Source organism: Rhinolophus sinicus, chromosome 3, assembly GCF_057876585.1.
Source record: "Rhinolophus sinicus isolate RSI-liver-muscle chromosome 3, RSI-T2T, whole genome shotgun sequence".
Lineage (NCBI taxonomy): Eukaryota > Metazoa > Chordata > Mammalia > Chiroptera > Rhinolophidae > Rhinolophus > Rhinolophus sinicus.
In genome coordinates this window covers 44,006,279-44,150,457 of record NC_142503.1, presented here as the reverse complement: position 1 = coordinate 44,150,457, position 144,179 = coordinate 44,006,279, and the positions used below count along the sequence as shown (strand labels likewise).

General features: G+C 39.3%; 1 protein-coding gene across 5 annotated transcripts; it reads right to left on the bottom strand.

The window, feature by feature from the left end:
- Nucleotides 1-26,649: 26,649 nt before the first annotated feature.
- Nucleotides 26,650-113,192, bottom strand: PIK3R1 (phosphoinositide-3-kinase regulatory subunit 1). Of its 5 annotated transcripts, XM_019746039.3 has the most exons (17): nucleotides 113,054-113,192; nucleotides 102,096-102,812; nucleotides 98,450-98,617; nucleotides 55,914-56,006; nucleotides 55,441-55,515; nucleotides 49,611-49,742; nucleotides 48,602-48,803; nucleotides 48,341-48,420; nucleotides 35,909-36,011; nucleotides 35,052-35,150; nucleotides 34,769-34,949; nucleotides 34,386-34,511; nucleotides 33,489-33,631; nucleotides 33,098-33,274; nucleotides 32,931-32,999; nucleotides 32,068-32,238; nucleotides 26,650-30,920 (listed from the first exon to the last, which is right to left on the bottom strand). In XM_019746039.3, exons 2-17 carry the CDS (start codon nucleotides 102,427-102,429, stop codon nucleotides 30,731-30,733), a joined length of 2,343 nt encoding a protein of 780 aa, XP_019601598.2. In that variant the 5' UTR covers nucleotides 102,430-102,812; nucleotides 113,054-113,192; the 3' UTR covers nucleotides 26,650-30,730. The 5 variants fall into 5 exon arrangements, with proteins under 5 accessions (XP_019601598.2, XP_019601599.2, XP_019601601.1 ...); XM_019746040.3 differs by lacking the exon at nucleotides 98,450-98,617; XM_019746042.3 differs by lacking the exons at nucleotides 98,450-98,617; nucleotides 102,096-102,812; nucleotides 113,054-113,192 and adding an exon at nucleotides 59,795-60,328.
- Between the last annotated feature and the right edge of the window lie 30,987 nt (nucleotides 113,193-144,179).

The following is a 144,179-nucleotide window of genomic DNA, read 5'->3' as shown; positions in this document are numbered from 1 at the left end:
TATCACACCATCCAGCAATTGCACTTCTTTGTATTTACACAATGTTGTTGAAAAAACAAAACAAAACAAAAAAACCCTTCACACAGATGTTTTATTCTTAAGTGCCAAAACTAAAAGCAACCAAGATGTCCTTCAGTAGGTGAATGGCTAAACTGTGATGCATCCTGACAATGGAATATTATTCCACACTAAAAGGAAATGAGCTATCATGCCATGAAAAGATATGGAGGAATGCTTCGTGAAAGAAACCAATCTGAAAAGGCTTTTGCGTGCACTATGTTTCCAACTATATGATATTCTGGAAAAGGCCAAACTGTGGAGACAGTAAACAGATTAGTGGTCATGAGGAATTAGCACGAAGGAAGGAATTAATAGATGGAGCACAGAGCGATTATTCTGTCATTTATTCAACAAATTGTTCATTTACATTAATTTCAATATTTTTATTAAAAGGAATGCATCAATACATATCCTTGCTCATATATGTATATATATGAGCATACACACACACACACACACACACACACACACACACACACACACACACACACACGGTCAGACAAGTTCGCGAACTCATCCTAGAAAAAGTGGTACATACCTCATTGCTGAATATCACTACAGTCACCTTCGAAGTACTCTCCTTGGGAAGCTATGCACTGATGCCAGTGCCTTGTCCCCCCTTCAAAGCAATTTTGGAACTTTTTCTGGAATGGCCATCAGAGCTGTCATTGTATTACTCTTGATGTCCTGAGTGTCATCGCAATATCGTCCTTTCAAATAATTCCTTTATTTTCGAGTAAAGAAAAAAAGTCATTGGGGGCCAGATCAGGTGAGTACGGAGGGTGTTCCAATACAGTGATTTGTTTACTGGCTAAAAACTCCCTCACAGACAGTGCCGTGTGAGCTGGTGCATTGTCGTGATGCAAGAGCTGTGAATTGTTGGCCAAAAGTTCAGGTCATCTAACTTTTTCACGCAGCCTTTTCAGCACTTCCAAATCGTAAACTTGCTTAACTGTTTGTCCAGTTGGTACAACTTCATAATGAATAATCCCTCTGATATAAAAAAAACGTTAGCAACATTGTTGCAATAAATTCGAGAATTTAATTGTCCGACCTCGTGTGTGTGTGTGTGTGTGTGTGTGTGTGTGTGTGTGTGTGTATTTGTCCAATTATCCATTACCTCCCCCAGGTCTCAGGATTATTGGAACAACATCAACTTTTAGTTCCATATTGTTCTTTAATGTCTCAATTTATTTTTACAATACATGTATTTTCATTCAATAACTATTTTGTCATTTTCACATATATGTTAACAAAAACTGTTTGGATATTAACTGTTTTTACTACTGTCACTGTTCTCTACCATTAAAAATTTTTTCTCCTATATTTGTGTTCTTCCTCTTAATTTACTTTTCATTTGGCTAGAGGACTTTTTTTTTTTCTTCCAGAAAAGGTAAATAGTGGTCACTCTTAGGCATTGTATATCTTAAATTTCTCCTGCCTTCAAACATGAACGATTATTTGGTGGTCAAATAGCTGTTGTGTCACAATTCTTTTTCCTCAAACACTGTAGATATTCTTCCACTATCTTTTGTCATTAAGTACTATAAACGAAAGTCATTGTCGACCATTATTTTTTAATAAAATATTTTATTAATAGTATGTTGTTTTTGTTCGGCTATTTGTAAATTTATCCCCCTCATGTCTGAAAAGAGGTACCAGCAATTTGAGGCTCAATTATTATTTTATGCTACTCGGTAGGTCCTTTCTATATCAGTTCTTTCATTAGTACTTTTCTGCCTGCTCTGCTCTCATTCTAAAATTCCTAGTATGTATATAATAGATCTCCTCAATCTGCTTGCTGGGTCTTTTCTCTTTTCACTTATGGTCATCTCTTTTCTCTTTCTCTGTATTCTGAGAAGATACCTAGAATTATTCCTCTCATTCTCTAGTTCAAGTTTCTGTAGCACCCAATGTATTTTTTACTAACACTACATTTTGCACTCTGCTAGGGTAATAGTTTTTCATCTGATAGCAATTAGACCTGAGCTCAAATTGTTTGCTTTTCATACGATACAAGGTTCTCTCAAATTTCATTGAGAAAATTGATTTTATTATTCTTCCTGTTTCCTGAGTCAGTTGGTTTTATGTGGAAGACATTTTCTCTAACCTTCCAGAAATGTCCCCTTCAGTTTCATTACTAAAACTTTTCACATGCCCAGTGATTGGCTGTGAAACTTTTGCAGCACAAAAGACTATGTATGTGGCTTAGTACTGAGAGCACATAGGGATTCTGCCTGAAATTGTCGGAGAGGGGTGGGGGCAGTTAAGTGAACAGTTTAATAAAGTTTTTAATTAAAAACATAATAATTACATTTTAATATCTAAAAAGTTCCATTTTTCTAGACTAAGGGATCATTGTTCTATGATGGAATAAGGCAGAACTTTTGAGTAAAAATAATCATTGCTGTAATTTGTTTTCCATGTTATTGTGATAACCCTAAGTTAGGTAAGAAACAGTCTGCTTTTCCTAACTGATTTTGTTAGGAACCTAGTATGGGGCTACTTCTGCTTTTTTTAGCAACCATCCTTCCAAGCAGAACCTGCAGGTGAGGTCCACAGCCAGTTGGTATATGTCAACGCCCATGCAGCTCCCAAAGTGGCCTTAAATTTAAGATTTTCTCCTTTCTCACTGCCAGTGGTGTGCTGGAGCCAGTTCAAAAATCAGCTTGCTATATTTTCAGGTATTTTGTGAGATGGTTGTAATACATAGCTATTATTAAAAATTAAATGATACAAACTTAAAATCAAATTATAATACAGGTCTCATTTTAAAATTAGGTCATAAATTTACTATCAAATAAAGTTCAAAACTCATCACTTATAATTATATTATATTATACTATATTATTTATATTACATTTATTATATTCATTATGCTTATTATATTATATTATTATATGTGCTCCTGAGGGTATTTTTCATCTATTGTACCTGTATGGTGGCAACACGATATATATTAGTGTGCTACTGTGCATCTCTTCCCAACTGCACATTCAGTGACATGTGGAAGAGCTAATGAACATTTTCTGGCACACACCTGCTGGCCCACCCTCACCACCATTCTCAGTTTCTCTGAACTGGGAGGGGAGAAGAATATGCTGTGGAGTTTTCCTGAGGATTTTTAGCCACTTCCCAGAGATACCTTCCCTTCTAACGCCTTTAATCCTAGGCTGCTCAGGGCTGCCTTCCATCCTATCCTATACTCACAAATTTTTGCAGAAATTCCTCTAAAGTTCTATGTATTGATGACAAGTCTTCTCAAAAAAAGGCCAGAAAACTTGCACTTCCAAAGATTCATGGGTGTTATTATATTTAGCTGAAATGTATCTTTGAGAGATGACCTGAAAAATAAAGTGAACAGTAAAAATGAACAGGAACTAGTGTGTCCCTTGGAAGAACGGTGAACAAAATGTAGTATCTTGTGAAATTGGGCTCCAGCCCAGTGCAAGCTGATGTCTGGATAAGGACTGTCATGTCTGGTTCTCCATAGCTTTGAGATTTGGCACTGCCAGAGATGTCACAAGGACTTCTTGAAGAGTTGCATTAACTTGTATTTTGTATTAACTTTTATTATTCATATGCCAAACCTAACATTAAGTGGCAAGAGATTTACCGCTGAGCTTCTGGCCTGGAACCATCCAGTATATAAGCTGTGGTCTGCAATTTTCTTTCTGAAGCACTTGCGTATCAGCTTTATCAGGCATGACGAAGTGAGTGTAGCCAGAGAGTCCTAGGAAATGGACAAGTTGCACCATGAGCAGGGTTTTAGAGCCAAGCCACAGAACCTCCTTTCTAGAACAATTTTCAGCTTCTCACACAGGAAAGCACTATGTGGGGAATGTCTCTGAAACAATTGTTTAAAATCAAGAACATTGTGTGAGAGGCACTATCATTTACAAAGACCCTTTTGACAGATGCGAGCACCAGGGCGAAGGAAATGTTTATCTCACAGTGAACTTACAAGTTCCTCCTATTGGAGCATTCAGACTATGAAACCATTGTGTGGTCCTTTCTTTTGCCTGGCTGTTAGGAAGCTCCGTTTTCCTTCAATTATTGGAACTTTCCTTAAAAATGATTTGATTTGATTTTCAATAATTTCTCTCTTCCCCTCCTCCTTCACTATTTGTTTTGTTGGTCTTTTTAAAAATCTTGTCATACTGCATTTAACAAAATGTTATACAAATTCTTTTTCAGAATCATTACATAAATGGAACAGCCAAACATTCAGGAACCCGTGATTTTAGTGTGTTAGATTATAGTTTCTTGAGAAGCTAATCTTGTTGGAAAGCTTTACCAACAACCATAATTATTGGCTTCCATTTATTACCTGCCAGCCATGTTCCAGGTGCATTCCATACACTATCTCATTTAATCCTCACCCCCAAGACTCCAATTCAAAGGTCAGGTTTTCTATTCAGTTGCTACCCAGGTGATTCTAATGTACAGCCAAGGCTGGGAATTTCTAATCAAGAATAAAAAGAAAAGGTATAACTGCATGCAGTTGACATTTGATGCCAAGTCAGAGCCAAATGAGTCTGTGACATCTGTCCATGCATTGGGGGGTGGGGGGGTGAGGGCATCCGTCCATTCATAGGGAGGACACCAGCCTGCCTGGAGCAGAGGGTATGAGGTCTGCTATAGGAACCACGTGCGGTTTAGGAACCACAGATGGGGACATTCAGTTCTGGAGGAGAACTTGTATTGGACTAATGAATATCACAGTACTTAAAAAAAAAAAAAACAAGCAGTAAAAACCTTCTTCAGAAAAGTGATTGTATTAAAAAGTTGCAATGCCTCAACACTACTAGCTTTCATGAAGCCTGGGGAGGAGTGTTATGGGCTAAATGTTTGTCCCCTCCACCCCAACTCATAAGCTGAAGCCCTAAACCCCAGTAGGATGGTATTTAGAGATGAAGCCTTTGGGTGGTGATTAGGGTTAGATGAAGTAACGAGGGTGGGGCTTGTGATGGAATTAGTGCCCTTATAAGAAGAGATACCCAAGTGCTGCCCCATTCTACACACACACACACACACACACACACACACACACACACACACACAGATGAGGGTCCATGAGCACACCGCAGAAAGCACAGCCTAGAAGCCAAGAGGAGAAGCCTCAGGAAGACGCCCACCTTGCCAGCACCACCATCTTGGACTTCCAGCCTCAAGAATGGTAAGAAATCCATTTCTGTATTTCTGTTGTTTATAAACTACTCAGTTTATGGTATTTTGTGATGGCAGCTCAAGCTGACTAACAAGGAGCAACCAGGAGTAGAGCTGGTTTTTCTAAACTAGGGAACATTTTAAGATATCTTGTTTCTGAACCTTTGCCCAACTCCTTCCCTTCTGGCCTCTTGAGGCTCACAGTTCAATTCTCTCTACTATATCTCTTAGGATAGATGGCAGTTGTTTAAGACTTTGCCCTCACCAATAGGCTGAGATCTTTATTGTTGGACCATGGGGGCCTCTCTTACAATGACAGTAAATAGGAAATCAAGTGACCAGCACATTTTCTCCATTGTGATGAAGTTATCCATATATCTTGGTTTATGAAGACTTGGACTAGAAATCATTGAGCTCTGAAATGAGAGCTCCATAAATAAATTGATTCCAGTAGGTTAGTCATAGAATCTATGGTGTATTTTCCAGTCAAAACCATAATTCTAACGAGCAGTGTTGGTGACGAATGGTGTTATCCTGTAACTTTGTTGTTAATGGAATGAGAAGTGGTAGTTGAAAGTTGACAGTCCTGTTCTTGTAGCATAGGCCAAAATTTTACATGTGTCAAGCAAGGTATAGCTTTAGAATTTTTTATTTAACAACAAGGTAAGCCTGAGGTCATGCTTCAGACAGTTGTGATTGAATGCTACAGAAAGCAAGGAATTTCTGAATTTCCTCCTGGAAAGCAAAAGCAGATAAGCATGTTGGTGGTTACTCATTTATCTTTTTTTTTGTTCCAAAAGCATCTCAGAGTTTACTGTTGAGCTGATTTATGACCTCAGTACCAACCTGGAGATAACCGAGTGCTATCTTTTGAAAAGATTATCTGAAGTTTAGATGGTGAATCATCAGTATATCTATTTACACAAGATATCACAAGATTCTTTTATTTTTTAAGTTTTATTGAGATATAATTGACATATAGCACTGTATAAGTTTAAGGTATACAGCATAATGATTTGATTTGTATATATTATGAAACGATTACCATAGTAAGTTTAGTTACTATTCATCATCTCATATAGATGCGAAAAGAAAAAAACCTTTTTTCCTTGTAATGAGGACACTTAGGATTTACTCTAACAACTTCTGAGTAGACTATATACAGTGTTAACAGTGGTCGTTATGTTGTACATGACATTCCCAGTACTTATTCATGTTAATACCGGAAGTTTATACTTTCGACCACCTTCGTTCCATCTGCTTCCCCACCTCTGGTAACCACAAATCTGATCTCTTTCTCTATGAGTTTTGTTTTTTAGATTCCGCATATGAGATTATACAGGATTTATCTTTCTCTGTCTGACTTATTTCACTTAGGATAATGCCCTTAAGTTTCATCCATCTTGTTGCAAATGCAGGATTTCCTTCTTTTTTATGGCTGAATAGTATTTTGTTGTAGTGTGTGTGTGTGTGTGTGTGTGTGTGTGTGTGTGTGTGTGTATCACATTTTCTTTATCCATTCATTTGTCAATGGACTCTTGGGTTGTTTCCATGTCTTGGCTATTGCAGATAAGGCTGCTGTGAACATGGGGTTGCAGATATTTCTTTGACATAGTGTTTTTGTTTCCTTTGGATATATTCCCAGAAGTAAATTTCCTGGATGGTATGGCAGTTCCATTTTTAATTTTTTGAGGAACTCTCCATACTGTTTTCCATAGTGGTTCTACCAATATACATTCCCACCAACAGTGCACTAGGGTTCTTGTCTCCACATCCTCCCCAGCATTTATCTCTTGGCTTTTTTCTAATAGCCATTCTTCCGCACACCCACCCCATGTTTTATTGAGATATAATTAACAAACATCACTATATAAGTTTAAGGCATAGATTATAATGGTTTGATTTGCATATATTGTGAAATGATTACCACAATAAGCTTAGTTACCATTTATCATTTAATATAGATACAATAAAAAGAATGCAAAATAACTTGTTTTTCCTTGTGATGCAAACTCTGAGGATTTACTCTATTAACAACTTTCATACATATCATTCAGCCATGTTAACTCTAGTCATCATGTTCTGCATTACATCCCCAATACTTGTTTATTTTAAAATCGCAAGTTGCACCTTTTGACCACCTTCTTCCGATTCCCACTCTCCCGACTGTCCACATCTGGTAACCACGAGTCTGATCTCTCTTACTACGAGTTTAGTAGGGTTTTTTGTTTATTTGTTTTGGTTGTTTTACATTCCACATATAAGTAAAATCATACAGTATTTGTCTTTCTCTGTCTGACTGATTTCACTTAGCATAATGCCCTCAAGGTTCATCCATAGTGTTGCAAATGGCAGGATTTCCTTTTTTAGTGGCTAAATAATATTCCATTGCATATATGTAGCACTTCTTCTTTATCAATTCATTTGTCAATGGACACTTAGGTTGTTTCCATGTCTTAGCTATTGTAAATAATGTTGCTATGAAAATAAAGATGAAGATTATTTTTTGTTACTGTTTTGATTTCCTTTGGATATATCTCCTGAAGTGGAATTGCTAGATCATATGGTAGTTCTATTTTTAATTTGTTGAGGCACCTCCATACTATTTTCCTTAGTGGCTACTAGTTTGCAATCCAACCAATAGTGCACAAGTGCTCACTTTTCTCCACATCCTCACCAGTGTTTGTTATCACTAGTATTTTTTTTTGTTTTGATGACCATTCTCACAGGTGTGAAAGTGGTATCTCATTGTGGTTTTCATTTGCATTTCCCTAATGACTAGTGATGTTGAGCATCTTTTCATGTACCTGTTGGCCATTCGTATATCTTCTTCGGAAAAATATCTATTCAGGTCTTTTGCCCATTTTAAAATTGGATTATTTGTTTTGTTTTGTTTTTTGCTATTGAGTTGTATAAATGTTTGTATATTTTGGATAGTAACACCTTATCAGATACATGGTTAGTAAATTTTTTCCCATTTTGTAGATTGTATTTTTAGTTTGTCGATTGTTTCTTTTGCTATGCAGAAGTCTTTTAGCCCCACTTGTTTCTTTTTTATTTTTTTGTTTTGTTTGTGCTTTAGGTGTTATAGCCAAAAAAATCATTGTAAAGACTCATGTCAAAGAGCTTTATCTTGTGTTTTCTTCTACAAATTTCAGGTCTCACATTTACGTCTTTAATCCATTTTGAGTTAATTTTTGTGAATGGTTTATATAAAGGTCCAGTTTCATTTTTTTACATGTGACTATCCAGTTTTCCCAGCACCATTTATTAAAAAGACTGTGTTTTCTCCATTGAGTATTTTTGGCTCCCTTGCAAAATATTAGTTGACTGTATATGCTTGGGTTTATTTCTGTGCTCTCAGTTCTGTTTCATTGATCTATTTTTTTTTTTACACCTGTACTGTTTTAATTACTTTAGCTTTGTAGTATAGCTGGAAATCAGAAAGTGTGATGCCTCCTGCTTTGTTGTTCTTTCTCAAGATTGCTTTGGCTATTTGGGGTCTTAGTTCCATGTAAATTTAGGATTGTTTCTTCCCTACTCCTATAAAAAATGCCATTGGAATCTTGATAGAGATTGTACTAAATTTATAGATGGCTTTTTGGTAGTATCAGTTCTTCCAACCCATGAACACATGATACCTTTCCATTTATTTGTGTCTTCTTAAATTTCTTTCAACAATGTCTTGTAGTTTCCAAAATAGAGATTATTCTATTGTAAATGGTAGTGTTTTCTTTATTCCTTTTTCAAGTAATTTGTTGCTAGTGTATAGAAAAGCTACTCATTTTGTATGTTAATTTTTGCATCCTGCAACTTTACTGAATTAGTTGATTGGATCTAATTGTTTTTTTGGTGGAGTCATTAGAATTTTCTATATATAAAGTCATGTTATCTGCCAACACAGACAATTTTACTTGTTCTTTTCCAACTCTGATGCCTTTTATTTCTTTTTCTTGCCTGGTTGCTCTGACAAAGACTTCAGTACTATGTTAAATAGGAATGGTGAGAGTGGACACCCTTGTTTTCTTACTGATTTTAGAGGAAAAACTTTTGACCTTTCACCATTGAGTATGATGTCAGTTGTGGGCTTATCATGTATAGCCGTTATTAAGTTGAAGTACATTCCTTATATATCTAATTTGTTAGAGTTTTTATCATGAACAGATGTTGAATTTTGTCAAATGCTTTTTTTCTGCATCTATTGGGATAATCATATTCTTTTCTTCTGTTAATGTGATGTATTGCTTTGATTTTGCTTATGTTGCAACTCCTTGCCTCCCAGGTATAAATCTCACTTGATCATGGTGAATGATCCTTTTACCATGCTGTTGAATTTGGTTTGTTAGTATTTTATTGAGAACTTTTGTATCTAAATTCATCAGGGACATTGGTCCATAGTTTTATTTTCTGGTAACATCCTTTTTTAGCTTTGGTATCAGGGTAATGCTAGACTTTTAAAATAAGTTTGGAAGTGTTCCCTTTTCAATTTTGGGGGGGGAAATTTTGAGGAAAATTGATGTTAATTCTTTTTTAAATTTTTAATTATTTGACAAAACTCCGTACTGATTTTCATAGTTGCTGCACCAATTTTACATTCCCACCAAAAGTGTACAAGGGTTCCCTTTTCTCTACATCCTTGCAAACACTTGTTATTTCTTGACTTTTTTATATTAACCGTTTTAACAGGTGTAAAGTGATATCTCATTCTGGTTTTAATTTGTATTTCCCTGGTGGTTAATGATATAGAGCATCTTTTCACATACCTGTTGGCCATCTCTATGTCTTCTTTGGATAAATGTCTATTCAGATCTTCTGCCCATTTTTAATTTTTTTATTTTATTTATTTATTTATTTATTTTGCTATTGAGTTATATGAGTTCTTTATTTTGGATATTAGCTCCTTGTCAAATACACGATTTGCAAATATTTTCTTCCATTGAATAGGTAGATTGCCTTTTCATTTTGTTGATTTCCTTTGCTGGGCAAAGAGGCTTTTTAGTTTGATGTAGTCCCATTGGTTTATTTTTGCTTTAGTTGCTTTTGCTTTTGGTGTGAGATTCAAAATATCATTGCTAAGACCTATATCAAGGAGATTACTGCCTAGTTTTCTACTAGGAGTTTTATGGTTTCACGTCTTACATTCAAGTCTTAATCCATTTTCAGTTAATTTTTGTGTATTGTATAAGATAGTGATCCAGTTTCATTCTGTTACATGTGGCTGTCCAGTTTTCCCAACACCATTCCTTGAAGAGACTCTCCTTTCCCTATTGTGTATTCTTGGCTCCTTTGCTGTAAATAAATTGGCCATATATGCATGGATTATTTCTGAGTCTTCTATTCTGTTCCATTGTTCTGTGTCTGTTTTTATGGCAATATCATACTGTTTTAATTACTATAGCTTTGTAACATAATTTCAAATCTGGGAGCATGATGCCTCCAGCTTTGTTATTCTTTCTCAACATTGCTTTGGCTATTTGGGTTCTTTTATGGTTCCATACAAATTTAGAATGTTCTATTTCTGTGAGAAATGCTTGTGGAAACTTGATAGAGATTGCATTGAATTTGTATAGGTAGTATATGCTTTGGGTAGTATGGACATTTCAGCAATATTCTTCTAATCCATAAGCATGAAATGACTTTCCATTTATTTGTATCTTCCTCAATTTCTTTCATTAATGTATTGTACTTTTCAATATACAAGTCTTTTATCTCCTTGGCTAAATTTATTCCTACGTATTTTTTTCTTTTTGATGCAATTGTGAAATGGAATTGTTTCCTTAATTTCTCTTTCTGATAGTTCATTATTAGTGTATAGAAAACAAGCAGATTTTGGTGTATTGATTTTTTTTTTATCCTACAAAATTTGTTAATTATAACAGTTTTTTGATGGAGTCTTTAGGGTTTTTTATATATAATATGTCATTTGCAAATATTGACAGTTTTACTTTTTCCTTTCTAATTTGGATGCCTTTTATTTTCCTTATCTAATTGCTCTGGCTATGTCCAAACTATGTTGAATTAAATTGGTGATAGTGCACACTCTTGCTTTGTTCCTGACCGTAGAGGAAAACCTTTCAACTTTTCGTCACTCAGTATGATGTTAGCTATGGGCTTGTCATATATAGCCTTTATATGTTGAGGTGTAGTCCCTTTATACACTCTTTGTTAAGAGCTTTTTCATAAATGGGTGTTAAATTTTGTCAAGTGGTTTTTCTGCATCTATTGAGATGATTATCATCATTTTGTTCATGTGGTGTATGACATTGACTGATTTGTGGATGTTGAATCATCCTTTTCTCCATGGAACAAATCCCACTTAATTGTGGTGTACGATCATTTTAATATATTGTTGAATTCAGTGTACCGATAGTTTTTGCGGATTTTTGCATCTGTGTTTATCAGGATTATTGATCTGTAATTTTCTTGTGGCATCCTTTTCTGGTTTGGATATTAGTGTAATGCTGGCCTTGTAAAAGGAGTTTGAAAGAGTTCCCAGCTTTTCTGTTTTTTGAAAGTGTTTGGGAAGAATTTGTATTAATTTTTTTCTGAATGTTTGGTAGAATTCACCTGTGATGGTGTCCGGTTTGTTGGCAGGTTTTTGATTACCAATTAAAGTTTTTACTAGTAATCAGTCTGTTCAGATTTTTCTATTGCATCATGATTCAGTCTTCATTGGTTGTGTGTTTCTAGGAATTTATAAATTTATTCTAGGTCATCCAATTTGTTAGCATATAATTTTTCGTAGTAGTCTCTAATCGTCCTATTTCTGTGGTATCAGTTGTAACAGCTCTTTCATTACTGATTTTGAGTCCTCTAGTCTTCTTGGTAAGTCGCTGATGGTTTGTCGGTTTTATCTTTTTAAAGAACTAGCTCTTAGTTTCTCTGAGTTTTTTTCTATTCTCTTTTTAGTTTCATATATTTCTGCTCTAAGCTTTATTTCTTCCCTTCTACTAATTTTTGGCTTCATTTGTTCTTTTTTCAGTTCCTTGAGGTATAAAGTTAGGTTGTTTGAGACTTTTCTTGTTTCTTGAGGTAATCATTTATTGTTGTGACCTTCCCTCTTATAACTGCTTTTGCTGAGTCCCATAAATTTTAGTATATTTCCATTTGTCTCAGGTATTTTTTTATTTCACCTTTAACCCATTGGTTGTTCAGTAGCATGTTGTTTAATCTCCACATATTAGTAAAATTTCCAGTTTTCTTCATGTAATTAATTTCTAGTTTCATACCGTCATGATTGGAAAAGATGCTTGATATCATTTCAGTCCTCTTAAATTTATTTAGACTTTTTTGTGACCTAACATGTCTATCTTGCAAAATGTTCCATGTGTACTTGTGAAGAATCTATAGTCTGTTGCTATTGGATGGAATATTCTGTCAATATCTGTTAAGTTCATCTAGTATAACTGATGTTTCTTTACTGATTTTTTCCACCTGGATTATCCATTAATGTGTGTGGGGTATTAAAGTCCCCTACTATTATTGTACTGCTGTCTATTTCTTCTTTGAGGTTTTCTAATATTTGCTCTATACATGTATGTGCTCCTACATTGGGTGCATAAATATTTACAAATGTTATATCTTCTTGTCGAGTTGACCCCTTTATCATTATTTAATGCCCTTCTTTGTCTCTTATTACAGTCTTGGTTGTAAAGTCTATTTTGTTTGATGCTAGTATAGTTCTTCCAGCTTTCTTTTGGTTTCCATTTGTATGAATATCTTTTTCCATCCCTTTACTTTCAGTCTTTGTGTGTCCTTATATCTAAAGTGAGTCTCTTCTAGGCAACATATAGATGTGTCTTTTTTTAAATCCATTCAGCTACTCTGTTTATTTGATTGGAAAAAATTTAGTCCATTTAAAGGAGTTATTGATAGGTATATGCTGATTGCCATTTTATTACTTGTGTTCTGGCTGTTTTTGTATTTCCTTTCCTCTTGCTTTCTTTGTGGTTTGATGACTTCCCTTAGTTGTGCTTGTATTTATTTCTCTTTTGTCTATTTACTATAGGTATTTGGTTTGTGGATACCATGAGGTTTACATATAACAACTTATATCTATAGCAGTCTATTTTAAGTTGATAACAACATAAGTTCTCTCTTTTCTGTTGCTGCTTTTAAAATTCTTTGTCTCTGACTTTTGAAAATTTGATTACAATGTGTCCCGGTATAACACTATTTGGGTTCAACTGGTATTCTTTGGGCCTCTTGGATCTGGATGTCTATTTCTCTCCCCAGATTTAGAAAGTTTTCAGCCATTATTGCTTTACATATACTTTCTATTCCTTTCTCTCTTCTCTTTCTGGAATTCCCATAATATGAATGTTGTTTCTTTTCATTGTGTCCTATAAGTGCCATAGGCTTTCTTCACTCTTTCTCATTCTTTTTGTCTTTTTGCTACTCTAAGTGGTCAGTTTTCAAGTGTCTCATCTACAGGTAGCTTATTCTTTCTTCTGCATGGTTGAATCTACTTTTGAAGCTCTCTATTGAATTCTTCATTTCAATTATTGTATTTGTCAACTCTAGGATTTCTGGGTTTTGTTTTTTAATGGTTTCTAGCTATTTTTTTGAGTTTCTCATTTTGTTCATGCATTGTTTTCCTAGTTTAATTTAGTTGTCAGTTTGAATTTTCACTAAATTTCTTTAAGAGGATTGTTCTGAATTTTTTTGATAGTTCACAGATCTCCACTTCTTTAGGGTCAGTTATTAGAGTTTTATTAGCTTCCTTTGGGGACGTCATATTTGTCTACTTTTTCATGATCTTTGAGTCCTTATGTTGATACCTGTGTATTTGAGTAAGTGGTCTCCTCTTCTAGACTTTGCAGGTTCACTTTAGCAGAGAGTTTTTCACCAGTCAGCTCAGTTTGGATTTCTGGACATATCTGCTGGCAAAGTCCTTGGGCAGATGGGGTCTCCTATTAGGGTCTATTTTGGGGTGAGGCAACTGTTTAATTTCTGAGGTTGGGGGTGGGTGGTGTGTGCCACTATCGGAGAACAGCTGGATAGGACTGTTGGCTTGGTTCCCTGCCCAAGTGAGGCAGTAGCATGAGATGTGTGGTTTCCTGGATTCTCTGGTCAGGCTTACTAGATAGTCAGGACTGGGTACTATACTCAGCAGTAGGTGGGGCTATTAATTAGCTTCTCTGCCCTGGCAGGGCAGCAGGATGGGGACCCAGGTACTGTGCAGCTCATTGTTTGGGAACCTAAATCAGGCAAGAGTATGCACTGAGTATCTTGGTCAGATGAGGCCACTGGTTCTGCTCTGCAGATAGGAAAGGCCATGGGCTATGCTCTCTGTTCAAGTTCCATTGTAAACAAAGCTGTTGGATGGGCTACACAGCTTTCCAGGTGCTCTGGTAAGGTTCTCTGCTCGGGCAGGCTGAAGGCTGTATTCAGCAATAAAAGGGCTGTGTATTAGTTTCCCTGCACAGGCATGGTGGGAGAAGCAGCTCCCAGGCCACTACGGTTCTTTGTTTGTAGTCTTGACTCAAGCTGACCTGTACCCCAAATTTCCTGGTTGTGCAGGGACACTGGCTTTGCTCTGGGGGTGATTAGCTCTGTCTGTCCACCTATCAACTTGAGCATTGCTTGGTTACATAGATTCCAGGTGTTCTTGACAGCCCTTCCTATCAGATGGGGCTGCGGGGTCACACTCTACCATGGAGCTGTGACTCAGCTCTTCTGCCTGGATGTGGTAGACCAAACTTTAGGGTCAGCAAAAGTCCTCATTTGAGGACCCAAATCAGGCAGATCTGCACCCCACCAAGTACCCTGGTCAGACTGTGCCACTGACTTGGTTTTGCAGATGCGCAAAGCTGGTGGTTGGGGCTAATACTTGCTCTCTGCAGGTAGGAACTTGCTCTGTTAAGATCCGAGTGCTGGTCATTGGAAGACCCTCCCCTCTTTTCTGTCACAATCAGATTCCCAGTGGTTGAGTCCTGCAGATTCCCCTGTGATTGCTGTGTAGCAAAACCAGAAGTAATCCACAAAGTGCTGGGAGTGGGTCTAGATGTCACTTCTGAACTCTCTTTTCCCACTGGAGGAACCGTAGCCTCAAAGGAGACTTCTTGGCATGGTGCTGCCCTGGTCTGGAGAAGGGGCAATGCTATCAGCAAGTAGTTGTCCCTCTTACCCTTCTAATGTAGTCTCTCTTGGTCTCTGTGGTGAAAAGGGGTGGGTTCTGCCTCACTCCCAAGCGCTAGGGTTCTCTCAATGCTATCCTGTCTATGAATAATTCTTCGCTGCCCCTCACAGGAGAAACAACTAAGTCAGGAACAACCTACATCACCATCTTGGTGACATCTCTTGCCAATGCTAGCCATTCTATTTAGTCATTCATATATCTTGTTGGGAAAAAGGTCTATTTAAGTTTTTGCCCATTTTTAAATTGGATTATTGTTTATTGTGTGTGTGTTTTTTCTGCTATTGAGTTGTATGCATTCTTTATGTATTTTGGATATTAATCCCTTTACAGATACATGGCTTGCAAATATTTTTCCCATTGCATAGGTTGCCTTTTCATTTTCTTAATATTTTTTTCTTCTGTGTAGAGCTTTAAATTTGATGTAGTCCCCCTTGTTTTTTATTTTGTTGCTTGTGCTTTAGATGTCGTATTCAAAATATCATTGTGAAGACCCATGTCAAAAAGCTTTTTTCCTATGTTTTCTTCTAGGAGTTTCATGGTTTCAGGTCTTACATTTAAGTCTTTATAGGACTCTTACTTTTAGACAGATTTATTAAAGAACACATTCAGAAAAAAAGCTTTTTTTAATTTGTTGACACAGTATCAGATATTAACATAGAATACTTACCTGCCTCTCGCCGTGGCCTAGAGGACTTAGTAGGCTAAATTCTCTGACTCAGTGCCCTGTCCTTTAGATAGTTGGGCAAAGTGTCACTTCCAAGCATATTCCCCTCCACATTATCAAGAACTTGGCTGTCCCTTGTGATTCACTTAGTGTAGCTTTAAGACATCAGCAAGATAAGTGGACCCTAGTTCTGCTAATGCTTTCTTGGCTGTCATCACTGACAACACAAAAGGCCAGTACTCAATAAACTGTAGTGGTCTGCAGTTACCAGTCATGTTGTGGGCTGTAATTGTGGTCGAATTGTAAATGGAGAACTCAGGGATTGAGTAGTATCATTCAGTACACCCAGTCCCAACATAGTCTCCAGGACTCCTTCTAGAGTATATCTAAACTCATAACCTTATTGCACAGATAGGGAATTGGAGGCCCAGACAGATAAACTGAGTTGGTCAAGTTTCCACAGCTGGGTAGAAGCAGAGCTAAGACAAGCCTTAGGTTCCAAAGCTGTAAATCAGTTGATTATCTTTCCTGTATAGAGTCTATTCTATCACCACAAATTACATAAAGTAAAACATATTTATATCACTCATTAATGGTAATAGCTTTTAATTAAAATACTGGCTATACTATTTCAACAATTGGATGACCTTAAGCAGTGAGTCTCAAACTTTAACATGCGTTAAAATCACCTGGAAGGGTGGCTGGTTGGCTCAGTGGTTAGAGCACACTGCTCATAACCCCAAGGTCGCTGGTTCGATTCCCACATGGGCCAGTGAGCTGCGCCCTGCACAACTAGATTGAAAAAAACAACGACTTGACTTGGAGCTGATGGGTCCTGGAAAAACACACTGTTCTCCAATATTCCCCAATAAAAAAATAAAAAATAAAAATCACCCAGAGAGCTTGTTGAAAGAGATTTGCTGGGTCCTACTCTTACAGTTAGTCAGCTAGGGGTGGGGCCCTGGAATTTGTACTTCTAACAGATTTCCAAGTGGTGATGATGATAATGCTGTTAGTCTGGGGACCACGCTTCAAGAACCATTGGTATAAAGCAAACCCATGCCATTTCCTGGGTTTGCTACTTGTGTAGCAAACACTGGCTACTTGTGTACTATCCATCAGTTGAGAGCCACATCATTAGATCCCCAGCAGGAAGAGTGACTAGTGAACTTTTCTTTGAACTTCCTAGTGCATTTTCCGTTGGAAAGCTGTCACAGCACAAGGGTGAAGAGCTCCGGCGTGAGTCAGGCCACCTAATGCTCTAATTGCTGCATGATAGTAAGTTACTTAACATCTCAGTTTCAGTTTTCTCATTTGTAGAATGTGAAGATATTATCTTCTAACTCATAATTATAGAAGGATTAAATCAGATGACACATATGAAATGTTCAATGGTGAAAAATCTCTTGGTATATCAGTCAGAGATCAGTCAGGAAAGAAAAAAGAAATAACTCTAGCTCTTCTAGAGGGAGTTCAATAAAGAGAAATAGTTACTCAGATGATGGAAAGGCTCAGAAACCAAACAAAGGGTGATCAGAGAAACCAGAGGTTTAGCAATCTCAGAAAGCAGCTATTACACCTTGGACTAGAGTAAAAATGGAAGGAGGCAAGGTTTCCGGAGCTCAGAAGCCAGAGGCTTTTGCTGAGAGAGTATAGTGAGAGAGACAGCATGGGGACAGAGTCCCAGAGAACAGTTTCCAGGCTCTTGGCCTCACATGGAAAGGTGTTGGCTCTGCTAACAGATGGCCATCAGCTGTGACTAGCTGGCTATCAGCTGTAACCAGTTAGCCATTAGCCATTAATATAACTGCCGTGGCTAAGCTAGTAAGCACAGGTTGCAGCTAGCAAGATTGGTTGGTTGAGAAGCAGACAGTGGATTATGAATCATGTGGCTCCTGCTTCCTGTGTCTCCAACCCAGCCACCACCGAGAATATAGTGGTGTGACTCCATCTATGGCTCCGTGGGTGTTCCTTTTTGGCCTCACCATGTCCTGTGTTCTCATGTGGGAAGCGGGATCAGAGACCCTGCATGACAGACTGTCTAGCAGAAGCTGGAGCCAAGGGGAAGACTCATTACCTAGAAGTAAGAGGGCAAAAGACTCTGAGAATGCAGTTCTCTGTGGTACAGAACAGAGCAGGAGAAAAGTAGGAAATGAATCTGAGTTATTTCTATACTCAGAAAATGTTACTCATTGTTGTCATGACTGTAATTATTTATGTGTCCCTCTCATCTCCATCACTAGACCATGTCTTCACATCTAGGGCCCTCCCTGTGTCTACATGTAAAGCAAGTGCCATATATATGGAGAGTGGCATTCTCATAAAATTGTTCAGTAATAAAAACAAAATGATTTCAGATTAAGAACAGTTTGTATAAGGAGGAAGGTCCAAGATGGTGGAATAGGTAAACACTATGCCTGCTGCCTCCCGGGATCACATAAAATTACAGCTAAACTATAGAAAAATCAACCTCGAGAATCATCTGAGGACTAGATGAACAGGACACCTATAACTAAGGATATAAAGAAGAGGCCACATCAAGACTGGTAGGAGGGGTGGAGACTCAAAATGGGCTGACCCCAAACCCACAGGTAGTGATTGATCATTGTGAGGGACACCTTGGTGGTGGAGGTCCCCCTGGAAGATGGAGGGGTCCTGCTCCACACTGGGCTCCCCAGCCCAGGGATCCTATGCCAGGAAGAAGAGTCCCTACAACATCTGGCAGTGAAATTAAGCAAGGGTTCTGCACATCTATCTCTGTGAGATGGAAGGCAGTTGGAAACCCAGACATCCTCTTAAAGGGCCCATGCATAGACTCACTCACTTGCAGGCACTCACCCTGGACTCCATCAGAGGGATTGTGACTCAAGAGGTGCCAGAGATATACAGGGAGAGACTGAGTTGTGTGGCTTCAGGGTGATGGCTAGAGAGACAACTGCCATTATCCCTGTGTGGAGCCAACCTCATGTGTAACCTAAAGGAGAGCACCATCTTTCCTGTGTTGAACCCACCCCCATAGGGCTAAATCCAAGATCACATTGGTCTGGTAAAATCCACATGTGAGTGCACCACCTTGGTGACTCCCTTGGGCCCCACCCAACTAGTGTGGCATTGTCCAGGGCACCCTCAGCTCTTGGGCAGCCAGCCTCACCCTGCAAGCTGCGGGAGGCTTGTACAGCAGTAGATGGCCCATGGCGGCCTAGGAAACTTTCAGTGGTGGGTGGTCAGCCCTAGCTTGTGCTTCAGCCCTTCTTGGGAAGCTCTCAGGGATCTGTAAGCATGAAGCAAGCGTGGCTGGCCACTGCTCTCAGGGTGTTTTTCAGAGTGGCCCCAGGCTTGGTTCTAGTGCAGGAGCTGAATCTGCATTAACTTTATAAAACCACTGGCCACACCCCGTGACTCCCTGGGACCACGCCCCACCCAACTTGGGCAGCATCACCAGGGGCACTGTCAACACTGGGTCAACCAGCCTGGCCTATACACCTGAGGAAGCTCTTTTAGCCACTGAGCCTTAGGGGCTGCAGGCAGGTGGTAACAGGCCTAGGGGGACTCTGGGCCTTTTGCTAAGCTGCCCTAGGCCCAGTGCCAGCTGACCTCAATTCACAGTGAGGCCACCTCCACAGGCCTCCTGGTCCAATATAGGCAGCAACCAATTGCATATAGCTTTGTAGCTCCTACCAGATTGCCCTGGGCTGCATGAAAGCCCCTCCCAAGAGGCACAAGAAACAATATACCCAGAGGCTGGGCTCAGACCACACCAGAGCACTACCTCATTAGCCCCACAAGTGGCACACCAAAGGGTGGTATTAACAGGCACTAGAGCCCATGTGGGTGAATCCCTCTCTGAGGAGTCAGCCCTCACACAGCAGCTGATACATTGTGGGAATAGACAATCCTCAAAGCCAGTCAGCCTGAGTCAGTCCCACCTACTGATGCACCAAAAACAACTAAAGCTCAACTACTACAGGAGAATACACACAATACACCCAAGGGACACTCCTGGAACACATGTACAGGCAATCAGAGAGGCTGCACCACTGGACCACACAGGGCACCTACTACATAAGGCCACCCAGCAAATACTGAGAGACATGGGAGATCTACCTAATACATAGAAGCAAACACAGAGAAGCAGCAGAATGGAAAAAAAAAAAAAAAAAAAAAAGATGAAGAAGAAAAGAAACATGTCCCAAATAAAAGAACAAGAGCGAGAGCTCCAGAAAAAGAACCAAATGAAATGGAGCCAACCAACCTACAAGAGACAGTGTTTAAAACACTGGTTATAAGAATGTTTAAGAAACAGTGAGAACTTCAACAAAGAGATAGTAAGCATAAAGAAGGACATAGAAACCATAACAAAGAACCAGTCAGAAATAAAGAATACAATAACTAAAATGAAGAATGCTCTAGAAGGAATCATCAGCAGATTAGACGAAGAAGAGGATCAAATCTGTTTTAGAAGACAAAGTAGCAGAAAACACCCAATCAGAATAACAACAACAACAAACAAACAAACAAACAAACAAAAAGTGAAGATAGTTTAAGGGACCACTGAGACAACATCAAGCATGACAACATTTACATCATAGGAGTACCAGGAGGAGAAGAGAGGGAGCAAGGGATCGAGAACCTATTTGAAGAAATAATGGCTGAATATTTCCCTAACCTGGCAAAGGAAATAGACACACAAGCCCAGGAAGTGCAGAAGTCCCAAACAAGTTGTGGCTAGAAGAGGTCCACACCAAGACACATTATAATTAAAATAGCATAGGTTAAAGACAGAGAATGGTAAAAGCAGCAAGAGAAAGACAACTAGTCACTTATAAGGGAGCTCCCATAAGACTATCAGCTGATTTCTCAAAAGAAACTTTGCAGGCCAGAAGGGAGTGGCAGTAAATATTCAAAGTGATGAAAAGCAAGGGCCAACAATCAAGACTGCTCTACCCAGCAAGGCTATCATTTAAAATTGAAGGAGAGATAAAGAGCTCCCCAGAAAAATCTAAAGGAATTTATTACTACTAAGCCAATATTGCAAGAAATGCTAAAGGGACTACTTTAAGAAGAAGAAGTGGGGAAAACAAACAAAAGAAGATCAATAATATGAATAATAAAATGGCAATAACTATGTACCTATCAATAATCAGTTTAAATGTAAATGGATTAAATGCTCCAATTAAAAGACATAGGGGAGCTGAATAGATAAGAAAACAAGACCCATGCATATGCTGTCTACAAGAGACTCACCTCAGAATGAAAGACAAATGTAGGCTGAAAGTAAAGAGATGGAAAAAGATATTTCATGTAAATGGAAACAGACAAAAAAAAAATCTGGGATATCAATATATTGGACAAAATAGAATTTGAAATGAAGACTATAATAAGAGACAAAGAAGGACAGTACATAATGATAAAGGGATCAATCCAACAAGAGGACTTAACACTAGTAAACATCTATGTACCCAATCTAGGAGCACCTAAATATACAAAACAAATATTTACCAATGTAAAGGGAAAGACAGACAGTAACACAATCATAATAGGGGTCTTTAACACCCAATGATACCAATGGACAGATCTTCCAGACAGAAAATCAACAAGGAAACAGTGGTCTTAAAAGACCAGATGGATTTAATTGATATTTTTAGAGCATTTCACCCCAAAGCAGAAGAATATATATTCTTTTCAAGTGCACATGGAACACTTTCCAAGATAGACCACAGGTTAGGCTACAAAACAAGTCTAAGATTGAAATCATATCAAGTGTCTTCTCTGACCACAATTGTATGAAACTAGAAATCCCAACAACAACAACAACAACAAAAACCTGAAAAACACATGAACAGTTGGAGGCCAAATAACATGCTAATAAACAATGAATGGGTTAACAATGAGACCAAGGAAGAAATCAAAAGATCCCTTGAGACAAATGAAAATGAAAGCACAATGATCCAAAATCTGTGGGACACAGTGAAAGCAGTCCTAAGAGGGAAATTCATAGCAATGCAGGCCTACCTCAAGAAACAAGAAAAATCTCAAATAAACAATATAACTCTATACTTAAGGGACCTGCAAAAAGAATAGCAAAGAAAGCCCAAAGTGAGTAGGAGAAAGGAAATAAAGATCAAAATGGAAATAAATGAAATAGAGGCTAAAAATAACAATACAAAAAAATTGATGAAACCAAGAGCTGATTCTTCGGAAAAAAATAAATTGATAAACCATTAACCAGACTCATCAAGGGAAAAAAAGAGGACTCAAATAAATAAAATCAGAAATGAAAGAGAAGTGACAACGGAAACCACAGGAATACAAAAAATTTTAAGAAAATACTATGAGCAATTATACACCAACAAATTAAAAAATCTAGAAGAAATGGATACATTCCTAGAAGCATACAATCTTCCAAGGCTGAATTAAGAAGAAATAGAAAATCTGAACCAATTGATTACTACTAATGAAATTGAATCAGTAATCAACAAGCTCCCAACAAACAAAAAGCCTGAACCAGATGGCTTCATAGGTGAATTCTACCAAACATTTAAAAAAGCATTAATACCTATTCTTCTCAAATTATTCCAAAAAATTCAAGACAAGGAGAGGCTCCCAAGCTCATTCTACAAGGCCACCATTACCCTGATTCTAAAACCACACAAAGACATCATTAAAAAAAAAAAAAAAAAAAAGAATTACAGGCCAATATCCCTGATGAACATAGATACAAAAGTCCTCAACAAGATACTAGCAAACTGAATTCAGTAATACTTAAAAAAGATCATACACCATGATCAAGGGAGATTTATTCCTGGTATACAATGTTGGTTCAATATCCACAAATCAACATACACCACATAAACAGAATGAAAAATAAAAATTACATGATCATACTCAGTGGGGAAATGTTTTTCCCCACTGAGTATGATATTAGCTGTGGGTTTGTTATATATGGCCTTTATTATGTTGCAATATGTTCCCTCTGCTCTCACGTTGTTGAGAGTTATCATAAGTTGATGCTGGATTTTGTCAAACTCTCCAGGAACAAGTCAAGGGTGTTCACTTTCACCACTTTTATTCAACATAGTGCTGGAAGTTCTAGCCACAATGATCAAACAAGAAAAAGTAATAAAAGGCATCCACATTGGAAAGGACAAAGTAAAACTGTCATTATTTGCAGATGACATGATACTACATAGAGAGAACCCCAAAATTCCATCAAAAATCTATTAGAACTGATAAGTGAATTTAATAAAGTAGTGGGATATAAAATTAATATTAAAAAATCAGTTGCATTTTTATATGCCAATAATGAACTCTCAGAGAAATTAAGAAAACAATCCCATTTACAATTGCATCAGCCCCCCCCAAAAAAAAAAAAAACAAACTTAGTAATAAATTTAACCAAGTAGGTAAAATATCTGTACTCATAAAATGATAAGACATTGGAGAAAATAAAGGTACAAATAAATGACAGCATATACCATGCTCATGTATAGAGAGAATTAATATAGTTAAAATGTCCATACTACCCAAAGCAATCTATAGATTCAACGCAATCCCTATCAAAATACCAATGGCATTTTTCAGAACAAAAAAAACCCTAAAATTTATATGGAACCATAAAAGACCCCAAATAGCCATAGCAATGTGAGAAAGAACAAAGCTGGAGTTATCACGCTACCTGATATCCAACTATACTACAAAGCCATAGTAATCAAAACAGTGTGGTATTGGCATAAAAACTGACCCATAGATCAATGGAACAGGATAGAGGGCCCAGAAGTAAATCCATGCCTTAGGGTCACTTAATCTATGACAAAAGAAGCAAGAATATACATTGGAGTAAAGACATTCTATTCAATAAACGGTGCTGGGAAAACTGGATATATGCAAAAAATGAAAGTGGACCATCTTCTTACTCCATATATAAGAATAAACTCAAAATGCATTAAAGACTTAAATGTAAGACCCGAAACCATAAAACTCCTAGAAGAAAATGTCGGCAGTAAACTCTGAGATTACCCTTAGTAATATTTTTACTGAAATTTTAACATATCTTCTTGGGCAAGGGAAACAAAAGGAAAAATAAACAAATGGGACTACATGAAACTAAAAAGTTTTGCATAGCAAAGGAAACCATCGACAAAACAAAAATATTTCCTACTGAATGGGAGAAGATATTCACCAATGATACATTTGATACGGGATAAATATCCAAAACTATTTAAAAAAATTTATACATCTTCACACACACACACACACACACACACACACACACACACACACACACACACACAATGCAATTAACAAATGGTCAGAGGAACTGAATAGACATTTCTCCAAAGAGGACATCAGATAGCCAAGACATATGAAAAGATGCTCCAAGTCACTAATCATCAGGGAAATGCATGTAAATCACAATATCACCTCACATCTGTCAGAATGGCTATCATCAATAAGTAAACAAAAAAGCATTCCTGAGGATGTGGGAAAAGGGAACTCTTGTGCACTGTTGGTGGGATTGTAAATTCGTGCTGCCACTATGGAAAACAGTATGGAGGGTCCTCAACAAAATTAAAGCTAGAACTACCTTATAACCCAGTAATTCCACTTCTGGGCATTTATCTGAAGAAATCCAAAATACTAATTTGAAAAGATATATGCACCCCTATGTTCACTGCAGCGTTATTTATAATAGCCAAGATATGGAAACTGAAATGCCTGTCAATAGAGGACTAGATAAAGAAGATGTGATCTCGTGTGCTCCAATGTTCATTGCAGCTTTGTTTACGGTGGCCAAGACATGGAAACAACCAAAATGTCCTTCAATAGATGAATGGATAAAGAAGTTGTGGTATATATACACAATGGAATACTATTCGGCAGTAAGAAAAGATGATATAGTACCATTTGTGACAACATGGATGGATCTTGAGAGAGTAATGCTGAGCGAAACAAGTCAGACAGAAAAAGCAGAGAACCATGTGATTTCACTGATATGTGGTATATAAACCAAAAACAACAAAAGAACAAGACAAACAAATGAGAAACAGAAACTCATAGACACAGACAATAGTTTAGTGGTTGCCAGAGGGTAAGGGGGGCGGGGGGTGGGGGGTGGGAGATGAGAGTAAGGGGGATCGAATATATGGTGATGGAAGGAGAACTGACTCTGGGTGATGAACACACAATGGGATTTATAGATGATGTAATACAGAATTGTACACCTGAAATCTATGTAATTTTACTAACAATTGTCACCCCAATAAATTTAATTAAAAAAAAAAAAAAAAAAAAAAAAGAAGATGTGATCTACATATAGTGGAGTATTAGTCTGCTATAAAGAATGAAATCTTACCATTTGCAACAACATGGATGGACCTAGAGGGTATTATGCTAAGTGAAATAAGTCAGACTGAGAAAGACAAATACCACATGACATCACTTACATGTGGAATCTAAATAACAAAATAAACAAGCAAGCAAAATAAACAGACCCGTAGATACAGAGAACCAACTGACGGTTACTAGATGGGAGGGGGTTGGGGGGGGCTGGGTGAGAAAGATGAAGGGATTAAGAAATATAAATTGATAGTTACAGGAGAGTCACAGGATGTAAATTACAGTATGGGAATATAGTCAACAGTCTTGTAAAAACTATAGTGCCGGCTGGGTAGACTTATTGGGGGATCACTTCATAAATGATATAAATGTCTAACCACTACACTGTACACCTGAAACTAATATAAAATATTATTGAATGTCAACTATAACTTAAAAAAAATAGTCACAGGGGTGTGTAATGCGGCATGGGGAATATAGTCACTAATGTTCTAATAACTGTGTACAGTTGGGTGGGTAGACTTGTTGGGGTTATCACTTTGTGAGTGGTGTAAATGTCTGATCACTACGTTGTTCTGTATGCCTGAAACTAATAGAAAAAAACATTAGAAACAAACTAAAGTAAGTTTGTATACATTGACTAGATGCTACAATGTGAAACCTGAATCTGGAGTGTGCTTAGTTAGTTCCCGCTACAAAACAGCACCGTCCCTGCACTGTGAGTGTTCAAAATATGCAGACAAAATCAATTCCTTCACAAACCATAGTGTGTAGAGAACAATTCTGAAGGTTTGGAGATGGTGGAGGAGAGCGATTGAAGGACAGTGGGCGTTGTTTTCTTATAGCAAGAACATGCCTTGAAATGACATCACCTAGAGCTTTCTTTTTTTTTTTTTTTTAACTTTTATTTATTTAAGTGTGTTTTTCCAGGACCTATCAGTTCCAAGTCAAGTCATTGTTTCAATCTAGTTGTGGAGGGCGCAGCTCACAGTGGCCCATGTGGGGATTGAACCGGCAGCCCTGCTGTTTAGAGCACCGCACTCTAAGCAACGGAGCCAGCCAGCCACCCTAGAGCTACTTCTTCTCATCATTAAGGATATAGTGTAGTTAGGTAAACAACACTGAGCTATCATTCATGTGACCACTTTTAATGTCCTTCTCACTTTGGAAAATGAGTGAAAGGTCGGTGAGAGACTATAAACAGCAACTTTTATTAACTAAAAGAGCAAGAGAGTGGTTTTAGAAATATTTCTTAGGTGATAACTGAAATTTCAAACCATTAAGTTTCAAAACAACCTTTATTCTGTTTGAAGACCTAATACAATGCATTAAAGCAACTTAAAACAACAAGACATAGCTCCATTAAATCTATAGCTTCAACCAAATGTCAAGGAGGCACACTCCCCCGCCCCCCCCACCCAAGTTGCCTTGTAAAGGCAAAATTACAACTGACCATGACATCCTTCCTCTCGTCAAAAGACCAACTTTATTTTAACAATGTCATATAAACAGATTTGTAAAAACATTGAACAGATTGTAGCTTTAAAAAATACACAGATATAAATGAATATTTTTGTTTTTGTTTTTGTTTTTTTAATAGCAGCATCCTGGGCAGCTAATGCTATCTCATGGTGACAAGTTTAATGTTAAGTTGGATAGTGTTTCCAATGAACCCAATTCTGTTCCCTTCACTCATAATACTAGTATTTTATACAACTAGATTTTTTAAAAATAAGAATTTAGTATTTTGGAACTTTGTCCCATGTGAGGCATTGTGCTTTAAACTGCCCCTTTCTTAAATGACCCTGAACTCAAATTTCAGGATCTGCTTTCCAACTGACTTGGATACCATGCATAGCAAAAGCACAGTTGTTAAAAACCAGCAGAATTTTTCTCCCAATAAGGAACATCAGTAGGACTTCCCAAACACATTACTAGTTCATAACCAGCTATATGACAAAGCACTTGGTTCCCTACAGTGACAGCTCACATAAACACATTTTGACTTGACACATTGAAAACGAAGATTTCCAAGTTAAGCGGGTCATCCAGACCAGCTTCCCAAAAGGAGTAACTTTTAAAAACAGGAAGAAAACCAAAGAATTATGAACTTCTCACTTCACTTGCAAACAATTTTCACCTTTATAAGACAAAACAAAGCAACTTCAGAGGATAAAAACAACCCATACACATACACAAGAACTGTACTAGACATTTGCTTGTTATGTACTTGAACTCAACGACTGTGGATCTCTTTTGGTTGAAAGGTGTACTGGAAACACAATCCATGCACATATACATATATACATATATCAAGGGCCGAGAAGTTGTCAGATGTTGCAAACACTTGCTTTTTGCCTTTGCACGTGGTTATAATTTTTCTCTCCTAATATCAGGTCCCAGTGCTTCCACTTCTGTAGCCCTGTCACAGCCTCTTTGCAGCTTAGCTTCTGGCTTTTATTTTTAGGATGGCATACTGGGTGGGGAAAATCAATGCATGGATAAGAGGATGTGTCACAGTGCCTCTGCTGTATCCATTCATACTCTTGAGCCACTGAGACAATGTTGTTAGGAGATGAGTGTCTAAATGAACCCATAGAGCCCTGTGGGTCAAACATCTAGAATGACATATGTGGCGGGCATGCTACACACAAGCAGGCATTTGGCAGAGGTGTAACGTCATAGGTATGGTGTAACTCACTGTGGTATGGAACGAGGCATCCTGCCCTTGCAGATCAAAGGAAATCTATTGTGTACGCTTGTGCAACGCAAAAATAAGGCAGGTGCCTAACACCATGTCATCTTGCGAAGTGTTGAAGCAAAAACACTAACAAAACTGTTGATAAGATGTAGCTGTTAATGAAACATTCCATCTCAGATCTTATAGTTTAGAAATTAAATGAAAATTTATACTTAATAGCATACATGGATGTGCTACCAAAAAACAAAACAACAAAAAACCCTAGTTTATAAACTACTATTAACTGTTAGACTTCTATGTGACATGGAAGGAGAGATTTAAACCAGACACAGACGCAAACCAGGGAAATCATCAATTGTCCGGAGATGAGAGGGAGATGGTCAGATCAGTATAGTCAAGTTTAAGGGCTGTCAGTCTGGCTGCAAGACTGACTATTGCTCTTGATATGAATAGCTTCATGTACAGAGGGGAAAAAAAAAATACATTCTACAGTTGATTAACTCAGCTGCTAGAAGGAGTCTTTCCAAAGAATTTCAAAAGGAACAACACTAGCAAAACAAAATCCCCCCACCCCAGTATTTGAGGGAAGAGAAATAAAGCTGTGGATGAATCTGATGCTGAGAAAGGAAAACTGAAACTGTAAGATTTCGTTTCAAGCTACCAGCCACTGACCATGATTAGAATCATCCTTTATTCCTCCCAATACGTGTACAATTCCCACTGAACACAGGCTTTTGCATCTGGGAGTCAGAGGCCCCTCATGCTTGCCTTAAATTGGAAAGATGACTAACAACCCCTTCCTTTTCCCCACAGTGGGAGTATAACACATACAATTATTTGGATGAATGAGAAGGACTGTTATGATTCCTGAAATGGCCATGACTTGAATGAGCCCCACACAGCCCCAGAGCAGTAACAGTTTCACGATCATGCCTATTCGCTTTATGATCTAAAGTGAACGGAAAGCTTGGAAAAAGAACAAATATCCAGATAAAAACATTTTTTTCAGATCATGCTTTTTCTAAAATGAATGTTAGTTGGTTGTTATGGTAGTCCAATGTTAAAAAGTGATCTCTTTTCTAAATGTAGCGATTATACCTTGAAATCAGTGTTCCAAACAAAGGTGGAACGCGGTTCCTGGAGTCTTAACTTCCTTCCTAAGAACTGAAATATCTGACCAGCTGCACTGTGTTAGAGTCCTAGTAGGTTTGTAATTGTCACAATTGAGAACTAGCAGATCAAAATGGGAAAAGACTGAAGTATAAGCAACTTCACTTTGCAGTTAGTTCCTTCTTCTGTAATCATGAGAAAGTGCATGCCACCCCTCCCTGCACCCTACCTGTACATCCCTTTGCTACATCCCCCCTCCCTAGATCCAAGAAGTTCACAATTCTTTATGAAACAAACATTGTCAGGTACCGTATAAGAGTCTTGAAACATTGTTGAACTCAGCGATACTTTGTCATAGTCATATATCTTTCTCTTTTTTTTTATTGAATAAAGCAGCTTTGAAGCTTATCAGGCACTGCCCAACAAAACATTTAGTCCAAAAAAATCTGTTATGAACTTTTTAACCTTGGGCTAACAGCCAAGTACTCTGTACAAGAAAAACTGTAAAATATTTCATAGTTTTAATTCTGAAGCCTTTTTTAAACTGGCATCCTGTACATTACTTCTTAAAAAAAAAAAAAAGATAAAAGAATAACAAAATGAATATTAACACAAAAATCAGGGACAACAGTATTTTCAAGCAACAAAAACTGGGGCAAGGGAAGCTTATTCTGAAGGTACATTTAAAACTGAGATAACAATGAAAATTAAGAATTGCATAGCACTGTGAAATTAGCCTTCAGCAAAACAAAACAGAAGCTATTTGGTATTGATACAAATCCGTCTATTTGATAGTTAGTCATCCAATGTTATGTACATATTTTATATACTGAGTTTCACTTTAGGTCCTATTTTCCAAGTTCCATTTTTTTCTGTTGGTGGGTTTTGTTTTGTTTTTGAAAAGTTTAAACAAAACACTTTCTGCCACTTTGCTACAACAGAATTTCCTCTGAACATACGTGAGCTGACGTTCTCCCAAAGTGTCCCTTGTGCGCCGGAAGTGCCTTTCTGCTACATATTGTTCATTTGTTAGAAAATGAAATAATCCACAGTGCGAAGTGTCTGGGTCCACCGTGCACAGCAACACCCAGGCTCAACCAGGCTGGACCGAGCGATCCCAGGCCAGGGTCTTCAGGCCCATCCATCCTCTGGTCGACAAGGTCCCAACTTTGAGCTGGTAAAGCTTCAGAAAGCGTGAACGAGCACCATGGGTAAAGGCCTCTATGTCCCTGCACGCAGAGATTTTTGCATTTCTTTTTCTCTTTGTGTTGTGTGTTGTGTGGTGGCTTTAAATTAAATCCCCCAAAAAATAAAAAAGGAAAGGAAGGAAGGAAGGATAAGCACTCCAGATTAGGAACGTCTGGTCATCGCACAGCGCGAGGCTGCGTGTCTTCCCGTACTACTTTTTTTGTCGAAAGCGCGAGGCCCATCTGAAGACAGACGGCTTGGTGTCCGCAGCTCAATTCACAGGTCAGGCTGGAGAAGGGGCCCTGTGCTTTCCAGAGGCCTTAGGGTGGCTGGACGTCAGGAGGATCGGAGGGTCCGTGCTTCATCGCCGCTGCTGTGCATACACTGGGTAGGCTAGTGTGACGTTGAGGGAATCGTTGTGCTGTACAAGGGAGGTGTGTTGGTAATGTAGCACCAGTTCTTTCAGGGAGCTGTACAAGTTATAGGGCTCGGCAAAGCCGTAGCCGGTGGCCGTTTTGTTTATGACACAATGCTTCACCTCGCCGTCCACCCTAGAGGAGAGAGAGAGAGTGCACATGCCTTTTGAGCTTGTCCAGGACAATTCATGACTCCTCAAGGGGTTTTTAACAAAATCATCACCATTGAAAAGCACACTGCATGCCAGCCAGGCTCCATGGAGGGAAGAGCCCTAACTTAGCTGTAGACTCCTGGCTCTGTCACTGGCTGAGTGACTTGCGTCGGTAACCCAGCTTCACTGAGCCACTGTATTTTCATCTTAAAAATGGCTTAAAAGGAAGGTGACAGGTGTGTAACAGGGTGTAAAGGTGTGTAACAGGGTGGCTTTGAGAAATGAGAGGATGTACTTAACAGAATGCCCGGAATGCAGTGAGCACGCAACAAGGGGTAGCTTCCAACCGTTACCTTCGGCGCTGCTTAACGATCAGGGTCATACTATTACCACAGTTATCAATAGGCTTCCTTCTCTCAGGCTAACCTTAAAATGTCCACACGCCTTTCCATCCAGGCCCTGGCTCTCTATTCCTCGACCCAAAGTTCTGCTCACTCCTCCTCTGCGATAGGGCTATGTCTCTGCTTAAACGGAGGTAGCTCACGGAGTATAACGTACGTTCAGAACCTCTCTCCTGGAGGACACTCACTGCTCTGAAATGCTGAGTGATCCAAAACTCCCTTTTCATTCAAAGTACTCCCCAGACTACTAATAAACAAAATATGCCATATGACAAAAATGTCCTCTCTTGGGTGTAATTATCTCAAGGACAGTGACCAGAGTCTTTTTTCTTTGTGTTTTGATCTGTTCCCTGATGGAGACTTTTACCTGTGGGTGGTATTCTCCATTACCTCTGAGTCTAATTCTATCAGCCTTGGGAGGCAAAAAAAACAAGCACTGCTATTTCCACTTTAAAGATAAAAAAGAAAAAGAAAACACCCCCCAAAAAACAAAGTAGTTGCTGAATTGGGACCCAACCCCCAATCTTCCAGCTAAAAAGCAGGTTTCTTTCTACTCGAGTCTATTAACAGACTTTAAAATCTTCTGCCTGTTCTATTTCCTCTTCTACATTATTATAATCTGTAAGATTCTTCCAGATTAGAACTTTTTCAAAGCTTTGCCCCCTGGCTGGTTGAAACACCTCCTCAAAAGATGTTTGACAAGAAAAACAGTTTGCTGGAGATACATACACTACGGAGCAGGCGTAGCAGCCCTGTTTACTGCTTTCCCGGACCAGAAAAGTGCCATCTCGCTTCCCTCGCAGTAGGTTTTCAGCTTTGTTTCGGTTGCTACTTCCGACATTCCACGTCTTCTCGTCATGGTGGGGCAAATCCTCATCGTCTTCCACCAGTGAATATTGGCTAAGGAGGCAGGAGAGAAGGTTCCTAAAGGAAGTGCATGGGAGCCACGAGCCTGCGCCACCCTCCCTCGTAGGAAGGGCCCTTTCTCTCAGCACTTCTGCCTCATTTCTACCCCTCCTATAAGTGATCACTGGTCTGACTCAGCCAGCCTCCCTGGCCTGAGTTTTCCTCTCACCAAGTGTAGCCCTCAGTAGACCCTCCCTGGACAGAGAGTTAGCAGCAATAAGGTACAGTTTTCCTGTTTTGAGGTCAGCAACTGTGCTCAGCAGACTCGGCAGAAAGGAAGGTATTAAACAATCCTGTTTGTCCAGTTTAGATCAGGAAATTGATTGACTAGGAGGATTGCCAGTTTTCAAATAACTCAAACAAAACAGATACTTAAAGCTTCAAAAATATACTAGGCCTAATTGAGTCTTTTTAAAAATCTGATTGTTTTAAACATATGTTGGGATTTTCAGATATTCAGGGACATCATTATGGACAGTGTCACTCTATAGCGTTAAGGGACAAAATAATTCTGTATCTTCCCTTCTAAACTATCCCTTTAAAAAATTCTGGATAATCAGACTGAGTTGCTACACTCTCTCCCACAAGATGTTCCAAACTCAGTAAAAGTCTTCACTTTTCCTCTAAAGCAAGTCACGAGCTTTCCTAAAATGAAAAAAATCCTGCCATCTGGAGGAACTACTTACTCTTCAGTGTTTTCATTGCCCAGCCACTCGTTCAACTTCTTTTGCCGAACACCTTTCTGAGTCAACCACCTGAAAAAGAGTTTTACAAAGAAAACGTTATTTGTAACTTATCCTTAATTTTAGCCATTACCAATCTTCACTCACAGGGTTCCATTTTCAATCCTTACATCAAGTACTGGTCTCTTGTCTTTCTCAGCTGAATGAGGTCTGGTTTAATGCTGTTCATGCGTTTGTCAATCTCCCGATACTCAGCTGCCTGCTTCTTTAAATCTTCCTCCAGCCTTCTTCTACTGTCAACAATTTCACTGATGCGAGACTTTAACTTTTCATAATTATGCATAATCCTACAGGTAAGAGAAATGCGTCTGTCATTGCCTGAGTTCATTCATGAAGGTTTCCCCAAGTTTATGAAAAGATTCCCTCTAGACTCCTCAGGTAAAGACTGCTGTTGTTTTTTAATTATGCAAAGCACGGAAAGCAAGATCATCTGTAAGCAGTTTTAGAAGACTCTGGTTATCTCTAGCACAAGGACAAAGGAAGTACTCATGGTTCACCAACCTTTGTATTTCTTTCTCATTGCCTTCACGTTTAAACTTTTCTATGTATTCTTTGCTGTACCGCTCCTGGGTTTGGCACTGTTCTTCAAATATTTTTATGGTTTCATTAAATGCTTCAATAGCTGTTCTTTTCATTTGAATTTCCTGTAACACAATTTTAATAAGACAATGTCACACCTTTTGTAGAACAGGCAATTTCTTATTGTAAGGCATGACCAGGACACCTGATCTGTCTCACTATCTAACACCCAAGTACTCTCAGCAAGGTGGGACTCTAATTCATAAAACCCAATAATACTATCACGAAACTACCCATTTCCTTTGGGAATTTTCCCAATCTATGGACGACAACTACTTGACAATTTCCTACAGTTTCATCTTTGTTGAAGCCATTCCACTTTATCAGCAGTTAGGACACCCCTGTTGCCTTCTACTCCCTCTGGAGGGGCCCAGATACAAGATGGCCTAGAGAAGATTAAGTCTTCAGGATAACATTACAATAGTGTGGCCTCTGTTTCTCATGGCAGGGGTCTAATGGTTAACTCTCCATTTCTAAGATTAGACAAGTCTGTGGAACTTCCCGTTATTACTAGTTTCCAATCTAACAAGAATTCTTCAATCAGGAATGACATCAAATCAACTTAAAACTCACAGCAACCTCTTCATTTATCTTGTGAACTTAATTTATTATTCTGATACTTATAGGCTTCATTCGAAAGATTTAGAGAGACAACGAATAAATTATTAGCATAATCAATGATTCATAAATGCTCTTTTCCCCACTTTATTTGCAAAAACTCAACCTTTTTTACTTTTTTTTTTAGCTGACTTTAATATATGTTAGGTTTTAATAACTAAGATTTCTAAAATTTTAATCGGATTCTCACAGAAAACTCACCTGGGAAGTACGAGTATAATCCTCATATAATCTATCATATTCTCGACTTTTTTCTTGAAACTGAGTGTTATATTCATGTAATTTTTTCCCTACAGCTTCAATATTATCTTCTTTGACAACTTGATCCTAGAAGGATTAGAGACCAGGAGAAAAAGAAAGTCAGTTGATAAGGTATTAAGTCAACTAAAGATTGTTTAACAAAATAAGGACTTTTGCATGTCAGATAAAGTATTTTATTTAGCTTCTCTCTTAAATTGTAATTTTGTAATCACAAGTGCAAAGCTTTTCAAATTTTATGACATGTAATTCATCCACTTCAAAATGTTTTCTAAGCATAGCAAGTATCTTATTTTAATAATATAATAACATGAGTATTTGATTACCTGTTGGTATTTGGATACTGGATAAAGTAATTTCACATCCAGCTTGGGATTGTACTGCGCTAGAGACTCATTCCGGTAGTGGTTTATTAATTCAACCACAGAGTTGAAGGTTAATGGGTCAGAGAAGCCATATTTCCCATCTCGGTGAAATATTTTGATTAATTTGTTATTTCCTCCTTTCCTGTAAGTACAATATAAATATAATAGCATTACAATTTTCTTTAAGGAAATGTTGTAATGTCAACTTGAACCACCCCAATGTTACCTATATTCTTTGACTCACCTTAGTGTAAGAGTATAATCACCATGCATTTTAGTAGATGCGTCTCGTACCAAAAAAGTTCCATCAGCTGTATCTCGAAGTTTTTCATTCACTTCTTCCCTGAAGTGAAAAGAACACAAGAGAGAACTCACCTTGAGGACTTAGTGATTCTAGGTGTAGTTTTGTTTCACAGACTTAATTTTTACAGCACTTTTAAGTTCACAGCAGAATTGAGCAGAAAGTACAGAGCTTGTATACAGCCTGCCCCTATAGATTTATATTTATTAATCACGTTTTTAGAGCTTACTAATTTATTTTTTATATAAAAATGTTATAAACTTTCTCATTACAAACAGGTGCACGGGAGTTAAAAACAACAACAACCTACTTTCACTATTGGTATAAATGTGGTACAAAGTTTTATTTTTTAACCAAACACTCTAATCACTCTGACAAATCAGCAAAGCAAGTGATCCCAAGGTTTCCTCCCAACTCCTCACTCCCCTTTAAAAAAGCAAACAATAAAAATGCCATTTTATTTTATGTGGAAGATGCTATTAATTCTTAATAGTAAGAGTTTTGTCTACTAGAGTGACTTTACATGCTGCCTTTAGGCAGTGTCACTTCATCCTGGTGCTTCCCAGCCATCTCTGTCAATAATGAAACTTCTCGGGTATTTAATTTCCTGTGGCATCCAGCACCCACAGTTCTCCAGCGGCTCAGTGACTTCTCTGGTCGTCTTTGGAAGAGAACCAACTATGCTTCATGTTTATGTTGGATGATATCCTAAAAATGGAACTTAGCAAGCTGGTGCTTTTCTTTCTCTTAATCTAAAACTCTCTATCTCTAGTGAAAACTAAGTGTTGCTGTAGCCTTACCTCGAGATATCTCCCCAGTACCATTCAGCATCTTGTAAGGACATATTGTTATTCATACCGTTGTTGGCTACAGTAGTGGGTTTTGGTGGTTTAGGAGGCAGTGCTGGAGATTAAGAAGAAAGAAAAAGTTGTTTGCAACCCCAACTACAATTGAACATTTTTAATTTAATCTTTAAATAACATTTCTATGTAGAAAAAAGAATAACTGTGGAATGTAGCACTAATTCACCATTCCATGAAACATGGAAGACAGTTTAAAAAGAAAAAAGAAAAATCAGAAATCTTTCAGAGTGTGGCTCAGAGAAAAGAAACCGAAAAAGAGAACAGCTTAGAGACTAGCAAATAAATTGGGCTGGCCACTTGAACGAATTTCAGGCACAGCATTTTCTACTTCTAGGTTCTAGTTATATTAAAGTTTCATGCTTGGTCAAATGCACCTCAAGTAAGAAACTAAGAAACTATGAACATATGAACAGGAGGAATCACGTGGACTAGCTTTAATTTCATCATCTTATTTAATTATAAGAGACAAATTTGGTTTCTGTTCTCCACAAATGCTGTTGTGGTAAAAAACAAACAAACAAAAAAAGCTCATCTATAGCAATATGTTTAAGAGGAGGAATTAGGCTTCTCTAACCTTAGTATTTCAGGCACTGTTCTGCCAATAAGCCACTTTAAGAAACTCATCTGTGACCTAAATCTCTTTAGTGTCCATGTTCATATTCTATTGGAGAAATTGTGCTCAATATGCCAAGACCGATTAAAAACCACATTCCTTTTCCTCAATGTCAAATCGGTATTCATATACCAGCTGGTGACAAATGAGAGACTGCAGTGTTTCTGAAATTTCTTAATTGGGAGGGAGGGCTAACGTTAATGAACAAAAATTAATTTAGAAAGCAAAATAAGTCGAGGATTTTCAGCTAAATTCTAAGTCGTAAGTTTTAAAGCGCTGTTACTATTTTAATTTATGTAAAAATTATTTCAGGCTTCTATCAGGAATATGCAGACTAGGACTAAATAAGGGACAGCCAACCTCTTTTCTCATTATAGTATCTTAATATAGGAGAGACCAGGCAAAGTCTCAACATTTGCTTTACAATAGTTTCAGGTCCCCAAGAACTGAGAACTGAGTTGCAATCACTGCTACATTTTGCATGCTTTCTAAAGTATCGAGTGTTATCACTGCAAAGTACCACACTGTTCTCATCCACTGTCAACAGAGAAAGGCAGCACAAAGGAGGCATCATTTTAACTAAAGGAACAATATACAACAATATAACCCCGACGGCGAAAGACCTTGATTAACAAAAGACACCAGTGAAAAACTGGAATTCCATTCATATCCATTCAAGTAAGAATAAGCATTTACCACACACAGCCTGATCTGCTTGCTTCCACAGGCAGTCAATTTGTTTAATTTTCAAGCTACGACCAAACTAATTATTAAATTAGAACAAATTAACAAAAATAGAGACGTAAAGAGGCTTTGTTACAGTAGTTGTCAAAAAAAATAAAAATGAAATAAAATGCCACAGAATTAACTAGCTTTCTACAAGAATACTGCAGTATTACCTGGTGGATCCATTTCTATATAAAACATCAAGTCTGTGCCACAATTTATATCTGTCTTAGCATATTCTAAATCCAGGTCTTCCATATTCCAAACAGTGTTGTACATTTGTGCGAGAGTTTCCTTGGCTGAGCTCAGTAATAAGAAAAGAGTCCGGCTTTCTTTGTAATGGTGTCTTGGAATTCATTTTAAAACCTATAAGGGGCTGCACTGTAACCTATTACATCACACACCCCAGCCAATCAAGTCAGAAAAATGTCACCAGACCACTCCTGCTTCATCATTTCTCCTCTATACCAGCCTTAGCACAATCCCAACCTCACTAAGGACCTACATTTAATAGAACGGCAATGTATATACATGCTCATCGTTTTAAAAAGGTGTTTAATTTGACTGTTCTCCTCCAGCAGTGAGTTTTCTAATTCCTTTTTTATTACTCCTTGCAGCATGGTACGCTCCACTGTTGGCAGGTTGACAAAAGCTGATATGCTGCAGCACGTAGCTTTTTTTTTTTTTTTCCCTAGTGCATCTGGGTTTTTAGATAGCCCAGTCATCCCTTGCTTTAAAAATCTTATAAATGCATCAAAACGATATATATTTAAGATGTATTTTAGAGTCCTTAAATACCTCCCATAAAGACTAAATGCAAAAAGGATCAAGAACACTGGATATTTAATTTCAGTCTAACTGAAAACTCAGAACTTAAACACTGTCACAAATGTACCACATTAGAAAGCACAACTGAAAGAATGTAAAGGCTTTAAAATTTCCTCTACCGAATATTGCAAAGTTAAAACTAGACTTTACAGAATAACAATGAAAATTCATTTCTGCTAATGAAGATGTCTATTAGCAGAAATAATCAACATAATTGTCAACATTATTAATGAGAATTTTAATGTTACTGTCTAACAAGAATGGTCAAGGTAAGCTGTGTCTTCCAAAAAGAAAGAGGCCACATATGAGAGTAGGGGTAGAGTTATCTTGGCAAGTATTTCTCACTGATGAACCCATCTTCAGATTTACTGTGCTAATACTGCTTGAGGGACAGAGTGATGTAATCACTTTTGGGGGGCTTTTATCCCCTCTATCTCAAATGCCTCACTCTGGGGACAATTATTACTATTCCTTCTTAGTATTTAATGTAAAAAAAAAATCAATTCCCTTATTAATGTAATTATTAATTTTAGTTCTTTAAAGCCATTCTGCATACAATCCTGTCACTCTTTCTGGAGCTTAATGTACATTCCCCTTGGGAACCAGTCTCTTTACCTTTACTTTTATGATAATATGATGAGAGGGGAGGAAAGGGGGGGAAGCTCCCCCCTCCCATGTAAATGTGGCTGATTTAAAAAACTACAGTGGGCTTTGTGATCTGCATACATATGTATGTCACATATTTGTGTGTCAATTTAAAGCATGCAGAAGCCCTTGAAAATTATTCTTTGACTTTCTATCAAATTTGTAATCATAGAATATATAAAAGAGCAAAGGCAGTACATTCTCTGCGCACTGCTCACTTGTACCCCTCTCTAGTTTAATTCATTTTCCCATTAACCAGGAAGGCAGGCTCAGCCTCTTCCCTCCCACCCTCTCCCACTCACTTTTATTTGCTTAAGGGTTTAAGTAAACCTAAACTCAAATTCAAATAAAAATGGTAAAAGTGGTGGTGGTGGTGGGAGAGTATGTTCTCAGATATGATTCAGAAAAAAATTCTCTCAGTTTAATAAAAACGGTGATGGTCCCCCAAAAGGAAAGTGTCCTCCCGGCAGCTGCTGTGCTTCTAACAGACAGCGCACTGTGCCACCCCAAGTCTTTGGGAGCACTTGGTGCAAACCATTCCTGCTGCTGGAACCCATGTGGCAAAGCGATCCACGGAGGAGGGCACGGAGACAGGTGATTTTCCACGTCTCTCCCAGGCCTGGCCAGACACCAACTTCCAGCCAAGCACTTTGTAATCACCTCCTTCCCCATTTCCAACCTAAACCCCATCTTTCCCTCACATTGTGCCCCTTGAGGAAATAGGGGAGTGTCTCCCCTAATCTCCCATCTGCCCTCCCCAGGGAGTGCTTAATATCTTTCACACACACACACACACACACACACACACACACACACACACACACACACTGCACCTTTCACAGAACAAAAAACAAAACAAAACCGTGCAACAGCGAAGGGGCAGAGAAGTGCACAAATTAAAGGCAACTTACTTTGCAGGTTATGCATTTCAACGGTTTCTCTTTCAATGCCTGTATCCAACAATGAAAAAAAAAATCCAAAAAGCTATTCTTCCAGCAACCGGGACCTGCCCCCGCGTCTCCCCCCACAGCTCTGGCGGGCAGTGCGGGCGCTACGAGAGCGCGCAGGGGCGGGCGGGCGGCGCAGGACCCCGGGGACGGCCAGGACGAACGCACGGCCCCAGCAGCGCCCTCACCGCCGGCTCCCCACGGAGAAAGCTGCAGGATGTTGGTACAGTACCGGGGAGGGAAAAGGCCCAGGCGCTCGCACGTCTCTCTTAGATAAAGATCGCAGCTTCATGATTAACTTGGGCAGGTTCAAATATTTGCTGAGCTAGGGATTTCGGGGAGGGGAGGAGAGCCGAGCCCAAGTCAAAGTCAAAGCTGTCATCTGCTAACAAGTGGCCAATGCCAGCTCAACTCGCTCATTTTCACTGAGGAAATGAGAAGGCCATTGTACGGGGACCTAAAATAGTCTCTCTAACTGGCTGCGGCGGCGCGCTCGCTGGCTCGCAGGGCTCAAGTGGCCACAGTGAAGCGAGGCACTATGCGCAGCCAAACACAGGAAGTGGCTGAGCTAGTTCAGCAAAAAATAGAATCAAAGCCTTGCTTGTAAAGGCCTGAACCTCTCGGAACGGCCCAGAACATCGTGCCTTTCTCGTGTCCACCTCCTCCCACACACCAGCACAGGCAGCCCGCAGGTGTACCAGGAAAGCCCTGTGCAGCAACTCGGCGGGAACAGGTTTAAAACGTATTTAATAGTCCCAGAGAAGATTATTCGAACTCTGCATGGATTCTGTACTCCAAACACACGTGAAGATTGAGAAAGAAAAAAGTCCACTCTGCAGCTATTCATATAAAAAAGTAAACTGCAACTCACACTTATATGCCCATAGGACTTTGTAATAATTAAAAGGTGTATCTGCATTAGTTTCATGTGACAGCCACCTGGAGCAAAGGATGGGAGGGCAAGGAGAATGGAATACGTTTCTAGAGGATTTCTGTCCTCTATTTAAGAAAGGTGCAATGACCCAGACTTAGTTGGCTACTATTTAAAGAATTAAAATTTGACCTAAGAAAATTTTCACTTGCACCAGCAAAGATTCCTTTACTGTTGTTATCCCAAGGACCATAACACAATGTAAAATCACTAAAGAATCACTACCTGTGAAACTAGAAGGTAATTTAGAGATGACATCAAGCAATTTCCTCATGTTACACACACAATTCTGACCCACAGAGGTGAAGTGGTTTGCACAAGATAATAGTCAGGACCAGGACCCAGCCCTCTGAAGTTTGGTCCTAAACTCCTTTTTCTCTATCCCATGGCCCTGCTCTTCACTTCCCTGTGCCAGAGAAAGTAAAAGTTAACAAGTGAAACTCAAGTTAATTTCTTTTAAGCCACATGCCAAGAATTTCACACCTACAGCAAAACTTTTTCTGCTTTCTATTTTTAGCTTATTCAAACAAAAAAGCTACCTCTAATTCTCTTTGAAGAAATATGGGTTCTGTCTAGAATACCTGAGACTCTGTATGGGAAAGTGACCCAATGGTCACATGCAGTGATGAAGGAAGATCGAGGTGCTAATATAAAGTCTACACAGGCAGGAAGCAGCTTCAGGATTAGTTGCAATATCTGGGAAGTGCTGCTGGATGCACAATGAAAGGGAATTTACAAACTTTCCATCGGTGTAGTTCATATAATAGAAAATAACCTACTTTTCCAATGGAAAGAAAAAGTCTGTAAGTGAATCTTCCAGCTCCTGCCAGCTGATTACAGGGACATATGGTTAGTGCAGAGAATGTTCTTATATCCTGAGCAGCACAGTCTTGCCTTATTTTTAAAAATAGTCTTTCTAAAGCTAGAAACCTTGGAAACGTCAGTCTCTTAAGCATACCTGTCTGGATGCACATGGTGTTTAGTGTCAAAACCTTCGAAGATTAAAATGCTTTCTAGCCCAACAGTATATTTTCTGTTTCAGAAGAAAAATATCCACTGGAAAGCAGTACATCCTCTACTTAAGAAAGTCTTAAAATAGATTTGAAAACTTTGCTTCAAATTTCTCACAATATGTACAATCATCTACCATAAAGATTCTATTATATTACTGAAAGTATGAGCTGAATCTTTTCCCATTCAATTTTAGTCTTTGAAAAGTGATCTGTAAGATACATGCTCTTTATTAGCTTAGAAAGGGAGCCCTCTGCTGGTAGAACAGAGTCAGTGACTTCTACTTGGGAGAAAACCAACTTTCTGCATGTTTCATTCATCTCACACTGTTGAAAATTTCAAAGAAAATGGATATAATTATCCAACTTAATTGTCACTTAATTTATATGATTCACCAACAAATAACTAATAAATCAAATGCCCAGATGTCAAAACAACTTAGGAAATATTTTTCATGTGGCTGCTAAGCTCTTTTAAGAAAACTTATACGTTAATTTCAGCATTTATCTGTGACCCAAAGACTCAGCCACACTGGAAAACTTACACACATAATTGAAAACTAACTTTACCCTTCTGCATTCTTCAAACCAATATGTCTTACTACTTTTGATTTCCCCAAAGTTTGGTAAAATTCATTTCAGAGGCAAAAATTGGCCATATTTTGCTTCTCAGCAGGTATGATCTAATCAGAAAAATGCCCCTTCATCACTAAAGTATGTTTGAAAATTATAAACTGAACATTGTATCTCATGTGCAAATCACCACCAAATAATGAATGTTCACAACCACTTTTCATCCTGTACAACTTCTCAAACGTTTCTGTGGGCCATGATTTTGAACAAAAGACCACTTTTATAAAACAGGTAGTGACAAAAAAGTAAACGAACCAAAATTATCTTTTAAGGGTTAAATGAATTCCTCCCTTCATAATTTCAACTTAAGATAATTTAGGACAGAAGGGCTTTTCAAGATGATACAAATTCGTTACTCCATATGCAGTGTTCTTCATGATCCACAGGAAGAAAAATGTCTATTTGAATTTCAAAATAAACTTAGGTTTACGCATGCACAAAACTGACACATTCTACAAAGTATCTGAAGAGAGGTGTCCATTGCTTAGTGGAGAAAAGAACTCCTGCCCTGTCCTTTTCCCTCAAAAGAGAAAGCTACGCCATGAAGACAGAAGAAAAACTGTGCTACCCCCCATCAACATATACATTCTTCAATATGTCTCTTTTCCAAAGCACAAAGAAAACTCCTTATTTTTCGACATATAACCTCGTATGGGTTGCCTCTGTTTATTCCTACCCACCTAAATGCATGCATGAATTTTTTTCAAGGTTTCATTTCTCACCTTTGAAATAACTCTCTAATGTCACACCACATTTTAAACTCAATAAAAAATAAATCAGAGAAAAGTAAAACTCTTTGAAAGTCATTTCCCTCTACCTTAGTGCTTGCTTTGGTCTTGGTGGAAAACCAAGCTCAGAGCATTTAAAACAAGATTTATGAATCAGGCTCTTTAGGATGAATGTTTTCTAATGCGCCAGTGGTTAAAAATTAACTCTGACAGGTGTAGAAGGGCAGGGAGGAGAAAGAGTCATTTATTTTCCACTCTGGACTTGAGGGTGCAATATTAGACTTCAATTATGCTACATTAATATTTCTGAATATATCCATGAAATCTGAAATATGTAAATACACTTATAATGGGTTTCATTCAAAGAAACCCATGTTAAATGGTCCCGTTTTTCCCTTAGTTGCTCTATAGAAATCTACGTTAGTTACCTAAGTTTTAGTAGGGTAAACATAATGATTCAAGAAAACCTGCTGTTCAGCTTTAAATATTTTTAAGATTTTTAGTAACAAAGGGAACAGTGCTTAACCTTTGAAACCTTAGTTTCCCTTCATATTGGGAGAAGCTTTGTTTCACACGTTTGCTGGATGCATTAAATGAGTTGTTGCGTGAAAGTGCTTTGAAAGTGGGGGAGTTTATCAAAGAATAAAAAACAATTCATTTGGGTTATTATTATACTGTGCCCTGTTCTATGCTAGGAAGAGCTCCAAAGGAGAAGTGGCCTTTCCTTGAGAAATGTGGTGGGACAGATGAAACTACTAGGAAGAACTACAGAACAGGTAAGTGTAAGAGGACAAGGGGCTTCAGGGCATAAACATACTGAATGGGGCAACAACCTACACATAAGTAAGGGCTGGGGGGACCTACGTGGGCACAGATGAAGTGAATGGCACTGTTTGGGGCTGCTGTGTACAGTTGTACATTTTGTGCACTGTGTAAAGTTACCTGGGCAAAGTGGCAGTAGGAGCTGCCATTGGAGGGCCTGGGCCCCTCCACTCACCAAGCCACACAGAGGAAAAGGTTCCTTCCTCCCTCCAAGGAATGCACCCACAGGGCCACACTGCCCTGGGAGTGTCTCTTTCATACTTTGATTAAAGCCCCTACAGGCTCCCGGAGGTCTGGCTCTGCTGGCTAGGGACCTGGGGTCAGTGGGGACAGTGGGCTGACAGGATTCAGACAGTACTCACTAGGAAAGGTGGATTGACGAGACAAAGCTGCAGAAGGAGGCCAGCTCTGGTGGGGCCTTAGAAACTAGAGTTGACGCAACAGGCGGTAGAGACATACATACTACAAGTTCATGAGCTTCAGAACTTAGCACCTCATTTCATTCTCCCAACAACCCCAGGAGAGAGGCATTATTCCCATTTCACAGAATGGAGAACAGTTTGGAAAGGCTGAGTTACCTGATGATAAACTTGGCAAATAAGTAGCAAGAGCTGAGATTCAAACCCAGATCTATTTGACTCACATTGTTCTTTCCACTGCACAACCAACGAAGGGAGGGCCTTGGAGCCTTATCCCAAAAGCTATACAAATTGTATGTGGCTCTTTACTCTATGTGACCCAGAGGTGCAAATTTCACATATTTTTAGTTTATTACTTGCTGGAGACTTCAGAGGACTGTTTAACTGGTCACTAAAAGCAGCACCATTACTCACAAACCCAGGCAGCAGATAGAGCAACAGGCTGCAGCCTGGGGCTGGTCCTCCCGCAGACCCGGTTCTGACACACACAGGTTGGGTGGCAGCAGGTGATACTCTCAAGCTCTGTGGGCTTTAGTTTCCTCGTGTGCAAACGAAGAGCTAGACAATGCTTTCAACTCTCAAGTGATGCTTTTTATGATACTGTCACTTAAAATATGTACTGCTCTTTAAGATCTGATAAAACTCTCAAGCCATTATTTTTGTACTTTGCAATTTAACTTGAATAAATCTTTGAAATTCCCTTGAACTGAAACCCTATTTCTCCTTCCCTTATTCAAATTGTATCTATTATTCAAAGCCCATTTCAAGTCTTATTTTTTCTATGAGCGTTTTCTGCCTATGTAATTGCCCTAAAAAGTCACCAATCACATCTCTAAAATTCTTTTTGTACTTACAGCTCGTGCCCTTCCTCCTGATATTTAATTAGACACTATGTGCTAATGGGTCCTGTTTGAACTGACACACAGCCTCAAACATCATCAGTTCTGCCCATTGTTTCAAGTTCCATCTGCTAAGAACTAGCAAAGACGTCTGCCTGCCCCATAATAGTCTTGTTCCCCTCTCCTCTCCCACAAATATCATTTACATATTCATTTCCATTCACAACAATAAAGTCATTGCAAATAAGTGATTTATGACCACTGATAGAGACATACTGGTGTTGTGCTTCCAAAGTCCTCTGGTGCTAGAACATGCTGGGGCAACAATGGAGGATTCTACAAAAATGTCACATTACTACCAGGCCTAAGAAGTCATTTCTCTAACCCAGGGTGTCCTGCCAATCATTTGCACTACAGCCATTCCTGAACATGAAAGTGTTCAGAATGAGACGTTTTTCCTGGGGTGGGTAGCCTATTTTCACAAGTGAGAGACCCTGAAGCATCCGTTTAATTCCAAAGGGCCCACACAATTTCCAGAACAGCTAAGAGGTATCACACAGAGGGAAAAATGGCTCCAACTAGGGTTTAAATTGACATGGATCCAAATTTTTGAAGATGCTGCATGAATTCTGTGATGGTCTAGCAAACGTTCAAGGCTTTATCATTCTACAACAGAATTGATGGAATCAATCCGCCTCTGCAATTGGCACACCAGTTCCTTATAGAAGAATGTAGGTAGGGTCTATGGCATACCAAGCAGTTTTAGGTGCGCATTATGAAACTGGTTGCAGATGAATCTTTTCTTTGGCAGAATTGGGCTAAAACTGATAAAGACGTTTAACCAGTTTATACCAGTCAGGCCCATTAAACTCCACCACTGACCCTACTATATTCCACAGAGTAGAAATTCTCAAAAACTCCATGTGATCAACTCATTTGTGGGTATCTGGCATCTCTTGTCTGGCATTCAGCTTCCCTGCGTCACCTCTCCGGAGGGGCAGCCACTGAGAAGACCAGGACCACAGCCTGGCCCTGCCCCGCCAGCAGGGCCCCGCTCTTGCTAGTCTCTGAGACAGACTGCCGTGAGTCGGGAAGAAGTGAAAGATCACAGCCGGGCCTTTGGCCCAGAGTCCTCCTTTGTTTCTCCTTCCCCACCCATGGGACTCATCCAGGGATGGTCATCAATGAATGGCTCAAGTGCCAGGTTCCATACCTGTGGCCAGGCAGCAACTTAACTGTTTGTCTCCTTGTACTTGCCCCCAAAGAAAGGAGAGTCTGTGAGATGGATCCTTTCAGGGACTTTGGAAAACTTTGTGTTTGCACCTCACGGCTCCATTTGGCCCCAAAAAGATGGCTGGTCAGCTAATGATAAGATTCCCCATGTGGGGGACAACTCAAGCCAGGCGCAGTCAAGTGGGGACCAACAGGAGAACCCACGGGGTTCACAGAGGTGGGCACAGCCCCCCACTTTCCCCAGGCTAAAAAAAGCCTCTGCCTCTGTGGCTGCATTCCTTCCCAAAACCTGCAAGGGAAGTGATTCAATGATGTGCTCTCCATCTATTCATATGCATATAGGTTTTGTCCCTTGGGGAAGTTGAGACTTAAGGTGCAGCTGCCTGCAGGCAAGGGTGATTGACTCCAATCGGTTTCCTATTATGATGTATAGGACTCACAGATCTTGAGATTGACAAGCTTTATCTCCTTTGCTTCCCCACCTAACTAATAAAAGCTGATGCTAGGCCCGATTAGGCACCACAGCCCAGACCTTGAGGCTGCCGGTCCCCTGGCCCTGGCACTTTATTCAAGGCTACTGTCTTTTCTTAACCCTGCGCCGCCCTCCTCGCTCCCTACAACCCTCGTTGTGCTGGACGCGACAATACCTGTTCTACCCGCTCATCACAGGGCACTTCTAACCCATCACTGCAATCTTTCCTACTGAGCCCAAGGCGGCCTCTGAACACAGACACAGCTCCACCATTCATTAACAAATGACTCCAGCGGTCACCGGAGATGAGACCTTTGTGGTAGCCCCTGGACTCAGGTCCCAGGCCATACCTTAGACAGACTTCTCTGATGCAGTTTACCTACAAGTCAGAGTCTCCCTGCTGAACATCCTGCTTGTTGTGGTTTGGGACATCTGGAACACTCTATTCCTGCCTTAGGTACCACTTCTGCTGCCTCTCTGACCTCTGGATACCATATTGTGAGCCTGTCCCCGGAAGCCCTCCCCAACACCCGCCTCATTTATCCCAATCCTACAGGTGGGTTTTAAGCATAGGCCCTCGCCTCCCTCAGTCTGTCCCATCCAAATGCAAACAACCAAACCTGGCCATGGAACACCTTCAAAAGCACAACTTAAACCACCACTGCCTGACACTGATGCCTGGGTCCTCAGGCCTGCTCATACAGAGATACATTCAGTCATTTGCATGAGTTACCTATCATAAACAATACACTGATGATGTTTTACTTAACTTCTAGGCATAAATGAAGACCACAAGCAACACTGTTTACCGGTCCCGAAACTTCACCTTAGGACCCTAATCGCTATTCTAAATGGCCAGCCTCTATTAGCTTTTAACCAGTACATATGGCAAAATAAGGCTGTTTAGACTTTCCACAGAAGAAAAATACATCAGTTTAAATTAAATCCACTGCTAACATGGTCTACATTTCATTTCATGCTTTGTTAAATGGCTAGTTGAATGCCAGCCTGCTTTCAAAGAAGTGTCTGGCTTGCTTTAACTTGCTTCAGTGAACACCCTGGTTTCATACTGCTTGCATTATTGAAAATGTTTATTTTGACAGACATTTCTCAGCATACCTGCTTCCAAAAAACACATTCCCAAATACTTCAAATTATATAGTAATTATAAGTCCCCTACTTTCTAAATATTAGAAAGAAAAACAAAAATGTCAACAACTAAAATGAACTCCATAATTTATGCAACAACTAGAAGCATAAAAGTTGAGGGGAAGAGAAAACTCTCCCAACAAGCCTCATCTAAAACCAAGATCCCTTAAAATCCACAATGTTAAAATCCAGATAATATTTACCATATACACTACCACTCAGCGATTTTTGTCTTTAAATCACAAGATAACAGTATATCATGCATCTCAATTCTACAAGAAACTTATATAATTTCAAAGGAACTCTAAAGCCGCGACTTTCCAGGCTCTAAGAACCAGACCATGCAAGAATTTTAAACGTTCAAAAGGCATTACCTGGTGCGGGCTGTCGTTCGTTCCATTCTGTTGAGATTAAAATTTCTATAATGTGTATGAGGTGTTCAGTATTCTCCGAGCTACAAAAAAGAGAATTCTGTTAGAAACTTTCCCCCTACACAACAGTCATTTTTCATTTCTGTACATTCAAGTGTAAAATATGCACATGCACCTGTGAACTCATATCTTTAGAATAAGTTTAATGACCAATCAACCTAGGACTACTCTAATCACCCAAAAATACATGTTTCTTTCACTTACCTGGCTGCTGGGAATCTGAAAAGCAGAGGGCTGAAAAGTTCCGAGAGTACTCTTGCAGTCAAAAGATTTTTGCTGGCGGTTTGGGAGAGTTTGAAGAAATGTTTTAGCAAATACTGAAGCGTAAGCCAATACTGATGAGGTATGTTAGGTGACCTAATGAGCTTCTTCAACAGCTGGATATATTCTTCGGAGCTTTGTACTTCTACAAGTTAAAACAAAAAAAAGAGTAAGAGACTGTTTCTAGGTATCAGTGAATAAACACCTAGAAAATGTCTCTTCTTCTAGCTATAGAAGAAGTCATTTAAAACAAAGTCATTAGAAGCAGCAGACAGCACAGTTACTCTTCTTGTCAGAAAAGGCATTGTGAGAAAGTCGAAATCTCAAGTCAAATGGAAATGTAAGAAACTCTTGGTGTAAAAAACCACAAAAGGTTCAGGGTGTGCTGGCAGAAATCTGCCTTCTATTGAGCAGCTGCAAGTGTGATTGGCTACATCGGAGGAGCATCAGATAAGTATCACAGGTTTTGACTTTGAAGGTCACAAACCACAATTTCCTGCCCCCAAAGAACTTGAACTGAGCATCAGCTCCTAAAACTGAGAGTCCTCTTCCCTCAACACTTTTGTAATGGCCACTTGAAAAAGATGAGAAGAACCACCCCAGTCACCAGGTCTTGTCCCAGTTCCCTGAACCTAGATGGAACATGGGACAGGGACACTGTGGCCTTCACTGATATAATGAACTATGTTAGTACTGATAAAGGTTAACAATTAGCCATTTCAAAATGTGGACAGTCTTCCTAAGCCCATGAGAACCGGGGCCTTCTATTGGCTGTCCTGGTAATGGAGGGAAGTTGTGGGGGAGGGGACGAAGGGGTGGGGAAAGGACAGCGAATTTCTACTAATATTTTCTAAAAATTATCTCTTCATATGCAGCACTTCATAGATTTTAGAAGTACAGAAACCCACATCTCAATATAGGTTCAATAAGGTTCTCAGAAGAGAAAACTAACCTTGGGCTAAGGAAATCATTTCATTGTAAACAGCTACTGGAATGACAGGATTTGGTAAGTCCAGGAGATACCGTTTGAAAGCATCTGCTAAAACTTGAACATCAACTGTTTCCAAGTCCACGGAGGCGGCATCTATGATAGAAATATGTAAAAATATATTTCAGACATTTTGAACATTGGTTGGGCCAATTTTCTGAACGTCTGACTTAAATGTGACACATGAAAGGAAGCAATGAGGACAAATACGAGATACTTGAGTACGTATTAACAGGATTTTTCACAGGGGTTGCTCCTGGCATTTCAAACAGAACAATTTTTCTTTGTGTAGTTCCGTCTGTCCCCAACGCTGGAAGCGTTTAGCATGATGGCCCCTACCCGTGATGCCAAGAGCACATTCCCAGACGTTCAGGCAACAAAAAATATTTGTCCCCCACAATTCTTATGTTGAAGCCCTAACCCCAGTACCTCAGAATGTGACTGTATTTGGAGATAGGGCCTTTAAAAAGGTGGTTAATTAAAATAGGCCATTAAGGTGGGCCCTAATCCAATTTGACTGGTATCCTTATAAGAGGAGGAAATTTGGACAAACAAAAAGACACCTGGGGTGCATGCACAGAGGAAATGCCATGTGAGGACACAGAGAGAAGGCAGCCATCTGGAAGCCAAAGAGAGAGGCCTCAGAAAAAAACCAAACCTCCCTTGATCTAGGACTTCTCGCCTCAAGAACAGTAAAAAATAGGTTTCTATTTTTTAAGCCACCCAGTCTGTGGAATTTTGTTATGGCAGCCCTAGAAAACTAATATAGTCCCTTCTCCCCCCCAACATTTCCAAATACCTTCTGGAGGGTGGTTCTGCCCTGATTGAGAATGGTCCTGCCTAGGAAAGGCTAATCATATAGTAAAGGTTTCCTAAAACCTCAACAGGAAAACGTGAAATGCAAACCCACAGATTTCCTAAAATCTGAGTTGCTAAATACTGCATCTCAGAATCAATATAAAATTTAATCTAACAGAGTGACTGATTAAACAATAAGATAAAGAATTTTAGCAGTCCTTCTTAAGAATCTCCAATAAAAATAATGGGAACATCTTTAGAACATTTCCCCCTAATACTGACAGGGTATTCAGATTAGCGTACTACTAATCTAACCTGTGGGTACTGAACTCAACTACCTCAGAAGAATGATAAGGTGAGCATATCTGTCCAGTAAATTCTTCAGCTGGAAGAGAGGTCAGGCAATTTAGGAACAGGGTGATACAAAGCAAGTCAAAGTTCCCCTCTGAGAACGTGGGAGAGAAACAGGCATAGTGCCTGGCAGAAAGAAGGGATACTGGGGGAAGGAATGACTACAGGCATCTAGAAACGAGAGGCGTGTGGCTGCTGCTGAAGAATGCACACGAGTGAAATGAAGGTTAACCTGAGGAGAATTAGCGGGAGACCTGGGAACTCAATGGAGAAAAGGTGAACCAAGTGCTACGTGATGAACAAAATGCTGTATTTTAAAACAGGTTTATTAGTTGTGGTGTTAAAAATAAGTTGGGGAGGAGTGCTGCTGGCAGGAAAGGTAACACCAGGTAATTTGAATTCTAATACAACTAGAAATGTGTGAGACATTATCAGGAAGTGACTGGATGGCGTTGTGACCTAGGAGAGAGCGAGAAAGAACCACAGTTCACTGCAAGGAGTTTGAGCATGAGTACGAGATGGTATCCTGGGTCCCGTGGACCAAGAGTGATATTATAAATCACTTCTGCTTGAGCCTGAAGCTACCAAAGTTCCTTGGATACACGCTCATAATCCAAAGTTGCCCCACTAACTGGGCAGATATTAGGAAAGATAATCACACAATACTGTAAAGCTCAGAAAAGACCATCTCATAACAAAAGTGGATAGGTTAGTCTGAGGAAAAGAATTATTAAACTTAAAAAGGTGGAGAGAGCAGGCAAGGGTTAAATCACTTAAATGTCCTACAAAGAACTAACCAGAGACATATCACATCTCTAACAAGCATGGGAAAGGTAATACTAGGTCTCTGCATAAAGGATCAACCTCGAAAGTAATGCAACTGCTAGTGGACTGTCAAAATTGTGTGTGCATCATGACAGGGACATTCCATAGCCACTGGCTATTGGGCAAGCTGCTGCCCCGCCCCCTCCCCCCCCACACACACATTTCACCCCCTGTATGCTTCATTTACTATGTCTCTTTGCCAGCAAATTATTATTTCTTAATTTGCTCTTCCTATAAAAATGTGATAAACCATTGGATGATGTAGTAAGACAATGAAACACTGAACATTCCACATGTCCCTCCCTCAGGCAGGGTTTCTGCTGCCTTCTCTGCAAGAGCAGTGCTGATGAGCCATAGCTGTCGCAGGACACTTCCCAGAGAGTATACTAACGATGTGCCTCCCTCGTAGACTGAGAGCACGTCAAGGGCACGGACTGCGGCTCTGACCTTCTCCACTTGCTTCCCCCAGTAACCAGCACACACAATGTACCTGTTAAACATTTGTGGGCTGAACTATAAAAAGTCCTTAGAGTAGGGCTTCAGTGAATTAACACGACTCTAACACATGACGTGCATCCCAAAGAGCCTTTACAACCTTTGAATGAAATAACCTTATTTCAAGTCTTTGGGTAAGCCTTTGGCAAGTCTTTGCATAAGCTCACCTTATATCAAATTCCACTAGAGCTGATGACATAGTATGTTCCATTTATTTTATTTTAATGTAACTTCTAAAGCTTCTTGGAGTTTCTGTCTGGTTTCTGCTCTCTCTCTCTCTCTCTCTCTCTCTCTCTCTCTCTCTCTCTCTTGTTTTTGTTTTTTATTTTTTTGTGTTAAAGCTCTTCCAAGAGCCATACATGTCTGTCATGATGACTTCTGAAGCTAGCTAGGTGAGAGCTATAAAATCTTTAGGTCTAGGTTAGGTGAGTTTATATGCTCTTCCTCCCCACTTCTCACTGAGTCTACCCATGACAGATAACCAGCAACCTTTCCTCCAACACTTCATCCCTCCTCCAACTGGCATGGTGGCCTCTCCTCAGTTGATCTCTATGTATGTCAGTAGTTCTCCTTTGGGGTTCTCAATTTTGCTATCCCACCATCACCCCCACCAGATATCTGCCAATGTGTGGAGACATGACTGGGGGACAATGGCATCTAGTGGGTAGAGGTCAGGGATGCTGCTAAGCTGCTACAATACCCAGGATGGCCCCCTACGACAAAGAATTATCCATCCTAAAATGTCAACAGTGCTGAGATTGAAAATGCCAATGTTTAAAAATTGAGATAGAACTGACATAACATTATACAGAGAGTGCCAAAAAAATGTATGTACATTATAAGAAAGGGAGACTGTATTAAAATTATAATCAACATATACCGATAACAAAAGATGACTACAAATCACGTTTGACTTCTGCAATTACAAGAGGTGCTCAAAGTGTTACCATCAGTGTCCAGACACTTCTGATTACGGCCAACTACTGCTTGAGCAACGTTGACCAAAGTGTTCACTTGTATACATTTTTTTGTCACCCCTGGTATTATTTTCAGGTGTACAACAAAATGATTCTGTATTTGTATATATTGTGAAATGATCACCACAATAAGTCTAGTTAACAAAATTTTTTTCTCGTGATGAGAACTTTTAAAGAAAAAGCCTGATTTGGGTTAAGGGAAACCAATACAATCAGGAGAAAATTGACACCATTAAAATTCAAATGAGACAAAAAAGAAATAATTCATTTTAGGGCAATATAGTAGGAAAAAAGGACTTCTGGAGTCAGAACAATTTGTGTGCATGTCACACCTCTGCCTGCAGTAGTACTAGTATTTAAATCACAAGGTTAATGTATGGATGAAATAAAATAACCCAGTAGGTGTTAATAAAAGTGGGCTGCTGTTTTCCGTCTGTCTTTTTCAGACACTGGTAATTCATAGGGTTTGTTAAAAAGACTTTTTTTGTTGTTGTTTTTTTTTTGCTTTTTTTAGTGTAAGTGACTTATCTCTGAATTTCTCCCAGGATACAGTATTTTTATGAATTGAGAAATCCTCAAGCTGGAAACAGTCCTAGAGGATCCACTCCTAAATTTAGATAATGTTTACTCTTTTTTTGCTACAAAATTAACTTTTATAGCACAGAATGCAAATGAAACCAGTGTTCTACGTGTGTGTTTTGATCTCAAATGAGGAAGGAAAGTTGTCTGTCAAAATATATGGTTGACATGAATTTTGGTTATTTATTCCATCTCACAGGTGGTGTGAAGATTTTTTTAAAAGCTAAACTGCATCATTGTGTGTTTGGTCACATTTAAAAACTCAACCACTATTTCTCAAGTAACTCCCATTTTATAGGTCTCTGATGTCTAAACATTTCCTGTGACTTTTAACATGTTCAACTTGACCGATTTTCTGACCAAAACATGTATCACTATTTCAATTGGCTAAGGACAAAATTTAGTGTTTCCTTTATACCCTGGTAAAGCTGTTAAAAATAAAGAAAAACAAGTCTTTCACCTTTAGTTTTCTGTCTGTCATCTTCTAATGACCTACTCTGTGGGTAAGACAGGAGACGCAACAGTAAAGAGGATATGCCCTGTATTTACATGAAAGACTGGTTTCCATGTACAAAGGGAAAAAATGAAAGTTGAAAACTTTTTTTTAAAGCTTCAATGAACATTTGTGCAGTGCATTTCAAGTGAAACTATTTACTGCTAACAATCTAATCTCCTTTTTCCCCAGAAACATCTCTTCTAAAAATTTTCATAAGATGCCTCATTTTGAAGCTGCCTCACACTTCGAATTTTGGTTTACTAAATATCATGTGGGTATTCTTTGCATAACTATATATCTGAAAGAGCGTCTTCCAAACTAGGGTTCACTCTTTTTGGTTCAAACATCCAGCAGTTAAAAAATGTGAGGCAGAAAATTATTTTCTAAAACAAAAGTGTTAGAAGGGAATGAAGGACCTGAGAGCTTCTAGAAGTTCTATAGAAAAAGACTTGCTAGAATGATTGATGATAAATAAATTTATTCATGTTTGTACAGTTTCATTCTGTATGGCAAAGGAAGGAGGGGACAGATGGTGTGTTGCAGCTGCTTGTACCCACTCACAAGGGCCAACTGTGTTCAATTCTGCCCAAGTTAGAGTTCAGTGACAGTGTTGGGAGCTTGAAATTCACCACGGTGGGAATATTCACACCACAGAAATGGGCAAATCTGACAAACCAAAGCTCTCACCCTCTCCCCTCAGAGAGTTCGTTTACCATGGTATATAGCACACTATGGAATATAACAGTATCATAATGTTACTTAATGTAAATATTACATGAAAAAAAGCAAAGAAAAAGGAAGACAGAAAGAAAGGAAAGGGAAAGGAAAAGGAAAAAGAGAGGGAAAGGGAAAAAGGGAAAAGTTCAGAAGAGACAACTGTTAAATGACATAGCCTTATAAATATTTTTTAAACTGATCCAGATGAATTAGATGTAGCCAACTGCAGGGTCAGAGAAAGATGGAAGACATGGAGAGCCAGAGAAATCCCAAGAGGTTGCTTCTCTTCTCTGTAATTCCGGCCGGACGCAGAGGCTCCTGGCCATGGTGCCGGCCAACGTGTCTGCAAGCAGGCATGCACACAAACCCCAACTCAGGCGGCAAACATCAAAGGTTGGCACTGTTACCATAATAGGGCAGAGGGAACTGGGCCCGATTTCTGAGCTCCCTTCAAACTTAGAACATTGCATGGTTAAGTTCAAGTTTTGGGTGCTTTACCTGAAACAGAAAGATAAGACCTCTTTCCCATTTGTATTTCTATCTCCGTGACACTCACCACAATCAAGAAGCTGTCGTAATTCTGCTGGGTTGCTGGAGCTCTGTGTTCTGTATAGAGTTGAACATTCCAGACCTGGGACACAAAACAGACTGAGTATGCAAAACACAGCTCTCTGGAGAACCTGTGAGCCTGCTGCCAGAAAGGCTTTCCAGTTTCCATCCGGTATCTATTCTAGATGTGGACCAAATATTCTTGGAAGTCCACTCCTACTATTAATCTTATCTGGCATGTCAATCATTTTGGCAAAATCATCTGGCCACAAAGGAGCAACTTAATTTATTAAATGATGGAGAATTTAATAGTTTCCATACAGTAAGTACATGTTAATATGGAGTTAGAAATCAGACCCAGGGTATGTCCCCAGTATACAGCAACAAGGAGCGTGCATGTGTAGCACACGTAGGAAGAAATGTATTTAATGAATGCCCAAGAAGAGACAATACATTTTAACACTGCACCCATCAGATTACCTTTCTTTTCAATGGCTTCCACGAGCTTGATAAGAAGAGGTGGAGCAATGTCAGGAGGGGCAAACTGCTCTGCAAGATCCGGAAGGCTCGAAGCTGCAAATACACAAAACCCTCCAATTATGTTTAATCTGCGGTAACCAAATGCATCAGATCACAATGGAGGAAGTGTAAATGCAGAGTACTTCAGTTCTGTCTGGCAGTAGCAAACACAGGCCTGAGTAAGAGAGGCTCTTCTCTGGCCCTCCTCCAGTTGTGCCTCTTCCCACAGCGTGATGAGTGTTGGGGGCCAAGAGAACATAGCCTTCTTCTGTCCTAGGGCACACTCAGAATAATTACCCAGAATCCCAAGCCCCTTGCCCCAGCGGTCTCTCAATACCTCTTCCCCTGTCTATCCTCCCCAGGGCAGATCTGCCCGTTGGGGTGCCCCTTTTGGTCCAAGGAGTGGGCGGGGGCTCAGGGAAATGGAGTCTGGACGTGCAAGGCCCCTGCAAAGCCACGTTCTGGGGCAGAACTCAGAGCCCAAAAAATCTGAATTCAAATCTGGCCTCCTGCTCATTATGAAGAAATAACTGTTCAGGCAGGAGGATAGAACAGATTTTATCCAATCGTTTGTTAACGTGATTTATAACTTTGAATTACTCAGACACAGAATATGTGGGCCTTCTTTTGTACTCTTGTCCCAAGCCCCAAAAATGTCAGGGGTGGGCCCAGGATCAGATCTGGTAGTCAATGCACACGAGCACTGAGCACTTGACACTCAAGTTAAGTCCTCGTGTGCCTGTTGTCAAAGCCTTTATTTGCTTACTTTGGTTCGTTAGTATCTTAGGGAAAGAGATCCTGTCATAAAATGTTTTCCATGCTCTACCTACATGTTTTATCAACTCTGCTGATACAAAAGAAGAAACATCTCATTGGATGACACTTACAAATACTGTCCTTCAGCATTACATTGATAACTGTATTCTCACTCCAAAAACATGAAACCATTTTAAGTAAAAACTTTTCCTCAGAATGTACCAGAAGAGGGAGCTAAATATATTCACCTCAAATTTCTCAAACTGCAAAATAAAGGTAAATGATAGTTCTTTTTTGAAAATACTTATATGTGCAACCTGTTTATTAGCCATCAATTAATAATGTTTTAAACACTTAAGGTTCACCATAGTGTAGTCCTATCAATGAATAGTTTATATAATCTAAGAAAGATAAATATTTATAATTTTGTTTCAATGAGATTTTAGTGATGTGACTATTATAAGCCGTATATCAAATTAAGCAAATTTCTAACAGGCCCGTTTTTCTAATACTAAGAGTCCACATAGAACAACAGATTTACAATACAAAAATAAAATTATATTAAATTTTTACTTCAGAGAATTAATGAACTTGTATCATTTTACAAACCCTATACCCTGTGGTTCAAGACCCTTTCAGATTGCAATATGCCCTGTGATAGACAGACACATGTGACCTTGCCACCTACTATTTCTGTTAGCCATTGCAGCTATCCAGGATAAATGGCGCAGAGCTAAATTATGGAAGAAAATCCTATAGCAGCACTGTCAAGCAGAACTTTCTGTGATGATGGAAATGCTCTAATAGCTGTGCTATCCAATAAAGCAGTGACTACCCACATTCGCTTCCGAGTACTTGAAATGTTGCTACTTTGATTAATTGAACTTTTAAATTTTTATTGATTAAATTGAAATAGCTATAGGTGGCTAGTGACCACAATGTTGGAGAGTACAATCTTAGAGGCTGAGCTAGGGCAGATTTTGTCAACAGCAGATGAAAGATTCCCGAGTTGACTTTGTGCTAGAGACCCCACTATAAAGCCATCCCTGAGGACAGGGCATCTGGACATATAGTTAACTGACATCTGAACCCTAGGCAAGCAAAGTTTATGATTCAGTCTCCTGGGTAACATCCCTGGGATACATTCTGGATTTCATAAAGGCAGGACAGATGCCATTTCTAGACAGTCACTATGCAAGAGAGCTGCGTGGGAAGTTTACCTGTCCTGTGTTTCCTTTACCTGCCTGAGCCTATGGATCGCGAAAGGAAATTGCTAGGAAACCAGTCCCAGGCACTACCACAAACCCCTGGAATTGAAATATCCAGGAATGGAGCTGGTTGTCTGTTTTGGGTTAGTACTAAGTCATAGGACATGCTGTTATGATAAGCAAATTCATGCGGATAACTCCCTGAAAAAAATCCAACAACGACATGCACCAAATCTCTAAATGTTAAAATGTGAGTATATCTGAAAAGCACTTAAGATACAAAGGTCTTGAAAGTTTCATATTCTTTTTAATTAAAGGCATTACAAAATTAAAAAAACTATAAAATGAAAGAGCATACTATTTCATTTTTTTTCTGATCAACTATAAACTACTTCCCTTTGCCTTCCAAGAGTATCAGCTCACAAAAATATCATCCCCCCCAAATGCCTCTACACTGAACAAAATGCAGTTACTATCCTATCAGCAGCATATGTAACAAAAGGAAAACATAACTGTAGAGAAATGTTATGAATCAGGCTTCACTGCCATTCTCTTCTTAGCCCTCTCAAACTTACAGGTCTTAGCACATGCCAGGATGAAGAAAGCTGAAGGTTAAATCGTAAATACACGAATCCAAGTATCCATCCAACACTCACTCATCCAATTAACACACCCAGTTCCACTTCCCTTCTCTCATAAATTAAACATTTTGTTTTTAAAATAAGAAAAAAAATCTTTAAAGTTGGCAACTGAAAATGGAATTACTTAATAAAGGTTTATCTCCTTCCAGAATCTTATCAAAATAATCATTTCTGCAGGCAAATATGAAAGTTAAATTAAGTGATAATTAAAGATGTCACCTCATTGTGATTGGAATATTCACCCAACAGCTGTTATAGTACTGGGTTGGCACATATTATATTTAAAAGGGGTTCCATCTCTCTATTTCTTCACTTCAACTTGAAGAAGGAAAAAAAAAAAGAAAATCTTTCCTTAGTCCTTTCAATATTTCTTTAGCAAAAAAATGGTGGTTTACTTTCAGTGTCCTAAGTTACAAAATATCACTGGTTTCACTCATTAAAGTGTTACATGAAGTTTCTGGAAAGCATTGTGATAGCTATCAGGTTATCTGGAACATTTCTCAAAGTGCACACCAGAATACAGATATTCCTTTTATCATATACTGAGTAAAATTCCCACTGAATATTTTATTTTGAAAAAAGCTTTATTACCTAAATGTATGAATCACCACAGCGGATCAAAGTTTTGCAATGGGAGTTTTAAGAGGTAAATTTTACAAAGAGAGACAATTTAAAAAAAAAATAACACTGCACATTAACACTGAACAGATTTCCTATTCTCTAGTATAGTATCTGTGATTCAATCCATTTCCCCTTTAAAACATTTAAACATAGGAAATGTGGTAGCCCTACCCAAGCAGCATTTAACGTTCACTTCTACTTCCAGCAACGTGATCAATTAATATGAAAAGTCTAAAAAGTATTTCTAAAGCAAAACACTAATTATTTCAACACTCCTAAAATCAACTATTTATTTAATTTTATTAAATACCCAAGGTCAATATTTACTTTTCCATTAGATCCCATTTTAAGAAATTCCAACAGGAAATGGCAATTGCTAGGAAATACCAATTTTGCAAGTAGTTTTTTGAAAAGTCATAATAAAACCCCATATCATACAGTTCAATAAACCAAAACATAATGGAACTAAAACACATATGTACAAAATATATAGATCACATATGGTGACTATTAAACACAACATAAATTAGCATGATCCTCATAAAGTTTGCATACAAATGCTCATTACATTTCAGGTTTTTATAGCTGAATTTTTATACCAGACATATTTTTATACCTGAATGAGGAATGCTTTTTAATTGTGAATCCTGCAGTAGCCGGCATTTAAGTATGGAGAGCCACGCCCACTCTTAAAAATCTGGGTGAATTTGTAGATTCCTCTACTACAATCCAGCACTAGTTTTGCACTTAGCTGAATCATTTTCATCAGACGAAATGAGTATTGTGAGAAAGGAAAAAAAAGAAAAGAAAAAGAAAAAGAAAAAGAACAGCAGAAGGATCTAAAAGTGGTGAAGCCAAGATATGCATCGTTTTGTAAGAAAAGAGGAATCCGTCCTCAGCATCGACAAGAATGCCAATGAACTAGGTGTCCCAGGTTGTAGAAAGAACTGTTGATGACAAATCACATTCTGCCTTTTCCACTAGTTCTATTTTTCCCCCCTTTGCCCTGGTGACAACCAATCACATGCAACAGAAGAGAGCTTTCTCTCCAAACTTAGGCCCTTCCCAAACCACTAACATGGACAGGCCTGAACAGTCCTTGGGCACCAGCGGTGTGTGGGAGACAGTGGCATTCCTTGCATTAAATGGTGCCAACACCGCTACAAAGTGCAAGATGAAACCAGCACACAGCTGCACCTTTGGGAGGCGTTCTCTATAAAAAAAGATATTTTAGAGTTAGTGCCTGGCAGGGACGAATGGAAAGTTTAAGCTGAAATTCTGGGACTCCAGAGACTGCGCAAGCCAAGTATTTCATTACTGATGGAAGCAGTTTGGAAGTATATGAAACACTGCCACTTACCTTTTAAAATCTAATACAAATACACAGAAAAGCAAGTGTATATGCAAAGTGTGGGTCAATATTAAATCAAGATGTTTGTCTAATCACTGTTGCTAAATCAAAACTTTATTTCTGTCTGAAACAATGTCTCATTGTTTCAAATGAAAAATGTATACGCTAGTGGGCAAGAATCTAACAAATCCTAATACATTCTTAAATAAACCCTATAAGCGTGTTCATACCTTATGCCTATAATGATTAATACTCTGAACGATTAAACTTCTTAAGCTCTACGGGCAAGCCATAATACTGGCTAAAAACCTGAAGCTAAAATACTAATACAGCAAAAAAAAACAATTATGGGTTCCTTAATTTTGGAGCACACCTGTTTAATCAGCAGTAGAGAAATTATTAAAAGCACAGGTTCAAAGCTAAAGAAACTGGGATTTTAATCCTGGTTTTGCCACTTACTAAGTGTAACCTTGGGCATGTTAATTAACTTGAACTCCAGTTTCTCTATCTGTAAAATGGGAATTGTTAGTGTAATAAGGATTCAAGGACTAATATTAGGCTGGTGCAAAAGTAATTGCGTTTTTTGCAATTGTTTTCATTTTTAACCTTTTAAACTGCAATTACTTTTGCACCAACCTAATACAACAAATAAACATGGTAGGCATAGTGCCCCATATGTAGAAAGCACAAACAAATGGGTAGCTATTATTAATTTACAATTATTCGTGTAAACTTTTTCATTATTATTGTTAGATTTAATACTCAATTGTAATGGCAAATTTTAAGACCCAGAAATTATTATTATTAAGACAGAAAGAATTCTCAATACTTTTTAAAGATGGCAAACAGGAAGCATATTTGATAGAGAAGATACCTTCATTCTGCCTTTCATTGTACATGTAAACACAATATCTTTTCAGAAGTCATATCTAAAATACCACGTTTTAAAAAATATATTGTAGTTCTCTCCAAAAGGACTATCATCTTTAATTTTTCTGAGTTATTATACTTCCATTTTCCAAATGTAAAAGAAAAATTAAGTTGGAATGATATTGAACTTGGTGGAAACAAGGGCTTTTTCTTTTTTTTTTTTTGAGGAAGGAGAAAAAGAAATATGGACAACTGAAAATGGGAGTACAAGAGTAGATGTGAAACTAAATCTTCAGCCATAACTACATTATTTCCAGAGATAACTAGTTAGAGGGAATTGAAAGAGTTGTCAACAGATTTTAAACAAGTCTGCAAATCTTTTCTGATACGCTAAACTAATTAGTCTTTAATACCTTTATCTTCTCCCACTTACCTCTTCTGCTCTACAGCTTAAAAACAAATGAAGGGGATCTGAGATTCTCTGCCCATTTAGTTTTATTTCTAGACAACAGACTAGTATAGGAAACAAACAGCAGGCTAAGATCTTCCTAATCATAAGCGGACATTACAGCTTTGCTTCTGACGAATGGCTTCAGCTAAAGCCTTAGAATTAAGAGATAACTGAAACGCAAGATTCCACTTAATCTTTGGCAGGCTAACCCAATTAATTGTGATTCTTATCATCTAAATTGGAGTCGGACTTAAAAATTATCATTTACAATACATAGCAAATTAAAATGCTGGGCAGGAAGTAAATGGGAAAGAAAGGGACTCTCCCCTCTCCCCATTAGGAAAATAGTTTATACTAGTTGAGTCCCTGGGATTTAGGAAGCTAAAGATTTGTAAGGGAAGTTGGTCTTTTGGTTTGTTGGCTTAGCAAGATTTCATATCTAATGGCACTAAGAGTCCCCTAAGGGAAGGCAAGAAGGAAAAAGCATACATACACATTGGGTGCGTGGCCATTTGTTGAACAAATAAGTGAATGAATGATTATTACTGAACATCAATTAGGAGCCACACCCCAATAGTAGTATTTTACAGACATGCTTTTATTCTCCATAGCAGTTCAAAGACGTATAGTCCTTATTATCCCCAATTTAAAGGTGAGGAAACTGAGACTTAGAGAAATTAAATCATTTGTTCAAGGTAACAAAGCTATAGGGGTGTCCCTAAGTTCAGGTTGGATCTCTTTCTCTCCACCAGAGTCTGTGAGTCCCAGTCAAGGAAAGACGCCTGTGATGAGTTTCCAAAAACTTCCTGCCAAGTCTCCCTAACTTAAAGGGTAACTGTGATAAAGGTGTTACGTGACACAGATATTTGATGCTTGATCCCACGAGTAGCCACAGTACTTTTTGGCGTGTGCAAGTAAAGCTAATCAGCTTTGTTCCCTCCAAATAAGCAAGACAGTACAATTCTCCCTCACTACAAAATATTTTGAAATGCAGATAATTAACATTGCAAAGAGAAAGCAATGAAAGCACTTTTAACAACAAGAGGGAGGCAGGGGCTCCAGGTGAGCCAGCTATCTCCCTGTGTGTCTCAGGGTGAACCTGTTGGAGGCTCACTCACTTCTCTCTCATTTATATCAAAGAATAGACTTCACCGTCATATGTATAAAATGCAATGAAATAAATGCTTAAAAATAATAAAAGCAGGGTCTTCCAACATAACTTAAGAAGCCCCAATTAAAGGATCCTCCGATCAGGAGAGGGCAGAGGTAAGGGAGACAGAAAGATATTACTGGTGAAACTAGAGACCAAAAACAAGCGTTTTGATCTAGGCTGGAACCTAACTGTGCAGAAGCTAGGCATCGGCTGACCAAGGGGAAAGTACAGAGAGGAAGGAGCTGCCAAAGAAGCAAATTTGTCCAGCAAGGCAGGACAGGCAGTTTTAAGAAGGCCTAGATGGAAATCAGAGGAAAACCAGATTCCATTCTAATAACTACAGAGAGAGTAGGACTTTTTCTGACATTTTTAAACATACTACTGAAAAGTTCAAAGAACTGTACAGTGAATGCCCATATATCTTCATCCTAGATTCTACAAGTAACATTTGACTCTGCTTTATTACATATCTATCCATCAATCTATCTTACTTTTTTTGGGATACATTTCAAAGTTGCAGAAATCATTCACTATGGACTGAATTGTATCCCCTGCCTTCCCAAATCCGTATGTTGAAGTCTCAACTCCCAATATGATTATTTGGAGATGGGAACTTTGGGAGGTAATTAAGTTGAGATGAGGTCATGAGGGTGGGGCCACCATTATGAAATTAGAGTCCTTTTAAGAAAAGACTTCATAGAGCTTACTTTTTCTCTGCTGTGTGAGAACATAGAGAGGCAACTGTCTGCAAGCCAGGAAAGAGCCCTCGCCAGAACCCAACCTGCTGGCACCTGGATTTCAGACTTCCAGCCACCTGAACTGTGAGAAACAAATCTCTGTTGTTTAAGCCACCCAGTCTACGGGACTTTGGTCATCGCAGCCTAAGATGCCTAACACATCAATACACTACACTCAAGAGAGGAAGGAAACTTTTAAGTCTAGAAAAAACATCAATGTCAAATACCAATTCTGTAGGTATTTAGTAAACATCTTCTGTGTGTCAGAACATTCCCAAGGACAGTGCTTCCTAAACTTTAATGTGCGTATTAATAACCGGATCGGGCTGGGGTTCAGGGTTCTGCATATCTGACATGCTCCCCGGTGCCGCCCGTGCTGCCGGTCCTTGGCTCACACTTGGAGCAGTAAGGGTGAACCCACCAGCCACAGAGAGAAAAGGCAGATCATGGTCGGAGACAGAACCCTAATGATTAACCTTCATACTTGTTGCTTCCATGCCTTGGGCTTCATTCATGGGCTGGTCTTATACCAGATCCCAGCAGCCCAACGTCTGAACATGTGTCAGGCAGATGACGCTGACTGACACGGAGGGTCTAGCTATAAAACCTAATCAGAGCTGATCTGATACCTAATTAGATATCCAAAGAGAGATTAGCGGTAGAGGCTGGGCTGCTCTATGCATCTGTGCACATTGGTGGGGAAAGGGTGATGACGTGGGTCACCACTTGCCAAGGTCCCACAGTAAGTTCAGGCTCAGTTAGCACCCAGTTCTACTGATGCCCACATCAGAGCTTTTCCCACTTCTAGCCACATTCAAGAGGACTCAGCTGTTTAAATTTTGGTGGAGTTGGGGGACAGGAGAGGAATAGGAAATATTGGAAAGGCTGATCTGACAAATTATTACTACTACTACTACTACTATTAGTACTACTACGTACTACTTGTAGTTCTTATGTATTTAACACTCACCATTTCCTCGAAAATAAGTCCTAGCCGAACAATCATCTCTAATGCGTCTTTTGGAGTAAAAATTAATATAGGACCCGGTATCATATTATATTATTTTATATTAATTATATTAATATATTATATATTATATATTACATTAATTTTTACAATAATTAATTTTACAATAATATATTATATTATATTACATTAATTTTTACTCCAAAAGACGCATTAGAGCTGATTGTCCAGCTAGGTCTTATTTTCAGGGAAACATGGTAGTATTGGAAACTGTGCTCGTTGCTTTGTGTGCTTTATCTCATTTAATCTGTGCAAACTTGTGAGTTCTTAAAATTGTCCCCATTTTACAGATGAGGAGACCGAGGCTAAGAAAAGTTAAGCAAGTTGCCCAAAGTCATACCAGCAGTAAGTGGTAAAGGTAGGATTTTAAAAAACTGATCATTTCAAAGCCAGCTGTAACCACTCGGAATCTCGGTTGCATGCAGATACACCGCATGACACCATGCTGGTGGTTACAAAGCCATGAGAAGAGGTTGAAAAGTCTTTGCAGGATACGAATGGAAAAGCACTTGGCAACAGGAGACACCCACAGTTACAACCCTTAGTGACAGGAGGTGTGTTTGTTCAACTTGAGCTTGGACTGGCGGGCCATTTTCTCGCCATCACCTCTGCTTTATCAGGATTGAACTCTTGCCAGTCTGCTCAGCCAGGCTAAATATTTTCAGGACAGCATTTATTAAATATTTTCTCATAAGGCTAAACTAAGCACATTCTTCCCCAAGGATGTAATGGGTTTTATTCAGCTAAATATAGCTGGTTAACTTATCACTTTCAGCAAGGTATGAATGTACTATTCTGGTTAATCACTGGGTGGAGAAAGGGCCCAGCAAATAATTTACAAATACATATATTTTGTAACTTACATTTCAAAGGTTCCAAAATGAAATCCTAATAAGATATGCTTAATGAGTATATGAAAGGAGTTAACGTGCTCCTGATTAGAGAAGGAGAGAAGAGAAAGATGAACTGTCTGTGGGACTGGGTTGAAACAGAACATAAAGGAAAAAAAGACAAGAGGCCAGAAAATAACGAATAGCAAGTTCCTTATCAGTTAACACAGAAAATAAGACAGTATTTAGTCAGCTATGTTTCAATTAAAAAAAAATTATTTTTAAATCACTGATATAAAACTAAGCTATCCATACACAGTAAGGGTGCAATTTTGAGATAGTAAACACAACCCTAAACAATTGCGTGAGGAATCAGTTTTTAAAAAAATGAAGCAATATACTTTTACTACCTCAGACAAATGTGATTAATTCTGGCAGATTAATAAATTCTCATATCTCGTAATATACTCTGTCAGTGAAATGAGCAAGGAACTATTCACTTCTCAGCTAAAGAGATTCATGGACTTATTCTGGTTATGATTTTCTTTTTAAGGATAGAAATTTTTTTAGATGGGTCAAGCTGGACAGCAGTTGGATCATATTAAATTCTCAAAAAAGCGCAGGGTAATAAAGAGCACTATGTTACAGAGACTTCTTTGTGCCAGACCAACCTACGCTTAAAAAAACACCAAAACTGTAAAATACAAGAGGCTGTACAGATAAACCAGAATCAAAATATAAAATACATATATTGACTACCGAAACAAGACTGCCCATATTCACAAAAAGATCCTCAGAAATAAGCTAAAAAAAATACAGATAGGTGACATCTGAGACCTGGGTATGTTTCATAATTGCTTAGAAGTCAGTAGGGAAAAGGTGGCTACGTCAAATAAACTAGAGCTAACTGGTGAAAGTAAAGGAGTGAAGTCAAAAATTAAGCTGGACCCAGATATGGAACTACTCAATCAGTCATTTTAATCAACACTCGAGATTCTTGATAGAAAATACATTGGTAACAATTTGCATATAGCGCAGGACTAAACCTTCCCAGCAAAAAGTGGGAATGATAAGGAAAATGTTGGTTTCCTGTAATGAAAATAACCATGATGTTGATGAAGGACCTAGTGACTCAGGCTGGTGGGCAACCCAGAGGTGAAAGCAGTCACTGATCACTGCAGGCTATTCCTTTATGCATTCTCATCCCAAAGTTGCCCCTTTTTTTCTTTTTAAAAGATGTTTTTATTAGTTTCAGGTGTACAAAGCAACATATTAGTTAGACATTTACAGCCCTTACAAAGTAAAAACCCCTTCCCCCAAGCTACTACCCCTCGGACATCACACATAGCTGTTACAATACCATCGACTATATTCCCTATGCGATGCTCTTTCTTACAGTTGACATATAATATTATCCTACTTCAGCTTCAGTGTACAGCACACTGAAGGTCGCCCCTTTCTGAACAAGCGTAACAACCTATGCCCCACTTCTCCGTTGCACCACTTCTGCCTTCAGTTGAAAGGGAAGTGATAGGGCCTGAACCATGGGAGGGAGTTTTGTACATTGTGTTCTATCAGATTAGGCCTCAGTAACTTTATGAATTATGAGCTGTCAACTTCTTTTTCATCTGCTATAGAATATGCTTCTTAGAAATTGTGGCTATAAATAAAACAACAGATGTTTGCTGGCTTCAATAGAAGCTTGGGTAATTTTTTAAAAGGGGCTAGAAGTTAAGAAAATTAATTCAAAAGGCTATATCAGGTTTCCCTCTGTTGGTCACTTTTTGCATTATTCTGTAGAAGGCACAGATTATTCATTTTTAGTCCATAAAATACTTTTGGGGGCCATTTAATGTAACCTATTGGACAAAGTAGAAGGCAGTTTATAACATATTGCATCCTTTCTGTGACTTCTGTTAAAAAACACACACAAAAAACTCCTTACATATGCATAATTGTTCCTAAACCATATGAAACGCAATTGAAAAGCCACTGTGCAGTAGTAGAAAAAATAAAAAAGACAACAGGTGAGGACACGAGTTCTAGACCCCTCTCTGTCAATAACAGGTTGGGGAAACTTTGGGGAAAACATTTAATATCTCTGGGCCTTCATTTCCATATCAGCGACATGGTAGGGTTGAGCTAATACGTTATACAATAATTTCTAGTTCTTAAATTCTATGACTGGAAGATAAAAGTCAAGGAGATCACATGGCTAATACAAAATTACTGAATTACATTTTATCATGAGTTACTTTAAAAATAACTCTTATTTTCTCTGTTGCCACTATGTGATTGCAAATCTGGTAAAAATCACAAGAAGGCACCTGGGGAATGACTGGAGCTGGTACCAAGCAAAAGATCACTTCAAATATTGGGGGGCAGGGGGGCGAGGGTTAAGTTAATTACATTAAATAAATTAAAAATGACAAAATTTGATTCTATTTGATTGGGCTAGTTTAACCTATAATTTCTAACAGGGTGGGAAAGCTTTTGTGCAGTAGTGTTTTTGAGTGAGATAAAAATTTTCACTCTGTCAGGAGGAACAAATTCAAAAGGACTACAACACCTCTCCAATTTCTGTATGTAAATCTAATGGAAGACAACTAACTACATATTCTTAAATGTATTTCAAAGTCAAGACTACTACTGATCAGAGACTAACTTTAAGTTTCTGTGTATCATGATTTGGGAAGGTGGGGGTGTAGAGATCATGAAACTGAGAGCAACATAAAAGTCAGGCCAAAGAGGTGGCGAAGGAGGGAGGGAGGGGAAGGGGGGACAGTCACTGGCTTAGATACTGCTCTAGTCACTTAGGTTATTTCCTTGAGTCATGATAACAGCTTTGTGAACGACACTGGTCTCATTCTGCATGTGGGAAAGACTGAAAGGTCAGGTGACTACAGCAGGACCACTTGACTGGTGTCTGGCATCAGATATCACAGCCCACGTCTGTCTGAATCTGGGCCCTGCTCTTTCCACTTCACCTTTGATTGCTCCTATGGGTAGTTCTTCCTCCTGTTCTCCCTCTTCTGAGTTTTTTTAATTCAGTTGCTTGTAAATGCAATCCCTTTTAACATTTTGAGATTTCTGACCAACATACACTGGGCTCTAAGAGACAAGAGAATGGGTCGGTGCAGAATCTGTTCATGATTGACACAGTGAGTACAGGCATCCATGGTAAGACAGGAAAAGGGCTTTACTGGAAGGCTCTGTTCCCCAGACCCTAGATCATTGTTAGTTTATCCATTTCCTCCGAGGGAACTTGGCATTCAGTCATTCGGAAAATAATACATTCTCAAAAAATGTGGTGGTAGGAAAGAGTCCCAAAGCACACAAGATCAGAAATAATATGCCAGACTGCCCTTAATACGTATTTGAGGCTCTCGTTACTAAGATGCTAATCATGATGGCAAACATTTATGATGCACTTAATATGTGCCAGGTACTGTGCTAAGTTGCTTTACTGAAATTCTCATTATTAGGAAGGTTCTATCATCATCCCCATTTTACAGAGGGGAAAACTGAGTCTGAGAGGTTAATGATTTGTCTAGGCTCACAGAGTTGTACCAGTCAGAGCCAGGATTTAAGTGACAGAGGTTATCTGGTTTAGAAGACACAAAGGCATCTCCCTTCCAAGGGATCCTTACCTACTAATTGTCATCTCATTGAGTTCCCTTAGGGCATATGGTTTCCTTAGAGACTGTACCTTTTCTTGGTATAGCCCAGTGCACTACTCTGGAAACTGGCACGGCACTGCCAAGAGCCAGTAACAAAGTTAGAAAGACAAGAGTTCTCTAGTTAAAGAACAGACCTGGAAAGCAGGGAGGTCTAGAAAGCCACTCCCTGATTGGCCCATTTTCCTACATATAGTATTTTTTAAATTGTATGATATTCTATAGGATGTTGAGCATATCCGATCTATACCCACTAAATGAGACAACATCCCACTCATGGTGACAACCCTCTGCATCCTTGAAAATCACAATATGAGACCAATTGTTTCCATGTCCTATCTTGCATTTTGATCATGCACTTTGGAAGAAAAGACACAGAAAAACATGAAAAGAAATCCAACAGAATATACAAAACAGCACCAAGTAGAATTTATACCAGAAATCCAGAGAACGACTTCTAGTACTCTGTAACGATGGGGTCCAAATATAAGCCATATACGTAAATAATTTAAAATTTTCTAGCAACCACATTAACAGAAAAAAAAAATAAACAGCTGAAAATGAAATCTTTTATACAATTCTATGTATAAAAACTATTATCATTTCAGCATATAACTAATATAAATGTTATGAATGAGATATTTTACATTGTTCTTCTACACTCATAGCAAGTCTCAATTCAGACCAGCCACATTTCAATGACTCGATGTGACTGCTATGTGGCTGGTGGATCCTGTATTGGGCAGCACAGCTCTAGAAGACAGGCTTTAGTTTTTCTCAGTGTGAATTTGGTTCTCTGGAGAATGTGTTAGCTTTGAAATCAAAACTAAAAAGATATACAAAGATCCATATTCCTTATGCCCCAAGAAGGTCAAATAGGAGTTTTGTGGTTTTTACTCTCAGCGTGTAACGAGTAAAAACAGCTTAACACCACTGTAAAGGCATTTAGTCTGGGTGGACTGGGAACTGGGGCACCTGCAGTGTTTGTTATACACTAAGAATACCAGGAAGCAGGTACCCTGGTGTCTGTCACAACGCCCAGCGTGAGGTGAGGACATTAGGCAAACCTATTAGTTGGTTCTTCAGAAATACAGTGATTGCTGTAAGTGTTTCATCTGCTGGCTGTCGGCTACTGGCTACTCTTAAAATGAGCATTAAATGTGTCTGTGTACCTCCTGCTAGAGACAATCTGCTGACTGCAGATGACAGAAGGTCCCATATATCAGCGATAGGCCACCGTCCGGCTATTAAGCCAGAAAATCTAAGGTCTGCTTAGGTTCACATCTTGACAGTATGAGCTGCAATAATTTCATTTATAAAATTAGTGATCATTAACATGTCTGATATTGGCTACAAGATAAATGAACAGAGGTTAAAATAAAAGGGGTGGAGGTAGAAATATGTACCTAGTATTGGAGGCAGAGACAGGCGCCTTAGGGAGCTCTTATTCTTCCCGATAAGATGGTCCAATGGTCTATATTTTTATAGCCCATCTTCAAATTCAAAGTCTCTAACACATCCCTCTTTCCAAAACAAGCAATTTAATGAATCCTTTCTTATAAAAACTTGGAAACTATTTCTCAACTGTGTTGGTAACAATATTAAGTGCACCCTGGGCTACAAAAGCCAGCATGAAATGAGGCTGTGGACGAGGGTGGAGCAACTCAAGTGACACCTTGTGCTGTCCCATGCCATCTCCCTTGCAGCAGGTGCCCATGCTACTTGCTTAGACTCCTAAAACTTGACTCTTTCCAAGTACATACAAGGAACATGAAGCTTAAAACCAAGTTCCTAATCGACACTTCTAAGGAAAAAAAAAAAAAATGTTTCACAGCTCCAATATCTGCTTCTAGTTTGGACCCAGAAGAGAAGCTCTTTCCTTTAAAAAGTCAAGTAGCTATTGTTTTCTCCAAATGTAACAATATGTTTTATTGGCGGAAACTGGAAGTGGCAAGCAATTCCCAACTCAGATTATACGATAACATTATACACCGTTGAAAGGTCCGGAATCAAAAATTATTTTAGGAAAGGCAACAAGAAAAGAACAGAGATTTGCAGTGAGTAAGCCTCAGACCTCTGGGTTCTTTCTGGGGAAAGGCCTCTGAGTCTGAAGGCAGTGAGGGTCTCTGTGCCTGAATTTCTAAGGAGAGGTTTAAAAGAGCCTACCTTCATGAGATAGCTGACAAAGAGAATTTATCAAGTTAACAAGGCTTTCAAGGTGTCAATTTTCATGGTTTTAGGGCTTGGCTATGCAGGTCAAACCTTGGTATCACGTGCTACTTTATTATGCTACCCAGGAAACTGGCTCTCAGGAGGAAGTGTGCGGTCTGTAAAATTGTGTCCACCGTCTGCCTTAGACAGCTAACAAAGATTAAATTCAGATGTAAACCAACATTTCAAGAAAGGGGCTCAAGATTGCCAAGAGAAGGTGAAGCTCTGGGAGGTTACTCATGGAATCTGTCCCAAACTCATCGCACCAGGACACAGAGGATGTGATCAGTGAGGATCTACTGACTGAATGCATTTCTGAAGGGCTCCATTTCTCCCCAAATGTTTAAGAACTCGTGGTCAAAAAAGACATTTTGAAGATGAAACTTACGTCTATGACCCATTTGAGATGCTTCATTAAGAGACTTTAGGTAGTTTACTTAATGTAAATGAAAGAACACTTTAGAATTAGTTTGATCTGGGTTCAAATGACACCTCTGCTTCTTTCCCACCGGGTGGTAAGTGTCTCCAGAGCAGGGACCTAGAGCAGGAGCGTTAATCACGGCCCCTGTGCTGCACAGATGCCTGATACAAGGAAGCTGGTTGGACTCCTGTAAGTTGAATCTTTCTGGACTTCAGTTTTCTTAGACATAGGCTATATGGATCCGGTTATCATTTCTAAGATCCTTTCAAATGCTCTAGGACTAATATTATGAATTGAACTTGCTGTTTGAAAATAATTGAACAATTGTTATATATTTCTGCTAATAATACTGAATATAAACCCTGAAATAATGTATCACCGAGATTTTAACCCCATAAGTAACAGTCCTTTCCTTACCCAGCACTTGAAGATGGTGCAGGAATAATTCAGAGATCACTGATGAACAGTAAAAAGACGTGGTGTTAGGGGAAAAAAACAAACACAAAAAACAATCAAACAAATCCAGATAGCAAATGCCAGATACAGTGCCTGAAAATGTTAATCTGCTCTGCAAAAGTTGTTTGAACAAAGGAAGAACACCATTTTGCAGGACACAAGAAAAAGTATGAGCAGAACGGAATAACTTCACAGTGCAGTACACCCATTTTCCCATCCTAACTGACTGTCATGACTATATTACTCCCTTTTAGGGTCTTTCAACAGCCAGTAAGGCAAAGGCATGAACAGGCCAACGTTAATTACTAAAGGTCAGCTCTGTGTTAATAGAGGTTACTCCTCCATGGCTCCGTCTGCATTGCAGCGGGCTCTGTGGTAGACAGGACGTGCAACTTGTGGGTAGAGAAAACTTCGTTGCTCTTGACGAAGATGGCGCCTCCATCCAGCTCCCTTTCATTGAGTTATGAATCCCTTTACTTGCTCCTCTAATTCAAAATGTTGAAGTGGAAAAATAATAAGGTATGGAAGTGAGCTGAGCCGGGCTGGGCCATGCAGCTCCCTCCCACCTCTTGTGGTGCCCCCACCTCAGACTGTGGACCATGAAGGAGCCTACACTCCTGGTGCTACGTATCACAGTAGTGGCTCAGGAGACTGCACAAAGCATGTCTGCCTCTCTTTGGTTGGCCACACCCTGAGGAGGACACTTTCTACCACAGGACAAGTGCTAATGCGTCACTGCCCCCCACTTGGCAGGTCACCGAGCTGTAACAGGCTAGGTGAACACCCTGGCCTTCTTCAACAGGGAAAGAAAGGCCCTGGCAAACTGAAAAACAGGACGCTTGTGCTGAGTATCTCTGTCTTCCTTTCCCAAATCTTTTTCCCAACTTGGCAATATTTTCCTTCCTCCATGATCCCACTCTCTTGCTAACCCTCCTCCCTGATCCATAAGACTGCTCAACATCTCCTGGTCTCTGTGGTCTCCCCCCACTCAAAAGCCGGTCTCTTCGGGGAGGGGCTGATCAGCAGTCACACTGAAATGGAAATGACCAAGAAGGCTTCCTGAGTTATCACATCAGATGGATATGGCTGATTTTAATAGGGTCTCCAGCCAAATTCTTCTAACTGTAGTATTCCAGGCATAAGCTCTTAAAACCCATACGCACATGTATGACTCTTTAGTGCTTTGCTATGAATGAATCACTAAAATGGATGTAAATAAGATCAATAAAACACTCTGGTCAGTGATGGATTTTGAAAAGCTGAGACCAGATAACCACTTAGGACACCCAATCATGCTCACTGCAAATGCTTCAACAACAATAACTTCTGACCACAACAGTAAAATTAAGAAGTGTAACAATAATACCTTAAATTTCTATAGCACTTACAAGACTACAGAATGTTTTCACACTTTTTTTTTTTTTTGAGTCCTCAGACTGAGAGAGGGGGGGCAGTTAAAGAGAAAAGCACTGGTTTAGTAAATAAGTTCAGGCTGTTTTCATCAAAGAACAGTAAAACATCCAGTTGGGGTAATTAAAGTGGCTTTGAACGATGTGCTATTTTGCATAAATAGATAGTTGGTTTTAAAGATTTCTGTGAATACGCCCCTATGAATTCAGTGCCCCATACTTGTAAGCGGGTACTTCAGGAAAAATAATAAAACCAAGCCACAAAGGCACTCAGTTACCAAGGCTGCAAAGCCCATGTCTGTGGTTTTTTGAAGATGTTATCAGCATTTTAACGTGAAATGTCGTGCAGACCAAAATCCTAAACAATCACTACTTCTTGGGAATTTCAGAGCATCAGTAATGTTCCAAATAACATAAGAACATTCATAAATGTGTGTATTGTAATCTCTCCATTACAAATGTGATTAATGACAACAGATACCAGTACTAGAGAGGGAATAGCTGTTTACTGTGGTAGTATGTTTCACTTTTGCCCTCTGATTCCCTCCCAAGTTAAGTTATAAGAAAAGCAGTGGGAACACATCAGGTTGGGATCCTAAAGGAATACACTACCATGAAAGTAGTGAGGTTGAGAGTCAAAATGAAGCTACAGCTCATTTAAAGCAAGCTGAAGCAGTTTCCCCAACCCCCTTTATCTTTATAAAATCACTAACTCATTTACACCAAGGACTATTTCACAGAGCATGGCTTCAAATTAACACTAGGTCATAAGGGTCACGAAGAAGTAGCTGACAAGTGGCATTTGTTCAACCCACTGCTGGAGATGATGAAGGCTGGCCCAGATAAAGACGTTCCGCGCAGGCAGCTCGGTCAAGAAGGAATACCTCCAAGACTCAGGAAAAGCCCTGGATTCACCATTTGTTCTGTGCAACACTAACTTCCCTTTACAGAGAGAGTGGGTTATTCCTTCCATTATCTGTGGCACAGAAACACCTTTATCTGACAAAAATGTCAAGAGGACTAAAAAGTGAGTACTTTGCAAATCAGGGGCTGAAACAACTCTCCTTCGGTAATTTTTAGAAAACTAGATGCTGTTAAATTTCATCATCCATTTAGAAATCTCAGAGGTTAAGCTCTAAAAAGCTTCTGGAGCAACCAGTGACTAACGTTGCAGGCCATTCCAGATTTATTTCCCTTGAAAGATTTCTCTCCCCAGCAAGTACAGCCTCCCAGCAGCATCGCGTCCACTCACAGTACAAATCGAGGCCTGACTCGTGTCAAACGGGGACAAATACAAGAGAAGGATTTGGAGGTTACCCAGTGGAAAATTTAGGAATAAGATTCCAGAACCTCAGGAAACCCTGATTTAATTTAAGATACTGCTTCATTTGCCTTGTTGAGAAAAAAAGCAAGATTGTACTTATGCAATCTACTCCCCTGTATTATATAAAGTTTTAAGACCTAAAAGAAACATGATTATGTGTATGAACCATTGCTAAGCACTTCCAAGGGTGTTACCTTAAATCACATTAAAATTGGAAAAAGTAAGTTACAAACAGTGAGCGACACCAACACTTATCAGTCCACTGGGGTCAGCTCCAAGGTAGAAATGACTTAAATACTAAACCAATGTTCCAGAAACATAACTCTCTACTCAGAATACCTGACATAGGTCTTTTTTTTTTTTAATTGAAGACTTCACTTGAAGTCTTTGTAAAAATACCCTTTTGGATAGAGGTCTAAGATGAAAATGGCTTAAGCTGACTTCTGCTTTGTAAAGAGATTCCAGTGTCCCAATACTACATCATTCATCCTCTTCGGATTTTTTTTTTTTTTTTTTTGGCAAGTTGGACTGAATGATTTCTGTGGTCCTTTTCAAATCTAAAATCCTACTTGAAATTCTTTTCGTAAACTTGCAATTTTCCAGCCTAATTGAAGAGGAGAGAGGATAAGAGAAGAAAAAATGACGAAATATCTAAACAACTTGCATGTAGATTTAGGATGCAGAATCATTCTTTTCTCAGAACAACTCTCCCCTCGGCTAGTTTTCTATCTGCTGACAGTGCCAGCAGCATAGGGAGTTTGCAGCGCAATCATCCAAAGTTTGCTCAAACACTGGTCAACTGACTTACGTAACATTCCGGGGGGCAGGCTCCCATTGACTTGCCCCATTTAAGGCCAAATGGCAAACATTTAAAAATCACTCAAGATTCTGGAACGGTTATAAAAATACAAAAACAAAAAATGGGATTCATGGGAAAATAAAAGGAAGACATTTAATAGCTCTTTCTTGGAATTGATATAGATGGGTTTATAGTTCATTGTTTTCAGTCATTCCTCTGACTAAATAAACTTGCCACCTGCTTAAGTCAAGTGCTGAGAGAATATGACTACACCAAAATATGTATGAAGCATGCTTCATTTACCATAAAGAACTCTAATCAGGCAAATGTGTGCAGCTGGAACTAACTTGTACCACATTTTGCCAATCCCTCAGTTCATGGTAGATATTTGCAAACACCTCTATAAGTCCCAGCTGTTTTTGGTTAATAGCTAATGTTGGGAGCATCTTGCCTAACTTACTGGACTATCATTTCTGAACTTTTTGTAAAGTAAGGACTAGATTCATTTATTTTCAAGTCAAATAAATGACCCAAAGATAAATTTAAGTTTAGCTCTTTTGAAAACAGTAATATTTCCCATTGAATGTGCTCCTGAGGCCAGAGGAAATGTTCTTTCCTTTCCTAATATTTCTAGCCAAGTTCTAACCCAGTTTCTTCCCAAGAATATTTGTTTTCTATTTCTCCAAGTCTAGTTTTAAAAGGCTGGAACCTTTCACAAGACAGAGTAATTCCATTTGCTAGTTGGCTCTTTCTCCAAGTCCAGCTAGAATCCTATGGGACACATAAATCCTTGTCTGAAATGTAGGATAAGTGTCATGAAACAGACTGGAAACTGGGAAACCACAGTTCAATGCATAATCACAAAGATATAAGTGAAGACCCACTTTAAATTAAAACTATAGCAATCAAAAATGCCACCAAGCATTAGTTCTTCAATGGAAACAAGCCAAAGAAACAAAAACATTCAAGAAAAATAGTATGCATATCATTATTAATTTGGGGAGAAAAAAATGCAATGTAGCAATACTAATAATTAGTGCTGCTAGGAGAAAGAGACAAGGTAAAAATAAATTCACACTCATCTGAATTACTTAAGCCAGACATCCAATTTCCCCCATCAAATACTGTGTCAGGTATTACCTGGAAACACAAACAAACCAAACCAAAACAAAAGAATAACCAAACTAGGAACAGCAGAAAAGAGGAAGCTCCGGGAGGGAAGGCAGAACAAGGCAGATTTGACGGCCACCGTGCTGTATAGGCAGCTGCCACTGGATGGCAGTGGGTTGTCACATAGGTAAGTGGCTTAGAGTGTCAGATGGGTCATTCCACACTCCCTGCAAGCTCTGCCCTAATAACTCAAGGCTTCAGGAAATAAATATCTTCACTCTACAAAAAATGTTGGGGACTCTGGCCTAAGAATTGCAAACCTTTGTTCTGATCATCAGCAAGTCCCATGAAAAATACTACTTTACTATCAGAGTATGGAACTGGGGACTGAAACAAATTAAAACTTCTAAGTAACTTCTAGGATTCTGAAATTCAGGACACACACACACACACACACACACACACACACACACACACGCACCCTACGTTTACTATTAAAACACTATCATCCCAAGACCAGTACAACAAATTGAAACCACATTTTATTCTACTTTTTCTTGTTAACTTGATGGTTTCACCACACTTTTAAATGCTACACACCCCCCTCCCTCTCCCTTGGCATTTCTTTCTCTTTTTTTTTTTTTTTGGTGAAATCAGTAATCTCACCAGTGACAAGCTTTGCTTTCAATAAGTCTCTCTGCCAACTTACCCAGCGTCTCCTCAGGCAACCCAATAATGAAAGACACATGTAGGTGCTTGCCCATCATCAGGCACAAACTCCTCCAATGGGCCTGAAAGTGGGCCTGTACCTCTGCTGATCCTTGGGGTGGGGACAGAGTGCCAAGAGGGGCCTGGGATGGCCTAGGTCTTTGTCTAAACAGCAGCTAAGAGATGCAAGGGGCCAACCTTTTTTCCTCTGCTGGACTCACTGTGGGACAAGTCATAGCACTCCAGTTCAGCGGGGGAGCTGTTGAGGGAGGCTCAAACACCTGGCAAACATGAAGGTCTTAAGACGCCTAAACGTGAATTCTGCCTTGTTCCTGCTGGTGAACTGGAGGCAATGCTTTCCAAGCCCAAATTCATGATCCAAGCAGAGCATCTCCAAGATCAGCCATTCCTTCTGCATACAGCCAAGACTCCACCAACCCCCAGCCAGGCAGGGACCATGCAGAACTCCAATCTGGGTTCCTCCTTGGAAGACACAGTTTGCTTCTTTCTTCCTCTCTCACGGTGCTGTCAACTGTGTGCTTTCCTCTGTGACACAGAAAGACTGCTTAAAATGTGCAAAGTCTGAAAAATGGACTAATGAAAAGTCTGGAAGATTTGCAAGAAAGAATAGGATTTGTAATTCTAGACCATAGGAAAGCTTCCTACTGTTTGCAGCTGGGTCTCCCATCAGAAATCAGTGGCTGATGGATCTAGGTCTACAGGAACCCCCCTTTTTCAGCACATCCCAATCCCAACCTGCAGACTAACTTAAGCACCATTTTGTGCACTTCCTATTAGTCAACAGCTAACATATGTCCAGCCCCCTTAGTTCTGCCAGAGAGGGAAAAGCCTGGAGGGCCATTAGGGCTCATACAGACGTATTCATTTTAAAAATTACTTTTTTTTCCTTTTTAACAGGATACACTGAAAAACCAACTCAGAAACACTGTTTACACCTTTCATCTTCTGAACCGAGAACTTGAGTGATCTCATGCGTAGTAAGGCCACCAGAGACGTGCTGCAAAGGTTTTATCACAAGTACATTTCCAGCACATGTTATTAAATCCAGCATTCTAGAATATTTTAAAATTGAATCTAGAATTCAGGAATTTTAACTTCCATGGTGACAAAGGCAATGTTAGCCAACAGAACCACTGTACCACTCACTACCTTAAAGAATCTCCATATCTAAAAAAAAAAAAAAAAATCCTTAATTTAAATGGGATCCATATCTGAAAGCAACAGCAATAACCCACTGTATGCTGATAGGTTCTGAAGCTAACCAACTTTAGTACCTTTAAAGTTGGTTATTGTGTCAGGAAAGTAATTATTTCTCTTACTTCCCTTCTCCCTTGGGGAGTCTCAAGGCAACAAGTTGTTGGAGCGACAATTTTAGTACATGCGCAAAAAGTAAACACATCCACTCTTGACTTAAAAGGACCTTTTAGGATATGAATTAGATTTCCTGTAGTTCAGTGGCACTGGTAAGTAGGTTTTGAAATTGCCTAACCAATTTCAAGCACTCCAGGGGAGTCCATTCAAAATCCCCCAGCAGCCCTGCTTTTAGAGGTATCAGGCTGGGGACATACAAGGACTAACAAAGCTGGGGCCTCCTAGAATGGCTGAATGTCAATACAGGAAGTGTCCAACTTACACACGGATTGTGTTTCCAAAGCTCATCTGTAAATTGGTTGTGCAAAACTAGGAACACATTTCCCTCCAGAAATGTTATAAAAGGTGGTTAGGTCCCCAGATTAGACCACCAAGATCTATTTCACTGAAGTTATTTTGAATAACTTCATTGGTAATGGCTGTGACTGGGCACGTATGAGTGGCAATATGGGTAATAGAAACTTTGGTAAATAAACAAGGAAACCTAACTCCTTTAAGGTTAATTTCTATATCTATGTCAAGACCAGGGGGAATAATCCAATCCTCCCGCTTTGCAAATGTCAGAGGCAAGCATGGTGACAGAGCAGGGAGCAATACAAGGGGGGTGGTGGTGCAGGGGACAGAGCAGGGAGCAATACAAGGGGGGCGGGGTGCAGGGGACAGAGGTCTGGCAATACCAATACCTGGGTTCCCACTGCCTTGACCCCCCCATTCACCCCCCAGTGCTGGGGCCTGACACTGAGATCCCAGACCCTGTGGGAGGTACCGTACCACTCCATCGTCCTGCTCTGGAGGGGGCACTACACCCCAGCAACCTAGACCCTAGAGGGAAGCAAGGGCAGTGAGGCAAGAGGGCGGGTGGTAAGGGTGAAGGAAGGTGCCTCCTCCCGTGTGTCAGGAACACTGCTGCCCACGCTCTCTGCTTCCCTCCACTACTAATGAATAATGCCGTACTCATTATGGTGACCCCAGCACGCAGCCCAGCACATGGCACCAGTAAGCACTAAATAAATGACTGTAAACAGGAGTGCCCAGGAAATCACCTCCAGTTCTCTAGGGGAACAACAGAAGGTCGCTGGCATGAGATGGGGATTCATCCATTTATTCATTTACTCACCACATAGTCTATCAATTGCCCTCTATGCGGACAGTTCAAACGGTGGCCTGATTGAGAAAGTATGGGTTAACTTTTTCCCCAGCAGTTTCCATTCAAGGAGTACTTGAAATGCCTGGTAAGCAATGACTATAAACACCTATTAAAATGCAGCTTTATGGGAGGTTAAATCATTATTGTAGTAGCACAGTAACAGGGATTCTTGGGGTAGCAGAATTCTTAGAAGGCCCTGTTGAACTAACCTATTTCACTGGGAGAAACAATTACGTTTCAAAGTCCAAATGCCCAAACGATGCTCTTTAAAAATGAACTTGAATTTACCTGGTTCAGTCATGTGCTAAGTACTGGAATCTGGGACAGGACCACTTGGTCCCAGGGTAGGTAATTTGTCTGAGCAGCATGTAAAAAGCCCCCTACATCTGCTTTTACGGAAATACACTACAAAACGACCAAGGAAAGAGAACACCAGACAGACTCGATGGTTCAAAGAGTAGAATTTAAAAAGGGGTAAAACTTGGATAGTTGAAAAAAGCAGATATTTAAGAGGGGTGAAAGTTTCACGTGTACCTAATTCTACTCTTTTTTAATGGTAAGAACATAACCAACTGGAACAGGAAAATGACTACAGGTTTTAAATAATGAGTAAGCATATATTCCTTTTCCTAAAGGAAGGGACAAAAATAGAAGAGAAAGAAGGTATCATTACTGGTAAATGGGCAGGTCTTTACAGAAGGAAATTACACAGACTGATTATAACAATGCATTTCAACTTTCCTACATAAAATGCTCATGTCTTAAATTCCTTGACAATGTTCACAAAGCTAGCTCCTCTCCATCTCAGCCCTTCAAACTATACAGCAAGACAGGGTATAAGCCTACTGCTGACATCCATAGAATCTGCTGGAAAATATAAATGTTTTACCTCCTTCAGAAAACATTCTTTGATTTATTACGACCTCAACTCCAGCCACTCTTCTGTTTGGTTTTTGCTTTTATTGTGCCTATTCATTTAATTTCACCAATATGTTGCTTTATAAGAGTTTGTATATTTTCTACGCATATATAGGTGTACTGTGTAAAAATTAAAGCAAACAACATGATTCTCCCAATGTCCCTTGTACCACCTCTTTCTTTAGCTGTTAGAGTGCTTAGTTCCCAACTGAGGAGGGGTGCTTAAATAAACTTTGCCAAATTAGCTAACCAAATATGCACTGCCAACAAAGGGTATCAACTGATTATTTGGGAAGTATCTAACATTAAAAAGCTTAATATTCTGAACATAGGAACAGTGGTGGCTTTATTTCTAAGTTTGTTAGGGTATATACCAATACATACACATGAAACACTAATGTATGTAAATTTCAATTGTCTCAAGATTTGAAGGTTGTTTAGTTATTGGGGACACAAAGGGGAGGATTTAAGATGATACAGTATTAACAATAAAAAATTGCTACACTGGCGTTTTATATTTAAATACAAGTATTCATAATAATTGAATGTATGTATTCATCCAAGTATTGGGGAAATAATTATTAAAAATAATATTTTCCCAGTTTGTAACCACTTGAGACTTTGCAACAAAAAACAATGATTTTTTATTATTATTATTATTAAATGCAACTTAAGGATGTTCAATGACTCTGGGGAGATTCTGTCGCTCAGGGCAGTGGTCTCTGTATATTGCTCATGATCTGGAAAAAAGAAACCCTGGCATCAGGTCGCATGAAAGGCCAATGTCATCCAGCCCGTCCCACTTCAGTTGGACAGAAAATTCTGGATTTCAAAGCTTGGACTGAAGAAAAGTCCAAACTAACAACAGAATTAAAAAAGAAGTTTTCAAAATCAAACCTCCAACATTTGTCCAATTAAAAATGCACTTATCCACCTAATATGTATACCATTAAAATGGAATTCTGAGTCTAAAAAATATGCTTTTAAAAAAGGGATCATGAGAGCTGCACACTTCCTCTACCTAAGTGTCTTCTATGATTCAATGAGATTGGCTATGACAACTCCAAAGCACAGAACAAAGACTCATTAAATCATACATTTTCAAATACCTCAACCAAGAGCACCATCAAATTAATTGTTTTGATCACACCCACTATCTGTCAGATTGGCAACCATCTTTTAGCTTTAGTTCTTTCCTACTACCAGTAGGTGGCAATCTTTATTGCTAAGACTACTGAGGCATAAGATTCAGTTTGGAAAGATTGTTTTTCCTCCCTCGTGTCATGAAAGCGTAATTTATTCAGTTACTGTAATTTTGGCTTTGTAAGAGAAAAAGACCTAAAAATCTCCTCAAAAAGAAGCAAAATGCGCCCCCCCCCTTTTTTTTGTCTCAACATGGTTTTGAGGTATCATTACCCCCAAACAAGGCATGAGTAAATATAGAATACATCTATATGGCCAGTTAAAGGCTCTGAAATGGCTCTCACCAAATGGTGCAGGTAATGAAGACACACAGTGTAGTATTCTTGCAGGGGACAAGACTTGTAACTGCAAATGAAAACAGTCTTAAGAAACAAAGCACTATTCCGGTGGGGTTATTTTTGAGGCACAGCTGTTTGACAAATTCACTGCCCCTTTCACTGAAACTGAAGAGAATATTCAAGCGTTATGTCTTAGAAAGAAGAGGTCAGTCTCACACATTGCTAATTTGTGCAATTCTGCTGTAATTTAACCTCATTTCTTCTATGGATAGCCTCAAAGAAGATGAAGAAGAGTTCATTACTACTCTTCATAAAACACTGCTTCAAGTAATTTTCAACTGTTTAAAATGGCCCTGCGTCTTTATTTCCTGCGACCAAACAATTTCAATTCCTTTCATTTCCTTCAGGTGTAAACATACCACTTAAGTCTAAGAAACAATTTGTGTGTGTGTGTGTGTGAGTGCGCTCGCGCGTGTGCGCACGCGCGCGCACGCACACACGTGCACACGCCAAACATGTTTTTACAATTTTTGAATGGTATCATCAAATATTTAGTTTTTGCCAAATTATCTGGTTTTTAATACTCTAATTAGTGTTTTAGGGGTTTGGTTGTGATCATGACGCCTCACTGAAATCCTTGGATTGGTAGTGTCCTTAATTCTATTTTCCAGACAGGAAAATCAACGTTAAGTATGTTACCGTCTTTAGGTCACCCAGCAAATGAGTCATAGCAATTAGGACTGATGCTTGGCCGAGGGCATTCATTGCTCACAGCTCCGAGATGCCCAGCCTGTGCACAGCGCTCCATGTAAGCAAGAACAATGAAAAAGGACGTAGACGTGTAGTGGTTGCTTTGGTGCTCCTATAACATCAGTAGCACCCTCATTCTCCTATGTATCTTCCACATGCCCACAAAAACCCAAACTTAGCATAATTAGAAACTCAACTAGCTTAAAATGAAAAGGAAAGATACTTATCAGAATTCCTAAAGTTTCCAAGAAGTTAAATATATTCATTCACAATGCAATACATAATTATTAAATGTAATAAGGATTTTCTAATATACTAAAATTGTTTGAAATTTTCCTCCAACCAGGAGTTTCTTTTGACTAGAAAATAGGTGACAATTAATAAGACCCATCACATGTTGCATGCTATGTTCTTTTCGGATGCTGAACTGTATTTCTTCCTTTTGAGGACAGCAGCTGAGTCTCTGAGAATCAACCCGAAGCACAGTGACTAGGGTGCCGGATTTAATTCAGCAATTACCTGAGACTCACTTCACCCCTATTTTGTCCTCTCGACAACAAAAATAATTCCTTGTGCCACAGGGATGCAAGGAAGTTGATAAAACTGCACACTACACTTTGGGTTTCTTAGAAACTGTAAAATCCATGGGATGTGTTATGCCAGAGAATATTACAGAATTTTAGATGATGTTCAGTTAAAGCTTTATTTCTTACCTCTAGTCCCACTGATTGCCACACTAGATCTGAAAAGTTCCAACAATAGCATTTTTCTAAAACATACAGTCTTAAAACTATTATTAGAAAACTCATAATTAACGATGGACCTGATCAACTATTCAGTAAACAGCAACATTAATATATTTAGCATGAGCTAAATTACATTTACAGCAAAAACCCTTCCTTGTACCACAGAAATTTAACTTGCTACATATAAAACATGCAGTTAGCAGTTTTCACACTGAGCTTAACAGTCTAATTAAAAGAAATAAATCCTAGCCTTTAATTATGACCAATTTAGGTAAGAAACTTTCAACACAAGCTTTCTGCTAAGTCCCACTGAAAGAACAGAATTGTCCATCACTTAGTCCTGCACCCAGGCAAATACATGCTTCACAACTGTGCTTCATGCTGATTCTACCTCACTAGAAGAAAAAAAAAATCAAGTCATTTCTATTTTAAAAGGTTTTTATGTATAAATAAAAGATTAACAAGGATCAGTGGTTAACAGAATTTTGGTTTGTCCTGGATAAACCATACTGTTGCTTATATGCATCTGTCAAATCCACAGGAATGTAATCTTAATAAAGATGTAATTAATGCAGCCACAGAACACTCCAAATTAATGTTTCAATTTAAACTACAGCTGTTTAATCTTCTCATTGTAACAGACCAGAATACCTAATGCTTGATTTTAGAAGAGCAGGAAGTAAACAAGAGTAAAGAGAGGAAACTGAAGTTACTCAATTGTCCATGAAGCTTAAGGAACCATTTTATGTAGTTTCAATTAAATAAGTCTCTTGCCACTGCCGTCCACGTGATTCTTCAAGGGCAGACTTATTCAGAATCGGGATCCCAATGCTAACATGCTTTTACCACAGGCACCTAAGTTAATTGAGCACTTGTTTTATGCTTTAAAGCTCTGGGCTGGGAGCCTGTCTTGATGGGGGTGTCTTTTTGGTTAGCAAACTAAACTGTCTCTAAAGCAAAAGAAGAGCTGCAACAATGGGATACATGTTTACCACTGCTGGTTTTACATACACTATATATTCTCCCCCGAACATTCTGGGGAAGAAGGAAAGGTGTCACTATTAGTACAAATTCCTAGTGGGACCCCAGGCTACCTCTCTCCTCCTCCACTAGGAACTGATATCAGTGCCTTTTCTGCAGACATGTTTGCTACAAATTATGGGACTGCGTAGGCTCCAGAGTGAAATGGTGTATTCAGCTACAGCTATGGTAGAACAGAACTTGCAGCTTCTTATAATTCACTGGAACCTCCTTTCAGAAATGTACCGGGTTATGACCTCCATGGATGGTTCCTCCCAGAGCTGATTTTTCTCTGAGGAAAATCCTGTCATCTAGTCGGAGTTCACAGGAGAGGACACATTAAAAAAAAAGGAAACAAAACATCAAAACCTTTCAAAGTTTTATGTGTCTAGTCACAGCAGCAGAACAAATCTTCTTAATCAAAATTATTTAACAGTTAGAGAGCCTACTAGATTTTACATGCCTATCAGAGAGGTTCGAAAATAATTCTTCTGATACCAAGAACAGAAATACAAGCTATGTGTCACATAACACAGAGGCAAAGATCTCAGAATGAGCCTTCCTCTTTCATTGTGGCCTTTTGTAAAAATTGCGACAGTCGACCAGTGGGAATTCTGGCAGGAAAAAAGTCCCATCAGAGACTGGCTTTTTGTTTAAAAAAAAAAAGCCTTGCTTATGCAGAAAATTCTTGATTTTTCCATTATGTGATGTCTGGGGGAGGGTGGGAAGAGGAAGGCTTCTTTCTATATCTGTAGAACACTGTAATTTAAAATGAGTCATGTAAAACATAAATGAAAATGTTAACCTCTGAGACCGGGGTCAGCAAATTTTATTCCCGCTTAGGTCCAATTTTCTCTGGCAAGCTTGACTAAACCCAAACCAGGGGCTTTCCCTACAGATACTCTCCAACTTACTCAGAAACTGAGGGTTAAGTGTGAAAGTAAGCTCAAGAAGGAGGCCTCTGGAACTGAGAAATCCTTGGCTATGGCTCAGCCTTGGGCTATCCAGTTAATACCTGCATACCTCCCATTTCACAGGAATGATTTTCCCCAATCCCAGCTACAGAGGACACCCTAACTTCTAAGAGTGGTGGAATTATCTGTCTTAGGGTTAAGTAACATCGCAGTTGTTGACACTTGCAAAGCATCTGAGAGCCTATCTACCAACGCAAGATCTCTCTTTCTGGGCCTCTCTGCCTTGGCTCAGTAAAAGTAGTATTTCAAATAAAATCATTAAATCTGTCTTTTTTTTTTTTTTTTTTTTTTTTTTAAGATTTTATTAGGGAAGGGGAACAGGACTTTATTGGGGAACAGTGTGCACTTTCAGGACTTTTCTCCAAGTCAAGTTGTTGTCCTTTCAGTCTTAGTTGTGGAGGGTGCCGTTCAGCTTCAAGTTGTTCTTTCAGTCTTAGTTGTGGAGGGCGCAGCTCAGCTCCAGGTCAGTTGCCGTTGGTAGTTGCAGGGGGCACAGCCCACCATTCCTTGCGGGAGTTGAACCGGCAACCTTGTGGTTGAGAGGACCCGCTCCAACCAACTGAGCCATCTGGGAGCTCAGCAGCAGCTCAGCTCAAGGTGCCATGTTCAATTTTAGTTGCAGGGGGCGCTGCCCACCATCCCTTGCGGGACTCGAGGAATTCAACTGGCAACCTTGTGGTTGAGAGTCCATGCTCCAACCAACCACTGAGCCATCCGGGAGGCAGCTCAGCTCAAGGTGCCATGTTCAATCTTAGTTGCAGGGGGCAGAGCCCCCATCCCTTGAGGGACTCGAGGAACTGAACTGGCAACCTTGTGGTTGGGAGCCCACTGGCCCATGTGGGAATCGAACCAGCAGCCTTCGGAGTTAGGAGCATGGAGCTCTAACCGCCTGAGCCACTGGGCCTGCCCCTTCATTAAATCTGTCTTGATGATTTGAGGGAACCACCTAGCACCCAGGACTTTTCTTTTGGCTTGATACATCCTAACTATGATATGAACCAAAGTATGACTTCTGTGTTCCTTGAGCGAGACTCAACCTGAGGCCACATGGAAAAGTTTAGACACCTGATACATAGTCTAGTCTCCACAGCTTTCAGTCAGAGCTGCTCTCTTCTCTAAGTAAAGATTAAACTTTTCTTTAATCAATTAAAACATTCTTCTAAACTGGAATTGCTATAAAGGAGTCCAATCTAGGTCCAAGCACTGATAATGTTCTAATAGCACAATATTTTTACCTGAATGGAATTAAACCCTTGCTTTAACTTAAGATATTTCATATTCTTCCCTCCATTGCAAGAAAACTTTTAAAGAAGCTGACGATTTCATACAAATATATATACAAATTATCTCATATAAATCATTGGTTTGCTGTGTGGTTCAAGTACATGATCTTTGACAGAAACAAAATATTGGCCAATCAAGCATTTTTAATATGTGTATCTTTTAAATTAGTTTGAGGGCAATTGGAATATGGGCAAAGGTTATAGAGATGTGAGACTATTTAAAGTCTACAGTTTATAGGCTACTACTTCCTAAAATTTGTTTATTATTTGCCTTCAGAATCTGTGATTGCTTTATTAAGACAGGACCTTTGGAGGTTCCTTTCCTTCTACATTTCACTTTGAGGATGGTACCCTGCGATGTTGGAAAGCACACATCTTCAAGTCAAAGACTGTATGCCAAGTCCCAGCTGTCCACCATCTACTAGTGCTTGCCTCTGGCAAAGTGTCTTTTTCTCTCTGAGCCTCAACCTGTAAATAGGACAAGGTGAGATAATGCAGGTACAGCACAGCCTGGCACAAAGCAAATGCTCAATGCGTGCCAGGAAACATACTCCTGAAGAATCCTGTTGAATAAATTTCAAACCTTTCATTTCAGAGGTAAACCGTTTCATCTTGCATGTATTTAAGAAAAGAAAAAGATCGTATCCAGATGCAATGAACTAAAAACAGTAACATAAAACAACTGCAAATATAACCCAAATCAAACATTCTTGTAATCATTCAGCTACATACCCATAAATGAAAGGTCCAGAATAAGGTAACAAAATTAATCAGAACTACAGAACTTTTACCTAAAACATTTAGCATCAACTCCGTGAGATGGATTTCTGGGAAAAGGCTAAACCCAATCAGTAATGATTTCTTCTCCTCAACTCCTATAAACAAAAGACTTTCCCCTTCATTTTAAGAAGCTTTAATGACGATAAATATTAACCCCACCCTCTCCATTTCCTTCTCTTAGGAAACAATATTAATGTGAGACAACATAATCTGAAGATTACTAAGTACGTGTGCTAGGAAATAAAATTTAAAACATTTTAAAATGCGAACAGAGCATTTGACAGAGGCAAAAGATGGTCCCTTAAGAATCCATTGAATCAAGAATCTTCAGCAAAAGCCTCGGCTGTATTTTAAATGTGTTCTAGAAAATGGATTGAGTGGGCATTGCCTGAGAGGTGGCAGAAACAGTGGTGGTTTTATATTTTGGAAAAAGGTCATTGTGAAACTGACCTATCCTTCTCTTTAGACTATACAAAAGGTAACTAGTCTTGCAACTAGACTAAAACTAACCCTACACCCGCCAAAAACAAAAACAAATATTTTTACTCTTATAAAGAATGTAAATTACTCAAAATATTAAAGAGATGTAACAAATAGGTTGGAATTCACCAAACGCAGTTAAAGAAATAAAAATAGTTAACTGATGACAATTCACTTATTTGAGCACACTGCCATTAGATAGGCAGAAGTCTCAGAGTTTGCTGCATAGACTCCGGAAGCTGGTTAAAAAAAAAACAAGAGTAAACATTTTGTGCATCTTGTGTAATTTTTTTCTTCATGTTGGCCAAAGTTAGACGATTCTAGTCACAGAAGAGCTGGATAGATGTGGTCTGACAAGAAACCAGAGTTTCAACCTAAACAACTGTGAATTTTATGCTCCAATGTTTAAACTTCCTCTAAATGTTAAAGCTGGCCAGGTTTCTCAAGTTTCCCTTAAAGGGAAGATCAGACCACAAATGACAGTTACAATTTCACTGTACATGTAACTACAAACAATGTTGGCTAGTAAAGTAGTGAGTTAGAACTAGCATTCAGTCCTTTAAAGCTGATTTTAGTGAAACAGCAAATTTAATTACAAAGGTTCAGTTAGCTAATTGACTCCACAAAGACTTTTCTATATTGCCTTATATACTAGACTATCAGATATGTTTATATATAACATTATACATAAATGCTATTCTGTATTTATATGCTTTATATAAATGTTCATGTTATGCCATTGCAAATATATTTTGTGTATATGTGTACAGATATATATATAAGTGTGTGTGTGTGTGTGTGTGTATATATATATATATATATGTAAACATTTTGAGAAGCACTAGACAAGTGAGAGCTAGCTTGAAGGTTAATACTTTAACCATTTAAGGCCCATAGGCTCCAACATGTCTGATAAGGATCTTTGGATCCTTATCCAAAGATAAGAAGAAAGTGGAAAGAAGAGTAACACAGATCTGCTTCATTCTCTTTAGTTTTTCTTGGATCTGTTTCTTGAGAGTAGAAAAATCTTCTTGTTTAACTCATTTTCAAATATCACGCTGAATGACAGGTCACTGGCAAGTTCAGGATCGTCAGCCTTTGGCTCAGGGGTGCCCTCCTGGCCAATCAGTTGTGTATATCATGTTTCCCCGAAAATAAAACCAAGTCTTAAATTAAGGTTTGCTCCAAAAGACGGCTTAAGGCTTATGTTCAGGAGACGTCATCCTGAAAAATCATGTGAGGACTTAACCTTCCTGTTAGGTCTTATTTTCAGGAAAACACGGTAGGAATCAGGCAGTGTCACACAGCACAAACGTTAGCACCCAAGGGCATGCCAGCAGTGTGGCACAGTTGTGTAAGAACACTGGGTCAACAGTCAGATGGGTAAGCTTGGGTCGTCATTTAATTAAGCGTCCAATTTCTTTATCTTTACAACAGGCGTAATAATGAGGCCAATAGCAAAGAACCCTTATGGAAAGTAGTAAGTTAACGTAGTAAAATGTTAGCACAGCACCTGACCCAGAACTAGTATTTGTTGAACACACAAATATAGGCAGGTATAAATCCAGTTTTATATTTATGTATGTATGCATATATGTTTGTCTTTAAAGTTCTCCCACATAGTAAGCATTTCCCCATGTCAACAATATTTTTTACGCATTCTCTGTTGCCTCTATTTTGGAATATGCATTGTATTTCTTGGCATTTGAAAAATATGCACCTTATAGTTTTATTCTTTTGGTAATTATTCTTTAATTAAAATAATTTGTAACTTATGCCTTTCTAATTATAAAGTTTAAGAATGAAAACGCAACTTTTAAGTCCTCCCATGTGACAGGAGAAGTTTAATGTATCTTTCTGAGCTCTTGCTTATCAGGGAAAGTCTTGCAATTGCCTTTCCACACGAAATATAAGGAAGCAGCACTTTAAGTTCCCGAGTGACTATCTTTTCTCCTCAAAGCTCTACTGAAAGCAATCTACCATGCTTTGTATTGACTGCTACAAAGGAGAAGGCGGACTAAATTTTGTTCCTTGGTAGTTAATATTTTGACTATAAGCTTTAACAGCAGTCTTATAATTTTTAAAAAATTGTCAAAAACATATCTAGAGCTGGCCTTTCATTGATTTCATATGAATACAAAGGTCTGATAATTAAGTTCGTGAACTCGTTGCAACGATGTTGCTCACCTTTTTTTGATATCAGAGGGATTATTCGTTATGAATTTGTACCAACTGGACAGTTAACCAAGTTGACTATTTGGAAGTGCTGAAAAGGCTGTGAGAAAAAGTTAAAACGACCTGAACTTTTCACCAACAATTCATGGCTCTTGCATCACGACAATGCACCAGCTCAAACGGAACTGTCTGTGAGGGAGTTTATAGCCAGTAAACAAGTAACTGTATTGGAACACCCTCCCTACTCACCTGATCTGGCCCCCAATGACTTCTTTCTTTATCCAAGATAAAGGAAATATTGAAAGGAAGACATTTTGATGACATTCAGGACATCAAGGGCAATACAGCGACAGCTCTGATGGCCATTCCAGAAAGAGAGTTCCAAAATTGCTTTAAAGGGTGGACTAAGCGCTGGCGACGGTGCATAGCTTCCCAAGGAGAGTACTTTGAAGGTGACCGTAGTGATATTCAGCAATGAGGTATGTAGCACTTTTTCTAGGATGAGTTTATGAACTTAATTGTCTGACCTTGTAATGTGGAGAACACTTTCAAATGTGCATGCATGCATGCAAGCTTATTTTTATCATGTTGTTCTTTTCCTTTGATATGATTTCCTCTTTATCAACACTTAACAATCCCATGTTGGATCTTCTTTCTATATATCCACCATCTTCTCTCGTTTTTCTTTTTCTTTGGATTCTGGAAGAGCTTTATCTGTTTCTTCTTTACAAAATTAACTTTCTTTTCAGCTGTGTTAATTCTACTCTTAACTGCCTCTCATATGAATTTTAATGTGCTATTACATTTTTAATTTCTTTACAATCATTCTTATGGTTTCACTCCCATTTCATCTCATCCTACTGTCTTTTCAGCTCATAATCATCTAACTGCTTTTTGTCCCTCTTTCATTAGGGCCACGTCTTTTTTAGTAGTAAATCATTGTTGGAGATCTGCTCTCCCTTCAGATCTTCAATATGATCTCCTGTTTCCTTTACGGAGCAAAATTTTTCAACAGGCGTGGCTCTATTTTTCCTGTTTATTGATCAGTGAACAAGGAGAGATCTACCCAGACCTGGTATTTGCTCTGAGCTACTCCTGATGCACTTGGGTGCTGATTTCAGACCTAGAGTTGGTTGGCAGGTGGAGATGGATAGTTCCCAGGCCAATTCCCACTGTGGTTTTCATTTCAATGTAGTTTTGTTAGGAACGAAAACCTGACTTCACTGTCTGGCTTTCTGAGGCTCTGAATAATGGAGAAGCCAAACAATAATCAAACCCTAAGTAAACACAAGCCTTTCTAACTCTAGCCCACCTATAACACTTTACTTGTGTAGAGGAAGATTCTAAGGATGTAACAGTGACAGACAGCCGCTATCCCCCCTCCCAGCTCTGCCTAGCTATTTTCTGAGTTACAACCTTCTGCTAAATAAAAAGGCACTGTTAGAGAAGATGAGAAGAGCTGGGAAGAGTATTCTGGGGTCAGCTGCCTAGGATCTTTCTGAATTACGGGCACAGGGTTGGGGAAGAGATGGGTCTGCCTACCTATTGTTAGGTGGTCAAAATTGACTCTGCCTGTTTTTTAAACCCACTTTTGTTGCGTTCATGGTAGACACCTCACTAGCTCTAATGTTTATAACTGTTTCAAATGTAAGTGCTTTTCTCTACCTTCTTAGGGACTCTGGTGAGACGTCTCAAGAGGCTGTGTCAGGACTACCAGGGCAGAGATCTTGTTAAATTAGGAAATGTTTAAAATAAGTTTCTCATTTCAACTGAAAAAAAAAAAAAAAAAAACATAAGCAAAAATAAAAGCATCCAAGAAGTTTTACTCTGAGAGACTATCTCTGTGCAATGCTGCACCGTCCTTTTAAACACCTACAAATAAAATTCACCTGTGCCTTTCACTTGTCCTCAGCCACCCTCCTGTCCTTGGAATTCAGGTAACAGAAACACAATGTTTATGTTATAAACTTGGCAGTGGCTGACTTTCCTGAGAAATTAGGTTTGACATTCAAAGGAATTTAGACATTTAGCTAGTCTTTTAAAATGGCGTTTACTGCTAACATTGACAGATCTCAGGTACAAGACTTCACATTGATTTGAGCCAACTTGAGATTCCCTTCACTTACGGTTTCAAGCAGCCGCTATTCTCATGCCAAGACACATAATTCTTATGCTGGATACCCTCAGCTTTTTGGCTTTTAAGCATGTAATAACCAGCCTATGCTCCATTTTAATCAAAATGACACAATTATGAGTCAGAAATAAGAAAATTTGAAACTCAGGGAAACATCTGAAGCAGCTATTTCACTTCTTCAAAAATAACAGAAATGAAAGGAAAATAATTTATTAATGGTTCTTAACTTTGGAATATCTGATAAAGGTATACTTCTTTCCAAGAAAAGCCGCATGGACATACATATACCCAAAAGTCTTAGTTTCATGGCCTTATCAGTCTCTTTATAACTCAACCCTATTATATATTTAGCAGACATAACAAAATGTTGTAAGCCGTGTTACAAAGGTAATGTGCTGTGGGGTTGTATCAATGTAACAGCCAATGAAACTTAACAGATAAAACAGACAGTAAAGACCACCCAAAAAGCAGAAAATATCTGGTTTCTTCAGTTACTGATAACTGCACAAAGGACTTCTTAACAAGACCCACAGGTCTGCCTGCTGGAGGGTTCCTGACCCCTGTGAATAAACCCCCTTCTTTTTAAATATTTACATAGTCATTTGAGCTTTCGTTTCTTAATCTGGAAAATGGTTATAATAATGCCATCTTTGTAGGGTGGATATGAGGATCAAATGAAAGCTATCTATAAAATGCCTAGAAGAAGGCTTGGCCATCAGTAAGTGAAAATTTTTAAGGTACGTTTTCAAAAAGGCATTTTCACCATTTAAATGGGGGAAGTGTGAGACAATGACTATAATGTACACTTTGATATGTTCTAACCAAATTCATTAAATCTCATTCCTTGGTACTTCGTTGATATTCAATATTATTTAGCAACAAAGTCATCTTGTCCTACCCTCTTTGAATCTTTCTCTTTTAAAGAGAAAAATTCCCTTTCTGCTACCTGAAAAAACAACATCACAAGACCTGACTTAGTAATGTGGTGAAATACTTTGAAATTATAAACTAATAATGTCACAAGTATTCAACTATGTATCTATAATTAAGACAGAAAGATGTATTTCAAATGAACTGTTTATGGATAAAGAAGCAACATTCTTCAACATTAAGAATTATTTTTAAAACTAGGATAAAAATAATACCAGCAGTGTTTCACGTAGGTTACTAATAGATTACCTAACCAACAACTTGAACTCTGAAAACTTCATTTCCCAAAACCCAGTAGCAACTTAGAATCAATGCCAACTACCTCTTGCGGTGGCGATGGTGCCGTTCTCAGGGTGAGGGTACCAGCCTCCTTGGGGTGACCGCCCCGCAGAGCTACTGACTGCACATCACAGCCTCGCCTAAGGCCTCTGCTAATGTGTTACCTTTGGGTACATACTTTAATACTTCTATCACATAATTTGAAGAGGTGTGAATAAATCAACCTTTAGAACCTGAACAGACAAATATTGTAACTATCACCCTTTACCTTACTTGGGAAATTTAACAAAAAATCCAGTAGACAAATCCTTAGGAACTCTGGGCATATATCATGTCAACAGATTTAGCTACATCACACAGGCGCAGTACAAAGACATTCCATGAATATCTTTTAATTCACTCATGGGCTGCAACGTGTGAAACTGGAAGACCAATTCTGACGTCAGCAATTGCTGAGTGCCCACCAACAGAGGTAGAGCATAAGTTCTCTCACTGGTGAAATACATCTTAAAATCATACAACATACAGATTTGCAAAAATTGCGCACCAGTTTGGCACTTTCATTAGCAATAATCCCGTGGACCAATCTCCTCCAATTATATTTTACAATAGGTCACGTGAGGGTACCTGCCCAACAATCCTATCCTGTTTCTCTCCGTAACACTCCTTCTGGCTTCTGGGTTACATTCCTGGGGAAACACTACTAGTGAGACTTAAAATTTTCTGGGTTTCTCTAACAATTCTTATGAGTAGGAATGAAGAAAACATTTTTCCATTTACTGAGCAAGTGTCAGTAAGAGGTTAAAACAAAAATATAGCCAAAACCCAGAAGAGGTAGTATAGCTACTTCTTTTACAATTAGAGCATGAGGATTAGCAGTGTTAAGGAATTTATAGTAAGCAAAGCAGAGGGAAATTTCTGACTCGAATAATCTATCACAGAGAGTTATATTTCACTAATACCTACATCTTTATTATCTTGGATATGAGATTTGAGCATCAAATTACAAAGAGTCTCCTAAATACAGTGTAATAAATTCACAGTGGGAACTCCAATATGCATCAAATTGTGACAGGACAGAATAATCTATAGGCATTGTGTAATACATGCTACTAAGAATCAATAAATAGATGAATACAAACACCTCCAAGCAAGAAACAATCCAGAGAAGGTATTCCTGAAAACAACAGGCATACTTCAGGTGAATAAAAATACTAGGAGAAAGTTCTGCATGCATAATTAAACAGATCTGCCGCATATTTGTTTTGTTTCTAACTGCAAAGTTATATTTTATCAGAGCATTTTTAACAATGTATACTGTATAGAGCTATCATAGTAGAAACAAAATATCATGGTCCTTTATTTACATAAATTAGTAAGTAGGAATAACACATTTGTAAAGTATTCTGACAATATTTTTGTTAAACTTGACATTTTAGGGAAATTGTACCCAAGTAATTCAAATAAAGTCAAATTCTAGTTCTCTTTGACCTCCTCTATTTAGTTTCATTGAAAACCTAAGAACTATTTTGATATTGAATGCTATAAACTCAATCAAGTACTCAAAACATTAAGATATAATCCATCATGCAACTATGCTTCTCATTTCTAGCTATCACACCAAGTTATTGTATCCTATTTCAGCTTTCAAACCAATTTCACGTCCTTCCTCGTGGAAATTTGTTAGCAACAAAGACACACATATATGCAATAGCCAGCTGTACTGCTCACATATGTTTTCTTTTACTAAGAAAAACATGGATATGTAAATGGCATCATATACTTGGCATTCTTATTTGCCAGAGGTACAAAATTCTTCCCTTTTTGGATGTTACTTAGCAGATGTGGGGCACCATTTTGCTGTTGAATTTCAGAATTTCGAATGTTTATTTTCTTAAACTCAGGCTCACTGGAGAAATGCTTATTAATCAGAATTTCTCCTGTTTTAGACAAAGATGCATTCACCTAGAAACTCGAAAAGACTGACATCAAAGTTATCAAAGCCTCCACTGAAACTAAGCTAAAAAGGAAACACTTTTAGCATATAGAATTCTACTTTTATGACAAAGACAATTTTATTAGAGTATCAACATTAGCTTGGTTGCTAATAAACGAAGTGGGTTCCCTCCATCTACACAGCTCCTCTTCAAATCGGCGGTATGCGGGCTTTATTTAGGTTGTACAGATATGGATACTGGACCCTTTTCCCATTTTGGAACTCTCTAAAGCCAGAAGCCTTAATGAAAGCATCTGAATAGATACCTCACTTTAGTAAGAAAATATAATTTGCGTACCACAAGCCCTGTGATTCTAAACGATACAGGTCATGGCAGCAAGGCAGAAAGCTTTTCCTCAAATAATGCCGTTATCTGTAACCCTGAAGTTAACTGTCACCACAACTCTAGGAAAGAGAAAATCAAGTCCTTCACTTCAAATAATAGACTAGAGGGAGGTCTTCCCACTTTCTCTGGGAGTACCAAGGGGAGCTCCCTACCCATTCTCCACCCCATGCCCCCCCACCCAGTCTGCCTGTTAATTTCTAACCCAGCTCAGGGCAGAACCTTCCTGCTAAAAAGCAGCCAACTTGAGAATCCTTTCTCTTCTGGTCAATTTCCTTCTCAAATAACCATGGATATGTAAATTGTTCAGTAGGGTTACTTTCCTGTCTCTTCCATATTTCTGGGGAAACAAAATAATTAAATTTAAAATTGACAAGAAAATGTCTTAAAATCAAGAATTTAGTAAAAAAAAACAAACGCTGGTGCTCATGAGAAGAACTGTGCTATAATATGTAACTTAATACATGAGTAATATATTCTGTGATGATAAGAAGTTAGGCTCATCTTATTTTATCAAAACTAATAATCACATGTGTTTCCTCCATACCGACATACTCTTTAATCATTTATATTGATTATGTCTTTCAGAAATGCACTTAATTTCATACTAAGACACAAAGAGCAAACACTTTTTTTTCCCCAACTGGGTAAAAAAGCTTTAGTGTTCTGATTAATTTTTCTGGTTGGTCAGAAGTTAGAGACAGGGCTCCAAGGCCCTCATCGTCAAATATCCTATAGCAGTCCTGCTTTCTCACAAAAGCAGAGCGGTCAGTGCAGAGTGGGCAGTCAGCGCCAAGGGTCAGCTGTCTTACCCCAACATTCAGGGGACTTAAACAACATAACCCTCCAACTTTACAGCAGAGTTTCACTTAAGTAGCAGAAAGGGCAAGGAAAGTCATGACAAGGCATATTCTGAACCAAAACAGAATTCATAAAGGCAATAATTGTGAAGCAAATTACTTTCACAGGTACTATTTCTGTGAAGAACAGCAATACGCTATGACCAAGGGGCTCGGCAAAGGTGTGTATTACAATTTGGAATCAGGGCACAACCTTCTGGGACCTCTGTACAGCATCATCAATCTATGATCTACTACATGCTTGCTTTCTAGATAGGAAAAGGCAACTGTGAAGGGACACTCAAATGCTGAGTGTGAAAAAAGTAGAAATAACATGGCTGGGGAAACCATGAAAGCAAACACAAATTGCAGGCTTTTTTTACTTTTCTGTTTAGAAAGAATTTTGATCAAAATTCAAAAGAGGCCACACCAAATGCATGTTTTATGTTTCATATGTGAAACCAGCTGGGATCTGGGACCCACTCTGTTAGTCCAAAGTGTAAGCTGGGGAGGGGTGTGTGGATGGGGGATCGAAATGGGTTATGAACTCAGATTAAAAAGTGTTCTCTCAAGTTAGTAGATTTCAATGTTCTGTACAAACTAACACGTTCACAGAATCTCATTAGTCTAAATATTCTGCATTAACATAACTTTAATTAAAGGATCTCAAACTACTGTCTGGAGAAATAGCCCCACCAGACAGCTTACTTATGAAAGGAAGAAATACATTTTCATTCCCCCTATCCTTAAATCTCCACCTCCATCATCCACTCATTTCCTTGTGCGCAAAAGGAAACATGGAGCCAGGGTTGAAGGGGAATGGAATGCCAGTGTCTGAACAGCCTAATGCAGAAAGAGCTGGAGTGCTCTATTGTCTGTCAATAGCATGCCTACAGGTTCTCTCCAAAGGAGGGAAAATGGAGCCTTACTGGGTTGTGGGAAAATGAAATGTGACCATCGTATCAAAACTTTAGCCCTCATGCAAAGGGATGGAGATAAAAGGAGGGGAGAGAGGGCAAAAATATCTGTGCCCGAGGACACTCACTGACCTTGATACATGTTCTACTCACTTTGCTTAAGTTGCTGACAGAATGCAGTATCAGCTCGACACGTTTTCCCACCAGCAGAACTACCTATCCTAAGCATGGCGTAGAAAATAACAGTTCTGGAGACATCGCAGGCAATGGTGAAGGCCACAGCTGTAAGATTCCTCAGATGTGAAGGACACGGAAAACAAACTGTGGTTTCAAAAACAGGATGGGCTGTTATAGGCTCATGTGCCTGTACATGACATACGACTCATGTGGCTAATTTCAAGTCACGTGGCACGTGAAATAGCTAGATGAGCTGCAATAATAAGCATGTATCCACTTGCAGAGAATCTAGTGCACTGTTCTAGATACTTGGGATAATGGAGGGACAACTGACATACCGACCCTCATGGAGTTTACAATCTACCAGAGGGAACAGACAATACACAATCAACGTGGTAAGTAAATTCTGTAATAGTTTCGATAATAAATGCTTTGCAAAAGCAGAGGGGCAGGTTGCCACATGAAGTAAGTCAAGCAGCACCAGCCTCCATGAGAAAGAAAGATTTCAGCAAAGAGGGGAGAGTAGGTTGTGCAAAGAGATATCTGGGGAAGAGCTGTCCAATGAGGGAACAAAGCACAGTCCTGAGGTGGGAGGGGGCAGGAGAGAGCAAGCTGCCTCTCTTGAGTCTTGATTTCGTCTTTCATCCCTGCTTCCTAGCACAAAATAGGGGCATAGTTCATGTTTACTGAGTTACTTAAATTCCAATAAATACAAGATTACCCAATACCCAAATTTAATCCAAACTATAGTCTAGGGCTTTGTAAGAAGACTGTACATAAAATGCATTGGTGGAAGGTACATCTTCCTGAGAGGAGCTATCAATCAGATTTTCAAATGAGTTTTTTGGCTCTCTTTCCCCCCAAACGTTAAAGGTCACAGCTTTATTTCCAGGAACATACGAGGAAAGCAGAAAAATGGGTTCTATTGTATAAGGAGGAATGCCTCAAACAGAATCTACTTTTGGTCAGAGTCTAATGACAACTTTATTTGAAAACAAAACAGAGAGAGAGAAGGTCGCAAGAGCAGGGTATGGGGTGCACATGCCTAGCAGGAAGGCGGGTCCGAGCACCCACTGCCCCCTGCCCATGATAGGCTTAGGCCAACTGTCCACAGGGCACTATCTCAACAAGAGACCTGCATATAGTCCTTAGACCTCAGGGGTAACCTTCTGAATAAAATAAAGGCAGTCAAACATGAAAAACAGGAGCCTCCTGTTACCATTTTGGTTGACCTCCCTGTTCATAACTACCTTGATGGCTTATTTCAAACCTTTAGACATTCATGGATTTTTTTTTTTTAACCTGAAATGATTAAGGAGAATTAAAGAATTTGGACCCTCTAAAACACAAAGAAACAAACAAACAAAAAAATAGGGTAAGTCACGTGGGGGGAATAAAAGGGGGAAAAGGGCTAAAGAATTCAATTACGGTAAGAAAAGAACTAGCCTTTCTCGCCTTCACACACTTTGCCACTGCAAAAGCCTTTCAAATAAATACACACTTAGGCAAAAGAAATCGGAGTCCCATAGGTTCCAACACATAAATCTGTCCTTACAACTACTTTCCATATCAATTTGACATGTAACTAGAAGGAGCTATTGCATTCTCATTTCATAGGAATGGTATTTAAATAAGAATACAAGATTAACATGTCTAGAAAATCTAATATTTAGTACTACGTTCCCCAACACTGCCTTTTCAACCTTTCAATTATTCCTAACTTCTCATTCATATTCACAGCCATTCTTCCTAATACTTTAATGCATATTACCACAGGTCTCTTTCTTAAAATCTGCTAAAATTTTTCATTTTACTCTACCTTTCTATGATTAAAAAGTAAAATAGAAAAGCTGTTAAAAAGTTAAATTCTTACATTACATGAAAGATTATAAAAGAGTTTAGGACCTAAAAAGAGAAAATCATTTTTCTTTTAAGGAAAGACTTGCTTTTTTTGTATACTATATCCAAATAAAGTTATACCTGCCAGTAGCTATCCAATGCAATTTTGTTTAGAAATTATTTTTACAAAATCTTTTTGTCACTAATCTTAAGAACATACCCCTTTTCCACCTTTTAAATAATCTTCTCTAATAAAACTCAAATATTTTCATGATTCTGCAATCTTTTGTATTCTGGGATAAATTAAATCATTTTTCCTTTTGAATTAGCCTACTTCTAAGGACATGTTTCTAACCTAAAAACAAAAAATCAAATTAAAAATATGTAGTTTCGCAGAAAATTTAAATTATGCATATAAATTCCATCTGCCAAATGAAACTATGCAAGAAACACAATGGTTAACAAAATAACATATATGTGAGGGTCAAGATTTTGATTCACCTGCCAAAAAACAATTAAAATTTGCTTTTGAACTGTACAGTAAAACATTATTTGGACATTATTATAAAGTGTATGAAACAAGTATCTCTTTTGGGTCGGGTGAGAGAGGAAAAAGCAGTTCCCTTCAGGCATTCTTAGTAAATTCTTTGACTTTTACAAAATATTCTCAATCTTATTACTACTGCACACGAAAAGGCAGCTATTTATCCTTACATTCCGCTTCTTTGTTCTCATTACCTCTTTCATTTTTCCTAGAATAAGCCAACACTAAACAAGGCACAGTAGTATCAGAGTCTCTTCCAAAAATACATTGTAATGCCAGTCAGTTCTCCTCAACACATAACCATTGCCGTTTACTCCACCCATTTTAAACATGCCTTTCCATACCTTTCTCAATCTCTCAGGGGGGAAAATAAAAAAAAAAAGATTACACAAAGGAAAAAAAAATGCTTGAAATTTACTAGTGAGGAAATGAATTGACAAAGCTGATAACAGCAAAACTGAGTAAAAGGCTGGTCTCTGTTTGAAACTGAACAGAAAAAAAAATACCTTAAATAAACAGCTGTGCACAAAACTCAAGTGTGGACCATCTCCAATAAACAATGAGTGGTTTTTGAATCAAGGTGGTTTCCATTTAAGAAAAGTGTTCAGTTGATTTTTTATTTTTCTCATGAAGGCCAAGCACACTATAGGCATGAATACTACAAATGACATTGCCCATGAAGGAAGAGAACTCCCTCTACATCTGTACTAAGGACAGGACTGGGTTTCAGCTGCAGCCACAGTGTTCCTGGAGAGGAAACCAAGAGGCAGACACCGGGTTATACAAACAATGGTTTCTTCTCCACTGAGCTCTGTGGCCATTTTATTACTCTCTACATTTTTCCATACAAACCATATTAGTGTTAAATATACTTATATGAGACTTACCCTCTACTTTCCCAAAATGATTATTTAGATATGTAACACCAATTACAAGAATCAGGATGCAATAAGTATTTAATTCAATGACAACTATAACAGTCGTGTTTAAAGATACTCACTAAACAGGTTCTCAGATACCATCTCTCTATTTTATAACAACCTCCACCCACAAACACAAATTTCTAGCTGTATAATGACCAAGCTTTTATGCACCATATATAAATTCAGGTAAAGTTGCCGAAACAACTTGCCCAGACTATTTCAGCGTAATCCAAACCTAAAACTTTTCCTTAAAAAAAAAAAAAAAAAGGCAGGGCGCGGGGAGGGAGTTATGAAGCAATCACTTATCAATACTAACCTTGTTGGTCACTTTCTGCTTCAGTTTTTGAAGAACCTGGTGCAACAGGAAGGGGTCGAGGTGGCCGGGGCTTTGGGGTGGGAGGTGAGATTTTTTTCCTTCCAATATATTCTACGTAAGTTCCTGGAAAGTCCCCTCTCTCCCCTGTGGTTTCATTATAGCCATTTAACCAGCCAATTTCTTCAGGCTTGGCTTCCTGTCCATCATTGAATCCAAGAGCTACTAAGGACCCTTTATTCACAGTCAATATGTCACCCAAGTGCAGGTCAATATCTTCTTCTCGTTCCTTTTTATAATCATAGAGTGCTCTGTACTGGTACCCCTCGGCACTCATGTTTGCAAACCTGTGACCATGCAACAGATGAGTCTGATAACACACTGCAGTTGAATTTTACGTCGCTCTGGAAAGTGAACTCAGAGAGTGTATTAAGATCCCTAATATGTGTCCAGCAGAGGACAAAGAACAACTCTCCAAAGGTTTAAGAGGAGAGGTGATTGGCCATTGGCTGTCCATCTGTCCTCCATCAATGGTGTGACTGAAGAGGGCTCGACTTCCTCTGCAGACCACAGTCTTCCCACTGGCTTCCTTTTCAGCAACTTGTCAACACTCTGACTCCACGCTGACTCTCACAGCGAGGCCCAATCCTTTCAGACACTCTTGTCACACTGTCCATCTGTCGTCTGATTTGACTGCTGCACTCCACACACGAGCTTCACCTAGCAAAGGAAAAGCAAGACTTATGAATGATCATCACACTTTGCCATCTGTGTGAATTTGAATTTCTACTTTCATTCAACAAGTACTTAATTTGGCAGACGTGCACGGGCCAGCGTGCTATTGCTGGACATGATATACACAACACAGATTAGTGAGGCAGTCCCTGCCTTCTAAGAACACTAGGTGGGCGTGGGAGGGGTGCTGGCATGTGGCAATGTCTCAGAGACAAGACGGGTACACAGGGCTGGTACACAGTAACACTGGGAAAGTGCCAGAGGACAGCAGAGACCAAACGCAATGAAGTTCAAATGAGGGAGAGACAACATCTGACTGCAGGAATCTGAAAACAGAATGGAACGTATGGCATGACGTTAGGTACAGATGTGACTAAGCAAGTATATTCCAGGAAGAAGAACAGGGAGGCCAATGCATGTGGAGCAAAAGAGGGAGCATTGGCTCCAGGTTAGAAAGATGGGTAGGGGTTGTATAACATCACACACGCGTGTGTTGAGTTTGTGAGTCACTCAGACTACAACGGGGAACAACTGAGAAAGCTGGGAGAAAGGGGAGTGATAGGATCAGAGCTGCACTTGAAGACTATCAATGTAATCATGGTGCGTAGAAAGACTGGTGTAGGAACAGACGGGGTGAAGAACACTGTCATGGGTGTATTGCAGTGGTCTGCGCAAGCGACCATGAGAGCATAAATCAAGGTGGTAGCAGAAGCTATGGAAAGGGCAGGACTGAAGCAGGCAACACTGCACGGGAAGCATGTGTGGGATGTGGCGATGCTTGAATATGGGTTGAGCTAGAGAACGAGGAGAAAAGGGTGCCTGATGCTGCGTTAACAAGAAGAATTTAGCGACCAATAGGAGGCCAAAGGGAAGGCAGGAGGCCTGCGGGACTTGAGGTGACAGACTTGAGGTGATGCTGGTCATGCAAATGCAAACATGCTGGTGGGTGGTTGAAAACCTGGTCTCTGATTCAGGAGGAGGAACAAACACATTAGAGATTTGGTAATGAGCTGCAAATAAGGCAAGGCTGAACTCAAAGGAATGGAGGAACTCATAAGGAAAAAGATTACAGTTAAAAAAAAAAAATGACCCAAGGATCAAACATTGAGGCTCAATGAATGCAACCGAGACCAGGAAAGTCAAGATTTGGAGACAATGCAGTGTCCTGGAAACAAAGGATAAGAGGATTCAGACAGGAAAAGGTCATTCTGAAAACTAAATCCTGCAGAGGCCTCCAGACAGGGGAAACTGAAGCAAGGCTGCGACATTTGGGGCTTTGTCCGTCACTGAATCATTACTGACTTATGGAAGCAGACTCCGGTCTAGTAATATTGAGGACAGTAACTAGAATTTAAGGAGTTAAGGAGCTGAAGAGAAGTAGAGACGGTTGCTGTAGATTACTCGATGATGGTAGCTTAGTGGAGGGAAAAATGGGAAACGAAACTTGTTTTTTTTTGATCCTCTAAATTAGAGAGTAAGTTAGCACGTAGACTGCTGATAGAACAGTGTGCACACTTTGCACTCCATTCCTCAACGGTTATCTTTATTATAAAGAGTAAAAGCAGCCTAAAGGTTTCAGTTAAGCTGGCTGAACAATAAAGCAATAAAAACAATAGCCACACAATTTCAGTGTGCTATATCAAAGGGAGCTTGTAAAAGTTTTACAGCGTGGAACACTTTAGAAGTATAATATTATAGGCACTCTTCAATGTAAGCATGTTAAGAAGCAAATCTAATCACAGATTAATTGTTATGCTGGCATTCAGAAGTGCAAAGTATTCAACTTTACATGGTGAAAGCCTCTTAGCTGTAATACAATAACACTCTTAGGAGAGTTACATATTAAAAGAAGCAAAAACAAACACTGGAAATTTTTGTGTAGCAAGGATATTAATTTGGGTTAGTATTCTGCTTTGCATTTTCAGTTGTCAGAGAAAAAAATTAAAGCAACCATCAGCGTGTATGAGAAAAATAAACTATATTATGTTTGAAGACAGCCTCGCCTTTTGCTAGATCCAGAATCCAATTAAATACTCACTGCATAAATTCACACAAAAATGTAGAACTGGCACATCTCATTTTCAGTACTAATGTACTCTGTACAAATGAGACACAGAACTCTAAAGAACATGAAAATTTACATATCCCTAAATGCCTGGAAACCAGGCAATATGCCTAAGAATAATTTAATTCCTCCAAATCTGCCTTGAAATTTTTGTTAGCTTTTCCTGGCAATGTATGTCTTTTCTGGAAAAAAAAAAATCCTCAACCAGTAAACTGGTTGGTCTTTCCTTCAGCTGCTGCCTGGAGCTTCCTCTATTTCAGCAACCCAGTGGGCCAGTTGGGTGACATTCTAAACAGAATGGGGTGTACAATGATTCTCTCTCTCTCTCCCCCCCCTTCCTCCCTCCCCATCTTACAGAACCCTCGGCAACCACCAAGCCCCTGCTCATCGCATACCTTTGCAGCTATGCATGTTCCTCCTCAGTGGACGCTGTACTAAGACAAGGCTCCATGTCTGGGTATCTGGGTAAGGTATTACAAACCTGAAAACTGCTATGTTGGCCTAAGGCTATTTGTGCAAAGAGAAAACTAAACCTGAGGAACCTGATGGCTTTCTGAAGGGTAGACTCTAGACTAGCAATCTCGGCCATATGTGCCTGTGACCTGTATGTTTCTACAAATTCCCCACTCCTTCACCATTTGTAAGAAGAACCTTACTTTCTGTGTAAGAATCCTGTGCAGAACTCGGGGACTCCATCTGATAAAAAGAACCCCAGATCTTTCATAGCTCTAGGATCGGAAGTAGAACACACTATTCCTGTCTTCTGCAACTCCACAATCAAGGCCAGGAAAATCCATCAAAACAATTCAAGGTCGGCCACGCTTCAGTGCCAATTAAGTGGTTGGAGAGCTATGTAGTCAGACAAGCGGGAGAGCTGACTAGTTATTTGGGAGGCAATTGGATGGTGTCCTATGGTGAGGTACACAGAGTCCCTGGCGAAGGAGAAGAGGCAGGCACCTCTACCCTACTGCACACTTTCTCCTGATTGCCAGGCCCAGTTCCATGGCTGCCATTGTTGTCATGGTCATCACAGCGTCACCTGATAATTACTGGAAGCTGTATGTGTACTAACCAATCCTCTGCCTCCTCCTCCTTATCTAATATGGGGAGCTATGTTCAATCATCACCATCTAACATTTGCTGGGAGCTAAATGTATATTAACACATTCAATACTGAAGACTGTCACGAGGAAGGTATTATCAATAATTCTCACTTTATATAGGAGGAAACTGAGGTGCAGAGAGCTTAGTATCCTTGGCTGTGATAACACTCAGTAATCAAGAGGTGGAACCAAGATTCAGAGCCAGGCAGTCTGATTCCAGAGTCACCCCTTTTGACACCGCTAGAACCTATGGCCCAAACTCAAATTGCTTCGATGCCCAAGGACAGCCCGGATATGTCCACGGGGTCTGCAATGCAGAATCCTGGCCCACAGACTCTGACCTCTTAGATTAACCTTGAACGTCTGCTTTTCACTCTCTGCAACAGCAGCCTTCCTGATAGTGTCTCTGGCTCTTTCACAAACACACCCACACAAAAAGAAGCCATTATAACCTGGCAGCAGTTCCGTCCCAGTCCACGACCCAGCATTTTGGACCATGCACATTTTCTTCCAAAGAGACTTCATTAAAATGCATCCTTGCCAAAGAAGTCCATAAACTAGTGAATAAAAGAATACTGGGCACATCACTTCTGGAAGGCTGAGCGCTTCTGGAATCCTGCCCATTTCTGTTCTATGAGCGTAAGCTTTTGCCACCTGTATCCCTCTCCTTATCTATGCCCCCTGTGGTTATCCCAGGCTCCTCACTACACAATTTCTAAAACTCAGCTCCTCCTTAGAGGGATATGTGAAGTATCAATCCACAGTCATATCTAGAGAACTGACAAGTTCTCTTTTCTCTCATCCTCAAATTCTCAGCAGGAATGCAGAAGATTCACCAGCCTGAGGCATTGGCAGTGTCTGTGTAACCCTCCTGAAATCAATGGATCCCAAACTATCCAGATCGCCAGGCTATAAATTGCCCAGATTCACAAGGTTTCGCCCCCAATCTCTTTGGCTAAATACACCTGTCCATTGAGTTATTTCCACCCAGGGCCAACATAAAATTATTCACAAAGTAACGGTTTTTATATGTGGGTAATATCTGCCACCCATAATTTAATGTTTTCAAATAACTTAGATGGTTTTATGATACCTAGGCTCCAAGCTAGTGTAGATGTAAAGTTACTGTCACAAAAAGTATAAAGGAATCCTATGAACAAATAACAAATTAACTTACTGTTATACAACATCATAAGCAACAGTTCAAATTTCCTTAAAGGGAATGATTTTGCTCTAGTCTTTCAATCCTTTTAAAGACTGCCTGCAATACCATTAATCAGAAGTGTATTTCCTCTTTCTGCTAAGATACTGTGCAATTCTCATTCTGTTCCTCAAAATAGGTGTTTCTGATGCCTGACAAGAAGCAACCATAACTTCTTAATGTACAACTGCTTGAAAGGAAAATTTCAATTTAACCCTCTAACCTGCAGGCATTTTGGCAAAGAACCAAACAAAATTCTTTGAAAAGTCCTCTGACTTTGTTGGCGTATTCATTCCCCTTTTACAAAGAACAAGGATTTAGCAAACTTGGTGGCAGGCAGGGATAAAGGATATTTTTAAATCACTTTAAATAAATCAAGAATATATCCTGATCATATGATTCTATCCTATGATAAAATTAGCAGTTTGGCATAGGGTCCCGGCACAAAATGGGTTTTCAATCCAGCTGTGAAGGTTATGGAGGGGTTCCTGGGCCCCCAAACCACATCTTTCTACATTCCATCTCTCTATCCTCAGTGTGCTAGCTCTGAGTCCCCACCTAAATTCAGTCTTTAGAAAACAAAAATCATTATTTAAAAAATCTTTTCACTTTTCAAATATGCTGTCCTGGAAATAATGAAAACCAAATCGAACAAAAGTTAAAATGTCCTAGTAAACAATGAATTTCAACTTAAAACGATGGGTTCAGGATAAATTGTATGGTACATGAATTTTATCTCAAGTAAAGCAAAATAAAAATGATGGGATCTGATTAATCCCCAAGTCAGTCATCAAATACTTCCATTCATTTTCTTTTTTTAACTTGTTTATCCATATAGTTTCTTTATTAGTTTCAGGTGTACAAAGCAACATCATAGTTAGATATTTACACCCCTCACGAAGTGATAACCCCAACTCCCTCAAGCTACTCCCCTCTGGCATGTTATATAACTGTTACACTACCACAGACTCCCTTCCTTATGCTGTACTCTACCTTCCGTGACTACATATATATATAATTTTCAAACCAACCAGAATGTGCTGCCAGCTGGCTGCCATGCTCGGGGCTGAGTCTGTACTGTGGGGAAGCAGGGTGTCTAGGCCATCACCCCCGCATGGGGGTGGGGTGGGGGGACAGGACAAGTCCAGGTGAAACGATAAGGAAGCAGGGCTCTCCAAAAAGCGAAGTGATGGAATGGCACCTGAGCACTGCAGGAAGGGCAGAGGAGAGAGAGACCCAGGTCCAGCTGGCAGCAGCTGTTAGGCTCAGAGGTCACCCCCAGGAGACAAGGAGAAAGGATGGCAGGATGCTCTCACTCAGGCTTCCTATTCTATCGCTCAGAAACATACCCTACCACCCAGAAAACGCCATCGAGCTGCCCATTCTTGTTCTCTGCATCATCACCAAAAGGAGGCCCTGAGGTGGTGGCTCTGGAATGAGAGTACGGAAGTAGATAATCTAAAATCCTTCCCCTTGTTAAAAAACAATGCTATTTTGTAAAATGCTTAAGGTTAGTAAGCACTGAGCTTCAGACTCCAGCAGCTGTTCTCATCAATGCCTAGATTTTTAACCTTGGGCAAGTTACTTACACCTCTGTGTGGCACACTTTTAGCATCTTTGAGACAGATACAAAAAGCAAATCTCCAGCTCATAAGGTTATTATGAGGATTAAATGAAATTGCATAGAGAAAGCACTGAGCTCCATGCTTGATAATTAAAGCTGAATATAATTAACAGCAACTTACTATGGGCCAGGCACAGTTCTCAGAGTTTTGCATATATCAACTCATTTAATCTTTACAACCACCCTAGGTATAATTATTATCCCCGTTTCACAGATGAGAAAACAAGCAGAGAAGTTAAATAATTTGCCTGAAGTTACATAGCTAGTAACTGCAGTATTACTAGTACTATTGTTACTACTACTATTATTAGTATTGAACGCACTTATGATCATTTATACAATTCATATTTAAAATAGGAACATTTGCCAGGAATTTTCTTTTGCATTGCCTCTAAATGTTGCAAACTGTTCTAAATGAATCCTGAAACTAGCCAAAATAAAAATCTCTAATCTCCTTAACTCCTTTTCAGAGTAAATGCAGACTTTGACTATCTGGTTCTCTCCTACCTGAGGTAGGTAGAGGGAAGCTCTACAGAGGTCAGGACAAAGGAGACCCAGGAGGGGTCGGGGTATGTGAGAGTGTGATGTCCAGCAGGAGGTAGAGTTAGGAGGCAACTCCTCAGCCACAGGGTTTGGTCGCTGCTCCCTAGTTGCCCTCAAAGGGGAAATGCAATCCTCCTGGGACCAAAGGCAGCTGCATACTCAAGTTAAACCCCAGGGCTCCTGGGGCAGAGCTCTGAGTCTGCACCACTGGGGGTCCAGTGAGGAAGGCAAGGGGCAAAAGGCATGGCACAAGGGCCCACGCACCTTGTTTTAGTAACTCACTCTGCCCACTAGTGGAGTCTCTTACCTGTCGACACTCCTATGACTTAAATAATCTTCAGGGTGATCATTTACCTGAACACTATTTTGACTACAGGTTCCTGTGGGTATGTATTTGATTTACTTTAAGGAAAACGATTCTGGGAAGATAAATATCTCCAAAGATGTTTTTATAGTAGGATTTTTTGTTTAAGTAAAATCTACATACTACACTCATTCCCCCCTTTCCAAAAAAACCCAAAATAACAAAAAGCTAACATAAGCCAAACAGACAAGTTTATGAGTAACTACATAGTCTACTTTTTCAGCTCATTTGGTATAATGGACATTAATTGGCTCTTAATTGCCACTCTTCTAGGCGAGTAATTCCAATATGAATGTTGGCAAAATCACGGCAAGTAATCTTTTTAGGAGATGTAGGGGCAGGAGACAACGAAAAAAGCAATAAATAATATGAATATTTAAAAAATTAATTACAAGTGTTTGGTTAAAAAGTGTCATATAATTTACATAATGCTTTTTAAGGTAAAAACTAAATTAATAATCACTTCCTTCCATCGATAATAACTTTCCTGCCTTCTGAGGGTTTCACTGAGATGCCCCATACCCGTGCCTTTTCTAGGAAATCCCTGTGCCCTCCAAAAGAGGGAGATCTGTGGGGAGCCTGTCTCATATGTACAATATACTGAAGAAAACACTTCCCATTTTCTTCTGTATTGTGTATGCCACCTCAGCTGTGAGAGCATTAAAAGCAAAACCCCAAATGCAAACATCATCTCAGCTTTCCATATCTTACCTGACCATAAAATGATATTTTTAACTCTGTTCATTTACCATCTCTTTATTCAATAAAACACATTTTGAGAATTACAAAATGCAAACACAATAAAGGTTGAACTAGAATTGTTCCTGTTTTAATGAGCATGTGGACAATCTTTCAGAGCGGACGCCATTCAAGAATACTCCCCTAAACTACCTAAGACAAAAAGAAAATTTCAACTGACATACTAACCTAAAAGTTACAAGACATTCATGGAAAAATTTAATTAAAGGTATGGCCAACATTTTTAACACCACCAAATTTGAGTAAGTAAAGTAGGTTTACATTCAAGACATAAAACTCTTCTAAAATCATCCATTGATATTCCCAGCAGACAGATGGGTACTACCATCACCACTGTCAATAACGAAAATATGTATTACCTATAACTTACTGTATCACTTGTTTCCCAAAATTAATCTATGCTGCGGAGATTTCCTGATCTTAATAAATTTAAATTTCAAGAAATAGCTAAAGAAAAATGTAATTAATCAATGGGAAGTGAAATGCTTTTTCACATTGGCTATCAGCATCACAGACGTGAAAAGACACAGTGATATCCTCATTTTACAAAAGCAGATAAAACAGCAGATAACAGTGTATACATTGCAGAGTTCTGTTATGCAACTGACAAGAACAGGTCCCAAATCAAGATGAAAGTTAAAAAGCAAATACACACGACACTTTGAAAGCCAGTATCAGACACATCAAACATTCTTCCAAACATAAAAATCTATACATTTCTATGGAAAAGGTATGACTCTCGAACACCTACCTGCAACTGACATATAAAAGCTAGAGGTCAGCAGTGACATAACCCACCCAACACTTCTGCAAAGCAGACAACCTCCTTTATCGGCCTTTCCAGTTTAAACCTTGATTCTGTACCAAACACACCTACCCAAAGTTTTGAGGGGAGCCCCCCCAAAAATCACTCTTAAGAGTATTTTCTTTGCAATGACCAAAACATTTGCTTTCCAAAGTTGAAGTAACTTTTGTTCCTAAGAAAACTATAATCTACTGCTTTTAAACTGTTTATGTTTCAAGAACAGTGTAATCTGTCAAAAAATTACAGCTAGGGGGGATGCTTTCTATTTTCTTTTTCAACAATAAAAGATGCTTGTGGCCTTCTGTTGCAGAAGTCACCAAATTCCCAATAATTTACACCTTGAAGATCCATTACTCTGATAGCCTGCCTCAGAAATGAACCTGTCCACCACTCCAACCTTTTCTAGCGTCTTCAAAGTTGCCATAACGCAACACAAACTAATGAAACATTACAATACAATTCCACATAAAGCCTGGGTCAGTAAGTGTTGTGAATGTCCCGCCTAACAACTAAAACTTGAACCTCAGCACACTGAAATGACAACCTCATGCTACATTCAAAACCCGGAACTACTCGCACTGACCGGCAATGAGGAAAAGAACAAGAAAACAAAAAAACAAAAAACCTATCGCTTCTAAAGTCATAAAACCCCCCAATAAGAGTAAACCATACTCTGATACCAAAGGCACTGCAGCTCCACCAGGACTTAACGGTGGAAGTGAGATCTTTCCGATACAAACAGCGCCCAGAGAAGCATAAGAATTACCCTCAATTCAGCTCACACACGTTCTGCATTCAACATGTTAACAGCCATTGCGCTCACAATCCTTACATTTCAGGCTCGAATTCTGGTTATCAAAGTACATTTCTGGACTTAAGTGGTTGGCCTGAGCTTTTCTGTTCCCTTTGTCTTGTGATCTTCGGGGCAGTTTCTGCCCTTCGGAAGTGAGTGTTAGAGCTATGGTTTCCAGACAATTCCCCCACGATATTTTAGCTCGGGCTTGCACGCTCTCTTCCTCTCCCTAGCCGGCTCCATATTGCTGGGCAAGTGCCTCCAGTCTAGCCCTGCGTTACAAAAAGCTGGATTTCCGGGCTGTTCCAAGACCCCATTAAACATGCCTTCAACAACCTGCCCAGGCCTGGCCGGCACTAAACGCAGAGTTACAGCCTCAGCGACCAGCCGCCCCGAGGCGCACTTCCCCCACCCCGGAAGAGGAGGGAGGCAAACTTCGGAGGGCGGGGGTTGGGGGTGAGCTCTGGGGACCACCGCTGCCCCGCCCGCCCAGGCTAGGGCCGAAGCAGCGACCCTGGTTGCAGCCGGAGGGCGCGGAGGAAAGCATCTTTCCGCTAACGCAAAAGCAACGGTCAGTACACTCTCCTCTGGTGAAGGGCCCCGGGACACTGCACCAAGGCGACAGTGGGGACCCTCAGAAGTGTGCGGTGACGGAGGGGTGGGGGGAAGCCCGAGATCGCCTGCAACTCCGGGGACTGATGCGCCCGGCGGCGTGCAGAACCAGCTCGGAAGAGGACCGCGTAAACGGGAGCCAAGAGGTGGCCGGGAGCACGCAGGGCGCTAGCCGCGAGCGGGGCCCCCGGCTGCCCCGCGGGCCGGAGGTGCTAGCGGCGGGGAGGACTGGCGCCCAGCCGCTTTCCCCGGCCCGGCTCGGCTGTTGGTGACAGGAAGAGAGCGGCGATAGCCGCACGCGCACGCACTGCCTCCCCCTCCCGAGCTCACGCACCCGGTCCCGCTGCCGCCGCCTACCTCCCCGGTCGGCCGGTTTCCTTCTTCTCCCGGTCCGGACTGCAGCGGCGGCCTCCTCCACGCAAGGCTCCGACGCACCTCTGACCCACCCGCCGTTCCCGATCCCAGTTCGCTGTCTCCAACCCGCTCGCTCGCCCGCCAGCCTCTCGCCGCAGCCACCTCTTCCTCCAACTCCGCTCCAGCTGCTCGCGACTCCTCTCCTGGCGCCTGCAGCTCCAGCGCCCGGAGCCGGCGCGGTCTTCGGTTCGGCCCCGCGCGCCCCGCCCCTGAGCTCACGCCAACCAGCGCCCGCGTCTCCGCCCCTCTCCGCTGGCGCCGCGCCCTCCGCCGCTGCCACTCTCATTGCCGGCCTCCCAACCGGTGGCCAGGGGGGCGGAGCTCCGGCTCTGCAGACCCTTCCTGTCACCCCGCTCGCCTTCCGCTCCCGCCGCAGGGAAGCCCTGGGCGGTCCGGCCGCGCGCTACCTCCGCTGTGGAGCGCTCTGGCTCTGCGCTCTGCGGGACGGCCAGACTGCTGCCCGTTCCGCCCGCTGCCGAGCCGGCTGCTGGGCGTCTCCGGGACCAGAGGCGGCAGGGCTGGGGGAGGTCGAGGACAAGTTCAGACTTAGTTAGAGGCTGCGTCTCTAATCTGAGCCTCTTGAAACAAACCCCAGCCTCTTTCGAGCCCCCCGCGCCCGCGGCAGAGTGACTGGGGCGGGGAGGACTCGAATTCCAAGGCTTGCCAAAGCGGAGAGGCCCTGCAATTCCCGTCCTCGCCAGCACAGCCTCGGGAGTGGGCGGAAAAACCACGCCACCCCGCGTGACGCCTGGGGATGAAGGAGGGGTGAAAGGGTGAACCGAGGGACGGGCGCCCGCAGCCTTGCCACGAAATCCAAGAGCTTGGCACCGCCGCCACCGGGACCCAGGCGGTCCGCGAGAAGGGAAGAGAGTTTAATGAGGAGGGCGCACGCTGGCTGATCCCTTCCAATCCTGAGATGACGGAGCAAACGTAGGTCGCGCAGGCAGACCGCGGCCCCTTGGTCGTTCGTTCGTGGGGTCGGTGAAGGAAGCTCACGTGAATTATATTGTCCAATAAATGTGTTAGTTTTCAAACGCAGATTCTTCAACTAATAATCATTACTTAAGTTTTGCCCAAGAAAAACCTGATGTTGGTTCAAACCTTCCACTGATGGGTAAGATGGAATGCCAGTATCTTGTGTTCTGCTCTTTTCCATTAAAATATGTAAGAGTTCGCTTCTTAGAAACCTCTTTCCCAGATTCCTCTTTCGGCAGTTTTGAGATCTGCATAGGGTGCAAGCCTGCTTGCCCTAAAATCCTTTTTACAGCTCTTTCCCAATTTCCTTGCAAGAATATTACTTTTTAAAAAACCAAGCCCTCAGACTTCTGTCAAACTTTTGAATTTGGTGGTTTATACCAGTGGGCGTTGAAAGTAGAGGGAAGAACATCCTGAAATTTATTGACTGTCCTTAGAAAATATAATCATTTTTAAAGGTGACTCACATTATAACGGAAATGTTCTACTTTAGGTTACTCAGGCACTGGCGTTGCTATTATTTCAACCTGTCTCTTGAAGTGGAGATGCAGAAGCAGATCGCTACCTACCTGTTTAAGAATCCACTCTATCTAAAAGTAAATATGAAGTTTACCAAACATCCTTCTTATATCCTTCCCACCTACTGTGTGAAATGAAGGGCCTCATATATTGTTTGTGTGAGCTTTGTAAGTAACATGAGCTGTCTCACCCTGTGGTAGAATTACTTTGATCTAATCCAATAAGCTGAGATGCAACTGCTGTGATGTTCACAGTATTTCCTTTAGGCTTGGGTCTGAAGAAACCTTACCAGCTGTCTCCTCCTTTTGTACATGATGAGTTCCTGGAAAAGGACTTAGGTACTGCTATAATGGGGTTCTCTTGCCCTCAAACCTAAAAGTAGCATCAAGTCCTTCATGGAGCTTCCTTTTTTAGGTAGAATTCAGTAATTTACTTTCAGTATATGTTGTAATTAAAAACTTTTTCCATCATATGGCATAAGTCCAAGGAGTGTCGTGTGGAAGGACAACGGGGCTCTTTTCCCATAAGCTGAATAATTTCAGTGTTTGTTTCATCTGTGTGAAAGTGGTACCTGCTCCCCATATCACTAATATTTGCATGTTTATTTTAATTTTCCATTGATTTCTATGAAATAATAAAACAACAGTGTGCAAACTTAAAAAAACACAAAAACAACCTATTTCTTTTAATAAAATCTTCTCTGGATTCCCAAAATGCATAAGAATGAATAAGAAGCCATGTTGTGAGGCCAAGAGAACCACTAGGTCTTTGGACCAGTCACGTCATTATCTCCTGGGAATTTGTTGGAAATACAAATTCTCTGTTCTTACTGAATCAGAAATGCTGGGGGTGGAGCCTACCAACCTGTTTAAATAAGCCTTCTCAGTGGTCTGATGCATGCTAAGGTTTGAGAACCATTGCTCTAGGCCTAGGGCATCTGGGCACACTGACTGAAAGCCACTGTAATAAAATGCTCAAACAAGCACACAGTTCAATTGAACACCACAGTTCAATCAGTAACAGCCAAACTGTTAGCTGGCAGGTGATGCTTCCACCAAGGAACTCAAAATGTCAGAGGATGTACAATTTACCAAAGGGAGATTGTCATGTACAATTGGTAACAGTGAAGGTGTTTTAGAAGTCAGACTCAAGGGAGTCAAGGCCTCTGGCACCTTGGAAGGCTTTCAGTAGCCACAGTAAGCTGAGAACTGCCCTCTCCAAAGAGGACCAGTAAAAAAGTCTCATTTGCCACCCTCACTCCAGCCACTTCAATAATGTGGTGCTAGAATATGCTTCCATTAGAGTTGAAACCTAAGTATGTAGTTTAAGGTTCAAAAAACAAAATAAAACAAATACAAAAGCCTTAGAGCCTTACTTCCCAAAGAGAGGTCCACAGAGCTGCACCATTGGACCATCTAGGAGCTTGCTGGATATGCAAAATCCCAGGCCCCATCTATCCCAGACCTACTAAATCACTATCTTCATTTTAACAAGATCCCCAGGTAATTGATATGCAAGTTAAACTTTGAGATACTCTGTCTTAGACAGGGGTCCTCAATTGTGGCTATACATTTGGAAATGCCTTGGGAGCTTATAAAAATCCCACTGCCTGACCTGCACCCCAGATGGATTATATAAAAATCTCTGGGGGTGGGACACAGGCATCAGTAGCTTTCAAGATTCCTCACATGATTCGAATGCAAAGCCAGGTTTAAAACCACTGCCTTGGAGGAACCAGGTAGGAAAGGTGCCATCAGGAAAGTCAGTCGGGGAGAAACTAGAGCCCAAATGGCTGTTCTTACAGGAAACAGCTGGTGCTAGAGTGTAGCTGATTGTTGCCACACAGAGATGTGAGCCCAGATTTGCCAGACCTTTCCATTTTCAAAGAGAAACTGAAAATCCCAATTTTTATAGGCAATTTCCCAATTATTAAATGCTGGCAATTAATTCAACATTTTTTGAAACCTGGGTTAGGACACTAAAGTGTGATGACCACCAGTTTATGGTTTTACAATGTTGTACACCGTAAAATTAAGTGGGCCTCAAAAAAAGTACAGCCGAGAAGAGAACTGGCATGTTGGAATGTCAAACTGTTGATCTAAGGACCCATGTATTTTGAATTTTCTGTTCTCTACAGCACCAAACATTGTAGCTGTTCAATGACTGAGAGTTGATAATGGGTGAAATACCAGCGCTACTAGCAACCGTGGAGGCAAAACATTACAGAGTCTTGCCCAATATTTTTATTTTCCTTCTCTTCCCTGATAGCTAAAATGTTTGGGAGGGGGTAAAAAAAAATCAATCTTTGTATTACTTAGCTTAAAATCTTCCACTTTTGTGAGCTAACCAACTTAAACACATATTAAAAGAAACGTGAAAGGGGTCGCTGGACGGCTCAGTTGGTTAGAGCGCGAGCTCTTAACAGCAGGGTTGCCGGTTCAATTCCCATATGGGATGGTGGGCTGTGCCCCTGCAACTAAGATTGAAAACGGTGACTGGACTTGGAGCTGAGCTGCGCCCTCCACATGAAGGACAATGACTTGGAGCTGATGGGCCCTGGAAAAACACAGTTTCCCAATACTCCGCAATAAAAAAATTTCATAAAAAGTGAAAAAAAAAATATTGGCTGGAATGCTTCCTAGCAGAGTGAGAATTCAGATGGCCAACATTACTATAATTCTCATTTTGTTGTTTCTGAGCTTATACAAGCTGCTAAACATGTTCAAATATTAGAAGGAGAGGCACCTTCCTGGCTATCTTGGAACACATGTCTGACCATAATTACCTACCCTCAAAACTCTCTGATCATAATCTATGTTCTGGGCATCCTTATCTCCTTTAGCTCTTCAGTCCTCATACTTTGTTTGGGAAGAAGGCTAAACAAATCAACCAGTATAAGATGGAAGTAAATTAGCCACCTTAGTGACAGCTTCAGTTAAATTTCACTTAGTACTTGCTCTCAAAATCCCCTGCAATAAAGAAGCTGGACTTAAGAAAAGTTATAATGCAATAATATAATATATTATGATGCAATAATATGAGTTCATAAAATGTGAAACACAGAAACGAGTATGTGCCTAGTTAGTTTCTTGAATGCAAGGGGCACTTTTTTATTTTTGAACAACTCCAGTAGCTAATAGACTTCGTGGTACGTAGTGGGTGTTCTATAAGGGAGAAAGGTCTGGAGGGTTAAAGGAAACACAACACAATATTGTATATATTTATATATCTATTAAAGCAATAGAATGCCAAGTGCTGTTGGGCTAGAACCTTTGAGGGTCTGAATAAGTTAGAGCCAGATTTGGGGACACAGTAACAGTTTTATCCACACTACGAGGCATGGGGCAATTGGAAAGCCACGTGCAAGGGAGAAGGAACCTGGATGCTCACATCCCACCATTTAAAAAATTGACTGGAAATGCGTCATAGATGTACATTTAAGAGCTGAAACAATAAAATCTTTCAAAGTAAACATAGGTTGGGGAAAGATTTCTTAAATATTAGCACACAAAAAGCATGAACTACAAAAGGAAAATAAATCAGTAAATTGGACTTCAACAAAATTGAAAAGTTTTGCTCTTCATAAGAACTGTTACGGATATAAAGAGAAAATATTTGCAAAATATATATCTAACAAAGGACTTGCATTTGGAATATACTAGGAATTCTCACAACATAATAATAGAAAAGCAAACAACACAGTTTTTAAAAATAGCCAAAAAATTTGAACACTTTACTAAAGAAGATATATGGATGGCAAATAAACTCATATATGGGAAAGCTCAACATCTTTAGTTATTAGGGAGATGCAAATTAAAATCACAGTGAGAAGTGACTTAAATAGATACTTATCTGCCATCATTCATAGCAGTATTACTAACCCTAACCAAAAGTGTTCATCAACGGGTGAATCAACAAAATGTGGTATATACATACGTGGACCAGTATTTGGCCATGAAAAGGAATGGAGTGATGAAACATGCTGCAACATGGATGAAGCCTGAAAAATTTCAGAGTAAATGGTGGTGGAGAGACTTGAAGGATATTTCATCCTACTTTTGGAACACCTGACTAAGTGTCCCCGGCACCCAATGTAGTACATCTCCCTGGTGAGCAGAATGTTTATTTCCCACATCTCAGGAACTCTCACCCTGGTACTGTCTGATAAACATGGACTCTATGACAACTCTTTTTGCCAGCTCCCTGAAGCTACCTCATGTTGATTTAAAAGTTTTCACAAAGCTTACAGTACACTTAGCTTTCAGCGTCCTGAGCTAACATCACATTCCTGTCCTGTCTTAGAGACCAAAATTTAATCACCTTGTTTAGACTTGGGAAATACAAGAAATGCACCACCATTTACAGATTCTCTCTCTTAGACTGATTCATTATATGTCAATTATTATATTGATTTCTTTCTCAGAGGGTCACCTTTTCCCCAATTTCTGAAGCCACCGTACTTCAACAAAAGCAACCATAGACCTTAGGTCCATGAGGATGTGTCATTTGAACTAAAGAGGCAATTCTGAAATATTCTTCCATTTAAAATTTGAAGATGAGCTTGCATTTGAAAAGTGACAAGAACTGTAAATACAATGAAAAGCAAGCTAATAAACTATATTGTTGGTGATTCAACTAATTGGAAATTTAGACTGTAGTTGATTATAATCCTCACCCAAGCTTTGAGCACTGGCACAAATTGTTAGGGTGCTTTTACAGCTGTCTGGGTAAAAGGATTTGCTTAAATATGCTCATGTTGGCACTGCCAGCATAAAAATTAAGGGCAAAGTCACACTGACAGATAATGAGCCCTTTATCAAGAAAACTGTGTTGGACAATCTCACTGCTCAGAAAGAATGTTTCAAAAGAAACCCCAGCCTTTGTTCCCACCACTGGAGGAGATCCAGCGCTGTCAGTGCTTCTGACAGAACCTAGCCCTAAGTATTCAGCCAGCCTTGCAGAATAAAGGAAGCACATTACCATCAACCGCCCCAATCTAGCTCTTATCACGCAGCCTTTTCTGGGTCTTGCCAAGTTGTGTGAGCAAAGAAAACACTTTAGGTCAGGTGAGGCTGTACCCTGACAATTTTTCTCAAATTAGCTGGAAACTTTTATTTTAACACTCAAAATCCTTGTTGGGTGGCTGTATCACAATGTTAACAAGGATTTCCTTTCTTTAGTTATGAATAAAATGTGTTTTGAAGGAATGACTACTGATAATTCAGGATGTTTGGTAAGTTATTCATTTCTTTAACCACTAATATGTTTGAAAAGCATATCTTATGTTTGCTAAAAAGGGAGCCATGCTTATGATGGCTTTTGCATCTAATGTTAATGTTTAAAGAAATATTTTAATGAATTGTTTTATTTAATGCACCAGCCCTGGGTTGTAGGCAGAACATGTATCTTGATTTCCATTTTACAGATAAAGATACAGATTCGGGAAGGCTATGTGATCTGGCCTAGGTCCCATTGATGGTAAGCAACAGAACCAAGTCTCTACTTGGGCTTTCTGACCATAGCACATGCTGCAGTCAGAATGATTTCTCAGTGATTCCTGCTTTCAAGTTAATGTGCTCCCCATTTTTCATCTGTGATGTGCCACTTCTGGGCAGCTTTCAGTCTAACCACTATAATTATTAACTGATCTACCATGACCACAAACCGAGGAGAAACTGTGAAAGGGCCCAAAAGGATGTAGGCTTCTCAACACAGAATTTTAGACCTCTGGGATCTCCTCATCTCTCTTCTTGGGTAATCTTGAATTACAGAGTTGGCAAGTGCCTTAGGCATCTGGTTTAACTCTCTAATTTTTCAGATAAGGAAACGGAGTCCCAAAGAAATTAGAGGATTGTCTCTAAGTTACAAAGTTAGTTGATGCTCCATGTCACACAGCTAATTAGTAACAGAATCATGACAAGAAGCTAAGTGTCCTAAACCCAGGCATAGGACTCACTGTTCCAGCCTGTGGCCTCACTGCTATCATTCTGGTTTAGCTAGTGCCTGGTAAATGCTTGCCTAATATAACAGGCACCGTTGACTTATTGAAGAAAAGATTTATCACTCTTAAACATGATTACAAGTCTGTCAACAATACCCTTGTAAAAGATTAATAATCTTGTACATAATTTAGGCACTGTGCCACATGAAAAAAAGAGGAACTATGCAGGCTGATGATGCAATCTAAGGCAAAACTTCTTTAAACCTGAAATGCTATAAAATACTCTACCATACAATTCCACAGCAAAGGAGTTGGCAATTCCTGCTATTTTATTTTGTCACTGAATTTGAAGAGGAAATAAAAATGCATATCTGTTCCCAAGCCACTGAACTGACCATGAGTGTTGGCACACACCCCTATGTCTACCAACACCACCTCCTTTCCACAGTTCATGTTGGACCGCATTAAAACTGTGCCCTAATATTCCCCTCATTCAGGTAACCTTCCCTCACCAATCTCTGTGTAATACTAAAAATCTAGTATTACTAAATACTAAAATCTTAGTATTATTCCTAACATGAGGTGGCTTTGCTGAGCTTTTCCTTATTCATTATTTCTTGGAAAGGACTTCAGAAACTTCTTGGCTTACCAACAGCCTACCTTGCAGAGGGCTACATGGCTAGGTGTCTTTTGAGTCAAATAATGCCATACAAATGAATGCTAAAGCCATTAGTTTGTGGCAGACCAAGTGGATGTGCTTTTGCTCTACTATGAAGTTTTGAATATGTCTAAGACTGTTCACAAACCAAACATTCATAAATAGAGGTGCTTCCTTACAGGGGTAGGTGTTTTTTCACCTAGAAGGCTCTTGCCCTAGTACATCTCCCTGCAGGGGAGGTTGTTGGGCCAAGCTCATCAGTAGAAAAACAGTATGCAGAAATACAAAAGGAAGCTGAAAAGAGGAAAAATAATAATAGTAATTAACAGCACTTACTATGAATCAAGCATTGGTCCAAGTGCTTTACACACATGAATTCATTTAGTCCCCACAGGCACCCTAATAGGTAGGCATAGTACCATTTTTCCATCTTACAGATGAGGAAACTGTGGCACAAAAAGGGTAGGTAGCTGGTAGAGTTGAGCTTTGAACCCAAGAAACTTGGTTCCATACAGCATATTCTAAACCAGGGGTCTGCAAACTATACCTTGCAGGCCTACTCTGGCCCACCGCCTATTTTTGTAAATAAGTCTTGTTGTCTATGGCTATTTTCACGTTACCATGACAGAGGTCGTAATTGTGACAGGGACTTTATGGCACACAAAGCCTAAATTATTTACTACTTGGCTTCTATAAAAAAGTTGCTGATCCTTGCTCAAATTATGCTGTCCCTCCCATACCTTAAAAAAATACAAACACTGAAGGCTGTTGTTATATAGACTAATGATTTAATTTGTGGAAGATAGTTTAACACCTATCTAATTCCTTACCAAAAATTTTAAAAATGAGAAAATTGAAGCCTAGGGACATGAAAAATTACCCCTGGATTATACTGAGTAGTAACAGCAGAGCTAGTACTAGAATCCAAATCCCCAAACCCATACTTCTGCCGTGTTTGAGATAACACCTCAATTTTTAATTAGCATCTTAGCAGGGATTAGTTAAAATGAGTTGAGAGTAAGACTGGAACAAATTATAGGTACAATCCAGCAGTTGGAAAAGACAGGTAAAGGTAAGTACAGAGAGTCCACAAGGGAAAAAACAGTCTGTCCTGACAAAGGGATTCAAAAGCACCTAAGACAAACTGCTTCACAGCTTTGTTAAGGGCCAGCCCTACAGGGCCACTCAAGCCTGTTTGGACTCCCAGCCCCTGACTTCTCTTTCAACTAATGTAGATTGTCTCCTGGACACTCAAGAATAGATTATTTTATAAACATTATTAACCATGTACTTGCTTAATCCTAAATGGATTGTAAATTCTTTGAGGGAAATTCCAAAGGTCATGAACACATGAGTTAAAGAGTCTACAAAGAGGGCCACACCTTGAGAAGTCAGAATGGAAAGATTGGGCTGACTATTTCCTAGTATTTTCATAAGAAAACTCATAAGAGATCTTTATTTATGATCATTTTCATCACCAATAATTTGCAAAGCTTTTTTATCTTAAAAATGATTTTTTTTTATAATTTTACCTTAAAGCTTCAAAAGAATACACTGTTGAAATCAACTTTTTCATGACTTGTCATCTAACACATTCTTTATTTCTAAGGGAACAACATACATATTTTTCCAAATGCAATTGAAATCTCAACTCCTGCTACTTCTTTTAGGGCTTTGGAGAGTTTTCACTAATCAAATACGAATGAGAATCAAAAGAGCTAGAATTTGTTATGTAATTTTCCATCTACACAAATACAAATGATATTTAGAATCAGTATCATTTCAGAACTAGTGCATTGCTTTGTTGAGTCAGCTCAAAACTTCATAGTCCAAATAATATACAAATGCAAATCTATCAGTACACATCACTGTCTGACATGAAATTTTAGAAATTTTGGAATCTTCAGATGCCATAATAATACCAGTTCAGAGAAACGAAATATTTTGTAAAATTCTCAACCTTCTTGGAATTGTTTTCAGTAGGATCTTGTGGTTCACATATGCTAACTCAATTGGGATGTTATGGCAAACTCGCACTATTTGCGCAGCCCCTACTTTTCCAGGTCTTGAACCACCAGGCCCAGTGCAATCCCCCAAACTATCACGGGAGCATCCATTTTGGCCATAGTTCCATGTGGTATATGAGTCGATGTGGGATGATCATAACCTTTTCCTCGGGTCTTACTTCCTGGCCACCATTGATTGGTCCAGAGGAGGAAACCTGGCCCATATTAGCCAGTGAGTTCTGCAGGATTTGGGATTTTATATTGAGAGAGCCTCTCTGACGTCTGAGCTCTAACAGTTAAGCCTCAGAAGTTGTCAACTGCCATGTTTTCTTCTACCTTGACAAGAAAATTGATGGAAGCTGGTTTGTGAGGAGAGAGAAAGAAGAATAAAGCAGATGTGCAGAGAGGTAGAAGTGAGGAGAGATACCATGAAGTCATGAGTTTGTGATTTTAGTTTTTCCTGAAACTTAGATGCAGATTCATCTGTGTATTTCATGAAATACCTTTATATCCTTACAATAAAATGTTCTTTTTGCTTAAGCTTATTGGAGTGAGGTATCTGTCCCTCGGCACTAAACATTTTAAGAAATACACAACATAAAACATGTTATGGAGAGGATGAAACAGAAACAATTTTGCTAGGAAAACATGTGTATTTACTAGGAAAGTTTATTTGCTCATCAGTAAATTTATTCAAATGATAGTTGAAGGCAGATTAATCAGTACAATGTCTTGAACTTAGTAAATGCTCAATAGTTTTCTGTGGTTATTGTTGTTGCTGTTTTTGTTTGTTTGCTTGTTTTTCTTTTTCTTTTTCTTTTTGTGTGTGTAATGAATAATAGCAAGGAATGGTGACTGCCACATAGATAATCTAGAGAAAAGAGAAGTAAAGCATATGATGAAATGAAAGCATACTTGACATGTCAAACTTAAAGCCTTACTCCCACTCTAACCATGCGTGATTAGAGTCCCACTCTAACCACTCTAACCACTCTAATCTTTGTCCTGATCTCAACACAGCACAATTACCCAGCCTATTGTGTAGTTAGAACCCCGGTAATCATTCTCTCTCTTTCCCCCTATACTGAGTGCATCATTTCATTATTCCACCAGCACCAGTGGTTTAACCAACAAAGTAATCTCTCATACTAACCCTTTTCTTTTTCATCTCAATGGCTGCTACCCCATCTATCCTTGCATCATTTAGTAGCCAATTAATTGGTCTTCTTTCTGAAAACTCTTAACTATACATTCCTAATTCCAAAGGATGTTTTTGAAAAGCAAACCTGATGATAACATCTATCTCCCCCTAAACACACACAGTATACATATTCTCTTTTAAACATTCATGGTTTCCATTGTTATAGGGCAATGATTCTCACCTCTGGTTTCACAATAAAATCACCTGAAAACTTAAAAAACGAACAACAAAAAAAAACAACCCTACACCTGGGTCTCATGTCCAGAAATGTGGATTTAATTGTTCTGGAGAGGGACCCTCTCATCAGTATTTTTCAAATGCTCCCCAGAATTGAAAGCATTGCTGTAAGTGTACGTAGGCTCAAATCCTTAACATGGGTTATACACAGTCTTTCCCCTGCTTACTTCTTTTCCCTCGTCATAGGCCACAACCCCATCCCCTGTTCTATGGCAATGCTGGCCTTCTCTTAGTTCCTCAAAATCACCCCACTCCTTCCTGCCTTCCTATAGCGGCTCTGAGTAGGTTCTTCCTGTATGTAACACACCCTTCTTTGTCTCCAGATCTGCACTTTGCACTGCCTCCTTAGGGAATACTTCCTTGAATTCTCTGAGTAGGTCAAGTGTCCATTTTGGGCTCATCAAGCTCTACACCCTTCCTTTATAGCCCTTGTCACAGTATAGCTTTACATTTACCATGTTTCCCTGAAAATAAGACCTAGCCGGACAATCAGCTCTAATGCGTCTTTTGGAGCAAAAACTAATACAAGACCTGGTATTATATTACATTACATTGTATTATATATGACTGGGTCTTATAGTAAAATAAGACCTGGTCTTATATTAATTTTTGCTCCAAAAGACACATTAGAGTTGATTGTCCGGCTAGGTCTTATTTTTGGGGAAACATGGTATGTGTAATCCTTTGAATATGTTTGTCTTCCCCACTAGACTATAAACTATATGGGGAGGAACCATAGTATCTTTGCTCACCAGTACATCTCCAGTTGCTAGCATAGACAGAAAGACCAGGGCCACATGGAGAGAGGGGAAGGAAAGGAAAGAGGAGATGTGAGGAGACAAAGGAGGGAGGAGATGAAGTCATCTTTAAGAAAACAGCAGCTACCAGACCAGCTAGAACTAGATTTTGGTGCGAGAACAGACCTAGGACGCCATCTTGTCACTTTAGGTGAACTAACTAATGATAACAGATTATAATATTATTAGCATGGCAGCCAAGAAAAATCTCCATTCCCTGTGTTGCCGTGACAGTTCTGACAAGAGCCAACTAAGGACAAAAATCCCTCTTCCCAAAGGGAAAGAGTGGTCAGCAAGAGCCTGCCTAGGAATGCATGTGACACCACCCCTAAAACTTGAATATTTTGCACCCTCATTTTAAGAGTAATACATTCCTAAGTCCCTTTGTTCTTTGGGGCAGCTGCTCTTCTCTGGGCCTGCTTGCTCTCACCTTTTTGAGAGTATATTGTCCACCTTTAATAAATTCACTGCTTGACTGGCTTATTTGGTGCGTCCTTGAATTCTTTCCTGTGTTGATACTAAGAACCCTCTTTTTGGCAACACAGTCTTCAGCTTATGTCTGAAAGAGGAGGCCCTCTTCATATATGATGAGGACAGAGTGAGCAGAAGGGGGATATTTACTGAGGGCAGTGCTACTGGCTGTGGAAAGTAAAATTTAGCAAGAAGATTCTTGTTACAAAAGAAATAAACACTTTAGAGGAACCCAAGTCTTGATTGGAACAGACAGTGTAAAACTTGAAGGGGCATGTAGTTGATGGTGGGTTGTAGGATGGAGGGAGTCGGGTGTGAAAAAGCTCGGGACAGGCCAAGTGTCTGGAGGCGAGATCTCTGACCCCAGAAGGTCTTGGTCTTTCATTTCATCCCCATAGAGCTCTACCTGTGGCTTAAGCAGCATGGCCTGAAAGCAGAAAAGGGAAACCTTTACCCAGTAATCCCCATGGGTCTTGGCAGTGCAAGGCAGCAACCCTGGGGTTACTGGGGCAGACTGTGGTTTTGTTTGGGTGTCAGAGAGAGAACTCGCCCAACTCAGAGGGATCTAGGGTGGTTAGACTTGGAGCCAGATTCCCTAGTTTCAAATCTCTGTAGGTAGCTCGCTACTTGCCTGCTCTGTGACCTTAGGAAAAGTTACTTATATTCTCTATGCTTCTGTTTCCTGACTGTAGCATGGGGATGATAACAGTACCTACCACATAGCAGGTATATAAGATTGTATAGATATAACCTCTTTAGCATGGTCATTACAAATATAATGAATCCTAGCTAACACAAGACTTCTTCAGCCATTGTTTTGATAATTTTATTCCTACTGTAAGAACTCTAAAAAGTTCCCCATTTTTGCTTCTGTATCGGTAGATCTGCAGCTGGGCTCCGGTAGTTGCATGTTCTTAATCACAGCAATGTACAGCCTCCACTGTGCAAGCCAGACTTCTACCATGGAATGAGAACGGGCTACTGCCTTCCAAGTCAGACCAAAGTGCAGCACGTTTGAGATTTCTGTATTTTGACGAATCATAATTGTGCAGATGATTTGCCTTCTGTGTGCACTAATAAGTCATTACTGTCTGAGAATGTCTGTGAGGCTGTGCTGTAATCTCCATGCTCTCTAGTATCTCTAAAGGCAAGTCTGTCACATTCTGGAGTGAAGATGGAGAGCTTATACCAGCATCCCTTCCTGGTAGTGACCACACTACAAAGAACATACTCCTCCTTCTGGTCCCCCGTTATCACTGTAAATGCATTCTCAGGGATGGGGATAAGGGGGTATCCTATTTATTCACATACCTTGAAACGAAGTGTTCTGAGCACACAGTAGCACCTAAAGGCTCGGAGAATTTGGCACGTGACCCATCCTTGGTAAAATATCCCTTTTAACCAGAAAGTTCTTTCTGTTACAATCATGCAAATTTCATCTGAAATTTCAATTTGACTAAGGCTCATTGGAAGAGGAGTGTGATAGTTCATTTTAATTGTTAACTGGACTGGGGTGCCCAGACATTTGAGCAAACATTATTCTGGGCGTGTGTGTGAAGGTGTTTCTGGATGAGGTAAACATTTACATTTGGTAGACTGAATAAAGCAGATTGCCTTTCCCAATGTGGATGGACCCCATCCAAGTCAATAGAACGAAAGGTGAATAGAACGAAAAGGCTGCCTCTCCCCCAGTAAGGGGGAATTTCCTCCTGCCTGACTGCCTGTAGCTGGGACATTGGGTTTTTTCCTGCCTTTGGACTCAAACTCAAACATTGGCTCTTCCTGAATCTCAAGCCTACCAGCTGTCAGACTGAAACTATACCAATGGTTCTCCTGCGTCTCAGGCTTTTGGACTCAGATTTGAACTAAAGCATCATCTCTCTTGAGTCTCCAGTTTGTCAACTGTAGATCTTGGGACTTGTCAGTCTCCATAATCACGTGAGCCAATTCCTTATAATAAATCTCTCTCTCTCTCTCTCTCTCTCTCTCTCTCTCTCTCTCTCTCTCTCTCTCTATATATATATATATATATATATATATATAGCTAAAAAATGTATACACATTTTAAGAAAGGAAAAAACTATATTAAGATTGTAATACTCAATAACAAAAGATGACTACCAGTCATGCTTGACTTCTGCAATTACAAGAGGTGCTCAAAGTGGTTACCATCAGCATCCAGACACTTCTGATTATGGCGAACTACTGGTTGAGCAACGCTGACAAAAGTGTCCACATGTATACATTTTTTTGGTACCCTTGATGTATATGTGTGTATGTATGTGTGTGTGTGTATATGTATATGTATTTATATATATATATATACACACATATATATATATATATATATATATATATATATATATGTGTGTATATATATATATATATATATATATATATATATATATATGTATATATATATATATATATAATTGCTTCTCAGGAGAACCGTAACTAATCCAGTGAGCTTAGGAAATTTATCTGCCTCAGTAAATTCAGGAGGCCAAATGTTATTGACTTTTCCCTTGCTAACAAAGATACAGAGGATTTTAGAGAAATACTGACCTTGAGTGAGCATGAATCACTATACAGTTCTGTGGGGAATAAAAGGGGAATTAACATGTACTGAGTGCTCACTATACAGTCACTTTCACAAACATCAATTTAATGAGTTAAAGGAATATTTACTGACCTAGGAAATTAGTTCAAAAACAAGTCCCAGACACTAGTTCTATCATTTGCCTTTCCTGATAAACAAGGAACTTAGTAAATTCAAAAACCCTGACACAGGCTAAGGCAAGCTTCCTCTTGCTCAGAGAAGCTGTAGACACTTCAGAGGAGAAGGTGAGATTTCTTTCCTTGTGTTAATTAACTGGGTGCTCGCTCTACACATACTGTTCTTCTTCTGGACAAAACTGCGTCATTGTGATGCAAAACAGGTGGCTTGTCATTCTGTTTTCCTGCCCCAATACAGCCAGGATGATGATGGCTCACAGTATCACACTAGGTGTGTAGTGACCACCTGGAAATATGATAGGTCACTGTCACAGGTTTATGCAGACTCAGGGACATCTCCATTTCCTCATAGGCTTTTTGTAAATCACAAGAAGCTTTCCAGACTCAGCACTGTCCAGATGTAGAAACTATAAGGTTTTATTGAAAGCTATGAGGAGAGGGTCAGGGAGTTAGTTTCTCTGAACTGTATCTGAAGAGACCAACGTGGAGTCCTGTGGCCTCCTGGTGATATCGGTCTGGGACTTTTCTTTATCTGACCATGGGATAGATAGGAGGTCCAGGAGGGAAAGAACTCTTGCTGGGATCAACAGGTTGGCAGAAGTCTCACTCACTCACCCTCACCCTTATGTATAAAAAACATCTAAACCTCAGTGACCCTGCAATTTTTGATAAAGTAAGAATCCCAAACAGTGACTAACACAACAAAGGAAAGGAAAAGAAGCAATGATTAGAATTAATGATGAGAGATTCTACCTCTCTCACTTAGTTATGTCACTTAACTTCTCTGGGCCTCAGCTGCAACACTGGAGTGGGTTGAGTAGGGCTGAGAGCTAGAAGGAGGAGGAGGGTGGGACCACTGGATTTCTGAGACTCCTTTACCTTTAAAAACCCAATCTTTTCTGTTATCTCTATACAGAGTGGTTTTATCAGCATGATAAGCCTTTCAACTTATCCAAGGTAAAAATTTGGTAGCTACAAAGTCCCTTCTCCTTCATTTGGATGGCAGAGTTCTTAGCTTGTCAGCCTTCTGTTCAATTTAGTTTAACAAATATTTGGAACATTGCCTATAACACAGAACCTATGCTAAGTTCTCAAGTACAAAGTGAACTCACAAACTTGTGGGGTCTTGAGGAGAATCCCAGTCGCTAGTTTAAGATAATACACACTAAGTTGTTCTTTCCAGAGAAAAACGCAAAAACACTTGTATGGCAGTTTTAAAATGAGTCTTTGACATTCCTTCCCACAAGAGAAGGCCAATCTTAGTGACTCACTTGTAACCAACCGAGTCTTGTGATACTGATGCTGTGTGAAGTCTGAGGTTAGGTTGGAAAAGGCTTCTGCCTGGTTCTCTTTAGATACTCACTGTGGGGGAAGCCATTCACCATGCAGGAAGTCTGACTGTCCTGAGACCACCAAGCTGGCTGGTATAGGTGCTCTGTGAACTGCCCCGCCCCTGCTGAGATCCCAGGGGGCGCTTCAGCTGTAGACCTGCGGGAGCGCACAGTGGAACCTTTAAGGAAGGGAGCCTGAGCCAATCTCTGACTAGAAGGGCATGAAAGATAGCAAGTGAGACCTGCCCATGCGGAACTCTTCCTGAATTCCCAACCCACAAAACTGAACAAGATAAAATGATGGTTTTAAGCTACTGGTTTGGGGGTAATTAGTTATGCAGCAATAGTAACCAGAATAATACCTCCACCAAAATTAGTCTTAAGATAATGCAAAATCAAAGTTACCTTAAAAACATTTATATTACAACAAATTTTTCCAATGGGTATACAGTCCAAGTTCAAGGAAAGAAAGATAACAATGGTATAAATGACCTTATAGCCTCATAAACAGAATTATGCAATGTTCTCAAATGTCTTTTTTTTTTTTTTTTTTTTAAGTATAGCCTTGAAAAGTAGTTTAAGTTTCCTCAAACTACAAACATATCCAAGGAACACTATATTCTGAAAAGCAAAAATTCAATTTAAGAAAAATGAAACCAAGATGACCCTTTAAATAACAACTGCAATTGTGTTACTTCACATTATCAGTATTCTTCAGGACAACTGAATTTTTTGTTTTTGTTTGAAAAGAAAAAAAAAAAAGTCATCCTGAGTCTTTATTTACTCTAACCACAGTGAAACACATTCAGGCCTGGTGATCAGAGGAAAAATACAGGAAGATAAGAATAAACTCCTGCCTCCCACAGCTTCAGCTAGATTGCATGACACATGACCCTCCCATCATAAATTCATAGATATTTTCAACACCATCAAGATTCAAGTGCTCTAACTTAATTGTAGAGTGGAGCATGATCCATTTCCAAAGAACGACAGCTTCATGACTCGATAGACCAAGAGTTTGTTTGAGGTTGCAGCCTCCAGTCACTGCAGAAAATATTTCCATTTTAACCGGTGACAATTTAAAGGCCTATCTGGGAGAGCAGCTAACAGCTAACCTTGTCTCTTCATTTTGGTTTCTCTATTTGCAAAGTTGTAATTATAGTCCTGACCCACCTTAATAGTCAGTGTCAGTTGGGGGAGGCTGCAAACCGGTTTAAAAAAAAAAAAAGTCGGAGAATTAAAAATACTAAATCAGCTTTCCAAATATGGTAGTTTTCAAAATCAACTAACTTATTTTTTTTTTTAAAGGGGTTAATGTTTGAAATTTGCATTCACCCTGGTCACCTCTGCCTGTGCTATTGCCTGCCTTTTGTCATCTGAATGTTAATATTCGTTATACTAGTAGAGTACAAGAATGTGTGTGGGGGGAGGGAGAAGTGTCAACAAATAAACATAAAAGTCACTCAAGGTCCTTTTGGGTTTGGAACTAATGAATGGAACAAATGGGGAGATATCTATTTTCATGATTGCACTAACTACAGGTGGTTTGTAAGGTTCTATATGAAAAAAAGAGACAACTAAGGGGTTATCTAGATAAACAAATTCACAGTAGGGTTCCTTTAAATGGCATTCCTTTGTGATATGCTTAAAAATATCAAAGTTTATCCCATGCAAAACTTTTCAGGAATACCTCTACTACAGAAAAAAAGGGCAAGTCTATCAAATAACATTGGGTTCCTAACCCATGAAAAACAACATTTTAAAATATAGTTGTTTTCTTTGCTAACCCAACTGTGAAAATCCCCCTTACTATTTCTCCTTTTCCCCTGTTTTTGAGGTCGCATTCTTCTAAACTTGGCCCCAAGGTTGCTTCTTTTCTGAGACCTTCTGATCGTCTGTGAATCCATGTCTCTTCTGCTGGGCTCCCACTGCACTTTATTCATTTCTCTATACACACAGTTCCAGTGTGGAGCTGAAATGACTTGTTTATATCCTGTGTCTTCTATTAGACTGTGAGCTCCATGGGGCAAGGACTGTGGCTTCATACTCCAGTGTACGGCTCTGTGTGGAGGGCCTGTCATTGTATCTGTCTGCCATTATTTTGTTTCCTCTGCACTTCTAATATGTAATGTGTCTTTTCCCCTTAATCTTTGTAATTTTCACTGGATCCTTTTGAGTTTTGGTTCCAAAGTTCTTACTTAAGAGACAGATCACATCAGCTACTGCAAGGCCTGTAGAAGTCAGTGTCTGTGTGCTAGCTGAGTCATTGTTGCCCATTTCTGGCTTTGCTTCTCACATCCACACTCCACCCTTATGCTCTATTTTCATTCCTTCTTCTCATTTCCCTTTTGGAGCATGTCTGAAGGTGAGAAAACTTCATCTTACTATTATTTTGTACTTGCCAAGGGCTGTGCTGAATCCAGCTGCAATTCTTAAAATATTCTGAAGAAAGTGATATATATCTAGTGTAAAATAAATTTCCTTGTAATCTCAAGCTATAAAAATCGTATTCCTTTTTTTTTTTAAGTATGGCATGGTGTAAGTGAAACTCTGTTCTGAACCTTTTCTGGCATTAAAAACATAGGGTGAAAATGTTCAGTCATTACAAGTCATTATTTTAAGAATATCTAATGGCATGGGAATGGTCATGAGAGTGGAAAACAAAAGGCATGCTATAAAGGTAAATAGAATTGGATTCCACATAGGTATAGCAAAAATTTCTTTTTTCTTTTTCTCTGTGTATAAAGAATGAAAGAAAATATGTAAAAATATTAACAAGTGCTAATTCAAAGACATGGGACTTGTATTTTCCTTATTATATTTTTCTGCATTTCTCAATTTACCATGATGATGAAATTTTTTTTTCCACTAGGGAAAAAAAAAAAATCCTGACATGTTATTTAAAGAAAAAAAAACCTGACAAAGCTAAAAACACAGAACAGATTGGGTTAGGTAACAGAAAAATCTATGTTTTGTACTGTGGCCTGGGAAAAGGGGACAGCAAAGTGGCGTTTTTATGGTAGTATTTCTTTAATGAAAAAAAATTTTAAATTTTCAAGAGTAGAAAATAGTGTAAGAAGGTCCCAGGGATCCATCACTCAACTGAAACCATTAACCACACTACCGTCATTCTTTCACCTAGTTTCCTGTCTCCACTTCTTCAAAGCCGTTTTATAAAGGATCCCAGTTATCCTTTCATTTGTTTGGATATATTTCATTTTACATAGCTTGGGTTTGCTCTTTGGGGATAGCTTACAAAGTCTCAAAGCTTGCAAACACCCTCTAATGTGAGGCAGCGTCTTGATTCTGCAAGTATGTGCCCGTCAACCCCATCTCCATCCGAATCTGATTCAAGTCCCGGAGAGCAAACATCTATCAAAAGCAAAGTGATATGGTATTTACTCAACGTGACGCCTGTCGGATGGGTCAGAAAACAGACTCCAGTGTCCAGGATAAAACCAGGCCTGGCCGGGCCTTGGCAGCTCAAGCTGCCCTATTGTGATTCAAGATTCAGGGTGTAAATACAGGCAGTGTTTAACCATCACCGGTTTGCTTTGAATGTTTGATAGCCGTGAGTGGGGCTCAGGAAGAACACAGTAGTGACTTCTTCACTGGAACTGAAGTTGAGGCTTTATTTAGTATTTGGGCAAGCGGCACTGGCAGCTGCAAGCCTTCAATGGGCGCTTTCTAGTCCCAGAGTGGGTTGCACTGTGTTGCTGGGAGCTGAGGGCCTGGAGCTGCCCAGGAGGTAAGCGGGGGAAGGGTTGGGCGGGGGAGAGGAGGAGGAGGAAGCAGGATTGTCCCAGCCCGGGCCATGCTCAGTGACAGGTGCTGAGGAACAACGAGGAGCAGCCCCTCCCCACCAGCTCTCTAGCCCTGGCTCAGTGTCTGGACACTGAGTACCGTTTTTATTGCGTTTTTGTTTCAGGAATACAGGACTTTGGCAGGCTGAGATATACCCTGTGGCTTGGTCTTTCTCTGCTGGGCCAGTGGTGATGAAAACAATAACAAAGACCCTGACTTTGCTTAATGACCAAGACTCACTTAGATAACAAACCAGCGCAATTGGCAAAGAGCCTTCTAGATGTTTGATGTAGTGTGTGACCTATTAGAATGGGAAGGGGGATTGGAAGGAAAGTTCTATTTCAGCACAACCAAAGGATATTATCTTTTCTTGATTTGGACTGATGACCATGTCTGTTATTAACTATCATTTACTGGGTACTTTTCTGTGCCAGGTACTGGATTAAGTTCATTTTCTTGCTCACCATGATCCTGAAAGGTTTTGTTGTTGTTTTTCTTTTTTTAACAAAGGAGAAAATTGAGTTTTGGAAAGGTTAAGTAATTTCCTCAATATTGTTACACAGCTTATAAATGGTACGGCCAGAAATCCAATCTTGGTATGACTGTGAAATAACTTTAACTCTTTTTTAGGAAAACACATAGCTTGCGCCTTATAAATTTTAAATTCAAGGTGCCAGGTGGCTGTGGCCTAGAACAGGTGAGTTGGCCATCAGAGTACAGAGTAAGTCAATAATTTATATGCGGAACAATATCTACATTTTTCATCACAGAGACTTCCAGGAAAATTCAGATGAGGTAGAATCATTATAAAGAACTGCAGAAGAATTCCTTCTCAATACTTTAAGAAAACCTGCCAGTCTGGGCTTGGTGAGCCGGTACAAAAATGTTAATGTCATCCATCCATTGTTCTTATTTAAATAATTGCTCATTCATTTTTAATTAAAAAGTGGACTTCATTGTTTAAAACAGTTTAAGATTTATAGAAGAAATGGAGAATAGTACAGAGAGCTCCCATATACACTGCACCCAGTTTCTCCTATAATAATCACTAATAATGCACATTTGTTATACTTAATGAGCTATTATAATAGTGATACATTATTAACTAAAGTCCACAGTTTTTTCAGATTTACTAGGCTTTTTTACCTGATGTCCATTTCCCATTCCAGGATCACATCCAGGATACCATATTACATTTTGTTGTCATGTCTCCTTAGGCTGTTTTTGGCTATGAGAGTTTTCCAGACTTTAGTTTTGATGACCTTGACAGTTCTGAGGTATACTAGTAATTTTATAAGAGGTAAAAGGATGCCCCTCTTTTGGGATTTATCTGATGTTTTGGTCATGATTAGACTAGGGTAATAAATTTTTTAGTAGAGGGTCTCAGATGTAAAGTGCCATTTTCATCACATCATATCAAGGGTATATACTATCAACATGATTTATAACTGTTGATGTTGACCTTGATCACCTGGCTGAGATAGTGTTTATCAGGTTTCTGCACTAGAAAGTTACCCCTCCCCCAACTTTCCATATTGAGCTCTTTGGATGTCATTATGTGCAGCCCACACCTAAGTGGGGTGCTTATTATGCACAGTCCACACCTAAGTGGGGTGCTCCTCGACTTTTAAAATAGTCTTATTCATTTCTCCCCATCTCTCAAGGAGATTTTTTTCTTGTTTAGCCTGATTTGATACCATGTACATTTATCAGTCTCTTCACCTTCACTTGCACGCTCCAAATTATAACTACCAAATCATAGACTTTCAGAGCTCAGAGGAGAGAGTGTAAAGTGCATCTGACCCTTTTAGGATTATCTGATGGCCAGATGAAGCAGAATTACATGCACGTATTGAAAGAATTTAATATTTTCCCAAAGCAAGAAAGTAGTTATCATAGGATAGTCAGAAATTTGTTGGGTGTCCTGAAATTTATTTTAGGGACTGGTAATGTTTTTATTTTGAATAATATGAAAGGGTAGCATAGTGTTTTCAGTATCAAAATCCTAAACACTTCTCATCTTTTACAGAGGAGTTGGAGAGGTGAAGTGAGTTGTTCCAGTTTATAAATGTGGTGTCTGAACTCAAGGAAACAAAGTCCGCTTGCTACAGATAGGAACAGACATCTGCAGGGAACACAGGTTTCCCAACAAAACACAAAGGCCAGTTGATTCCTTGATGATGAGGAGGAGGAGGAGGAAGGAAACAAAGATGATGAAGGAGGACAGAAGTTTGAGATGGAGGCAGTACCATTGTTTCAACGTTATATACACAAGCATTTGTTTGGACATCTGCAGTATTTATAAGAGAAAAGTAAAAACTAATAACCATAAAATAATTTCAGTTGTAAGCACAACTGTTCTCTTTCTAAACATTTCAAATTTTAATTACCTCTGTCTATGGACTACTGAGGGCACATTTTCTTTATACACTTCTATTTTATTTAAATGTTTTACAGTATATTTTTATAAATTTAAAATAGTCGAAACAATTAAAATTATGTTAGAAATATAACTAAAAATTGTCTGATAGTCTACTTACTTCAGTGGAAAGGAAACTGGACAAAGTTAGCAGTGTGCCTTTGACCTTGAGCTGTTATTTGACTAGCACACTTTTTAACATGTTATCAAGGTCCCAGATTACTTGGTATATATTGTCCGTAGGTCACATTTGCCTAAATTTTTTTTATGAGTACGAAGATTCAGAAAACAGACTTCAATTTTTCCCCAGAAGAATCTTCCCCCAAATCTATATAAGGTAGGTACGACGGATTAGGTGAACTCACCCCTGGGAAGAACTCCTCAATGGAAATACACTGAGGGATATTTTAAAGAAAGTTTTTAACAGACATATTTGTTTGATTTATTTTACCCAGTGTTCAGAAGAGGACACCAAATAGATACTCTCTGGTGGTGAAATTGGTAGGCAAGATCATATTCATAAACTCATGATTGAAGCACATGACATGGTAATGAAAAGGCACTGATGTAGCACAATGTTTGCAACCTTTTCAAGGAGAATATCTTTTGAATGTCAAAATAATATCACAGTTCCCCATATGAGAGTAGTAGTATTTTACTATCCACTCATTGACAAAATAAAGAATTATAAATGAGGGATAATATTAATCACATAACCACACTACAGCTTCCATATACATTTGAAAACCAGTGGCATACATTTGTGAAATGATGTATCTATTAAGTCTGTAGATAGTACTTACTGCATAAAGCCTTGTAATAACACCTGCGACCCCTAATCTGGAAGGCATGCACTTCTTCTGCTCTCCCTGTCCCACCCCCTTCCCATGCCTTTCTCTAGGCTCCTGATCTTGGCCTGCTTTTCTAGTAGAGAAACTGTTCCACCTGGGCTTCCAGTTTCTATGGGATCACTTACTCCTCACATATCCAAAGAACTCTGTGAGAAGGAAGTGCAAGGCAACTCCATCTGGGCTGGTAGGTTGATCTGGATGGAATTTGGGTATTTTCCCAGAGTCCGAGCAACCCTTGGTCACATTGACCATGCCTCCCCCTGCCCCTCACCCTTTGGAAGGTGTATCAACCCTGAGAGCAGCAAGAGTGGGCCATAAGGAGGGTCCATGTCTTGGTGCCTTGAATCTGTCCCTGTCCCATAGCACAGAGCCAGTTCAAATTTTAAAAAGGTTGTGAACTTTGGGTTAAGACTCACTCTTGAGGTCACTCATGGGTCACTCTGTCCTATTCTGGCTTCTAAATATAATGCAGGCTATTTTGTCCTCACCAATACCTTGCTTCTTGGTGGATCTGCCCTTCACACCTATCCTTTGCTTCTCTGAGGCAATTCTTATTTTCTACCCCAGCTGGGCTGCCTTAGGATGTCCTGGGGAAAATCTATCACTTCTTTCCTATCTGCCCACCTAGTTAGCTCAGTCTCAGTATGGAGAGTGAAACCTAGATTTATAGGAAAGACATGAGTTACCTCTGTTTCCTTCTCCACTACCAGCAAAACAAAGCCAAAAGGCAAACCTGTCCCACTCTTGACTGATACCAAAACCCTAGCATTGGAGATTCTGTGATTTAGGTTTTAACCTTTGGCAAAACTACAAAATGCCCCTAAAAACAGAGGTGATTGATTTAGCCTTAACAGGAAGTTATCACTAAGTAAGCTTATCAGATCCTTTCCTGGTTGCAGATTTTAATAGTGAGAGGGTGGAAGGAAAAGAACACTGGACCTTCCTCCCTTCACTTCCACCAATAGTCAGGAAAAGCAAAAATGGAAAACTAAAGTTTAGACAGATTGAGACTAAAGTTAGGGTTCTTGTCTTATTGTCTCTCTTGCCTCATAGCACGGTAATCAAAAATTATTTTCTAGAGCAGGTATAGGCAGATGACTCACAGGTTGTAATTAGTTCACATTGGAGGTAACCAGAGGGTAACAAGACTCCTGAGAGGTGTTCAGGATGAGGCTAGGATGTGAAAAGAGCCTGTGCCACTGAAGCAGTGAGTTGTGATCTGGCCAATGGTAGGAAACACTACCGTGTTTCCCCGAAAATAAGACCTAGTCGGACCATCAGCTCTAATGTGTCTTTTGGAGCAAAAATTAATATAAGACCCGGTATTATATTATGTTATGTTATATTATATTATGTTATGTTATATTATATTAGATAAGACTGGGTCTTACATTAATTTTTGCTCCAAAAGATGCATTAGAGCTCGTTGTCTGGCTAGATCTTATTTTTGGGGAAATAGGGTAGCACTCACTGTGTTCCTGATGTATTATGTGATTTATATCCAAGAGATAGGTACTGATATTTTACTCTGTTTAACAGGTGAGGAAATTGAGGCCGAGAAAGATAAAATGACTTGCCAACCCCCTCAATAAGTGGCAGAGCCAAGCACTAAACCCAAGTAGTGTGGTTCCAAAATTGGAACTTTCAAACAACAGTATGCTATGGACCAGAGAGGAGAGCCAAAAGTACAGTCTGATTCTAGTTCAAGCACTGCCTCTTGTTGTGTGACCTTAAGGCAGGTCATTTCAGGTCTCTGGCCTCATCTTCATCAATGTAAAAGGAAGAGATTAGAGTAGATGACACAGTGTTCACAGTGTTCTTTCACTGCTCCAACATTCGGTGATTGTACATTGAATACATATGGCCATGAGACTTGAAAGCCTATGCAACTAATAGAGTGAGGGTGAGGGTAAATCTTGCCGCTCCCCCACCCCCGTCCCCCACTCCCAACCTCAGTGATTTATGTGCCCAGAGTTGGTTTTTTGCCTTCCTTTCCTTGTCCTCATTATTATTTATGCTCAACGGTGATGATAACAGAATTGATATGAGAGGTGCTTCTGGGATCTGTCAAAGGAGAGGAAAAGGAAGGAGCATTGGAGCCAAATGAAACACTTGCTTGACATTTGGCAATGACATTGGGCAAGTTAATTATCTTCTCTGAGCCTCAGCTTCTACATCTGCAGTGGTAAGAGGAACTACTCAAAGGTTTTAGTGGAGATTCAGCAAAATATGTAAATAACCAAGGCCAGTGCCTGACACATAGTAAGTTCTCATTAAGTTTTAGTTCCAGTTATTTTTTCTATTATTTTTCTTTTCTAATAGGTGATATGCAGAATCCAGAGCTGTAAAGCCACTAGGGATGCCATGTGACCTCATAACCATTTATGTTGTCCCAAAATTCTGTACTTCCAAGACAGCTCTTGTCTTGACCTAGGTGAAAAGGAATTACGTCCCCTTCTGTAGACACCTTTTGAAGTATTTTCCTAGCCCATAACAACTATCTCTTTTTTGGGAATGGTCCTGATACACAAATGATTTCAGATGCAACTAACAGGAAACACAACTTATAAAGATTTAAGTAATAAAGCAAATTTACTGTCTACACATGTCTGTTAAGTCCATCTGGTCCAACAGAATGTAAGCTTCAGCTGAGGCTTACTCCAGTAGCTGAGTGATAATACTGAGTACATGCTGCCTCAGGGCTCCCCAAATGAAAATGCTTTCTTAAAGTTTAGAACCCAAACTGTTGCAATATCATTTGTGCCGCATTTTGTTAATTAAAGAAAAAGGGGGGCACAGAAAAAAGAATCTACAGAAAGTCATCAAATCACAAAGGAAGAGAGCAAGAGAAGAAGTAACAAAGGCATTATAAAAACAGCTAGAAAACAATTACCAAAATGGCAATGATTCCATACCTATCAATAATTACTTTAAATGTAAATGGACTAAATTCTTCAATCAAAAGACATAGAGTGGCTAAATTGATTTTATAAAAAAAAGACCCATCTATATGCTGCCTACAAGAGACCCAGTTTAGATGTCACAACACATAGACTGAAAGAGAAGGGATGAAAAAAGACATTCCATGCAAATGGAAAACAAAAGAAAGCTGGGGTAGCTACACTTATGTAAGAAAAAAATAGATTAAGACAAAGACTGTAATAAGTGACAAAGAAGGTCATTATACAATGATAAAGGAGTCAATCCAACAAGAGAACATAACATTTGTAAATATTTATGCATCCAACATTGAAGCACCAAAATATATAAAGCAAATATTAACAGTATGAAAGAGAGACATAGACAGCAATACAATAATAGTAGAGGACTTTAATATCCCATTTTTGTCAATAAATAAATCATCCAGATAAAAGATAACAAACAAGCAAAAACTCATGGACACAGACAACAATTTGGTGGTTACCAGAGGGAAAGAGGGGAGGGAGGCAGTAGAAAAGGGTAAAGGGGGTTAAATACAGAGGGTGCCAACAAAATGTATACACATTTTAAGAAGGAAAAAACTATTAAATTGTAATAGTCAATATATACCACTAACAAAAGATGAACACAAGTCATGTGTATACATTTTTTTGGCACCCCCAGTATATGGAGACAGAAGGAGATTTGACTTTGGATGGTGAACAGAAAATGCAATATACAGATGATGTATTATAGAATTGTATACTTGAAATCTATATAATTTTATTCACTAATGTTACCCCAATAAATTTAATTTACAAAAAAAGGAAAATCAATTAAGAAAATACTGACTTCAAATGACACGTTGATCAGATGAATGTGACAGACATATACAGAACGTTCCATCCCAAAACAACAGAATATATATTCTTCTCATGCATACATGAAAAATTCTCCAGGACAAATCACATGTGTTAGATGACAAAATGTGTTAATAAATTTAAGAATACTGAAATCTTATCAAGCATCTTTTCTGACTACAATGTGGTAAAATTAGAAATCAATAACAAGAGGAAAACTGAAAAATTCACAAATATGTGGAAATTAAACAACATAAAACTAAACAATGAATGGGTCAAAGGAGAAATCAAAAAAATATCTTTAGACAAGTGAAAATGGAGACAAAGAATACCAACATTTATGGGATGCAGCAAAAGCAGTTCTAAGAGGGAACTTCATAATGTTAAACATCCACATTAAGAAACAAGAAAGATCTCAAATAAACAAGCCAAGTTTACATCTGAAGAAGCTAGGAAAAACAAACAAAAACAAACAAACTAAGCCCAAAGTCAGTAGAAGGAAGGAAATAACCAAGATCAGAGTAGAAATAAATGAAATAAAGACTAAAGAGACAATAGAAAAGATCAACAATATTAAGAGTTTTCTTTTTTTTTGATAAGATAAACAAAATAGATAAACCTTTAGCTAGATTAGCCAAAAAAAAAAAAAAAAAAAAAAAAAAACAAGGAGAGAGGACACAAATAAAATGAGAAATAAAAGAGGAGACATTACAACAGAAATGCAAATAATCATAAAAGACTACCATAAACAATTATACATAAAAAAATTGGACAACCTAGAAGAAATGGATAAATTCCTAGAAATATGCAATCTGCCAAGACTGATTCGTGAAGAAATAGAAAATTTGAAAGATTGATTACTAGTAAGGAAATTGAATCAGTCAGCAAAAACCTTCCAACCAACAAAAGTTCAGGACCAGATGGATTCACCAGTGAATTCTACCAAACATTTAAAGAACTAACACCAGTGCTTCTCAAACTCTTAAAAAAATATATAAGAGGACGGAACACTTCCAGACTCATTTTACAACTGAAGCATTAACCTCATACCAAAACCAGACAAGGACACTACATGAAAAGAAATTACAGGCCAATATCCGTGATAAACATAGATACAAAAATCCTCAACAAAGTATTAGCAAACCCAAATCAACAATATGTTAAAAGGTTCATGCACCATGATCAAGTGGGATTTATTCCAGGGGTGCTAGGATGGTTCAGCATCTGTAAATTAATCAATGTGATACATCACATTGACAAAATGAAGGCTAAGTCATATGATCATCTCAATAGATGCAGACAAATTATTTGACAAAATTCAATATCTATGTATGATTAAGATCTTCAACAAACTGGGTATAGAAAGAACATCCCTCAACATAATAAAGGCCATACATGACAAGGCAACAACCAACATCATAATCAATAGTGAAAAGCTGAAAGCTTTTCCTCTAAGATCAGAAACAGGACAAGAATGCCCAATCTCACCACTTTTCCAACATTGTATTGGAAGTTCTAGCCAGAGCAATTAGGCAAGAAAAAGAAACAAAAAGCATTCAAAAAGAAAAGGAAGAAGTAAAACTGTCTCTATTTGCAGATGACATGAAATCATGTATAGAAATCATGTATAGAAAACTCTAAAAATGCAATAAAAACCTACTAGAACTAGTTAACAAATTCAATAAAGATGCAAGGTACAAAATCAATATACAAAAATCCGTTGTATTTCTATACATTAATAATGAACAATCAGAAAGAGAAATTAAGAAAACAATCCCATTTACAATTGCATCAAAAATAATAAAATACCTAGGAATAAATTTAACCAAGGAGGTGAAAGATCTGTATATTGAAAACTATAAGACACTACTGAAAGAAATTGAAGACACAAATAAATGGAAAGATATTCATGGTCATAGATTGGAAGGATATTAATAAAATGGCCATTCTACTCAAAGCAATTTACAGATTCATTGTAATCCCTATCAAAATTCCAATAGTATTTTTCACAAAAATAGAACAAACAATTTTTATATAGAATCACAAAAGACCCTGCATACCCAAAACAATCTTGAGAAAGGAGAACAAAGCTGGAGGCATCATGCTTCCTGATTTCAAATTATGTTAAAAACTATAGTAATCAAAACAGTATGCTATTAACATAAAAACAGACACATAGAAGAATGGAATAGAAGAGAGAGCCCAGAAATAAACCCACATATATACAGTCAATTAATTTATGACAAAGGAGCCAAGAATATATAATGGGGAATGGGGAATATATAATTAAAACAATCTCTTTAATAAATGGTGTTGGGGAAACTGGACAGCCACATGTAAAAGAATGAAGCTGGACCACTATTTTACACCATACACACATATACAAGAACTGAAAATGGATTAGAAACTTGAATGTAAGACCTAAAACCATAAAACTTCTAGAAGAAAATGTAAGTGGTAAGCTCTTTGACATAGGTCTTGGCAATTTTTTTTTTATTTGACACAAAAAACAGAAGCAGTGAAAGCAAAAATAAACAAGTGTCACTGCATCAAATTAAAATGCTTCTGTACAGCAAATGACCATCAACAAAATGAAAATGGAATAGGAGAAAATATTTACAAATCATATATCTGGTAAGGGCTAAACATCCAAAAATATATAAAGAACTCATAAAACTCAATAGCAAAAAAATAAACAATCCAATTAAAGAATGGGCAGAGGATCTGACCATTCTTTTTCCCCCTAAGAAGACATACAGATAGCCAGCAGATACATGAAAAGATGCTCAGCATCACTAATCATCAGGGAAATGAAAATCAAAACCACAATGACATATCACCTCATATCTGTCAGAATGACTATTATCAAAAGATAAGAAGTAACAAGTGTTGGTGAAGATGTGGAGATAAGGGAACCCCTGTGCACTGTTAGTGGGAATGTAAATTGCTCCAGCTAATGTGGAGGTTCCTCAAAAAAATGTAAAATAGGACCACCTTAGGATCCAGGAATTACACTTTATCCAAAGAAAATGAAAACACTAACTCAAAAAGATATCTGCTCCCCCATGTTCACGGAAACATTATTTATAATAACCAAGACATGGAAACAACCTAAATGTCCATCACTGGTAAAAAAAAATAAGGTATATGGATACAATGGGATATTATTTAGCCACAAGAAAGAAGGAAATGCAATCATTTGTGACAACATAGATGAAACTTGAGGGCATTATGCTGAGTAAAATAAGTCAGATAGAGAAAGATAAATATAATATCCCACTTACATTCGTATGTGGAATCTAAAACAACAACAACAACAACAAAACCCCAAAACAACTCATAGA

Coding starts and splice junctions, on each gene's coding strand:
- PIK3R1 (XM_019746039.3), bottom strand. CDS start 102,429: ATGAGTGCCGAGGGGTACCAGTACAGAGCACTCTATGATTATAAAAAG. Junction 49,743..55,440: donor ACGACAGCTTCTTGATTGTG/GTGAGTGTCACG, acceptor TTTCTATCATAG/ATGCCGCCTCCGTGGACTTG. Junction 33,632..34,385: donor ATTATACTCGTACTTCCCAG/GTGAGTTTTCTG, acceptor ATTGTGTTACAG/GAAATTCAAATGAAAAGAAC.